General features: G+C 43.7%; 9 protein-coding genes and 1 non-coding gene across 23 annotated transcripts; 4 read left to right on the forward strand and 6 right to left on the reverse strand.

Annotated features, from left to right (window-relative positions):
- The first annotated feature begins 10244 nt into the window (after window positions 1-10244).
- On the forward strand, window positions 10245-19861 carry mcm6 (minichromosome maintenance complex component 6). The gene is made up of 18 exons (XM_015957455.3): window positions 10245-10473; window positions 10593-10739; window positions 13650-13760; window positions 13847-13934; window positions 14009-14170; window positions 14247-14412; window positions 14491-14639; window positions 15937-16087; window positions 16176-16317; window positions 16388-16529; window positions 16599-16706; window positions 16788-16943; window positions 17055-17183; window positions 18453-18617; window positions 18791-18914; window positions 18991-19167; window positions 19236-19375; window positions 19457-19861. The coding sequence occupies exons 1-18, from the start codon at window positions 10376-10378 to the stop codon at window positions 19565-19567; spliced, it is 2466 nt and encodes an 821-aa protein (XP_015812941.1). The 5' UTR covers window positions 10245-10375; the 3' UTR covers window positions 19568-19861.
- Window positions 19862-19881: 20 nt separating this feature from the next.
- On the forward strand, window positions 19882-21932 carry si:ch73-71c20.5 (PNKD metallo-beta-lactamase domain containing). Its single transcript, XM_015957457.3, has 3 exons — window positions 19882-20024; window positions 20223-20454; window positions 21554-21932. The coding sequence occupies exons 1-3, from the start codon at window positions 19937-19939 to the stop codon at window positions 21723-21725; spliced, it is 492 nt and encodes a 163-aa protein (XP_015812943.3). The 5' UTR covers window positions 19882-19936; the 3' UTR covers window positions 21726-21932.
- tmbim1a (transmembrane BAX inhibitor motif containing 1a) lies at window positions 21815-39049 on the reverse strand. Its single transcript, XM_015957456.3, has 12 exons — window positions 38874-39049; window positions 25320-25644; window positions 25079-25146; window positions 24813-24877; window positions 24657-24710; window positions 24517-24567; window positions 24402-24441; window positions 23093-23130; window positions 22935-23022; window positions 22762-22857; window positions 22620-22673; window positions 21815-22530 (listed from the first exon to the last, which is right to left on the reverse strand). Exons 2-12 carry the CDS (start codon window positions 25636-25638, stop codon window positions 22381-22383), a joined length of 1023 nt encoding a protein of 340 aa, XP_015812942.1. The 5' UTR covers window positions 25639-25644; window positions 38874-39049; the 3' UTR covers window positions 21815-22380.
- A 1556-nt stretch (window positions 39050-40605) lies between these two features.
- casp8 (caspase 8, apoptosis-related cysteine peptidase) lies at window positions 40606-64546 on the reverse strand. Of its 10 annotated transcripts, none has more exons than XR_008566060.2 (12): window positions 61543-62012; window positions 60987-61092; window positions 53728-53857; window positions 50406-50467; window positions 50213-50273; window positions 50073-50110; window positions 49890-50001; window positions 49638-49765; window positions 47484-47860; window positions 46025-46180; window positions 45211-45259; window positions 40606-40719 (listed from the first exon to the last, which is right to left on the reverse strand). XR_008566060.2 is itself a non-coding variant. In XM_015957460.3 (12 exons), exons 2-12 carry the CDS (start codon window positions 63964-63966, stop codon window positions 46042-46044), a joined length of 1437 nt encoding a protein of 478 aa, XP_015812946.3. In that variant the 5' UTR covers window positions 63967-64004; window positions 64413-64546; the 3' UTR covers window positions 45748-46041. The 10 variants fall into 10 exon arrangements, 8 of the variants coding, with proteins under 8 accessions (XP_054607794.2, XP_015812946.3, XP_054607890.2 ...); XR_011515502.1 differs by lacking the exon at window positions 40606-40719 and adding an exon at window positions 44779-44900; XM_015957460.3 differs by lacking the exons at window positions 40606-40719; window positions 45211-45259 and adding exons at window positions 63859-64004; window positions 64413-64546 and having other exon boundaries at window positions 45748-46180; window positions 61543-61718.
- A 319-nt stretch (window positions 64547-64865) lies between these two features.
- catip (ciliogenesis associated TTC17 interacting protein) lies at window positions 64866-69071 on the reverse strand. Of its 2 annotated transcripts, none has more exons than XM_054751969.2 (9): window positions 68983-69071; window positions 68142-68327; window positions 68000-68055; window positions 67817-67903; window positions 67542-67709; window positions 67342-67466; window positions 65436-65512; window positions 65285-65352; window positions 64866-65206 (listed from the first exon to the last, which is right to left on the reverse strand). In XM_054751969.2, the coding sequence occupies exons 2-9, from the start codon at window positions 68278-68280 to the stop codon at window positions 65018-65020; spliced, it is 909 nt and encodes a 302-aa protein (XP_054607944.2). In that variant the 5' UTR covers window positions 68281-68327; window positions 68983-69071; the 3' UTR covers window positions 64866-65017. The 2 variants fall into 2 exon arrangements, with proteins under 2 accessions (XP_054607944.2, XP_015812950.3); XM_015957464.3 differs by lacking the exon at window positions 68983-69071 and adding an exon at window positions 68699-68913.
- Window positions 69072-70562: 1491 nt separating this feature from the next.
- Window positions 70563-78267, reverse strand: LOC107384292 (caspase-3). 2 transcript variants are annotated; one of them, XM_015957465.3, is made up of 6 exons: window positions 78140-78267; window positions 77552-77883; window positions 77441-77472; window positions 77188-77293; window positions 71592-72135; window positions 70563-70868 (listed from the first exon to the last, which is right to left on the reverse strand). In XM_015957465.3, exons 1-6 carry the CDS (start codon window positions 78169-78171, stop codon window positions 70721-70723), a joined length of 1194 nt encoding a protein of 397 aa, XP_015812951.3. In that variant the 5' UTR covers window positions 78172-78267; the 3' UTR covers window positions 70563-70720. The 2 variants fall into 2 exon arrangements, with proteins under 2 accessions (XP_015812951.3, XP_015812952.3); XM_015957466.3 differs by having other exon boundaries at window positions 78058-78193.
- Window positions 78268-79936: 1669 nt separating this feature from the next.
- On the forward strand, window positions 79937-80008 carry trnae-cuc (transfer RNA glutamic acid (anticodon CUC)). Its single transcript has one exon. It is a non-coding gene; the product is annotated as a tRNA-Glu (tRNA).
- Window positions 80009-83575: 3567 nt separating this feature from the next.
- Window positions 83576-90085, forward strand: LOC107384293 (interleukin-13 receptor subunit alpha-1). Of its 2 annotated transcripts, none has more exons than XM_070556130.1 (10): window positions 83576-83673; window positions 84127-84206; window positions 84629-84675; window positions 84757-84911; window positions 85431-85600; window positions 85904-86091; window positions 86164-86308; window positions 88332-88443; window positions 89611-89692; window positions 89786-90085. In XM_070556130.1, the coding sequence occupies exons 2-10, from the start codon at window positions 84140-84142 to the stop codon at window positions 89870-89872; spliced, it is 1053 nt and encodes a 350-aa protein (XP_070412231.1). In that variant the 5' UTR covers window positions 83576-83673; window positions 84127-84139; the 3' UTR covers window positions 89873-90085. The 2 variants fall into 2 exon arrangements, with proteins under 2 accessions (XP_070412231.1, XP_015812958.3); XM_015957472.3 differs by having other exon boundaries at window positions 85904-86037.
- Window positions 90086-91320: 1235 nt separating this feature from the next.
- LOC107384469 (SH2 domain-containing protein 1A) lies at window positions 91321-94065 on the reverse strand. Its single transcript, XM_015957743.3, has 4 exons — window positions 93684-94065; window positions 92514-92574; window positions 92240-92381; window positions 91321-92152 (listed from the first exon to the last, which is right to left on the reverse strand). The coding sequence occupies exons 1-4, from the start codon at window positions 93833-93835 to the stop codon at window positions 92106-92108; spliced, it is 402 nt and encodes a 133-aa protein (XP_015813229.3). The 5' UTR covers window positions 93836-94065; the 3' UTR covers window positions 91321-92105.
- A 5736-nt stretch (window positions 94066-99801) lies between these two features.
- On the reverse strand, window positions 99802-105465 carry LOC107384294 (uncharacterized protein CXorf38). 2 transcript variants are annotated; one of them, XM_015957473.3, is made up of 6 exons: window positions 105209-105464; window positions 104986-105120; window positions 103936-104058; window positions 100715-100864; window positions 100419-100625; window positions 99802-100344 (listed from the first exon to the last, which is right to left on the reverse strand). In XM_015957473.3, exons 1-6 carry the CDS (start codon window positions 105413-105415, stop codon window positions 100204-100206), a joined length of 963 nt encoding a protein of 320 aa, XP_015812959.1. In that variant the 5' UTR covers window positions 105416-105464; the 3' UTR covers window positions 99802-100203. The 2 variants fall into 2 exon arrangements, with proteins under 2 accessions (XP_015812959.1, XP_070412232.1); XM_070556131.1 differs by lacking the exon at window positions 103936-104058 and having other exon boundaries at window positions 105209-105465.
- Between the last annotated feature and the right edge of the window lie 35164 nt (window positions 105466-140629).

Below are 140629 nucleotides of genomic sequence, written 5' to 3' on the forward strand. Positions count from 1 at the left end.
ATACACAAACACAGAGACTCAAAATCCCGGAGCAGTTTCCAAGCCAGACCGAGGCTCTACTGAGGCCTTTCCACGGAGCTAGCTCTGTGGTCACGTGGGTCTGATGCTCATTAATTATACAGAATTTTAGGCTTTTAATACACTTAAACAGAAGAGTGAGAAAAAAATTTGTCCCCCTCAGAGTTGTCATGAGTGTAAACTAGATCATTTAAACCAAAAACATGTTTTGGTACCAGGCTGTAAACATGTTTATATCTGCTGTGAAATTGGTATTTTTTAACATGGGAGTCAATGAGGATTTGCTCGCTTCTGACACCAGCCCCCCAGTGGATGAGGGTGGAACTGCAATTTTTGGTACTTCCGGGTTGAGAGCTATTTTAGAGCCGCATTGTGCTTGGTCAGGGTATTAGCTTAACCTTGTCATCGTTACGTGTCTGAGTGTGTGAGCTGTCAGCAGATAGTGATTCACTTGTTAAATCTAAAATTACTGATCATAACATAATAATATTGTCACGTTGCAGGTTAGGAGGAGGTTAGGCCCAAAGATGCAGAAAACCCCAGATGACACAAGGCAGGAGTGGTTTAAAAGTTATTTATATATATATATATATATATATATATATATATATATATATATATATATATATATATATATATATATAAAATAGTGGCTGTGTGTACTGTATGCAGTTTTATTTAAAACATTTTAGCCAGTGCACTGGCACAATTGGTCCTTCTGCCCACCTCGGTGAAGTGTCTTGCACAAGGGCACAACTGTGACAGACAGAGCAGGACTCAAACCTGCAACCCTCTTCTTGCTTATTACACATGAAGTTTAGTTGAAATCTATTCTAGTTCAAAGGTTGGCGTTCTGTCCATAACCAAACTTTGTGTATCGACCTGGTAGCCCTTCAAATGGCTAAACAGCCATGCGTTGAGGTGAGTCCGACTATATCTAGTCAGAACCTCTCAACCTCACACACCAACTCAGGCTCCTTCCCCACCAGAAAGGTGACATTCCATGTGCCAAGAGCCAGCTTCTGTGGCCGAGGATCTCAGTAGATTCCCATGGGAAGGGGGACCCACATTTCCTCTTCGGGCTGTGCCCGGCCGGGCTCCATGGGTGAAAGCCCGGCCACCAGGCGCTCGCCAACGTGCCCCACCTCCAGGCCTGGCTCCAGAGGGGTCCCCGGTGACCCACGTCTGGGCGAGGGAACATGGTTACCATTTATATAATTCATCATAAGAGGTCTTCGGGCTGCTCTTCTGTCTGATCCCTCACCTAGGACCTGTTTGCCATGGGTGACCCTACCAGAGGCAGAAAGCCTCAGACAACGTAGCTCCTAGGATCACTGAGACACTCAAACTCTTCCACCACGATAAGGTGGCAGCCCCAGGGAGAGGGCCAATAAAAATACATTACAGTTTAACCTACAACTCATTTTTAGTGTTTATTTATGCTTTTACTTTATAAATGTCTCAGTCATATCAATAATCAACAACATAACAGAAGGTTCAAAACTTAAACAGGTTGATGAGTATTTACACCATCAAAAGGAAATCACTGTTTATTATTATTATAGAGTGGTGTGAGTTATGATTATACACTGCCACCTAGTGGCTGCATTTGTTTATGATGTTGACCTTCTGTCCAAAACGGATTCACGTCTCCAGGTTCAGCTCAGTTTCTTTTACTATTGTATTTCTTGTGTCGTTGGCTCTGATGTTAATCCACCAGCAATCTAAATGACTAAGTCTTTCTGCTATTTATCGGCTGGTGAGAAACAAGTGTTTCACAGCACACATAAAGGATCTGGATTTTCTAGTGTTGGTCCAGCATGTGAGTATCAGCCATTCCTCTTTATCTCCCATCAGACGCTCAGTAACCCATAAAACACCAATCTACAGCTTCCTGTTGTGCCCATGCATGGATGTAGTTTGTGTGTGTGTGTGTGTGTGTGGGGGGGGGGGGGCCTTAAAGCCAGTTTTGAACATTGGGGATTTCCTCACACACATCCATAGGCAGCCCTGTTAATCGATGCTAGATAAATGAGATTGGAGGTAGACAGAGCCTTGTTCCTCATCCAGACATCCCCCCCGGTCCTCGTGCCAGTTGTGTCCAGTCCCCCACATCTAAAATCCAAACAATGTCCATGTGCTCATGACAGATGCTTCTATGGAACCCTAGTTACAGTGGGATTAATCACAGACGTATATTACGTCAGCCTTCAATTGGGCTAATTGATGATCATTAGGTTTCAATCTAACTGGAGACTGTATTCCCATCCTGGTCCACCAAAGTCATGGTTATGTACCATTTTAAAGTAAATGACCTTTTGTCAGATTTTAAAAATAATGTGGTTTTGATCAGCTCAAAAAAAACTGGGTTTTTACATTTTGGTTAATTTGTCATTCGGTAGATGTCTGGAGAAGTCTTGGCAGTCTTTGCAGGAATGAGAAAAAATAACTATTTTCTAAACATGCTCACCCCATCTTCACATATATTTCTGCAAAGAAACATCCCGCACCACTACAATGTCAGGAAGAACACAAGAGCAAAGGAAGACATTCAGAAAGTCATCGGTCCTCAACCAGCATTGGTTTTAGACCAAAACGGATTCATTGTGATGGGTAAAACTCATTTGTTGTGTGTGTGGTTGTGTTGTTATTGCTGTGGCAGAAGTTAAAGGGCCATCTGTTTTGATTCTTGCTCTCAATAAAGGCCGTCAGAAAAGGAAGCAAGAGGTTTGGAACCTACTGTCAAGCTAGCTCAGCCATGTCCTCCGCAGTCCACCCAAGTGACTGGTGTGGGACCTTTGAGAAGCCTGGCAACCATCGAAGCAAGTAAATCCTGCTGGGGTCAAGACCTTAGTGCAGCAGAAACAAATGTGGTAAATCTGTCTCTACTTTGATCCAGTTGTTTACCAATCTTTTGTATTGACGGGGCGACGGTGGCACAGGAGTTAAGTGCTCGCCCCGTAATCGGAAGGTTGCTGGTTCGAGTCCTGCTCAGTCTGTCGCTGTCGTTGTGTCCTTGGGCAAGACACTTAACCCACGTTGCCTGCTGGTGGTGGTCGGAGGGACCGGTGGCGCCAGTGCTCGGCAGCCTCGCCTCTGTCAGTGCGCCCCAGGGCAGCTGTGGCTACATCGTAGCTCATCACCATCAGTGTGTGAATGTGTGTGTGAATGGGTGAATGACTGATTGTGTTGTAAAGCGCCTTGGGGGGTTCCAGGACTCTAGAAGGCGCTATATCAAATACAGGCCATTTACCATTTGTATGTGTTTGAAATGACATGGTCACGTGTTTTATTATTTTGTTTGTATTACACAATCCAAAAATAGGTCCAAAAATATAAATTTCCCTAAAACCTTTGTAAATTTGATCTCTTAACCAATTCAAAATACTAAATATAATCTTGTGCAAGTAATTCAGTGCCGAGCAAAAAAGTAGCCAGTGAGTGTGTGAATATCAAATATTTGAGAACATTTGCGAAAATAAAATAAAATCAACTACTCAAAATCCCTATAGATGTGTATTACAAAGAAATGTGTGATTTTTGTAAGCATGCATATAAATAATTTATATATATATATAATATACATTTTTATCTGCCTTAGCTTGCACAGGTTTTGGACACCACAAGAGACCCTGGGGAATATCTTGCTTCTGTTGAAAACCAGACCCTGACTCGAGGTGATGTGATAACTCTTGGACTGTCAGAGGAGATGAACGGGCTGGTAAGTTTTCAGATACTTTAAACTTGTGTTTGTATGTGTGACTTTCTGATGTTTCACTATATTTACAGATGATGAATTCTTGTATGAAAGTAATTGAAAAACTGTCCAATGACAAGGTTGATAAGTTAAAAGTTTAGGTATTAGTTTTATTATCTCACTTGAGTTAGATGACACAGCTAGTAGCTACTCGCCTTTTGTGTCAAAGCTCCTCAGGACTGGAATAAATTACCCACTGAATTAAGATTTATCTCTTCAATTCGCCAATTTTCCCGCACTGTTTATGCTTATGTAAAGCCGAGCTGTAGTTGCTTTGTTTAATCTTTGTTATAATGATTTTGTGCATTCACTGGCTAAAATGCTGTTTTTTGTTGCCAGTCTTTGTATTCAACTGGGATATTACTCCACTTTAGGTTTAAATACGATGTAATATTTTGCCCTTATTTCTTTTTGAGTGCCTCACAGCAGTTTTATTTAATTTAATTGTATAGGTATTTACATACGTATGTACATGTGTGGGTATCTATGTATCCATGCATATGTGTATTTGTTTGTGCGTGTGTACGCATATATTTACGTGTGTGTATATATATATATATTTATACATATCGTTATTTTTACTGTTATTATTTATTTACTTTCCTTCTTTTTTCTTTTTTAAATCTGTTATAACTTTCTAACTCTGCCACCTTATTTGTTATCGGTTGTGCTGTAGGAGGACCTGCTCGAAAACGAGACGTTACATCTCAAGCAGTTTATCCTCCTGAAAAACATAAGCTAAATAAATAAATAAATAATTGCTAGAACTCATATTCATGAAATAATAATATGTACTGTGAGGCTAGTCACCTGTTTCTAACAGAGCATAAAATAAGTCCTGTAAGTTTTACTTTTGATGGTTTTCTGTCTCTCTTCAGGGTGTTAAGGTTTTTGCAGGAAACAGTCATGTAGTCTGCACCTGGTTTCCACATCTTTCATTGATCCAACACTTCATCTCTCAGTAAATATTCTAGGACGTATTAATTAAAATGAGCTTTCTATGGCAGGTTTATCATGACACATTGGTTTTGGCTTTTCATGTTTAGTCACAGGCACCAGATCTGGACTGCATTCTCATTCCTGTATGGCGTCCTGGGCATTGGACTCTATGCGTTTGTATAATTTTTATTTGACATCACGCTTTTTCAATTCTCAATTGGCTGCTAGACTTTATTTTGCATTTCTTTGCTTTGTAGTGGGTTTCACCTTTCTAATGATGCATTTTTACAGATTCTGAAGCCTAAGAACAGGGAGATGGCTCAGGCTTCACTGATGCAAACCACATCTAAACCTTAAGGTTTTATTGCAGTCACTGGGAAATTTGCATGTGTTCCATATTCAGTTGTTGTGTTCCGTTGAACACACAGTTCAGCTTTTATCTTCCTCTTTATTGTTAATGTATTTTAAAAATGTTATGTTAATAATTCGAGCAATTGCATGCAAACACATGCATGTGTTTGCTGTCCCTTTTTTTGTGGTTTTGTTTATTACAATGTTCAGCTTTAATCTTTCTATGCGTGTAAAAAATTTGTTCCTCACTTAATTGGCTATTTGAAATTTAATTTCTGAATAACATTTAATTGGCGCCCATCAAAACACCTGACGTTGTTATGCAGCTTCCTTTTTACATGACACGGGTTGAAGCTGAGCCATCAAGAGACTGTTCTGTCTCACACCATTCTTATTGTTCATTTATGCATTTATTTTTTCTCCAGTTGTTTTCTTTGTGAAATATACCCGTAATTATTTGTACGTAACAAATTTTGCATTATGCATTGCATTCCCTCAACAGAGCCATCTCTCATCATCTGTGGCCTGGACCCTGGAAAGAATATGTTGCAAATGACAAAGGTGAGATGTTGTTGATGGACGCGTGGTTCTGAGCCACTGTCCTGCTTGTTTTCAGCTAACGCTACCTTGGTGTAGTTGGTAACGGTAGGGATATTTAGAAAATACGTTGTTTAACAGTTCTGGGTGTCTCCTTGTCAGTTGTAGTTATAGCCAAGTAACATTTATTGATTTAACATTAAATCAAGTTAAAGATCATGTTGCCTCTGTTGCCCGTTCATGCCGCTTTGCGCTGTATAACATACATAAGATCAGACCATACCTAACACAACATGCCACCCAGCTCCTGGTGCAATCTACTGTCACCTCCCACCTCGATTACTGCAATGCCCTTCTAACTGGTCTTCCAGGCTGTACTGTGAGACCTCTTCAAATGGTCCAGAACGCAGCGGCGTGCGTGGTCTTCAACCAGCCAAAATGAGCACACGTCACCCCTCTGTTCATTGAGCTCCACTGGCTACCGCTAGCAGCACGCATCAAATTCAAATTGCTAACACTAGCATACAAAGTCCGAGATGGTACGACTTCCATCTACCTGAATCCTCTTGCAAAGGCTTACGTCTCAGCCCGGCCGCTCCGGTCATCACAGGATCGTCGGCTAGCAGTGCCTACACCACGCTCAGGACAATCCAGACTCTTCTCATGCATCGTTCCACAAATGTGGAATGACCTTCCAAGCACTACCAGAACAGGGGCTTCCTTTTCAATTTTCAAGAAACTCCTGAAGACCCTGCTCTTCAGAGAGCATCTTCTAAACTAGCACCCTCCCTGCACCCGTCCTCCCTCTCTACTGTCCACTCCTTGTTCCCTCCTCTCCATGACTGATGTCAAGTTGTTGTTGTTAGCCTCAAGGGCAATATGCCGATTATCACTTGTAAAACGCTTTGGACAAAAGCGTCTGCTAAATACATAAACATATGTTTTATATCACAGGGATTGCCAAAACAAGGATTGTCCAACTGTGGAATATTTGCAGTGATGGTAACTCTCATTATCATCATCATATTATTTTCTGGGTTTTATAATAATTTCATTCTTCTCAATAGTGTGCATTCTACTTTGTGATGGGAGCATCTTTTGATTTCAGTGAGGTAAGGTCACTGATGAGAGTAAACGCTTAGTGGTGGACTGGTTCACTAAATTGTAGGTTTTCATATCCTGCAGATGGACACGATGAAGATAAGGAGATGGTGGTGTGAAGTCCTTTTAAGAAACTTCCCGGTGAAGTAAGGACAATAACTCGCTATGCTCTTTACTACATCGTATTACACCAATGGCTACTTTGTTTAAAGACTTTTATTTTGTCATGTTTACAGATCCAGAGAACTACAAAGAGAGAGAGAGAGCGGAGAGGAGTAGAGGGAATAGCAGCAGAGAGGGCTCACTGTGGAACTGTTCAGATAGTTTGTGATCACCTCATTGGTACTATAAGTGTTTTCAGTGTATATTTGCACTAAGTTTGTGTTTTGTAAATGCAATAGTGATGTTTGGAACTGACTTAAAATAGTCATTTATATTTTGCAAGCCTCCGTGTGCCGAAGACCACACATATGCCAAAACCACAGAGGAAGAACCTGAGGTTAGTCTCCTAGTTCACAGCATGCATAATTAAGAATTGTCATTTATATTTACTTTTCAGGAGACCAAGAATCTGAATAAAGGGTTTAGAATGGTCTCTATCAGGGCTCCTGGAACAGATGAAAGCCAAAAGAAAATTTCTTTTGCCTTTTAGAGGCTCAAAACAGCGTTTTAGATTGCTCATAAACAGCATTATCGGTCTCCTTTAAAGTTGAACTGAATAAAACGGAAACCACCAAAATGTTTCTTTAACTGGAAATAATACTTCTTTAGAACAGCATTTTGTATTATGTTTGAAATTATGTCAGGAACAACACTGAGAAATTTGGTGTTGTTGTTTTATGGTCTTGCAGATACAGATACAAAGGACACCGCCAATTTTACAGGCAAGACTCACTCATATTCATGTTGTCTTGTAATTTTATGACAGTCTCATGGTGCACATGTGTGTTTGTCAAGCTCCACACTAGTTTCACTCTAAAGGGACACTTTGGGACAACTCCATCACATTCCAACAATTTTTATTATGTCAGTTCAGTGAACATTAGGTTGATAACCTTCAAAGAACAGAGACAAGTGTTAGATGTCACATAATTTATATAAAATACAATAAACAAAGAACTTTCTAAACTAAATCTTCCCACACTAACAGTGTAAACGATTAAATTAAAAGCATGACTTTAAAGGTCACCCAAAACAACTTCATATCATAAACAAAACAATAGTTACCAACCATTGGCATCTTTAGAGTCAACTCATTGTTAGAGCTTGCTGTGCTGTTCCTGTTTGACTGAGGATTGAGAGCCACCACCCTGCATAGGTGTTGTTGGTGCATTCTGGGAGATGTAGTTCTCAGTGGTGGTGGACCAGTTAGACCTCCATTTACTCAACTTTAACCCAACAGTGTTGTTTTCATAGATGCCGCTTCTTGTGCTTGAAGCTGTGCTCCTGGAGGTGATCCTAACAGAAGGAGATGCAGCTTACCTGTCACTGGCACTGACCTGCAAACACCTCAACACCATTGTTTCAGATCCTGTTTTTAGGAAGAAATGGCCTGTATTTGATTTGATATAGCGCCTTCTAGAGTCCTGGAACCCCCCAAGGCGCTTTACAACACAATCAGTCATTCACCCATTCACACACACATTCACACCCTGGTGGTGATGAGCTACAATGTATCCACAGCTGCCCTGGGGCGCACTGACGGAGGCGAGGCTGCCGATCACTGGCGCCACCGGTCCCTCCGACCACCACCAGCAGGCAACGTGGGTTAAGTGTCTTGCCCAAGGACACAACGACAGCGACAGACTGAGCGGGGCTCGAACCTGCAACCTTCCGATTATGGGGCGAGCACCTAACTCCTGTGCCACCGTCGCCCACTTTGCCTGGCTGGATGGTAATAAATGACCAATGATGTAAATTAATTGGCTTAATTGGCTTAATTTAATTATTATTTTGTTAATAGGTGAGATTCACTGGAGAAGCTTTTCTGCAACCTTCAAGTTTGAGCACACGATTCCGTTCACCGTGGGAAGATGCTCTTCCTGCAACGGTCTATACAAAGACTGTGTGGGCTTCACGGCAAAAGGACGAAGAGGAAAGTACCCTCGCTATTACTCTGGTGGGATACCTGGGCGCTGCCCTGGCTGTCAGCATTGAGCATGTTCAAATGTTCTAACATTGCCAAATAGTCCAGTGAAACATTTCTGCAGCAAGTCCACTCAAATGTGTATTTTTTTTTTGTAATGTTGAAAAGAACTGCTGCTGTTTAGATTTTTTAAAACAATTTCCTGTTGCTCCTCTGTTTGAGAATAAAGTTTCTTGAAAAATTGGTTGCAGTTTATATAAAAATGACTCGAACTTAATAAAAAATCAAATTACAGGTAAAACTCAAAACATGAGAATAGTGAAAAAGTTGAATTATTTCAATAACAAGACTCATTCCATACAAAGCCAGATATTTCAGCCTTTATTTGTTATAATTGTGATAATTATGGCTTACAGATGATGAAAGCTCTGCATTCAAAAATTCTGACGATTAGAATATTACATTAAAAAAATCCAACACTGCTTTTAAATAGAAAATTGTCAGACATAAGTACTTTGCAATTGGTTTTGCTTTTACTAAAATAAATTAATGGGCAACATTCTAATTTTTGGAGTTTCACATGTTTTTAGAAATTATATTGATATGAAACTAAAATCCATAAAAGTCTTTCTCAGCAGCTGTTCAACAGAGCCATCCTTTTGGAAGTTATTCTTTTGTGCTAAAATGGAAAGTTTTCTACACACATCTACCCATTTTTTTCATTAGGTTACATGATAAAATAACAAAAAAATTAAATCAGAACAACTGGAGACACAGGTGACACTTAGGAGAGCTGATGTTACATCTTTGGAGGAATTAGGTTTAAATATCAGTTTTAAATACTATGAATAGTCTCATCAAACTCAAATGGTTACAGTTTCCTACAAATAGTATAAAACTAGGCCACTTGTAAAAATCATCCTGATGAGATTTCTAATGACACTGGCGTTTCAAAAATACCACACCAATTTAAAAAAATTTAAGTGATGTGAAAAGTGTGAAGAATCACAGTCATTCTTTGATGAAGATTATTAAAAAATATAGTTTTAAATGATTTTTGGCTGTGTCATGTTTAGTACAACGATGTACGAAAAATAATGTAATAAACTGTAACTATTAATGAATCAAAAATATAGAAATTACGATAGTTTACCTAGAATTATATTTGTTTCATGAACAGTTAAGATTTTCCAAAAGGTAGCTCGACATTAGCGCCCCCTTCAGTTCCGAAAAGCAATTATACCGTTTCCATATATGGTATTGTTGTGGCCAGTGCCCCTCCCCGCCCCGTGCTACAAGCTGTAGCCGGTGGCTCAAAGAAGCAACAGGAAGCGTTTCGCGGGAAAACGCATGCGTCATTTTACGTTGCTCCACCTAATTGGCTACAAACCGGAAAACTCTGGACCTGACGCACAGATTGGTCGAAAGCGGCGCGCCAAACCTCACGTGGTCTCGCTTTTCGCGCGAAACGGCTCCCTGTTGTCTGGAGGAAAGTGTGCTGCTGCTGTGCGTGAATTACCACCGGGAGAAACGAGCTGTTCGGTCCAGGAATTTTACCAGCAACATTTAAACCCACTCACTGCAGCATGGACGTTGCTACAGCAACCGCGGAGAATGCCGGGACGATGGTGAAAGACGAGTTGGCGGAAAAGTGCCAGAAGTTGTTTCAAGCTTTCTTAGAGGAGTAAGTCGGCCTCGGCGTGCGCGTAGAAGTGTTACCGCGTTTAATAACCTTCTTTATCCGGTAGTAAACGGACCCGCTCTGTGCTGCTTGGGTGTGTTTGATTTGTCTTCCGTTATCAGATTTCAGACCGGGGACGGGGAGGTGAAATACGTCCGGGAGGCAGAGGAGCTGATCAGGCCCGAGAGGAACACCCTGCTGGTGAGCTTCACTGATCTGGAGGGCTTCAACCAGGAGCTGGCCACCACCATCCAGGAGGAGTACTACAGGTGGGACAACCACGCCACGGCGGCATCTGCTGGATTTGACCTGAAAACCGATCAGGTCAAACACGCGTGACAAAGGGGAACTTCTTTTCAAAAATCCAAAACGTCTTTAGACTTTTAAAATAGTAATAAACTGAAAAATACGTAAATTATCTCTAAAACACGGATTTCTTTCATGTGATCAGAACAATGTGACGTAAACTGTTTGGGGTTTGAGCGTCACAATGATGCATTCTCTGGAAAAGGTTCAGCTGAACACTCCAGTCCTTGTAGTACTGCCATTGTTCAAGTCCGCCTGGCCATGTTTATGTTTATCTTTTAATAAATCTGTCAAAAAATGTCCCATCCGCACAAAAACATTTACCTCATTTTCAGGACAAGCTCAGCTTTCAATATCTGTTAAGATTTTGCAGGTATGTAATAACAGAAAAAACAAAAAACGGATGTCTTCAGAAATTTCTGAATAGAAAAAACAAATGTACATGAATAAAAAAGTCTGAAATAGCAGAAATCAAGCCCAACATGTACTGATTTGTTTACATGTACATGTGTACATGTGTGATATTGTCTGTAGTGTTCGGGCGTTTTTAGCTGCTGTGGTCTTCTGCAGAGCAATTCCTGTCCTGCTGAAGATAAAACCATTTCTTACACTCTGCACATCCAGGGAGTGTTTTTTATTTTTGCACCGAGTTTTTGTACCTGTTTCATCCCTGAGGGGAAGCTGATAGCCAGGGCTTCTTCTGGGAATAAATCTGGGTGTCGTGGGTCGACGGTACCTGGGTTTGACTTTGTTGTCCAGGAGTCCAGAAGATGTGGAGCATCTCCAGCAGCATCCTGTCTTTGACATTGCCTGTTGCTGGTGGATGGCCCTTCATCAGAAGAATCTCTAAAATAAAAAATATATCAAATTATATCATATTTATTCAAGCAGTAAATACTGGTAAATGAAAACTGAAAAAAAAAAATACAGAACTAAAGCTAGAAATATATTTGAACTGTAGATAAACTTACTGCAGCTGTGATGGCAAATCATCTTCACTCACACGCGGATCCTCAACCACAGATGTACATGGAGGTTTTGGTTTCCTGGAAGTAGTGGTAGTAGTATAATAGTATAGTAATAGTATTAGCAGGAATACTGGACAACAAAAACTGGAACGTGTTCAGTGGAAAATATTTAATGCAGAGATGCTTACGGTGTTTGTGACGGAAAAACGATGTGGGCACATCTTGCTCCTCATCAACAACTTTTGAGGGAAATTTCCTCTTTCTTTCATTATTTAGAAAAACGAATCTTAATAAAATAATAAAAAGCCTCCATGAAAAACGCAGCTGAAAAAAAACTGAACTACAGGTGGTGTAATGAGTTAAATTACATGTTATCTAATAAACCGTAAGACATAGGATACCATAGTAAATATGAAATCAATCTTATGGATCTGTGGGTCTTTAACCAGAAGATCGGAGCTTTTTATTGCAGAGATTAGATAACAACCTCGTATTCACTCATAGACAACAGGAGAGAGAGTCTAGTTTAAAATTTAAAGATTTATTACTAAACAAATTAAACTAGACTAACTTAAACACTAAATGTATGGTGTAACTAAGGTGAATGAGACGGAGAATGGTGTAGTGTGGAATGTTGCTCAGAACCAGCAAATCCGAAGAAGCGATTAGTTCTTGAGGTTCATAAACACATTCGACGCCATTTCGTCAGCCTACATACCCTTTTGGAAGTCCCCGTTAGATCAGGAATGGCGAGGTCCAGCTGGACCCTCTCTGGAACCGAAACCGGTAGGAAAAGCAGCGTTTGCCGACCAGACCAGTCTTTGAGATACTTCCGGGCCACGACGGTTTTGTTGGCATCTAGCGAGAACCAAACCCGGGTCATGATGGTTCAGCTCTTATTCTGAAAGGAACCGTTGCAGCAGTTGGAACAGCAACAGATTTTATCCAGCTTGTCGTTGGTTCTTTTGGCTGAAGAGGAAAGTTACGGATTGGCCACTCCGACAACTTCTCTAGAACGCTTTGAACTGGCGTTAAAGATGACGTGGGCATAGTTTTATACTTCAGATGTTTTGGTTTATGGTCGAATGAAAAGATAACAGATCTACCAAACACCACCAAAACCACGCCGCCGTCAGATCTGGCAGATTCTGATTGGATCAGTAATGTGTCATGTCTTAACGCTGTGAGATCAGTCCTAGTGGAACATTTAAAGTCACATTACTTATTATATTCTATAGGATTATAATAAAGTAATTAATATTTTGATTTCACAGATTGGTCACTTCTTATTATTGACTAACACTTTGCTTGATTAGCTTATTAAAAATAGAGTTCTTTGATTTATTAAAAAGAGAGATTCCATTCTTCACTCTTCTCTTGAGCTGGAATGAAGCAGTTTATAACAAATGCATGAGACCTTGAGGCCGTATCTCATGCAGACTAGTTCTGTGTCAGAGGAGAGGGGAAAATTACTTTTGGTGGAAAACAGTCATTTCATTCCGTTACAGTGGTAAAACGAGTACAAACACGGCTAGACGATGTCAAAAATTACCAAATATATCCTAAAATTACCATATACAAACATAAAGTAAGATATTTACCAAGAATATTTATTATTTATATCCGTAGAAGAGGTAGAAGTTGAAAATGTGCGTCGAAAACAATTCCTCTGCTCCTCTAGGAAGTGTGATCAGTTTCTGGTTCTTGGGCAGGGACTTGCGTGTCATTACCGTAATGTGTTGTATACCACTGAAAGCGTAGAGTCTCAGCTTTCAGAATCCGTTAGAATCACGTTGATTGCGTAAACGGTTGAAGAGTTATTTTGTGTCGGTGCCGACACAACCGCAGTAGCATTGGTTTGTACGATTCTGGGAGATTTAATCTGTGTTAATCTGTTGTTGTCAGGGTGTATCCCTACCTCTGCCGGGCTGTACGCAACTTTGCGCGAGATCACGGGAACGTTCCTCTCAACAAAGAGTTCTACGTGGCCATCGAGGAGCTTCCCACCAGACACAAGTAAGATGCAGAATAATCCCAAACCAGCTGGCTTCTACTTAAAGATGCAGCAGAACGTCAGATGCGATCGCGTGTGTGTAATCTAGGATCCGGGAGCTGTCTTCCATGCGTATCGGCACCCTGGTGAAGATCAGTGGTCAGGTGGTGAGGACTCACCCGGTCCACCCTGAGCTGGTGAGATAGCCCGCTACAGAGACGACGGCGTAGAGGTTAATGACCTCTGATTGTGACCTGCTTTGCGTTTTCAGGTGAGCGGTACCTTCCTGTGCATGGACTGCCAGGCAGTGATCAAAGATGTCCCTCAGCAGTTCAAATACTCCCCTCCAACCATCTGCAGGAACACCGTCTGCAACAATCGCTCCCGCTTCCACCTCGACACCCACAAATCCAAGTTCATCGACTTTCAGAAGGTAACGCGTAGGACCGATGTGTTTTCGAAGCGGTATCGGCAGGTGTCCGACTTGCTCTGATACTCGTGTTCTTCAGGTGCGTATCCAGGAGACGCAGGCGGAGCTCCCTCGAGGTTCAATCCCACGGTCACTCGAGATCGTTCTGAGGGCAGAGGCTGTGGAGATGGCGCAGGCTGGAGACCGCTGTGACTTCACCGGGACCCTCATCGTGGTGCCGGACGTCTCTCAGCTCAGCACTCCTGGTGTGGCTTTAGATTCCCAAACAGGTCTTGGATCAGGGGATTTTATTCTCTGCTGATGTTTGGGTGTGATCTCCTCAGGTGTCCGAGCAGAGTCCAGCACCCGTGTACCTGGAGGTCCTCAGGGCTTCGAGTCGGAGGGTTTGAGAGGACTGAAAGCTCTGGGAGTCAGAGAGCTGTCGTACAGGCTGGCTTTCCTGGCCTGCAACGTGGCCCCAACCAACCCACGAGTAAGAAACCCTCAGTGCAGCTAAAGCACAGCAGGCTCTTCTAATGCACGTGGGACAGCTAGGGATGGGTACCGAATTTGGTACTTTTTAAGGTACCGACTGAATTCCATAGTACCGACCGAGCACCTATTCACTTCATTTGAAACGGTGCCTCGTTTTGGTACCCGTCCTTCACAACGAGAACTTGCCTAGACAGCTGCGCATGCGCAAGAGCGTTACGTCGTCGGTCGCTGCGAGCCAGTTGTAAACAGAGCAGCATGGTAGGAAGAACGCACGCTAAAGCTTGGGTGCACTTCACTAAATGTGATGGGTAACTGGGTGATGATGAAACCAGCGACAACGATCTAAGTGAGACATCCTCATCTTAATCTGCTCCGGTAGGTAAATAAAATGTTTAAGATAACATTAGCTTGATTTGTTAGCTTCCGTTTCACTAATGGTGCGTTCGCGTTCTCCTCGGAACTCCGAAATTCCGACTAGAAGAACATGAACGTGCTCTAAAGTTTGGCTTCACTTTACTAAATGCGACGGGTGATTGGGTGAAGATGAAACCAGCGACAACGATCTAAGTGTGAGGCATCATTGTTTTAATCTGCTCCAGCAGTTAAACTGTTTAAGATAACGTTAGCTTGATATGTTAGCTTCCGTTTCACTAATGGTGCGTTCGCTTTCTCCTCGGAACTCCGAAATTCTGACTAGAAGAACATGAACGCGCTCTAAAGTTTGGCTTCACTTTACTAAATGTGACGGGTGATTGGGTGAAGACGAAACCAGCGACAACGATCTAAGTGTGAGGCATCATCGTTTTAATCTGCTCCAGCAGTTAAATAAACAGTTTAAGATAACGTTAGCTTGATGTGTTAGCTTCCATTGCCACCGTTGTTATCATCTAATGGTGCGTTCGCTTTCTCCTCGGAAATTCTAACTTCCCAGTAGGAAAAATCAAATGAAAAAAGACGGCAAAAGGAATGAAGATACACAGTAAATTTAGTTCACAGTAAAGATTTTTGCTTCAGTTTAATTATCAGCTTATAAAACTACAAGGACGATGTTAAAATACAAACAGTTGTATGTTATTTATCATGATATTTACCAAATATGGTTCTATATTGAGAAAAATATATATTTAATTATAAAAGAGATTTAAAATAATAAACACTCAAAAGTATTGAAAATTGGTACCGTTAAGTACCGGTATCGATTCGTAGGTGCCGGGAATTAGTACCGGATCGATTCAAATGTCAAAGGTACCCATCCCTAGGGACAGCTGGAACTTTGACCTTTGTTTGGGTTGTAGTTTGGTGGGAAGGAGCTACGGGATGAGGAACAAACCGCTGAAAGCATCAAGAGCCAGATGACTGAGAAGGAGTGGGAGAAGGTGTTTGAGATGAGCCAGGACAAGAACCTGTACCACAACCTGTGCACCAGCCTCTTCCCCACCATCCACGGTCAGCCACCCCACCTCCTGCGTCTTCTCCCCAACCACTACCCCCAGCTAGAACCTTTAATTAGACGTTCTGGTCATTGGTCATGCAGGCAACGATGAGGTGAAGCGCGGCATCCTGCTGATGCTGTTCGGAGGCGTTCCCAAGACAACGATGGAGGAAACCTCCCTGAGAGGAGACGTCAATGTCTGCATCGTCGGAGACCCAAGCACCGCAAAGAGCCAGTTCCTGAAGTATGGAACGTTGATTCCTCCCATCAGACGGTTTCTCTCCATCACACCGACTAACTGGATCTGTGTTCAGGCACGTGGAGGAGTTCAGTCCCAGAGCGGTGTACACCAGCGGAAAGGCCAGCACCGCTGCAGGTCTGACGGCGGCTGTGGTCCGCGATGAGGAGTCGCACGAGTTTGTCATCGAGGCTGGAGCGCTGATGCTCGCGGACAACGTGAGTAAAAAAATAAAGAAATAAATCTGTCTCTGCTCTTAATGTGTCTAAAATGTTGTTTGCGTTCAGGGAGTTTGTTGCATTGATGAGTTTGATAAGATGGACATAAAGGACCAGGTGGCCATCCATGAAGCCATGGAGCAGCAGACCATCAGCATCACCAAGGCTGGAGTCAAGGTAGCACCGTCCAGCTGAGCCCGGAACACCTCACCTGTTCAAGTTTTTACCTCTGGAAAATAATCTCCTCTGTTTGTTCAGGCTACTCTGAACGCACGCACGTCCATCCTGGCTGCTGCCAACCCCGTCAACGGGCGCTACGACCGCAGCAAGAGCCTGAAGCAGAACGTCAACCTGACCGCCCCCATCATGAGCCGCTTCGACCTCTTCTTCATCCTGGTGGATGAGTGTAATGAGGTACGGAAACACACAACACGGAGGGAAAATGTGTGTGTGTGTGATTTTTCCATGCTGTAGTAACCAAGGATCTGATGGAGGTGATCATTTATCTACCCGTGTGTATCTCAGGTCACAGATTACGCCATCGCCAGGAGAATCGTGGACCTGCACTCCCGGGTGGAGGAGTCCGTGGACAGACTGTACTCCTTAGATGAAATCCGCAGATACCTGCTTTTTGCTCGGCAGTTTAAACCCAAGGTGTGTGTTTTAAATAAAAACAGGAAGTACTCCAGAATAAAGCTGCTACAATAAAAGTATCTAGGTTTCAAGCAGCACCCTCCTAAACCCCACTGCAGCTAACGCAAGCCGATACTACGCGAGTCACGGGGGAAAAAGTCCACACATATGGTCAAAAAATATATTCCTTTCAAGTCCACCATCAGTCTGTGATGTCATGTAGGCCACACCCATTTTCACTCTGGTTTTAGCGCTTTGCTCCGCCTCTAAAAACAATCCTCTCACTTTTATTTCCAGGCTACGCCATGATGCCAACAAAAAAAAAACAACTAACTGCTAGCTTTTATATTGGCTACCAGTACAGTAAACCGCTTTTGCCATAAACCAGGTAGAAACCTCCCTCTAGTGTTCCTACCTGAACCACAAAACGGTTTAGTAGAGTTCAGGGGCGGATTAAGGACCGAAGAAGATCCGGGGCTTAACACGCACACACACACACACGCGCACACACACACATGACACGCATTAGTCAACATCATATATGTCTTGTACCACATAATTTTTAATCTGAAGCTACATATTAAGCATTTTCAGGGCAGAGTATTGTTCCTGTTAGTGTTTAGTGTGAGATGATAGTAAATATTCCCGTTCTTTCTCCAACAACTTTACCTGATAAGCTAACTTTAGGCAAACCAGCAGCACAACAAGTACTTTCTAATAAGACTCACAAACCTGAGTCAACACCAGTCTCATCAAAGCTGGGGTTCTGTCGCCGTACTTTTGGTCTAAAAAACGTCCTTATGTCCATCTTCACTCATGCGTTTCAGGCAGAGAGTGTAGAAGAAGCCGGTTGCTGAAGGGCTTCTTCTTCAGTGGTGGAGGCTCAGGCAGGCTGTATACAAACTACTGCCAGCTGCTCCCTCTCTGTTGGACTTTGGTACTGCATGTTACTTCTGCAATTTAGATCCGGGGCTTTTCATGAAACATCCGGGGCTTCAGCCCAAGTAGCCGGGCCTAACGCTGCCCCTGGTAGAGTTTCTGGTCAGCAGAGGGCTACTGGGTGCTGTCCAATATGAAGATGCTTAAGAACCACTAAAACCAGTTTAAAAGCAATAGCTTAAAATGTTAAAAACCACTTGGTGTTGATTTTAAATGGCCTTACATTTATCAGGTGACTGTTTTGGACTGACTGAGTGTAAAAGCTGCAGTGTGTGTGTGTGTGTGTGTGTGTGTGTGTGTGTGTGTGTGTGTCTGTGTGTGTGTGTGTGTCTGTGTATGATGCCATGGCAGATCTCCGGTGAGTCTGAGGAGTTCATTGTCGAGCAGTACAAGCGTCTGCGTCAGCGCGACGGCTCTGGGAGCGTGTCCAAATCCGCCTGGAGGATTACGGTGCGGCAGCTGGAGAGCATGATCCGCCTGTCTGAGGCCATGGCACGCATGCACTGCTGTGATGAGGTACGACGTAGACGGAGGAGCTGACTGGACCAGGACAGAGCAGTTTGGCTCATGTTTACAGAAAGTGTCAAATGACAGGAAGCGGCGTCAAGACACAGCAGATGACTGGTGTGGACATGATCTGGAAAAAAGATGAATATGAAAAGCACCAATGATGGTTTCCTCGTCTCCAGGTGCAGCCCAAACACGTGAAGGAAGCTTTCCGTCTCCTAAACAAGTCCATCATCCGAGTGGAGACGCCCGACATCAACCTGGATCAGGAGGATGAATTTGAGGACGAGGAGCAGCAGGAGGAAGGTATGAGGAGTTATCTGTATGCACACCCTGCTGCTGATGATCTGTAGATCTTCACTGAACAGTTTTCCATCTGCAGTCAACAATGTACCAAATGGTGTCGACGATCATGTTAATGGGATTAATGGTCATGCCAGTGGCGTGAATGGTCACGCGGAGCATGACAGCCAACCCAAACCTTCTCTGCGTTTGTCTTTTGCCGAGTACAAACGCATCTCCAACCTGTTGGTGCTGCATCTGCGCAGAACAGAGGACGGTAAGAGGCGGTCCTCCTACTCCCTTTTGTCTAAAGCTGCAGCTAAACTGGACTTTTCTCCTTTTCAGCCGATCAAGAGGAGGAGCTGAGGAAAAATGCAGTGATAAACTGGTATCTGAAGGAGATCGAGTCAGATATCGACTCTGAGGAAGAGCTGATCAATAAGAAGGCTCTGATAGAGAAGGTCATCCAGAGGCTGGTCCACTACGTGAGTCTGCGCTCGGTGGATATTTCTATCAATGTTCGATTAAAGTTTAATCCGCTCACACCAACGTTTGTGTCTTTGTAGGATCACATCCTCATTGAGCTGTCTCAGGCTGGACTAAAGGGCTCTGAGGCTGAGAGCACAGAGGAAGACGTTGTTCTGGTCGTTAATCCCAACTACATCCTGGAGGATTAAACCATCTGCTCTGGATGTTCATGGTGTTCTGCTGAAGATCGCATGACTTTGGAGATGCTGTTAGACCATCTTTTGGAGGTGGCCCCTGCTGTACAAAGATGAACTATGGAGGCTCCTAAAAGATGAGATGTAAATACGCTGCTTTGTGTAGTTTGCTCCACTGACTGTTATGAGTCAGTAGAACCTCTGGACTGTGTGATGACTTTCTAATAAGATGGTTTCCACTTGTTGCTGGTTTTGTAATATGGTGACAGGAAGTGTACGCTTGTTTACTCAATAAAATGTTAATGTAAACACGTGGTTTTGATCCTGTTTTTGGGTAAATAACGTAATACCAGCACTGTCCACCGGGGGCAGCAGGCTGACTGGATGAAGAGGTATTGCGCATGTCTGTTTTTGTGTTATTCGACAAACATGGCGGCGCCCCGCTTGACAGCAGTCCGAGCAACCCTAACAGGTAAAAAACACGATAAACGTGAACTCACGTGATGAAGCCACCAAGTTAGCTTTTAATTCCACGTGTCGAACGCTAAATTAACCTATAAATATTTAGGGTTTCGTTGTTGGACGTTTACTCAAACACGTTTCCGGTAAACTAACCGGCGGGGAAGCGATGGAAGAAAAAGGTGATTTAAGGCTTAAATTCGTCCCTCAGGTTTCTCCACCTGTCGGTTTCTCTTCACGCATCGCTTTCAGACCCCAACAGTGTGCCGTCATTCCCGGCTACATGTTCAGTCCTCCGCCGGGCTGTGGAGCTCCAGGACCGAGCCGCAGCAGAGTGACCGGACAGGGGGCTCCGCTGGCGGCAGAGCCGAGGAGCAGGAGGAGATAGAGTACATTCCCAGGAGAAAGGCCCGGAACCCCATGATGAAGATCGGCTACGCCTGGTGAGCATGCACCCTCCCATCTGCATGAATGGTCCAACATCGGACGTGTTCCTTCTGTTCTGCAGCAAACCGCATGGTTCTGGTTTGTTGCGATGAGAACACCGGGCTCCGTCTCAAACCCACAGCTGGAGACGTACTTTTAGGCTGCTTCAGTGGGCTGGAGCTACATGAAACATTAACTCTTTTCTAGCTTTATTTCTATAAGATCAGCTTCAGGAGATCAATCCAAAGTTTTTATTTATTATGGAAGTTGCTTCCTCCTAGTGCTGCAGGAGCTTCTACCTACAAAGGGATGCACACAAGTTCTCCAAACATATTTTACTGTATTTGAAGCCCTGTGGTCGAGGAAAGTGAGATGTCAGAGAAACTGTCATCTTAGCTACAGGAGCAACTGATTACTGCCATGAGTTCAAATGTAGACATTTAAAAAAGCTCACCGTTCACTGTTAAACATCAAACATCACCTTATTTGGTTTTCTGCTGCAGGGTTAGAAATGCTCATCTCTGTTTGGAGCTGATGATCTTTCAACAACACCAAAAAACAGTAAACCATCTCAATTCAGGAAGCATGTATTTATTAATGTTGGCGAGGAGCTTTCTCTGTGATCAAACATCCATGAAAGTTATCTCTAGTTTAGTGTTTTGTCCTCCTGAACATCAGTGCCTGCAGAAGCAGACGAGTGTTTGCTAACGGTTCCTGCTGTTGACTACACCTTCAGCGAAACAGCTGTTTAAACAGTTTTTGTGGACTTTAGTTCAGAAACAAACTGTTTTAAAACATCTGCCCCAGTTCGCTGTGCACCTGCTGTCCTAAACTGGACGCATGTCATCATAGAAATTACCTCAACAGCGGAAACACGTCACTGATCATTTGTGAAGCTCCAGCTCTGTGAAAAGTATCATGTTATTTATTTCTGCTGCAGTTTTTTTTAGGATATTTGAATCAAATCAGAACACCGACCTAGTGGCTCTCCAGCCTGAACGAACTACACATCTATTTCCTGATCTGACGTGAAGTTTATATGGATAATGTTCACAATGAGTAAAAAGACATAGCGTGATGTTGGTTATTAACTGAAGCATTCCCCTCTCGGTTTAGGATGATTGGCCTACCTACTGGCATCGTCGGTTTCCTCCTCGCCAAGAGACAAGTGGACAAAAACCGTCTGAAGCAGATGAAGATCAGACAGAGGATGAAACAATCGAATGAGGGCGAATATGAAGGGAGTCGCTATCTGCAGCAGGAACGCCGCTCTAAACTGGACCAGTGACGCACAGCGTGGTAGTTATTAGGCGTGGACTCCTGAGTGAGGACTACTTATGGGGAAGATTTATTTAATAAAAGGAATGTGAACCAGGAGACTCAAGAAAAAGTTTAATATTAAAAAGTCAAACAGATTCTAATAATATGTATTTACAACGTTTCACCTCTCTGCTTTTTATCCCGTCTGTCTGAATAAAGGCTCTGTGTATCTTTGGCTTGTTTATACGTAAAGAAGCGTGGCGCTCCAGCAGGGTGCGGCTTTTGAACTTAAATCCCAGTAATGTGGAAAAATCTCCGCCCTGCTGGGAAACACTCCCTAATCTGACTGAACACTAACAAATGCACAGAAGTGTCTTCATGCCATAAAGCAGACCTCTTCTCCGAACCACCAAGGAATTATTTAGAGCTGTGTGATATAAAGTAAGCTGAGAATAATGTTCATCCCTGGTAGAGGAGAAACGACAGCTGACACTCTAGTCCCATTAGATAAAGTATAAACGTGCTTTTTGGAGTATAGGTCTAATCTCAAACTCAGCCCTTAGATGTGTTCCCTGATTAGAAAAATGTATTTTTTTTTCCTGGAAAAGGAGATGAAAATAAAGTAGAGACGGCAGCTTGATGCGCCACAGCCCCCAGCTGACCCAGTTTGCACGCTGAAAGTTTCATTTGGTAGCAGCTCCTATAATCTGCAGCAGGAACAAGAAGATTTGGACGATGTCGACGTAGATCGAGAGAGCAGCAAACACATACTCCTCCTCACTGATCGAGTGCTTCCTGTTTCCTATCAGCAGCTGTGTGTGGTATGCCAGGAACTGCAGAACGCAAAGAAAAAGCAAGAGTATGTTTAAAAAAGAAGGCGTGTGGAACACTTTGAAACTCGGCTCTGTAGGAAATGACTCACCAGAGTGAAAGCTATGGCTCCGATCGCTGCATAAAGCATGTGAAGCCACAGGATCTGTAAGGACACAGCAGTTTGGAAACAGAAACTAGAGGGGCTGTGGCCGATGAATTAGTGTTGCTTGCTGAGATCAGCTCTCACTCACGTATTTGAAGGAAAGCACAATAGCTGTAATGATTCCAGTCACAAATACCACAATCCCAAGGACACAGAAAAGGCCCTGGCACTTGGTGAAGTCCACCTGGAAGTTCAAACGTGCAAATGGTTACTGAAGAAACACACTGCAGCAGTTGCAGACTTACATACACACACACACACCTTTGTCTGGAAGCAGAAGACTGTGACGGCGATACACACGACTGCGGTGATGCCGAGAGCCAGAAACACAGCTTTGGTGTCGTAGTAACTGAAACCAAAACCAGACAGGCTGTAAAAACGATCAGGTTATTTAGGAGTTTTTCTTTCTCGTATTTTACCTGGATATAGTGCCAGTCATGTAGGACAAAGCCAGAGTCTGAAAAAACAAGAAATTATTTATAGTTACTAAAAATGGTCAGAATGCTTGAAAGGCTAAGCTCTCGATTTACCGGTCGATCTATGTTCCGACCCTCAACTGTGGTCGTGAGCTTTGTGTAGTGACTGAAAGAACGAGATCGCGGGTGCAAGCGGCTGAAATGAGTTTTCTCACATTAAATTAGCTAACTTTAATACGGATATGTAGCTCTTATGTTGTGAATTATGATAGAAAAGATGCCAATGACTCTAAAGTGTACAGGTGAAACTCTAAAAAATGACAATATTGTGCAAAAGTTAATTTATTCCAGTAATTATCTTAAAAGGTGAAAGTAACATATGAATGCAAAGTTGTGATGATTATGGCTTACAGCTGATGAAAACCCCACATTTAAAATCTCATATAATGACAATATTGTGAAAAGGTGTCACACTAATCAGCTGATGAATCCAGAACACCTGCAAAGGGTTCCCGAGCCTTTAGATGGTCTCTCAGTCTGAGCTGGATTTAGGGCTGGGCGATATGGCCTAAAATAAATATCGTAATATATCGAGGATTTCACCTCGATAACGATAAATGGACGATAACTACAGGTATGTGCAGTGACAAAAGTTGTCCACTAGATGGGGCTGTCACATGTATTACGTAGAGTCACATTTTTACGTGACTCAAGGTGGTACAGCTTCGTTGCCAACCTACACACATCTATTCATTTTTTATTATCGAATTTACTGACATGGGAAAAAATTATCTCAATAAGAGTCAGAAATATCGTAAACGATAAATTTTCAATTTATTGCCCAGCCCTAGCTGGATTCCTGAAATAAATGAATTTTTGCAGCATATTCTCATTTTTAGTTTCACCTATGAGGTCACGTTTTTATAATTGTTTGACCGTATCCATTGCCTCCGGTGTCCTTTTTATCTTGAACAGCGCTTTCCAAAATCATCAACCACACCTTTAATTGGAGCATCACAGATATACAGATATATATATATATATATATATATATATATATATATATATATATATATATATATATATATATATACTCAAGTCTTAAAGGACACTGTTGGGTCCAAAAGTTTAACAACTGGAAACAGTTTACTTGGCATAATGATAAAACAGCAAAGAAGAAAAGATAAATCTGTGTATTTGCATAAATTTGCTGTTTGAGCTGACCCGACCGTGTCTGATGCAAACAGCTGACTGTGACGACTCACTGCTGACATCTTTAGCTCTGAGGCCACATTTCACAAGAAGAACTTACAAAGATGAGCAGCAGAATGACGTTCCAGGGGAACTTCCTCCTGAAAAACAAAAGTTGTTTTAGTAATAAATAAAAACACGACAATCATCAGAAGTGAAATTTGTGTTTCTCTCACCGTGGGCCCTTACAACACACCAGCACTATGTGGGTGATGAAATAAATGGCACTTAAAATACAAAACAAAAGCATTGATGTAGAAATGCATCTGAATTCACCTTTAGGTCAATGCAACAGTGGTACTGAGGTGAGACTTACTACGATGCCCAGTAAACGGCCGGGTTCCTCTGAACAAATGTCCTAACAGGGACACTGGGAACCAGAAACCATTAACAGAACCAGAGTTAGCATTTAGGTTCTTAACATTCGCAGCTCGTCTCTTACAAATAAACCTGTGGAAGATAAAATACTCACGCAAATGTGAAGATGGCCACGATGGCGGTGGTGAGGAGGAGCTGAGACGCCAAAATCATATAAACCTAGAACCACACGGGTGGAAAGTAAAACTGAAGTCAGCAATGGGTCTGCATGAAGAACATGTTCATTTCAATCAGTGAAAATTCACGTATAATATTAAACATTAGCTTTCTATGAAAATATTTCCTCACTAATTACAGTTTAATAGTTCACCTTGTTCGAAAAGATAAATGTTTTTGAATCCATCATTTTTTGCGCTTTACCTTTCTGATGAAGGCGTGTCGAATGCTCAGGTTGTCCCAACCGCTGCCACTTGCTGCAAAATCGTCACCTGTATTGCCAAGGAAATGGAAAAATGATCAGAAACTACAAAGAGAAGCACCTGATAAAGGGATCATCTTCACTGAAAACAAAAAGGTTTTCCTTTGTTTTATTAATCATCACAAACACACGCTCACTTAGATTTGTTAACCCCGCTAGAGGCCAAGGGTTCATGGGTCTCACCTGAGTTCAGGACATCTGATGGAATGGTAGGAGGGATTATAGGAGGCATGGGGGGAGGAGGAGGGTAGTAGCCTGGACCTGGAGGCCCAGAGGGTTGAGGTTGTCCTGGGTAAGGACCGGGAGGATATCCCCCTGGCTGGCCCGGGTACAGAGGGACATTTGGACTAGCAGGGTAGGGAGCAGGGGGCTGGCCTGGCTGAAGACCACCGAAGCTGGGGAAGCCGTACGCCGGCGGTGCTGGAGGGTAGCCCCCGCCCTGAGGCCCAGTGAGAGGGCCACGTGAGTCATCGTAGGCTGGGGGGTAGTCTGACCTGGACATTGATGCCTTTGAGAGGAGAAGCAGAAAAATAAATTAGTTTTTCATTCTTTATTTAATGTTGTCTGAAAGAAATTGGAGCTTGGTGAGTAAAAACCAAACATGATAATAGAAAATGGAGTTTTCAAAACATCATTTTTATTTTCAGTGAGTAAAATGTTGACGTCAAGCAGCATTCATGTTTTTGTAAAGAAAAAGAAAATCAAGGAAACCAAAAGTTCCAACATGTTCAACATTTCTGAAAGCATTAGAGAGTAAAGGTCGACCGATACTGACTTTTCTATTGCCGATATGTAGGAGTAAGGCTGGACGATATATCGATATTTTTAGAATATCGGTATAATTTTTTAACAAGATGACTTTATATCTTTATATTGATATAACTGGTCAAACTGCTATGCTAGCGATTAGCCGCTATGCTAGCGACATGTTGCTCCGTCTCTAAGCGGCTATTATGGGCTCGACACACGGGAGGCGACAAACGACCGCGATCAGCGAAATTTGTCGCTGTCGTTTTTATTACCCGTCACACGGGAGGCGATCCGTGGCCAGCGGCCAGCGGCAAAGCCGTCTACGCGTTCTGTTCCATGGCGAAATCGAAACTTCCGTTGTTTTGTTTGGCTGTGTCAGGTTGGAGGGAATTAAGGTTATTTAAGTGGTTCAGAGTTAAAAAAGCGGTAGATATGATGTTTCACAAGGTGCTGCTAGAGTTATGTGAAATCTTACTTCTGATTTTACTATATAAAACTAACAATCAACTTCTCCTCCATGTTTGCTCGGAGATGTACGGAGCATCCTGTCCGCTCATTGGTCAGTGAATGAAACCTCCGTTGATTGGTCCTCGCCCGAGCGACAGCGATGAAAAGTTGAAAATGTTTCAACTTTCTGGGATCGCGTCGATGGGTCGCACGTGCACGACACGTGCACGAGTGCAAACTTTCACACGCACGTTTTTTGCGTTTCGCTTGGTAGGAGGGAGACCCACGATTATCGCTTTGTCGCGCATGTCTCATTGAAAATGAATGGAGGAGAGGCGATGTCGCCTCCCATGTGTCGAGCCCATTACATGTATTCTCACAAGTTTGCTCAATCTGAGAGCCTCTGGGTAAATGTGCTGCTCTAAACTTTGCATTTGGCATCCTGCTTTTTAATTATTTGGGGACAACGGAGTTCTATGTCGTATGGCTCCGCCCTTTAAACCTCGCCTATTGGGAGTTAGTCCTTGACAACGACCAATGACTAAAGAACTTGAATGTATGCCCGCCTATCAGTTGGCCCTGGTCCTGTAAAGAGGTGCGAGGACCAAGGATCATCTCCTTTCACTTCTTCAACAGACCTGACCACTAGAGCTAACCTAGAAGAACGACCATCAAGACGAGCGAAGCTATTCGCCTATGCCAGTCCTGCAACGCGGCCTATATCATGCCCGGTGACCTCCACGCCAGATGCGACATCTGCCTCAGCCCCAAACACGCCGGCCTCGCCCTTACACCTCAAGCCACGTGCCACTTCTGCGAGCTTCTCCCGGCGGTCGAGAAGCTACGACGTGTGGACTATTTCACCGCCATCTCCGAGGAGATGTTCTCAGCGGCCGACACTGTCCCACTGGAAGAGGTCATGGACATTTTTGACGCTCGTCAGGACCCGTCTGATTCTGCTCTAGCTGGCTGTTCTGACACGGAGCGGCTCAGCTGCGCAGGATCCTCGTATATATCCCCAGAGGCTGCGGACCACCGGGCTCCCGAATGGGACCCGAACCCAGTCCTCCTGGCTATCCCCGCACCGCTACCTGCCATTCGAGCACTGCTCCACGAGCTGCCTGCCATTATTTCAGTGGCGGCAGTCTACAAAGGGCTAACCGTCCCCACTCCCGCCCCTCCTAAGTCGGACGACGCCAGTTTGGCGCGAACCCAACCCACTGCCCTGACCCAGTTTTTCCTCAGTTCCCGGCAGCGATGGACTACTGGAACAGCTCAAAGGCGGAGCCCGCCCGGCTCAGGGCTCCTGTCTAGTCTTACACTTCAATCACCAGGGTGGAGCACCTTTACGAGCATGGCTTCCCGGTTGTCCCACCCTTGGAGCCCAATTTGCCTTCTCTGCTCAGAGCCAAGGTCAAGATGGTGGGCCGGCGGGTGGTTCCTGCCGCCAAGAACGAGCAGCATCTGGCTCGGTTCGCTAACCACTCTCTTCAGTGTGCAGCACAGATCAGCGCAGCTTCGAACAACATTGCCCTGATCGCCTACGGAATCTCCAAGTCGACGTAGACGTGTGACCTGCCTGATGAGCCTAAGAACCTCATCTGCAAATCGGCTGACACCATTTTAAATCTGTGTGCCACCAATCTGGACTGTGCAGCCCGCATCTCCGCCTGGCAGACTTTGATCCATCGGCTCCTATGGCTCGGTGCCCTCCCATCCATCCTGGACCAGCTGTACAAAGACATGCAGGAGGGACCAATCAGCTCGGACGTGCTGTTTGGGTCCCACTTCCACGATGCCGTTGAGAGGGCTCAGAGATCAGCTGACCTTTCCGCCACTGTTCGCAGCCTGGTTCGGCCTCGGTCCAGTCGTCAGCCCCGTACCTCCCCAGAACCTGGGAGGACTATCGTGGACCAAAGAGATGCTGCAGCCATCAGCCCGGCCCCAGACTGGCGCAGAGCCAGCCACTAGCAGCGACTCCGGAACCCCTGGCTCGCCACCCACCGGCTCAACGTGCCAGAGCGAACCGACCTCTTGCCCCAACCTGGACCTGACAGTCCCCACAATGTGCACAAGAAGAACCCAAGGAAATTACTTCTTGGGGGAAATGTGTGTGATTTCATGGTGTTTGTGACAAACCCTGTTTTGAAATAAAACATTTAAACCGTTTAAAGAGCTATATCCTGTCACAGCCCTCTACGGCCAGCTCGAATAAGCAGTCTGCTGTTTTTCCACACGTTTCCCACACCAAGCCCAACTCCTTCCTCCAAACACCTGTCACGGGTTAGGGTTGAGTCATTACCGGTCTCCTCCGCCCCACTTACTCCGTACAGACGCTTGGGCCATCCAGTGAGGAGGACCGTGTCATTACACAGCAACTCAGTCAGCTCAGCGGGCGCCCGCTCTGCCTTCAAACGGAGCGTTCTCCCCGTTGTATGTGATGTAAACCAGCATGATGAGGCTTCTTTACATTCACTTCAGCCACCAAAACGAGCTGTCACTCCTGATTTTCTCCCCTCGGCGCGCGCTTTGGAGCCTTTCCCGCGCTCGCACTCTGGGCTATTTTTTGCATGCGGCTGACGCGCGGCAGTGTACCCCGCACTCGCCGGTGCAGCACAAGTGACCCGTTCATCCTAATGAATCTCGCTCAGCATCACAGTCACACGCTGTCATGACTCATGCCCACACGCCTCCATCCTCAGGGAGCTCGGCTTCTACTGCACTGCAAATTAGCAGCCTGTCCTTTCCCCACCGGCACCCCAAGGGTTGCCCCCCGATATCCTTTCGGGTCAAGCGACGGCGGCAGGGGCCCGAACCTGGATTTTGGACGCAATGCAGGCCCAGACACTGGGCATGCGCCCACTGTCAGAACGCGCCCAAGACTGAAGCCGCGTGTGTCACATGAACAAATGGATTTGGGACATCATTTGCAACGGCAACAAGCTGCAGTTTCAGTGCCGCCCACCCCCGTTCTCGGGGATTGTGGAGACAAAACTGACATCAGCACCTCAAGCCTCCGCCCTTGAGGAGGAGTTGAGCTTATCCCATTCTGTGGGCAATTGGTGGTCCCCCCACACGGATGCCCACATAAACATTCTGGAACTCATGTCGGTGCAGAATGTGATATTACATTTTGCCCCCCTCCTCCGGGGCCAACATGTACTGATTCACACAGACAACCAAGTCGCCATGGCTTACTTAAATCGCCAGGGCGGGACTTGCTCAGTCTCACTCCTGAACGTGGCCAGGAAGTTGCTCTGCTGGGCTCATGTCTACCTCCTGTCAATCAGAGCTGTCTACATTCCAGGAATCCTGAATGTGAGTGCGGATATCATGTCCAGAGGGGGTCCATGTCACTCAGAGTGGCGTCTCCATCCCGACCTGATCTCTCGGATCTGGACTAGGGTTGTCACGGTGTGAAAATTTAACCTCACGGTTATTGTGACCAAAATTACCACAGTTTTCGGTGTTATCGCGGTATTTTTTTTAACGCATTACATTTTCAGACAACTACATAAACCCTGTATGTCAGGAAAATATTGTCCTGAGTTTGTGTCTAAATTTTGCCTAAAATGTGTTATTTTGTAATTATGTTGTTTATTTACATTTTTTCCCTTTAGTCTTTAAAATACCAATATTTGCCCACAGCTTCTTATTTTTTGTCTGTTTGATGTCATCATTTTAAAAATATTAGTTCAGATGATACTCAGTACTCAAGTAGCCTTCTAATCAGATACTTTTTTTTTTACCCTTACTTGAGTAATAAACTATATCAGGAAAATATTGTCCTCGGTTTGGGTCCTTCCAGTGAGCTTTGCAGATGTGGGAAAATGTCATCAGGCAGTAATCATTGTTAAATTCATGATTATTCTCGGAGAGAGACCAACTCTTATCTGCCCCTGGGAGTCCCATAATGCATAGCGTCATTTCAACATGGGGGTGTCCGCGGCACGGTTTATATGCAGGTAGCGGCGCTGCGGCTGCTTTATATAGCGACTCGTTGCGTTCTCCCTCAACCCAAATCGTCGGATCACGCATTTTAGCTAAAACGCTAACGTTAGCTTGCCTTGCGTTGACTGTAGAGTTGTGGGTGATGGTCACGCAGATGTGTCATGAGATTTGAAGCGTTTCTGCCTTTCACAGACACTTTTTCTGCACGTGCTGCAAACAGGATAGTCGTCTTCTATCAACCGTCCCTCTGCATTCTTCAGATATCCAAAAAATGCCTGTACTTCCCACTTTGTCTTCTTTGAGGGATAATAAATGTCCTGAGCGCTGCCGTCTCCTCCTTTGACCATTATTTCAGCTTTAGCTTCAAGAAAGTGTTGGTTGTAATTTAACAACATCATGCACCACAAAGTTTCTAGTAAATCAGATGAATAACGCAAAGTGTAAAAATTCATGACCCCAATCAAGTATTAGATTTGCTTTGAAAGTTTCAAAAAAAAAACATTGAGTACCTGATTAACTCGATCTAATTAGGCGGCTGCATCTAATCGAGCCTAGCAAACATAAAGAAGACGAAGTTTGTTCCACGAGGAGGCAGTGGAGCCTCGCTAAAGCTAACGGGCCTCGCTGACACCCAACTGCAGCTTCTCTCATAGTTTTATAACACTAGCTTGAGAGACATGGAGTGATGTGCATTTTCTGTGTTTTATTGTGATGTGGGTGTAAAATGAATATAAAGAGTTTAATCCTGTTTGAAAAACTAAAGTTTGGTTTTAGGTTGGTGTGTTTGCACACACACACACACACACACACACACACACACACACACACACACACACACACACACACACACACACACACACACACACACACACACACACACACACACACACACACACAGCCTGGATCACTTTTAGGGAAAACATCTGTTGTGTCAGGTTAACAAGAACATGTGGAGCAGATTAACAGTGTGGTTCCTGAAAACCACCGTAGGACCTGGAACCGCCATATGATCTGCGAGGAAATGTCTAACGTGCACGCACACACACATACACACGCCCACGCCCTCACACTGCTGTCAGTGGGGGGAAAAAACAAGTAAAATGCATCATTTAAATGCCTCTAAAGTTGATTTACTGTCTAAAAACAGTTTGCAACCATGTTTCCCCCAAACACAACACTAATCCCCCAGGTTTAAAGTAAGTTTAAACTAGATCATTATCATGCCCGTCCTTCTGACAGCGTTTCAGAGCAGAACGGTTTCGCTCTTGAACGGAGCTTTTAGGGGAATAAACACACAGTGAAAGAATTTGGGAGCTGGCTCCACCTCTGGCTGCTGTTACGTCAGCACTCAACAACAGGGCGGGAACGTCAGTGGAAAGGAGCGGTCACAGAATAAGCAGCGCGGCCGATCCCTTTTCAGCCACCGTGGCGGTTACACAGAAATGTTTCATGATGGTCTGACTCTGTTCTGAAAGGTTAAACAACATGATGTTGCTCTTTTAACCACCAACATGAGTCATCGTGTGGTTCTGAGTCAGTGTGTAATGTATGCAGTCACGGTGACAGATACAGGTGTGTGTCTGAGTTAGTTTGCTGATAAAGCCTGAGAGCAGCAGGTATCAGGGCACGGACACAGAGGAATGTTCTGTCATGGTGGGAATCCTTAAGTCAAGAGAAGAAGAAGAAGAAAGCTAGAGCCAGTTTGGCAAAGTACTTCTCTTGTTTTGTTATATCTCTTCATTCTAGGCACCTGTTCATCCAAAAACCTCAAAGTTCCTGCACGAAGGGACAATTTTTTTATCTTTTTACATGAACGTTATAATCGCCGTCTTAACTGTTTTAGGGAGGCTCCTGAACATTTAAGAGAAATATGAATTTACACCCGACAGGATTGATAAGCTAACGGCTAGTGCAGACAGTTACGTCGTAGCGGTCTATGAAAAGGAGCCATGAGACAACACACACAAGAGACCAGGGTCAAAGGTTAATTTGTCTTTTAAAGCTACAGAAATGTCATTTTTGCTGGAGAGAAGAGCCACCTGTTCCCAGTAAAAGATGCACTTTTATTTAAATACTCATTCATGCTGAAAGGTTTAACCTTTATTTGTTTTGTGTTAATTTTGTCATTTGGACCCTAGACAGAACAGCAGAAGTATCTGAAGACATCAACTTGGAATTTGTTCAGAGCCGAAGAAACAAGCTTCACATAGAACTGCAAAATTAAACTCAACGTTTGTGTCAGATCATAGATTACGTAGATATTGTTCATTAAAATGTGCCTGCTTCTTGTCTCCATCACCTCTATGTGGTTTAAAACAACATTTCTCATTTTGTTTTACGTTGTCCATTCAACACACATCACATCAAAGTTTGTCCTGGCTAGGGATGCAACGATACCACTTCTTTCCAAACCAATACGATACCGATACTTGGATCCGAGTACTCGCCGATACCGATTACAGATACTTCTACCACATAAAATAATGCAATGAATTGGAATACAGGTTTTATTTTATTTTCTGTTTTCAACAGGAAAAGACTGTGAGGTAGATAAAAAGTAAAATATGTTAATATAAATTATCACAAAACTAAAATATTCAAGCAACTGCATTGGTATCAGTTGCTGGTATCTGTTAACTTTTACCGATACCAGTATCAGTATCGGTGCATCCCTAGTCCAGGCTTCCTTTAAACGCCAAACATAGGTTTCACTGGTTGTTTTTTATTTTTAAATGTATATTTATTAAGGTATTTAAATAGGGCTGCAGCTATCGAATATTTTTGTAATCGAGTACTCTATCGAATCTTTTATCGATTAATCGAGTACTCTAATATGTTACTCTTTTGCGTTTTTGAACCATTATATCAAATAGCATGTTATAAAATATGAAAGACCTCTTGAAATGAGAAAGCAATTGCCAGTTATTCTTCAAGTTTTATTCAAAATTAGTTTTCAAAACTTCAGCACTTGAACTTTACTTCACAGTAAACAAATGTGAGCGGCTGCGGCCCTAACAGCACCAGAACCGCTCAAGGCGCATGTGCAAACATGGCTCGCCAGCTGTTTCCCTATTAACACACATTCGTTTTAATTTCTACACTTTTTGTTGTCTCACACAATAACAAGGATTGTCGAAAGCATGTTTGCCGTGGTTATGTCAAATTATACTGATCACAAAACATTTATGTACTTTCTTTCGTTTTCCTCCGCCACTCATAAATATATAATATAAATATAATTGTCAGTAGCATTCGGTTTAATGATCAACTGTCTTTTGTTGTACTCTCTTTTAAGAAAGAGTCTGGAAGAACAGCATTTTGTGTTAAAGCACCAGTAGACTGGAATAGACTCCCCACGGAGATACGGTAGATTACTTCTTCCCGATTATTTAAAAATACTTTTGACTCACATGTTGCATCAGTTTGTAATAGGGCTGCAACAACGAATCGATAAATTCGATGAAAATCGATTACTAAAAGCGTTGGCAACGAATTGCGTCATCGATTCGTTGTGTCGCACAACTCTTCCAAAAGCGCCCCCCCCTTCCCGCCCGCCATTGCGCGCAGACCAGAGCAAGTCAGATCAGCGCGAGGGAGAGCCGGCAGATCAGCGCAAGGGAGAGCCGGCAGATCAGCGCGAGGGAGAGCCGCAGATCAGCGCGAGGGAGAGCCGCAGATCAGCGTGAGGGAGAGCCTACCGGCAGATCAGCGCGAGGGAGAGCCGGCAGACTTGCGCTGCTGCGAACCGGTTCCGCATTGTTGCGCAACGATCCAGGCTGCTGCTTCCAGCACACGGTCCATTCTCAAAGTGGCGCAACCAAAAAACTATAGTTTGCACACGATCGTTCATGTCCGCACATGTTCTCTATTTTCTGTCTTATTTGTGCCTGAAGCTCGCTACTGCGGAGCTCATCACCTGTGCTGTGGTGATGTCACCTCACGCAGCATCGAAAACGCGCTCTGAGCTTTTCGGTCAGGAGATCCCTTTGATCTGCTCAAAAGTAACCGATGAGGTGAAAAGGTAAGAATCCAGGCAACAGATTTTCTGGAGAATTATGAGGAGATGCAGGAAGATGAGAGACAGTCAGGACAGGAAAATAGTTCAATAAAAACAAGAAAACAAAACAAAGTGTTGAAAAGTCAAATGTAGGTAGATTTATCTCCACTACACGTTTTTACCAGTAAAAAACAATAAGTTATACACATGTTATATTTATACATCTGATACAATTCAGATCACCTTCAAAACTCAGTCACACACCCAGGGCCGTTTCAAGACATTTTGGGGGCCAAGGCAAAATGCCCCCCCCCCCCCCCCCCAATAACTGGGCTCCCCAGAAGCCTCTGTGTAATCCATACCCTCTCCAGTAGTGTTAGTTATACAGTGTTTATAAAAGCCCCTCAGACATTACTGACATGTTCTAATATTATCAGATGAAAAACTAAATTATCAGACATGCTGTCTCATCTGCTGCTTTTCTTAACTTGCAAAAAGTAACAAAACCATGTGAAAGCCACTATTTGTGGATTCTCTGAAAGTTTCCATGGAGTGTGCGACAACTTATTTTTTCATTGATCCTATCGTCTAATCTCACAGCTGAAACAAGTATCCTTAATAATCTGTGCACAGGAAGCTTACCAATGCTGTAGTAAAACAAAAGGTATAATAATTTATTATTAATAAAACCTTGTTGCAGCACTAAAGCAGAAAAATTAGATTTTGCATTAATTATGCAAAATATTTACATATTAATTGTTTTAGAGCCCTTTAATTGGCAGAATCTGATATTAATTTAGTTCTTACAAAAAATGGGTCCCAACATGGTTTGTGTGGCGTTGCCATAGTGTGACGTCATAGACACAGATCCCTGTCCTCTTGTTTGGAAATGGAAATATGGTCACCCTACATTAAACAAACTGTCCACCCGGGCTTTTGCGCTGCACAGAGACGCTTCGCTGCCTACGACTGAACGTCAGTTGAGAGTCAGTCTCATGCAGACTGACCAATGAAGAGAGGGCCTCAAGTTAAGACCCTCTCCTCATTGGTCAGTCCACACGAGGTGGGTCAAAGGTTACTCTGGGCGGGTTACGTGTTGTCAGGCATTCAAGTATTGAGTATATTTACTGCATATTACAGTAAAATATTCTGTATGTGACCACATTATGGTGATCCTTGGGTCGTGATGATGGAGCCCTTGAATATTGTTGCCCAGGGTACAACAAAGTGTTAATCTGGCCCTGGTTCCGCCGTCACATTCCCGCAGAAACTGGTTGATCACACCGGGGCCAGACTACTAGCTTGTGGTTTTACAACCACAATGTCCTCAGAAGCAAAAATGCTTTTAAAAGGGAGGGAGGAGTCCTAACTGTTGCTGCAGGCGTGTTGTGTGAGAGTGCAGTTATATACTGGTTAATATATTTTTGGGTTCAGTTGCTTTCATGTGGCCTAATGTGAGTCTATTTGGGATCATTGGAATGATCAGCAGCATTTCTTGATGTGACTTTATGGCAGTTGCCCAGGGCATCATCACAAGGAGGATGGCATTCATTTACTTTTGTTTTATTTGGTATTTTTTCAGTCATTTTTGGAAATAGTGATCAATTTTGATTAATTCACAGCCTATGTTTAATTACATTTAAAATAAATGTCAACAGATGAGATCAAACAAAACAGATGAGAATTGCCCTTAAGCTGTTTAACTTGGACCAAGCATTTTAGGTCACAGATAGATGTAGCTTAGGGTCTCTGTCTATGCACCTTATAAGACAATTTAGGTGATGGCATGTTGTTTTTCTGCTATTGAACTGTTTTCTAATAATGTTGTGTTAAATAAAGTGAAGGAAGGAGAGAAATAACGTTTCCCTAGCAGTTTTTAAAAATTTCCCCATGTAATCCGATTAATCGATTAATCGTGTCGAGACCCCATCCGATTAATCGATTATCCAAATAATCGTTTGTTGCAGCCCTAGTTTGTAATTATAATTGTCTCTGAGGTTGTATCTGCTCTTGCATAATCATTCCTATGAAGTGAAGTTGCTTTTTTTTTTCTGAACAGAATGTGTAACAACTAAACACGCATCACTATGTATACGCAGCAAATCGGGCTGCACCATCACCCAGGAAATGATTGTATACTACTAGAACGTTTAGGTGTAGCAAATTACAGTCAGCTGATTTCAGTTGTTGTTGAACCAGGTGCGTGGTAAGAATAGGCTCCCTTCCTTAACTCATTCACTGGCAGCCGTTTCCTGATCAGAAAAGCCATTCGCTGCCAGCGTTTTTCAGCGTTTTCACAGTATTTTTTTTTTACCTCTTCTTTCCACCGGAGCCGTCAGCAGCGCGAGTCGGCCGCGTCTCAGGAGCAGCATGTCGCGGCCTTTATGCGCCGGTTCTATTTTCTATGAGCGACGCCTCTGAAACGGGTCAAGTTCAACATTTTTGAGGAAGGAAAAACAGGAAATCGGACGTGGAAACTGAGCGAAGCTCCCGAGATTTTCAGAATAAAGAAACATACTGCCTTCCGGTTGCTTTACTTTAAAAAAGTTACTAACTGTGCGGCCCCGTGAGAAGTTATCACCTAGCTAGCGGTCTCCTTTGTTTTTCAGGTCCGTATTGGCGATTATAAAAGGGACAGAACATAAAACACAAATCTTTTGGAGCCATGTTGTAGTTTTCTCCTGCTTGTTGTTGTGTTTGACGAAGTCACTCGTGTGACTTCGTGCTGTCGGTGACAGCTGCTCCCCTGCTGCTTCGCGTCTCGTGTGAAGGGCCAAGCAGCAGCTTACGCGAGCAAGACGTGCTGCTGCAGTAACGTGCTGCTGACGGCTCCGGTGGAAAGAAGGGGTTAGAGTCACAGAACGTTGCGCTCTAAAGCCGGGCGTACACTGTGCGACTTTTTCACTTTTTGAGCCGATTTTCCACTCGTGCGAGAATCCACGACATCGGGGCGAGTTTTGCGTCGGGCGTCGTGTAGTGTACAGGGGGTTACGAGAGGCGATTAACACCACGTGACCAGCTGCCGATCAGCAGTCGTGAGCTCGCACGGACTTCTGGCATGTTTAATATTTTGCTCGTCCCTCGTGAGGGTATCGCACTGTTGAAGCGGCGCTGCGAGCAGCTGCGACCCAAAAAGTATCAGAACCGCTCACGGCGCATGCGCAATCCTGCATCAACACCGCTCCCCGCTATTTCCCTAATAACACATGCTGTTCGTTTTTGTTTCTACACGTTTTTTTTACTCACAAAGATTGTCAAGAAAGCGTGTTTGTCGTGTTCATGTCAAATTAAACTGATCACAAAACACAGATTTACTTTCTTAATTTCGTTTTCCTCATCCAACCCCCATAAATGTGTGTGTCCTCCTGCAGCACTCCCGAAGGACAACAGGCAAAACAAGACAAAAAAGTCTGACGTGTTGAGTAAAAACTGCTATTTTTAGCATATTTTTAGGACCGACGTGTTGCTACCAGACGTACAGTGCATGACTCGTGAGATCTGCCCTGCGAGGAAGTCGTGCAGTTTGAGCTGAAGCTGAACGCTGCGAGTGAAAAAGTCGCAGTGTATGCCCGGCTTAAGATGATGTCAACACCAAAACTAACAAAACAAAAAAAGAGTAGACTCACCTCTTACTTCAGGAAGAATCTGCGCGTTTCGGGCGTTATTCGTTCTTACATAATCCCTTGTCGAATTGTGATCGGCAGAAGCTTTTCCGGTTCGCACCTCACTTTTTTTTACAGCAGCGGCCCAAAACCATCTCCTAACACGTGGATTTTCTGCTTCCTGGTCACGTGACGTGTGACGCATGCAGACGAAGATCGGCTTTTGTTTGTTCTCACGGTGCGGGGGCTCATTCCAATGCCCACAGTAAAAAAACGGTTGAATTTAAATGATGACTTTTGTCGTCAATGGCAGTTAATGAGTTAATTTTACTCAAAAAAAAACGTTTCCATTTTCTTGGCCTGGCCCCTGTCATGTACCCAAACTGATAAGATTTTTGCTTTGGAAGTGTGCGGCTGCCAGGTAAATAAAATGTTACAGTAAAAGTATTTTATTTCCTCCTGATTTGACACAATTTTGGACTTTAGGAAGTCTCCGTTAGCATATTTAAAGGCCATTAAAGACATGAATCTATAAAAAATAACTCAGGGGTTTTCAAACCTTTCAAACAAAACCGTCAAGTTAAAAGTCGTCATGAGCCACACAAACGGGGTCTGTTTTATTTAAAGACTTGTCATGTTGAGGTTATTTTTATGTGCTGCTCATAAATAAGCCTCTTTAGTAAAAACCTGTGGAAATAAATGTTAAGCACGTTTACACCAACAACCTCCTGGAGCATGACATCACCCCACGACCACAGAAAATCCCTCTGAGGGCCACACATGGCCCGCGGGCCGCGCATTGGACACGTCTAACTGAAGGTGCAGGATATCAAAAAACAAAAATGTCTGATCCGTTTTTAGTTAAAACCAGAGCTCAGGTGGTTTGAAGAGAACTCCCCTCCAGCCTGAACCGAGGAACTAAACACGTTTTCAGGTAAAACACACAGATTTCACCGCTCACACCGAAGCGACCAAACCAGCTAAACTCACCGATCTACGAGCCCTCCACCGGGTGCTAGTTAATCCCAGACGACTGAGTTATTTCCGGGTAGTCAGTCGTGTCCTCTCCACCTCCTGAAAACGGTTTTCCGTTGGTGCTGGACGGCCTGGGCGGTCCGCTGGGAGCTGCAGGAAAGATGTGAAGCGCCTGTTGACCAGGCTTCCTGGAACTGTGGGGAAGGCAGGGTGGGGTGAATCCGTCACACACACACACACACACACACACACACACACACACACACACACACACACACACACACACACACACACACACACACACACACCCACGCGCGCGCGCATAGGGAGGTACAAGGCTCCATAGACGCTGACTTCCTCTTCAACATTCTCAAATTTCTGAGAAACTATGCTGCTCATCATTCCTGCTCTCCTGCTAGGCATCTATCATAATAATAATAATAATAATAATAATAATAATAATAATAATAATCTGGATAATACATTTATTTTATTTCCCTAATATTATGACTAAACAATTAAAAGGAATCTCTTTATGCATTTGAAATATTTACTTACTGGTCATTAGGATTGATTGAAATCTTTATTTTGAACACAAAAAAAAAAGTACAACAACGTAGAATTCAAAGAGACAAATGATAATTACCTCAAAACAAACAGAAAAAGAAAACGAGCAGTCACAACTAATAACATTCATGTTCAAAAAGGAGCAGGAAGAAGCATAAGCTTATTTAATCCCACCCCTTTTCCATTATCTAGTAATAAATAGATATACCTACATATACACATACATATATGTTTCTATCTACATACATGCACATACACACCTATTCACAATTTCAGTAATCCCAGTAACACTTCATAGTATACACAACCTACATATATATATATATATATATATATATATATATATATATATATATATATATATATATATATATATACACACACACACACACATACCATCATACCCATGCCCCCGCAAAAAAGAAAATAAATAAATACATAATAAAAAATTCTCAACGTGAACACCCTATCAAGTCTCTACCTCCTCCCTGTACCCTGCAAAAACCATATCCTTAAACCGCTTTTTAAACTGCACCGTGCTCGGACATTGCTTCATATCTTTACCTAGTCTGTTCCACAGCTTCACTCCACATACAGAGATGCAAAAACTTTTTAATGTTGTTCTGATACAAGGAAGTTGTAAAATTAACTCCCCTCTCAAATTATATCCACGCTCCCTTATAGCACACGAGGAACACTGTTCTTGGACCTCCACCTTGATTCTTCATGATTCAACAAGGTCCTCAGAGGTTCTGGTCCTTATTGACATGACATATAATCACACAGCGACATCCATGATGAGAACCTCCCGTTCCTCCACATCCTGGGGGTTATGGACAGGACTCCGTTCTGGTGACTGTTCCTGCAGCAAACTGATCTCCTCCCTGGTTTAATGACAGCATTCGCAGCCTGAAGAGCCATGCAGAAAAGTTGAAGAAGAAAATATCATTTCTATAGCACCTCCAGGGCCGGATTATCGTTGCAGGGGCCCCTGGGCACAATGTGCCTAGCCCCCCACCCCCCCCACCCCCCACCGGCCTCCCCAACATTACTGTCACCCAGAAGCACTTTTTAGATATTTCATAACATTGTCAATATTAAAAATCACTTACTTATGTTGTTACAAAAGCATTTACCTCCAGGTCAAAATAGCTTTGTAACCTAATCACAAACACTCATACCTGATGATTTTCCTGTTGTGCCTCACTCATATATCTTTCTTTCTCTGTCCTCTCTCTTTTCTCCTCGTTTTCTGTCTCTCTCTTCCTCACGGTGCTCCTGTCTTCTCTTCTGTCTGTAATAACAAAAATGTTGTCAATCTGTGGGACAGTGGGGGCGAGTGAGTCTGCTGTAAAAGAGATCCCACTGTCAAAGTACAACAGAAAGTAAAGCAGGATTATTTAAAAGATTATACAGCTATTGAAAGGTTTGCAAAGAAGAAATATCTGCATGTTTTTTGTTTGTCTCCTGTCTCCTTACCCCTCTTTTTGTCTCCTTTATTGCCTTCAGAAAAACTGCTTTCTGGCCTTTCTGTTAGTAAATTCATTTACAATGTAATCAAAGTCCAGATTCCTGACAAGCTGAGATTCAATAGCCATCAGTGACGTTGGTGATGTTGAGTTTGTGTTGTTCTCAGTTAATTTTTTATTCTTGCCAATTGTGAAAATGATCGTTCCCCTTCACAATTTGTAAATGGTAGAGTTAGAAAAATCCGCAGGGCCACAAACACATTAGGGAAGATGGACTGTAGACTATTTTTTAGCCCAAAAACGATCATGGTACTGCTTACTGGGCCATTCCCATCTGTACCTGGTCGGCCCTGCCCGGGTAGCTCCAGTCGGCCCCAGCCTGGCCCGGTTGATTCCACACATCTTTGCTTAGGCATGCAAGGAATGCAGTCAGAGACATTTTCAGTTTCTAGGTAATCAGCATGATAATGAATGATGATGACTTGAGCATGCCTTAAGCCCATGTGGGCTGATTCTACCCACCAACCAGAGGCTTGCTCTAATGGAAGGTGTGAATTTGCTGTCAGCAGTGGGTGTGTTGGCCCTGGTCAGCCTGAATCAGACCACCTCAGAAAGAGGTCTTGTTGCACCCTGACAAAAGGCAGGCCACCAAGATATGTAAGCAAGCTATGCTATCCGGGCTGGGCCGACCAGGTACAGATGGGAATCTCCACTATGTGGACTCTCTGGGGATTATTTAGAGCTGAGAGGCGCAGAGCTCTGATCGTTGATGCGCTCCAGACAGATGCTTCCTGAGCACGGCCACAGTAACATTCTCAAAGTGTCGCCACCTCAAAAACTAATTTAACACGCGATCGTTCATGTCGGCTCATATCCTTTCATGCTTTCCGTCTGTTATTTGTGCCTGATGCGTTTCGCTGCTGCGGAGCGCATCACCGGTTTCATCCGCCGGTGACTTCACCACACCGGTGCAGCCGGCGCGCAGCACTGCTATTTTTGCGGTCGGTAGATCTTTTTAGAACTGCAGTTCAAAGGTAACTCATGAGGTGAATATATATGAAGCCATGTAGCAGTTTTTCTTCAGGATTGAGAGGAGATGCAGGAAGATAAACAGACAGGAGAGAAAAATTGTCAAATAAAAAACAAGTTAGTTTTTGTACCAGGTAGCAACAAACAGACACCATTGAAGGTAATCAGAAGTGAGGAACAGAAAATGAAATGATTCTTTCAATGTTTAGATCAGCAGGACCTCTGAGAGGCTGCAGGCGCATCAGTGAGTTTGTGGCCGCTGCGCGGGGGGGGGGGGGGGGGGGGGGGGGGCTGGAGCAGGCAGTAAAGATGCAAAAACTACCGTTGTTACAAGAAATGTTTGTTAACTTAAGAAATGCGGGCACAAGTTTATTACTTGTTAACTTTTTTCTCCAACGTTAAGACTACTGCACACAAAAAAAAGACTGCTGCTCACGTGGGCCCCCTTGTGGCTGTGGGCCCCTGGGCCTGTGCCCAGTTTGCCCATATTATAATCCGGCCTTGAGCACCTCTCAAGATAAAAATCACGAGGCGCTTCACAAAAACAAAAAATGTAAAAATATAAAAAAGAATTTAGAAAATGGTTACAAATATATTTAAAATTAGCAAAAATAGACAATTGTGATTAAATAAATCGTAAGAAAGAGAGAGAGTGAATAGGAAAGAGGGAAATCAGTGGATCCTGAGGAAGGTGGAATAAGTGGAGAGAGCAGAATAAAGAGAGAGTGGTGAAGAAGATCATACAAAAACCAGCCTCAACAGGCGAGTTTTCAGCTGCTTTTTAAAGGAGTCCACTGATCTCAGGCTCAGGGGGAGAGAGTTCCAGAGTCTGGGAGCCACAGCAGCAAATAATTTGTCACCTTTGGTCTTTAGCCTGGTGCGTTGCACAACCAGCAGGCTTTGGTCACCGGACCTCAGGGACCTGCTGGGGGTGTAGGGACTAAGAAGATCACCAATGTAAGATGGTGCGTGTCCATGTAAGGCCCTATAGACCAGAACCAGGATCTTGAAATTAACCCTGAATTTGACTGGCAGCCAGTGAAGCTGGAGGAGAAGCGGGGTGATGTGGGAGTGTTTGGAGGACTTGGTTCTGCTCAGACACGTGAAAAGAGTTATAGTAGTCTAAGCGTGAGAAGATGAAGGTGTGGATAACTGTCTCAAGTTCAGAGCGGGACAGAATGGGACTCAGCTTAGCAATGTTCCTGAGATGGAAGAAGGAAGAGCGAACAAGAGAACTGACATGAGAATCCAGGGTGAGAGCTGGGTCAAAGATCACACCAAGATTCCTGACAGAAGGTTTGGTGTGAGAAGCAAGCTGACCAAGAGAGTCTCTGACTTTGGGAACCAGCTTGTCTGGGGCACAGATGAGGATCTCAGTCTTATCTTCATTCAGCTGTAGAAAGCTCCCAGCCATCCAGGTTTTGATGGAGTCTAAGCAGGTGTGTAAAAGCTGCAGCTTAGACATCTCATGTGGCTTAAAGGAGATGTACAGTTGGATGTCATCTGCGTAAAGATGGTAGGAGATTCCTTTGAAGGAGCTCAGGATGTGCTGAAGAGGAAGCAGACAGAGGAGGAAGAGCAGAGGCCCCAGCACCGAACCTTGTGGGACACCATGGGTAAGAGATGTGGTGGAGGACCTAAACTTGGAGACGGCCACAGAAAAAGAACGCTCAGAAAGATAAGAGGAGAACCACTCCAGAGCAGTTCCTGATAAGCCTACCCAGTCTGTCAGCCTCTCCAGTAGCAGGTGATGGTCAACAGTGTCAAAGTTTGAATGTATAGGTTTTAGTTTTGTGTGTATATTTTATGTATGTATACACCATTTGTTGTTTGTGTTTACATACTTTATAATTGATTGTTTTACTTAGTCTCTTTTACTGTTAGGCACATTGAGTTATTACCATGCAGGAAATGTGCATTGTGTCATCCGGCAAAAATGAGACCTGAATGAGAAATATTAACACAGTCGGAGAAACTCCTCCAAATGTCTGACTTGCCTTGCTTTGGTTTTTGTGTCATAAAGACCTTGTTTCAGCTTCTTTTCAACATCAGTTGTCGACTCCATCATACTCATCCCGATCCCGTACTGTTTCTTTTAGCCGACCGTTCCCGCCCGCAGCAAAGTTCACACCGCCCGCCCCCGCAAGATTTGTGTTGGGTCCCGCGGGACCCAATCCCGATGCAGCCCTCTACACCACACATTGATGATCTTCTCAGTCCCTACACCCCCAGCAGGTCCCTGAGGTCCAGTGACCAAAGCCTACTGGTTGTGCAGCACCAGGCTAAAGACCAAAGGTGACGGATCATTTGCTGCTGTGGCCCCCAGACTCTGGACCTCTCTCCCCCTGAGCCTGAGATCAGTGGACTCAGTGGTCTCCTTTAAAAAGCAGCTGAAGACTCACTTGTTCAAGCTGGCTTTGGTGTGACCTTCATCACCCTCTCCTTATTCTGCTCTTATTCTGCATTTCCCGGGATCCATTGATTTCTCTTTCCTATTCATTTACTCTCTCCATTTCCTTAAAAAAAATTCTGTCACAACTTTTATTCTTGTCCTCATTTTAAACATATGTTTAATCATTAAAAAATACATTTTTACACTTTAATTTTTTTTGTTTTTGTGAAGCGACTCGTGACTTTTACCTTGAGAGGTGCTCTATAAAAGATTGTTTTCTTTTTTAATCAATGGACCCTTGTGAACTCATGTCTTGTTCTAGAAATCAGTTCTGGGTCTGTTGCATCCCATTAACCTTGCTGCTGAAATCTGAAGTAATTTTTTTTTTACATATAATTTATTCAAAGGATTATCATCTTCTAAATGGGGAAAAAAGACTAAGTGTAGTACCAGCTCATAGACACTGGAGGGCAGCAACGCCCCATCTTCCCTTCTCTAAATGCGGTTGTAAACCAGCTTGTTGTTCAGCATTTTGCCAGCGGAGGGCGGAAATTCCCCAAATTATTCAATGCAACAATGCAATGTCTGGAAAAAAATGTACAGCAAGTATTTCTAATAAGTAAGCATTCTAAAAGTCTATCTAGACAAATAAACATTAAAAAATAACTGCATTACAATTTGTTGACTGGTTACTTAAATGCAACTACAAACATTAAAAATGAACAGATAAATAAACAAATCTCTAACAGTAGGGGTGCTGGAGTGCTTCAGCACCCCTAAAGGCAGGCTAGAGACACCTATGCAAATGACCCAAAATATATACAGAAGAAATTCATGATCCACAAATATTTGATCATAAACATGCCAGTTTAGGTTTAGGTCTCTATACCTTTACCTCAGACTTGACACATCACCTCCATCCTTTTGCCAGTTAAAGCATACACCTAGAAAAAATACATTTTTTTCAGTTGTTTTATTCATTATCATTCAAATAAATGAAGGGCAGATGTGTTAAACATACACTCACACATAATCCATTTAACACAGATGTGAGGTCCTGATGACGAGGACCTTTTTATGCATCGTTTATTTGTTTAACATTTTTAGAACACAAACTCAGTGATAATAATACATGATTATATCACATTATCACTTTCTTGTCATATGATTATCTAAAATGTTAAATATATTTTAATTTGATCAATCACACCACACACACACACACACACACACACACACACACACACACACACACACACACACACACACACACACACACACACACACACACACACACACACACACACTAAACTGAACAGGGAGGTACCAAAACATGATGGTGACAGGAATCAACATTAGCTGATCTAAAATTCACATATTTAGTTCACGCCCAATGGCACTTTACAAAAATCCAACATTTGTCCTTGAACTCAGCGTCCCTTTATATGGTTTAGAAATGACAGATCTTCCACATCTAAGTTTTTCTACTGTCATCATAACTCCCATGATAATCAGACACTAAAAGATAAAAAAAACAGTCAACAAAAACAACTTATTGTATAGATATTTGAAATAAATCAGAATCAGTGAATATTGGGGTGTGTGATCTATAAACCAGTACATTACTGGTGCATTATGAAGAAAAGTACATTTCTACAACTGCATCAAGTCTTTGAGGATCTGTGTCACACATCTGACTTCTAACTCACCATCATCATCATCATCATCATCTGACGTATCTAAAAACAAGTTTCTTGGTGAGGGTGTATCTGGGCTGAGGCATTTGTTTGTATGTTTCATACTCTTTTCTGCCAACTTCCCTGTTCACACGAGTCAGGACAGTCAGTATGTCATCGTTTTCCGAGCTGCAGACAAAAACAAGAACAGAAATGAAACGTCTCCAACTGTAGGAAGTCTTAACACAGTACTGTCCATGTGTGAAACTAAGCGTGATCATGTGAATGCTCCTTTTATCGGTAAATGTTTTTATTTGTTTTACCGATAAAGAATCTTCTACGACTAAACCAGATTATTTAAGCAAAGAGAAACTAAAAGAGCTGCAGTGGCAAATCTGTAAAAAAAAATAAAGCTAGTTTAAAATTGTTTTCATGTCTCTTAAGAAAGTTAGAACATAGTAAAGTCGTCACTGTCGTCTTCCTCCGCTTATCCGGGTCCGGGTCGCGGGGGCAGCATCCCAACAAGGGAGCTCCAGGCCGTCCTCTCCCCGGCCTTGTCCACCAGCTCCTCCGGCAGGACCCCAAGGCGTTCCCGGACCAGATTGGAGATGTAACCTCTCCAACGTGTCCTGGGTCGACCCGGGGGCCTCCTGCCGGCAGGACATGCCCGAAACACCTCCCCAGGGAGGCGTCCAGGAGGCATCCTAACCAGATGCCCAAACCACCTCAACTGGCTCCTTTCAATCCGGAGGAGCAGCGGTTCTACTCCGAGTCCCTCCCGAATGTCCGAGCTCCTCACCCTATCTCTAAGGCTGAGCCCGGCCACCCTACGGAGGAAACTCATTTTGGCCGCTTGTATCCGCGATCTCGTTCTTTCGGTCATTACCCAGAGTAACATAGTAAAGGTATAAAGATATTGTGGAGATTAAAAAAAAGAAAACAAATGAAGCGTTTATTTATTATTATTATTATTGCATTTGCAAATAACACATCTCGGCCTTAAACCAGTGATTGGACCATCTGGTTGTCTGTCTCACTGAACCACACTTCCACATTTACCTGGGTCCTCCACTCACTAGACGCTCACTATTAAGCAACTGAAGCCCACTGGTGTGAGAGGTTCTCCGTCCAATTATATCAGACAAGGAGAAACAACCGATAGCTGACAGGAGGTTGTTCTGTGACCGCTTGTTTTGCAGATTAGCCATTGTAGCTTTCACTTTCTCCTTTTTTTAAAAACATTTGCAAACAGATTTATTTAGCCTGCACAGTATAGGTCATAATGACTGAGGCTGGCATGTTGAGACTACAGCAGCAACTCGTGGGTCTGTTTTCTGAAGGGGCGCCACATTTCCTACAGATGCCTTTCTACCTCTGATCTAGAAAAAACTACACGTTCTCCGCTAATACTGTATGGAGCCCGAAAGTGCCAGGAAAAACCTGACATGGCAGTCTGATAGAAAATCCTGACCGCTACTCAAGACTACCTCACCTTTCAGCCGATTTCTGCAACTGTTGGCAGAGCTCCTGGATGAAGATGGAACCCCTGTTGATGGAGCGAAAAGACTTGCAATGCTGCACGGTGGACATGCTGATCAGGAAGTCTGCTTCCGCAGGCAGGCTGACATCCAGGTCATCAGAACCCGAATCTGGCTCACAGGCTAACGACTCCTCCTGCACAGGGCCCTGCGCCGCTCCTTCTTGGTAGCGGTCACCTTGACACGCTTGAATAAAGAACACTTTAGGCTTTCCTGACAAGGAGGGAACTTTATCATTCCAGAAGTTACTAATCAGGTCTCTCAGCAGTACTTTCCCCCCATCAGTGCCAAAGATACACCCTAGCTCTCCATGGGTAAGAATACACACGACCTAACAGAAAGATCACAGGCAGATGTACATTTAATTAGTAGTGAGTGTCAATTCAACTCCAGTTAAACTTATTTAGCATTTTAACAACACGCTGTACTTTTGCATGTAAATAATCACAACTAGTCAAAGAACGTTAACCAAACACAACTAAGGCTACGTTCACACTGCAGGCAAAAGCGCATTAAATCTGCTTTTTTCCCCACATGAGAGCCACATCTGATTTTTTTATGACAGTCTGAATGCACAGATCCAGTTTTTTTAAATGCCATCCGTGTCACTTGAATATGTAGTACTAATTCCGACCAAGCCCCCACAATGCGGGTCAAAAATTGAAGCAAACCCAGAAGTGAAATAAATTGCAGTTCCACCCTCATCCACTGGGGGCTGGTGTCAGAAGCGAGCAAATCCTCATTGACTCCCATGTTAAAAATACCAATTTCACAGCAGAAATAAACATGTTTACAGCCTGGAACCAAAACATGTGTTTTTGTTTAAATGATCTAGTTTACACTCATGACAACTCTGAGGGGGGTGAATTTTTTTCTCACTCTTCTGTTTAAGTGTATTAAAAGCCTAAAATTCTTTATAATTAATGAGCATCAGACCCATGTGACCACAGAGCTAGCTCTGGGGAAAGGCCTCAGCCTGAAACCTGTTCCGCCATTTTCAGTCTCTCAACTTAGACCATTAATTGTAGTGTTTGTGTATTCGTTTTTGGATATTATTTGTGCAATTGTTGGACAAAATGACTTGCTGTGGCATTAATTGCACTAATAGAGCGTCCAAGGAGTCTCCACTTCATTTTTTTCGGTAAGTAAAATTATATTTATGTATTTTAGGTCACTGCCGAGCTGAGCTTAGATTTTAACATGTACTGTTTAACCATGAAATTTAAATGTAATAGGGTAAAACCCAGTGCATTTAACATAACGCTGCACTTTAGAAAATGGGTTGAAATATAACATGTTGGTGGAGCTGGGTTCCGACTATCGGCTTGTGGAGCTCTCGGGAGACCGATGTTTTCCAACCGTTTCTCCCCTCCCCGCAGCTCGGCGCATCTCAGATCGCAGCGGTGCTTGTCTGCTGTGCGGCTGCCAGCTTGTGGAGCTCTCAGAGACCTCTGTGTTCCACCCGGTTTTACCCAGCGGTCAGCCCGACGTATCTCTGACTCAGAAGCTCTGGTGTTGTGCACAGTTAACTCCGGTTGTAGCTAGGTTGCTACCTCCGTTAGCTTAGCTCCCACCTCCGCATTAGCTTTGGGTTAGCTTGTAGCTAGTTCGACCGGGTGTCGTCAGTTGATCCCAGCCTTACAGCCCCACCCTCAGCTCCTCCTCTCTTCCCTTTTATAGAATCGTCTGGGCTTGACGGAACCTGTGACACGGTCAAAATGGCGGTGGTGGCCACCTCCCATTTTAGTACAAAAACGTGTTATTGGAGTCTATGGAAACCCATTGTCCAATATTTATATGTCAATGATTCCGACACACATCTGATGTTTTTGAAAGCGACTGCAGTCTGAACGGTCATGTCTCATTAAATCCATCTCCTACGTCACTGAGTCAGCGGAGATAAGCGGTGTGTGTGGATGTTCCTGAGGAGAAGCGCTGACAGAAGAGTTCAGGAGAGTTTCAGTCATAGTGTGAACAACCACACAAAAAAATCAGATTTACTCAAAAAACTAGAATTGAGCATCAAGGCCTGCAGTGTGAACGCAGCCTAAGGGTCGTTATGTGTGCCTAATCTCTGCAGACGCAGCTCTGACACTGAAACTACCTACCAACAGGTCATGTTGTGAATAATCCCATTCAGTCATAGTTTTGATTGTTTTGTTAAGTTGTTCTGCATCCAGGTCTGAGAATAATTCGATTTCAAAGCCAAATCGCTGAAACAGTTCAGACAAAGCTTCTGTCACAGAAAAAGGGACAAAAAGAACAAACCAGTTTACCACTTCACATATTAGATCAGCAGCATTGACCTGTGATTTCCACAGAGCTTCGTGAGTAGCCAGTCACGTGTAGAAATAACATACCTTCATCCTTTTCACTTCCCCTACGATTCGACAAGTTTTCCGCTGGGAAGATCATATTGTTAATGATCACACAGCGGCCTCTGGGAACATGAGTCAGAAGGTAAAACTCTGTCTACAGGACACAAACACATCGGATTAAGGGACGAATTAAGAGATGCAGCCACAAGTCTGGAAGTACATTACCTCACTGGATAAATCACAACAAACAAGCGGTCCTGTACCTAAAGAACAAATACAGAATGGCAGGATGTAAATGTTTTCTGACTGTTAGGAAGAAGGGTTATGAATGTTTTGAGTAAACAAATTTAAAGTGAGAGACTTACTGTTGGGTTGAGTCTCACAGACACACGGAGAATTCTGAAGCAGAGCCATGCTGTTGGGTCTCTGAGAGGGGAAAAGAGTCGCTGGGTCAGCTCAATCATTCAAGGACACACACACACACACACACACACACACACACACACACACACACACACACACACACACACACACACACACACACACACACACACACACCTGTTGGTCAATGCTGCCATGGGAAGGGGCATCTAGAGGTGGTCTTTGTAGATGTTGAACTCCTGAAGAGAGCAATGGCAAATTAGTATGAAAACGCCTGTGGAAAACCCCGAAGCACAACTACACAACCTATAGCCACACCTTAGGTCTATTTATAGAGCCTCCTTCTAATAAGGTGCTTCACATTAAGGAAGTTAACAAAGAAGACAATTAAAAACATTTTCTGTAGCACCTTTTAAAGGAAAAACAAAATCACAATGTAATTCACAAGCACTATGTTTATTATGTTTATGTTTATTTATTTAGCAGACGCTTTTATCCAAAGCGACCTACAATTTATAACCTATAGGGCATGTTGTGAACTGTGGGGGAAACCGGAGTACCCGGAGGAAACCCACGCATGCATGGGGAGAACACGCAACTCCACGCAGAAAGGCCGCGGCCGAGTTTCGAACCTGCGACCTTCGTGCTGCGAGCCAACAGTGCTAACCACTGCGCCACCATGCAGCCCCTAAACTAAGAAGTGAAGAAGGGATACAGAAAGAACAGCAACTGAAGCAGGAAAAGAAGCTAATAAGCAAGCAGCAGATCTACACATAAGCCAGCATGAAAAGTTGAGTTTTGAGCTACTCTTTAGAGGAGATGCAGAACGAGCCATTTCAGGCTGACTCTCAGTAGCAACAAGCAGACTCCAGGCAGCTGCAGCGGTTCTGCTCCATACCGCTGCAGCTACAGACATCCACAGAAATGGGTGATGTTTCTTCCACTTGTAGAATTTAGTCATTCACAACCATCATGTTTTTTCTGAACCCCACTTGATCGTGAGCATGCTACGTGCTAGCTTAGCATTAGCTAATCTGCCCATATTTTAACTCTTGATCCCAAATTTTAAACCGTTTCTGCCTTTTACAATGGTTTGTGGCTTTGCTGGTTTCTCTATTTTCCTCCACAGCACCTAAATCACCACATCGTGTGCCAGTAAAACGTGTTCAGACTGTGGTGCACACATTTAACAAAGCTTCAAATCAGTAAAAAAAATGAATCAAGGAATTTAATGAATCCAACCATTCGAATCGTTCAATGACTCTTTTCAGCCCTGCACTCGTGTGTTTAAGCCGGGCGTACACTGTGCGACTTTTTGACTTTTTTGAGCCGATTTTCCACTCGTGCGAGAATCCACGACATCGGGGCGAGTTTTGCGCCGAGCGGTCGTGTAGTGTACAGGGGGTTAGAGGCGATTAACACCACGTGACCAGCTACCGATCAGCAGTCGTGAGGTCGCAAGGACTTCTGGCGTGTTTAAAATTTCGCTCGTCCCTCGTGAGGGTATTGCACTGTTGAAGCGGCGCTGCGAGCAGCTGCGACCCAAAAAAGTATCAGAACCGCTCACGGCGCACGCGCAATCCTGCATCAACACTGCTCCTCGCTATTTCCCTAATAACACACGCTGTTCGTTTTTGTTTCTACACGTTTTTTTACTCACAAAGATTGTCAAGAAAGCGTGTTTGTCGTGTTCACGTCAAATTAAACTGATCACAAAACACAGATTTACTTTCTTAATTTCGTTTTCCTCATCCAACCCCCATAAATCCCTGTGTGTCCTCCTGCAGCACTCCCGAAGGACAACAGGCAAAACAAGACAAAAAAGACTGACGTGTTGAGTAAAAACTGCTATTTTTAGCATATTTTTAGGGCCGACGTGTTGCTACCAGACGTACAGTGTGAGCAGTTAGGTCGCATGCGAGAACTGGGTCGTGCAGTGTGAGCACATGACTCGTGAGATCTGCCCTGCGAGGAAGTCGTACAGTTTGAGCTGAAGCTGAACGCTGCGAGTGAAAAAGTCGCACAGTGTCCGCCCGGCTTAAGCAGCAGAACACCACTGGTGTGAGAGGTCCGCCGCTTATAACTATCAGAGAAGGAGAAACAGCCGGCTGCTACCACTTCAACTTTAGGACAAACTACCAGAGTCCCCCCAAAAAATAAAAACATTATTTAAAGTAACGGACAGCAAAAGACGTTTGGACTTAGAAACGTTGACTGGTGTTTAGCGCTTTCTCGTTTCCTTTGGCAATGCGGGTTTCCGGTTCTGGTGGACGCAGAACCAGTGAAGGCACCAGAGGGGAGGGGTGAGTGTTCCATGACTGTGTTTGCCTTCAAAACCTAGATGGTTTGCAGATTCGCTTTAACAGCTTTAACATAGGAACTACTACTAGTCATCCGATTATTGTGTGTGTGTGTGTGTGTGTGTGTGTGTGTGTGTGTGTGTGTGTGTTCGATAAACGTAAAGCATGATGATGGTGATGATGAGGGTTAATTACAGCTCTTAAAAGTGTGCAGAACAGTGAAAGTTGAGAAGAACAGGTTTAGTTGAAAAACAATGGTAGAACCAAAAACAGATAAGACGCCATTAACTCGTTTACTGCCATTGACGACTAAAGTCATCAAAGACATTTTTTAACGGGGAGGGCGTCGAAACGAGCCCCCGCACCACGAGAATAAACATCACGTCTCTAAAGCTGATCTTCATCTACGTATGTCACACTTCACATGATCAGGAAGCAGAAAATCCATGATTTAGGAGATCGTTTTGGGACTCTGCTGTGAAAAGGTAAGGTGCCAACTGGAAAAGCTGTAGCCCACGTTTTGACAACGGATTACGAAAGAACGGATAAACCTAAAAATGCGGTGATTCCTTCTGATTCTACTTTCTCGTTTGGTAGTTTTGGCGTTTACATAATCATGGAGCACAATGTTCTGTGACTCTTCAAAAAAACAGTAAAAACGCTGGCCGTTAACGAGTTAAAGGTATTGTTGACTGCAGAAACATTTTTCATGATTATTTCTGATTTTAATCAGTCACTCTGAGTTTTTTATGCAGGCTGAACATGAAAACGATCTCCTACACCTACCTCCTGCATTAGCTTCAGACAGCGAAGCTCTAGGATTTGAAAAGCCTGACAGATCTAAGTCACACGGTCACTGAACGCGACGGGGAAGGATGTTGTTGCTTTAGCATCCAGCAAACAGCAGAGCATGTCTTGGCTAGATGCTAACATTAGCATTAGCAACTCCACCACACAGCAGAACTCCTTCAGGCTTGTGCTATTTGTGGAGACAAAACATCAACGTTGCAGAGCAAACAGTCAGTGGTAGAGTTGCGTTACAGTTAGCCAATCAGAGGCCAGATGTCCAAATATCAGGAAATAAGACTCCAAATCCTGTTCTCTGAAGCTACTTTTTCATCCAGCAGGCTTGCACTTCCTGAAACAGGCACATCTAGAAATATAGTGTAAATTATTTAAAAATTGTGTGTTCCTCTTACTGTTCATGTAGTTTTGTACAGTCAGTGCCAGCTGTTGATCAATCTCTGACAGGATCCGGTGGAGCTCAGTAACGTTGGATTTTGAGATTATTCCCATCTTTTCCATTTCAGCAAAAACACCCAAAGCCGTCTGTAATCAGATTTCATTCATTAGATGTACACAAAGTAACATTGTCATATTTTAAAATAATTTTCTCTGGCCAGCAGGTGCTCAAATGACCCTATCCTGGGTGAATGAAAAGCCTCACAGCCCCCTTTACTCCTCGTGAGGGAATGCTGCGTTTGCTACTCGAGCCTCTCCGGACCGGTGAAAAATCGTGCCTCTCATGAGAAGCATGAAGGCTTTCCAGCAATCCATGTTCACGCCTGAGAACGGAAGAGCTAGAGATGGTGAGCGTTTATTCTAACATGTTCATCAGGGCAGAGCCTCCAACGAAACAAAGAAAACATTCATCAGATGAAGCTATAAAGAGAAAAAACATCTGACTGCAGGAGGGGTCAAACAAGAGTCAACATCGAGAAAGTATTTTCTGAATGACGAGAGAGAGCTCCGAGACGGACAATGGTTCAAACTGGACGCAGACTTCTCAAACATGCTACTGCGCTTGTATGGATAACTTTAATATCTTGTCAGCTGGTTTGAAAACTTGGGCGCACAGTGAAGCGGAGGGGAAGACAGTTTGTTTTTACGGCAGTGATTTAAAATGGTCACTAGGGGGAGTTAAAGCAAGCCAAAACTACCTCCGGATACAACAGGTTTGCTGTGATTCTGTTGCAATAACAAGGGTTTAAAGGAAACTGTTCTGCTGTCAATAATAAATAAAAATAAACATGTTCATATTATAAAAACATATACTGATTATTAACTATAAACAGGTGTGCACATAAGTGGTCTGCAGGTGTGCATGCGCTGTCAAAATGAACAATGCGCACCTGAAAAATAGCTGCAGCACGCATTTGCGCACCTAAGATTTTGTGGAGGAAGGAAGACATTTCTGGAGCATTTTAAAGGTGTCCAAGAACAAGAAGCAAGCTCCATTAAGCATGGGCGTCACTAGGGTTGAGAGATTGGGGGGGGGGGGGGGGGGGGGGGGGGCTTAGAACCAGGAGCTTGACCTTGAACATTTTTTGTCACACCCTGCAAAAACTTTGTTAATTAATTCATTATACGAAGAACATTTAACAAAACCTATTATTTTATCACTTTCTTTTCCTTTCCTACCTTTGTGCATTTTCTCTCTTTTTTTTATAAAAAATAACAATCAGTTCATTAGTGGGGTCTATGTTGAAGAAAGATTTTATATAAGTCCATTAAAAATTAGATATGTTACATTTCCAAATAAAGCTATTAATTTCAGTCTACTGCACTTAACAGGGGGAAATGTTGTGGTCATTTATTTAATTTGTTTAATTACAACTTGCTTAATTATAAATGCTACTGAAATGTGACAATAAAGAACAAATGAATAATTGTCAAACTTTTACTCTGCCAAATGAGTGTGCAGTTGACAGTTTTAATATATGAATAACACTGATATGACATGGAATAAAGGAGTATGTAATTAACAATTACAAGACAAAATAACAGTATATATAAAAATATCCAGCAAGTAGTAGAACTTATAATACAGAAAGTCAACTATACAGATACAACTTGACATAAGGTTGCAGGTAAGATGATAATTATAGTTTTTTTTTCTCAAGGTCTCTTACCTGTTCACTCCTAAATAGAAAACTGTTCAATTTTGCTTGGGAACTTTGTGCTCGGGTAAATGCTCATAACGGTGCGCTCGCCCCTGTTTTCGCTGTAGATCACTGACCTTGACCATGCAGATCTCCTCAGCATCAACCACTTGGTCTCTCTCCTGTTCCTCACTCACTCTCTTAAAAAAATCTTCGTATATCCATCTAGCCAACACATTAAAAAACATTTTCAATTTCTAATGCCAAAACAAATGCTACTATGCCATTTAGTTTTCACTCACAATAACTGAAACAGCCATTGGTGGATAAATGGGACAGAATATGGACAACTGTTAGCCTAATATAGCCTATGCTTGGTTGCTCATGATGATGGCATTTTCCATAGCGTCACATTAAGCTGCCAAAATTTATGTTAAAGTTAGATGAGTACAATATCTCCTTTCTTTACCATTGGTAAACATAGGAAATATTAAGCAAGTGACAACCCACATGGAAAGAATTCATAAACATATAGGTTTTAATATATGTTTTGATATAGCTTTTGAATACATGTGACATATATAAAACTGGCTGTTTACTATATTATAGATACATATATGTACCTATAATTTAATATATACTATAGAAAAAATATATAATATAGAAAAACGGTCAATAATATACACATTCGGCCATATTCTGGTTCAGGTTTTTAGTGTGGAGTAATTTTTGTGCCACCAACTGGAGCGTGCAGTGATCAATCTGCAAGAGCACAACCTGCTCTGCAGTCGTGTGCAGCCCTCTCTCTCATGCTCAACTCCGTCTCTGCCTGCACAAATCTCCCTGTTGTTGCTCAATTTGCAATTTACAAAGCAATGTAGCCTCTCCGTCAGCCAATCAGACAGCTCTCCATTATGCAATCAAAGCATGTCCAGGAAATACTGCCAGGAAAATTGCACTTTTTTCAGATAAAGAGGACTTCATATAATTATATTTAATTAGGTTGATTAACCCTCCTCTTTTCCTGGGACATTTCCACTGTTCACTTCCTTTAACACATCAAGGGATCATTTATGTCTAACCAAACAGAGAAGAAACACTTTATATGTTGAAATTAAAAGTCCTCTTTAACTGAAAAGAGTGCAAATTAACAGTTTTAGGAATGGGCAATGTGTCTTTTCTGGAAGTCAAATATGGTCACCCTAATCATGACACATGAATTACAACAAAGTATTTTGCAGACAGTGGATGGTGACTGGTAGTTAACCAGCAGCAGAAAGCAGTTCAGTGATCTGTTAAATGGGTGTTTTTCTGTAAAGCAGTATTTCCTGGGCATGCTTTTATTGGATAAAAAAGAGCTGCCTGTGATTGACTGGTGGAGAGGCTACTTGTTGAGTAGAGCAGGGAGAGATTTGCATGCGCAGAGACAGAGTTGAGTCCAGTGTTGCCAACTTAGCGACTTTGTCGCTGTTCCTAACAACTTCTTGACCCCCTCAACGACTTTTTTTCCAAAAAGCGCCTAGCGACAAACCAAGCAACATTTCTCAGGACCCTTTGCTACTTTCTGTAGAACTTTCTTGTAGATATTCCCCACAGATTAGCAACAAAGAAACCATTTGCACTCTGAACCGTTCTTCCGGGAGTAATGAAAGAGAACTATAATCTGCACATGTGCACGAGGACTGACCAATCATAAACCGTTTTCGGCCGGGCTGATTTGCCGAAGACAAAGGTACAGTTGCAGAGCTGGAGACCGCCGATTTACATCTACTGCTGCTGCAGGCTCACGCTTCTACTAGAGATGGCGCAGGCGTCAACCTGCGATCTCTGCTTCTGCAGCCGTCAGACACTTTGGCTTTTCCTGCATTTGGCAAATAAAGTCATCGGGAGTTTCAACTACCTTCCCCTTTACACACGCAGCTCTGTGGCTCATCTGAATTTCCTTCAGTGACACAGGGATGGTTATACTATGAGACACCCGCTCCCTTTTGCTCAGTGCGCCGTTATTATCACGATGGAGAGAATGCACAACAGAGAAGTTGAGAAACGATGTGGTGTAAAAAAAGAGGCTTTTTAGGAAAATGTCTAGTGCACTTGATACAGCCTCTGCTTCCACTTCAAGTCAATCTCTTTGGGCTCCTTTGATCGGTTCCATCACATAGCGATGATGGGGGGGTCATTGATATTGTCCTGCGGGATGATATGGGTGGTGGGGTGAAGGGTCTGAGCTTGGAGTATCCGGACGTTCCCTGAGGGTGGGTTAACTGGGGGCGTCTGGGGCTGGGGGGCTGCTGCCCCCCTCTGGAGGTGGTTGGGTTGCCTTGGGGGCTGGACTACTGGCGGTGGTGCGTGGGGTCCCTTGGGGGTCTTGGCGGTGGCCATGGGCCGCTGCCTGGCGGCTGAGTAGGTCTGGGTGGGGGCCTGGGGGCTCGAGGTTGGCCGGCCCCGTGCGGGTCCTGACCAAGCCCCCACAATGCAGGACAGAAATTGAGGCCAATGTGGAAGTGAAATAAATTGCAGTTCCACCCTCATCCGCTGGGGGCTGGTGTCAGAAGCGGGCAAATCCTCATTGACTCCCATGTTAAAAATACCAATTACACAGCAGAAATAAACATGTTTACAGCCTGGTACCAACACGTTTTTGGCTTAAATGATCTAGTTTACACTCATGACAACTCTGAGGGGGGTGAATTTTTTGTCACTCTTCTGTTTAAGTGTATTAAAAGCCTCAAATTCTGTATAATTAATGAGCATCAGACTCACATGACCGCAGAGCTAACTCCGGGTAAAGGCCTCAGTCTGAGCCTCTGCCTCGCCTGAAAACTGTTCCGCCATTTTCAGTCTCTCAAATTAGATCATTAGTTGTAGCGTTTGTGCGTTCTTTTTTGGATATTATTCATGCAATTGTTGGACAAAATGACTTGCTGTGGCATTAATTGCACTAATAAGAGCGTCCAAGGAGTCTCCACTTCATTTTTTTCGGTAAGTAAAATTATATTTATGTATTTTAGGTCACCGCCGAGCTGAGCTTAGATTTTAATATGTACTGTTTAACCATGAAATTTAAATTTAATAGGGTAAAACCCAGTGCATTTAACATAATGCTGCACTTTAGAAAATGGGTTGAAATTAGGGCTGGGACTTGATTAAAAATTTTAATCTAATTAATTAGAGGCTTTGTAATTAATTAATCTAAATTAATCGCATTTTAATCATTCAGGAAAATGTGCTCTCAGAGCAAAACTTTTAATTAAAATTATGAGGCAGAGAATGAAACATTAGACATGGTTATTACTGTAAACTAAATCATTTAAAAAAATGCATTTTAATTATTCAAATGTCACTGTGTGATATGAAACAAGACCCAAATCAACTAAAATTTATAATTACAAATAGAAAACACCTGCAAAGGGTTCCTGAGCCTTTAAATAGTTTCTCTGTCTAGTTGAATAATTGAAATAAATTTGACTTTGCACCAGATTCTAATTTTTCCAGTTTCACTTGTTTGTATAATTGGGAGTTTTTATTAGTATCTCTACTCATAATGTAGTAAAAACACACATATAAATAATAATCCTTCAAAATAACAGTAGAACAGGCACAAATATGAACTAGGACTTAAATGTACTAACTTTTAACACCAGAGCAGGCGTGACATATTCTGAGAATGATCAGGAACACTTACTGGTTCCAGTTGGATGACTGGAGGATGATGGGAAGATAAAAGATCATGGCGAGGAAATGATCTGACGAACAGGTGAGCGGACCTTCCTTACATGGGAAGTTCTGCTGTCAAGTTAATAAGGGGATGCTGCAGACCCGCAGATTCACGCCTGCAGCAGCGAATCTGGTGTGATCTCCAGCCTGATCACAACTTCCTCGTTCCTAGCTGCCCCTGATGCATTTAAGCATCCGCCCCTTAGCTGATGACAGCTTCAACACACCTCACTGCTTAATGATAGTAATGCATGTGATGTTTAGACAGTGACTCGTCTCAGAAACACAGAATTTTATATATATATATATATATACACACATATATGTTGCATCATCAACGCACTACTCTGTTTTGTTCCAATAGAGCTCCGGGAGTTGACGTCACTTCTCCTGGCAGGCAACAGTTCAAATTGAAACTGCACCATCTTGGCAGGCAGAAGCCCGCAGCTGGACTATTTGTTGTTGTCAGAAAACTCAATCAGACAGTAGATATGGTAGATTCCTGTTGTGCCCCAGGATGCAGAACAGACGCGGACGACATAAGGAATGAGCCGTCTACAGGATTCCCCAAGATCCGGAGCGCCGCAAACGTTGGATCATTGTAATAAAACGCGCTAGTGACCGGGCGAAAATGAAGCTGTGGGATCCCGAGAGTAAAGGTTTTCACTTATGCAGCGACCGCTTCATATCAGGTACTTAAACCAATGTTTCCTCAACTGTGTATGGTATTTATTTTAAATGCTTTTATTATGATTCTTAGTGGGCTTCCTAAACTTATTTTGGCGTGGCTTTTTCTGTCTTATTACTCATAGCAATAAGTAAACATCTCGTAAAACGTTGCCTCGTGAGTTCTGCGTGCTGCCGTTTACGTGTTTTATGATCACAGCAATTAACCGGCTAAGCTATATTTCATTTTTAAGCAATGGTTGATCAATTGTCAGATCACACATAAAAAGCACTTTGGATTGCTATTATCTGTCTCACCGAGACAGATCTCAGACAGATCCTGAGATGCTCCTGCCTGATATATTTATTTTATTCACGGAAAACAATCAAACTAGTGATTTCTCTTGGTGTTCAGTTTATACATTCAAACAGCACAGCATTCTATTTAAACTACTTACGTGTAAATCTGTTATTTGTCCATCCATCCATTTTCATCCGCTTATCCGGAGTCGGGTTGCGGGGGCAGTAGCCTAAGTCGAGAGGCCCAGACTTCCCTCTCCCCAGCCACTTGGGCCAGCTCCTCCGGGGGAATCCCAAGGCGTTCCCTGGCCAGGTCCGTAAGAAGTCCGCGCCGACAGCTTCTGGCGTTTTTATAAAGTATCCCAGGGGCACGGTAAGGGTCGGAGATGTTTAGTCTATTTAATTTCTGACTATATAAAATGATTTCTTCGGTTTTAAAGTGTGAAGTAAACTCCGACGAAGTAAAATCCAAGCCGATCCCGTTCATTTTGTTTACCTTTGTTGCCTGCCAACATGGCGTCTACTCTCTGAGAGTCACTTGACGTCCGGAGCTCTATTGTGAGTTTGTTTAAGAATTAAGTGCATTAAAAAATGTGAGGACAGCAGAATATTCTATAAACTCAAATGCAATAATTAGACAAGAGCGGTGTCCCACTGGTAACTAGACATTCATGATGCTAATGTAGCAAGTGCTTCACTCAGAAAAAAACAAAGGAGAACATCTCATTAATTCTTGCATGCATGTATGTGTGTGTGTGTGTGTGTGTGTGTGTGTGTGTGTGTGTGTGTGTGTATGTGTGTGTGTGTGTGTGCGTGTGTGTGTGTGTATGTGTGTGTGTGTGTGTGTGTGTGTGTGTGTGTGTGTGTGTGTGTGTGTGTGTGTGTGTTCTCACACTGCTCATCTCCAGCTGTCTTTTGTTCAACTTGTCGTTCAACAGATACTTCATCTTGTCCAGACTCTCTGTAGTCATATCCTCATGTATCGTGTACAGCATCACCCTGCCAGACACAAAAAGGTAACTGTACATAATAATCAGAAGGTATGTTGGTGTAGTAGACTCTCATTCATCCGGGGAATTAAGTTAAAGTTAAAGATAAACAAAATCTTCTCTTCTCGTTGGAGATGTTTCACCTCCCATCCAAAAGGCTCATGGTTAACACATCCTATGTCTAATGAGGATTGTTGAGTGAAACCCCAGATGTGTTGGGATTACCCGGTACATACATGAGTATGATCTTCTACCCTCATTTAGGAACAAGCTCCTGGGTTTATTTTGGTCCATCTGTTTGACCCGACCTCACAGAGAGTGCTTGGGTTTTTCTTTGCGATTAAGTTTTGTTGCAGTTTATGCAAACTGTGATAAAAAACTGAGATTAAAACATTGTGACAATTATGGAATAAACCTTCTTCTACAGCTTTATGCTGCTGAGCCAGAATCCTGTTTTTACCTGTACTGAGACAGGACAGGAAGAGCATCTGTCTCCTCCTGTGGTCTACTGTTGGCCTCCAGCAGGTCGGTGAGGTCCGCTCGATGGATAGTTTGGAGCAACTGGCAGAGGAACGAAGGGTTGTCCAGTAGACCTTTCTCCTCCAGTCTCATAAACAGCCCCTTTGCATCCACAATCTGTAAGGGCACATTTACAAAACACACTTCAAGACAGGGCCGGCCAAAGCCATTGTGGGGCCCTAAACAGGTTTCCCTTGGGGGCCCCCCAATCCAAAAAGTCAACACCAGATGATTCATTATTCCTAAGCTGCACCATTTGTGTAACATGCCCACTATCATTAGCATCCTTTGTAATGAGCTCTCATCGATCTGGTGTTATTGTGGATATTGATTTGAACTTTATCGGGGCAGCAAACCACACTCTAATTAATTAGCATTTTAAAATGAAGAGTGTTATTTAAAGGGGCATTATGGAAGTTTGACAGCCAAAACATGTATAGAAATAATAAATGTCTTCTTCATACATTCTCCTGCAATGCCCTGGTCCTGTAGAATGAGCCCTGGCATTTTTACTGTGATTGCCTGTTTTTCTGTAAAATCACAGAAAAAGAGAGCTGCTCGGGTCGAGCAGGCTGCTTCATGCATGTTCACGCTCAGGCATAGCCCGTAGCATTTGCTATCCGTAGCTTTAGCAGCAGAGAGAGAGGCAGTGCCAACTCAGCGACTTTGTTGCTGTTCCTAACCTCTAGTGATGAATCTAGCTACATTTCTGAGGACCCTTAGCTACTTTCTTCTAGATATTTCCTCCAAATTAGCAACAAAATAGCCATTTTCGCTCCGAACCGTTCTTTGAACGTTGTTTCAGGTGTCATCAAGGATATCAATATTACAGATACAAAAGATGTTACTGGCGATTTAGCTCACTTAGTAAGACGACGTGCTCCCATGCAGAAGACCCGGGTTCGATTTTCCAAGTGAATATGGTTTTGTTAGAGTCTCTATTTTGCATTAATGGTATATTTTTTTACGGTAATATGCCCAAATTTTTATTTGAGACTCGCCCAACGGCATTGAATTCACAGATAAAAAAGATGTGGGTTCAACTTTCATTTTGGAACAATTTTTCAAGCAAGGGAAATCTGAGCATGCAGGAAGACTGACCCATCTTAAACCTTTGTCGGCTGTGCTGAAGAGAAAGGAACCAAATTATTTAATTAATTAGCCGCGCGTTCTCCTGTCCTCTGTCCTCCGGGCCACACACACACACACACACACACACACACAAGGGACTATCAGCTCTCAGAGCTCTGTGAAGCTGACCCCCTCAGCTTCACAGAGCTTCGTCTCAGCTGTTATTTTCGTTTAGGAGTGTGCACGTACAGCATGCGCGCCTCGTGCACGAGCCTACTATTAATGCTGCCATTACGCTTTTGGCCTGAGGGGGCAATCACGAGCATTAAAATTCAAAACTCTTTAAAGTCCCTTTAACTCATTCGCTGCCAGCCATTTCCTGATCGGTAAAGCCCTTCGCTGCCAGCGTTTCTCACCATTTTTACTGTTTCTTTTTAAGTCACAGAACGTTGATGATGTATATGATGTCGACGCCAAAATAACCAAAACAAAGCAAAGACTCACCTCTTGCATCAGGAAGAATCCGCATGTTTCGAGCGTTATCTGTTCTTTCGTAATCCGTCGTTGAATTGTGATCAGCAGACGCTTTTCCGGTTCGCGCCTCACTTGTTTTTACAGCAGCGGCCCCAAACGATCTCCTAACACATGGATTTTCTGCTTCCTGATCACCTGACGTGTGACGTATGCGGATGAAGATCGGCTTTAGAGCTGAGATGTTTGTTCTCATGGTGCAGGGGCTCGTTCTGATGCCCACACAGTAAAAAAAAAAATGCAAATGACGACTTTAGTCATCATTTGGCAGTGAATGAATTAAGTGTAGTTTATTAATTCAGCTATTTGAAAAAAACATCAGCAGACAAACACTGAATTTACAGTAAAAAACTTTGGTTTACTATCTTTTGTTTTAAATTTTTGAAACATGTGTAAAGTGTGCTACATTACAAACTAAAACCAAATGACACTATAGAAAGTAATACAAATACATTGTTTTTTACTCATGTCACCTTGGTGCTCCTGGGGGCCCCCTGGTGATGTGGGGGCCCAAAGCAGTCGTTTAGTTCGCATTTGCCTTGGGCCGGCTCTGCTTCAAGAGATCTACATTAGGCATGTTGACTAGCTTGTTTCCTCTATTTAATGTTTTAATATTCATGTTGCTACAAAGACAATGAGGCTAAACTATTCTCACCCCCTCGAGGCGCTTCCGGCTGACAACGTCACCACACAGGAAGCAAAGCTCTGCAACCTCAGAGGACTCCAGGTCATCATCTATACGGGACAGCAGATACCGGTCCATCTCCTGCCACCAGCACACCACCAACTCTCAGATCAAAGCTGCCAGATGAGAACAAAAAAGCAAGAACGATATGTGGGGAAAGCCCAGAAACATTGGCTACATATCTATAGATCTTTTTAGTCACAAACAGGAAACTTTTTTAAATCATAAAAAGAGGAAAATGTTTAATAATCATATCATTAAGATCAACAACACTTTTATTTGAATAAAACTGTTTTATATAACTGATTCATAGTTTCAAAACTTTTGTTTTTTACTTCCTGCTAGTTATACGCAAATGTACGTGATGACGTAATTTAAAAATAAATACTTCTTCCCAAACTTTAACACGTTTTTATCATTCATGACTGAGGCGCGCTATAAAATTAATATAAATTGTTTTACATTGATATAACAAGGTGATGAGACTTCTGAGCACCGAAGAACGCCGAAACAGGAAGACTCACCTGTCCGAGTCCGAATCAAAGAGGCGGGAGGGAGAAATGTCGCTCAGCGGGTCGTTACTTTAGTTCTGCCTCAGAGTAAAACTTTAATCGAGTTTGGCTGAAGTTGTTTTAGGTTCCCGTCGTCTGTCACCTTTCACTTTCAGAGGATATTACGTTTATTTCCGTCCTAACAAAATAAAAGCTTTTTAACCAGATGAGTCGATTGACAACTCATTCTGATTTACAACAGCGATCTGGCCAAGAGGCAGCTGCAACAGACATATAATTAGCTTTACACCAAAGAAAAACAGATATAAAGATAAAAACAAACAAGAAAAAACAGTTAGACAAAAACGAAGGACTGTTATGTTTAGTTTACGGACATTATTTTGAAGGGGACCGGTGTACTTCCGGTTTTAGGAGTTGTCAGATGAGCTTCAAGCCCAGACATGAACGAGTCCAGCTAACAGTGTCTAAAAAAAAGAATAATTTATTACATTTGTTTAAGCACGCTTCCTACATCCCCACAGTTTAATACGTTTTTTTTACTCTTCATTAAACTCTAACTTAAAATGTACAATAAGCAACATGTGGACTTTAAACCAAAACGACAGGGTGAAATGTTTTCATTGTGCCTGAGCATTCAGGTTTGGCTGTGGAGAACGGCGAGGAGCGAAAGGAAGGAAGTACTCTCTGGCAAACTGAAAGACATTATTTGGTTTCCTCAGCAGCAGCGACAGCAAGAAGTCAGACAGGAGGGCTCTGATCTCTGGGTGTTGTCTCAGATATGAAGTATGGTCCGCCTTCAGCTCCTCCTGTCACAACAAACTCTTCAGAGAGTGTTTTCGAGTAGTAAAGTCTGCATGAATGAAAGTACACTACTGTGTGTTCACCTTTCTGTCTGAGAACTCAGACACCATTTGCAAGTCTTCTTCCCATGCAAGAGGGATCTTCTCGAAGTCTAATCCACACACAAACAGCATCCATGAGTCTTCTTTAATTAGAAGATACAAAACCTTTTCCTGTCTGTATTAAAATATTTACTTTTCTCTGTCTTTGGTGGCAGCTGCACAAGCTTCATAGTGACGGGAGATCCCACCTGCATCCTGCTGACCAAGTGCCTAAGGACACAAAACCACATGCTTTATTTTTATGACAGAACAATATAAATCCAGTTTTGCAAAGTGATCTACAGAGAAGGAAAGCACTCAACATGCTATGCCATTTGTACGCGCCCTTCTTCCTCCTTTTACTCGTTACTGTCCCTGATTAGGGTCAAATCTAAATCTCCTGCTTTAATAATGTTTTAATCCTAGTTGCCATATGAGCTCAAATCTGTTTTCTTGTTTATTTTCAACCTTTATAGTTCACATGCCTTAGCCATATCAGCAGAAGAACATCAATTAGTTTGAGTATTACCTGTGAATTTGACATTTGCAAACAAACCTAGAGAATGTTCCTACAGTAACCAGGTCCCAACACTAGAGGGCAGTGTGTTACATGTCATTACTGTATAGGTCAACAATGAATATTTGCTCAAAAATCGTTGTTTTATTTCCATGAACCATAAAAATATGACAGTAATATACCAGACAGATTAACTCCCTTAAAAATCCAACATGTTCAAAATGAAATTAGTCCTCAAGTATTCTCAGGAATTTCAAGCACCTGGAAGAACCTTGTGTCTGAAACGTCACACTGCCCACGCTAAGCTCCACAAGTCAAACCCTGCTAGAATTTCAAAATTTTAAATGTCATTCAGTTCTTTAGGTACGTGTTTCCAACGTTTGGTCTTAAAACACCAAGAAGTTCTTCAGATGAAGACAGACATGATCAGTCCCACGATGATCGGTCCCAGTGTGCCCTCTATAATTAATGCTTCTCAGGTTTCTGGTCAGGTCCCTGCTTACTTAAAAGGTTAGGGAACGCTGTAACGTACCCACACACAAAAAAAAACAAAACAAAAAAAACAGTCTTGACCCATTTCTCTATAGCAGCTTCAGACCCATCTCTAAACTTTGGTTGTGGCTAAACAACTCACAGCTGCTCTTGATGAACATAACATCTATGAGAGTTTCCAGTCAGGTTCTCGTAGAGTTCATTCTACTGAAACAGCTCTTCTTAGGGTCTCTAATGACCTTCTGACTCACAGTGATGCAGGGGACTGTTCTGTCTTTGGCAATGTTGACCATCACCTGCTACTGGAGAGGCTGAGAGACTGGGTAGGCCTATCAGGATCTGCTCTGGAGTGGTTCTCCTCATATCTGAGCGTTTGTTCACTGTTCTCTCTCGGTTCTGGTCTATAGGGCCTTACATGGACAAGCACCATCTTACATTGGTGATCTTCTTAGTCCTTACAACCCCAGCAGGTCCCTGAGGTCCAGTGATCAAAGCCTACTGGTTGTGCAGCACCAGGCTAAAGACCAAAGGTGACAGATCATTTGCTGCTGTGGCCCCCAGACTCTGGACCTCTCTCCTCCTGAGCCTGAGATCAGTGGACTCAGTGGTCTCCTTTAAAAAGCAGCTGAAAACTCACTTGTTCATGCTGGCTTTGGTGTGACCTTCATCACCCTCTCCTTATTCTGCTCTTTCTACCAGTTCCGCATTTCCTGGCCGGGATCCACTGATTTCTCTCTTTCCTATTCATCTTCTCTTTACCTTGCCTTTCAGTTTTTAATCACAATTCTTTATTTTTATTATTATTATTATTATCTTATTATTATTTTTATATTTTTAATCAGTTTTTGAAGATTTTCTGTATTTTGAATTTTTTGTTCTTGTGAAGCGCCTTGTGATTTTTATCTTGAGAGCCGCTGTAAAAAGATAAGTTACATTTAGATTTTGATAGCAAGTTTTCTGTGACTGTTAGAAGTGATGCACCAGTAACACATTAGTGCACGGTCCTATTCACTGAGATTCACCCCAACATCTGGAAAGTCCATGAACTCACCCATCATCAAGCAGGTAGCACTGCCAGGCAGCAGGGGTGTCCTCCCCACAGTGAACAGTCCTCTGTACACCAAACCCCTCCAGGACTTCACCACCAACCTCCAGCTGCTTTAAACCCAGCTCATTCTGACCTCATACCAGAATAAATATACAGTTCATTATGCAGAAAGTCAGCGATGATGTTGGAGGATGTAAACTCACAAAAGTGGTGTGGCTGGTCTGTAATCTCTGGTCCAAAGAGACAAAGCTCATGTTCTTGGGAAGTTTCTTCCTTAGAGCGATCAGACGCATCATCAGCAGGCTGGAGCCCTCAGTGACCAGCCCCCTCAGGGCAGTCATGGGATAACAGACACTCTCTTTTGTCTCCTCCTTTACACACATTCAGACACAAAATGAAACAGCAGATCATAACGCCACTAGCTGGCTGGTTGACATCCCAGACAGAAGTCCTCTTAAGTGTAGCGATCATCTCTTACATGTCCAACAGTGGTAACTTTGCTGATCACCATCTGCCCGTCATGCTGCACCAGGTAACATTTCTTGTCCACACTGTGACCCTCCAGCTGAAGGGGTGTTGATGAAAAAGCGGTTCTTGGGGTGTTGGTGGTAAGCATGCTAGTTTCTTACTGTTAGTGATGGTAAATGATCATGTGACTCACCTCAACGTACTCATGGTAGTCCTCCTCCAGAACCTCCAGTTCAACACTTATGTAGGCTTACATAATCAGACACAGCAGAAGACATGGCACGATCATGCTAAACACACCTGTTAGTGTAAATCAGCGATGACCTCGTCCTCACCTGTGACCGTTGTCCCACAGGGGCAACCATCGATGACTCCCTGGCTTTGAGCATGCAGCAGCACGCAAGGCTGCTGGGCTCTGCGGGAAAACTCCACAGATACACTGAAGGTCCCAAGGTCACTGCCATTCTCTGACATCACCGCCAGAGACTCTGAAAACACACACCTCTGTAGCTCCGCAGGCTCTGGTGGAAGGACCCAGGTTAAACACGAGTCAGCTATAAATACGGTTTGAGGGATAAATCTTTATATTACCTTCAACCACAACACTACCAACGGGGCTAACAGAGATAGTGCTATTCACAGTGCTCACACTTGAAATGAATGGTGATGTTTTAGATTGACAAGAAAACTAGTGACAAATAGTCTAGGTGCTGCATGGTGGAAGCACTGTTGCCTTGCAGGTTTGAACCCCAGCTGCAGCTTTTTGTGCAGTTGGCAACACACACACACACGCACACACACACACACACACACACACACACACACACACACACACACACACACACACACACACACACACACACACACACACACACACACACTTGCAGCTTACCAATGGAAGACATAAATGTGATGGCTTCATCAGAAGCTGTCAGATGTTTTTCTTCTTCAGTCCCTGATTTGGCTCTAACGTTAGCATCGCTAGCCTCCATTATGCTAATTCCTGTTTTATCTCCCGACCCTAATAAGACCCTCTGTCGCTCAAACGCGACAGACTTTTTATTATGTTGTTTTACTTTTATTTGGTTTAGGAATTTTCTGGAACGCAGCGTCGAGTTGTCTAATTTAGGAGCAGTTTCTATTCGTAGAAAAGGAGAGAAAAGAGAGAAAACTAACCACGTTGTCTTGGTAACGACGCGGCGGTAACACCGTAAAGGTGTTTGTAGATGCGCAGCCAAAAACCGACACAAACTTTTTAATCCTCGTTTGTTGAACGAGCATTGCCACAAGAAAAGAATAAAGCTATTATTATTACATTTGAAACCAAGTAGAACAATAAAAAACAAAATAGTAATTAGTTTTAGCTTCTCTGATTGTGAAAAGGGTGCTCTAACTTATTAAAATCATCTAATGATGCAGGTGATCCGTCTTTTTCTTTCACATGGTACACCTGCTTGGCATGACACAATTAAGAAGAAAGAAGAGGAGACGATCTTTGATGAAGCGCCTCTCAAGGTAAAAATTAATACACCGTAAGAGCCAGTCACTACACAAGCAACAAGAGAGGGGAGGACACTTTATTTACAATCGCCATCTGTTCACGCGGTGCTGAAAGTAAAAGACGGATCACCTGCGTCATTAGATGATTTGATTAATTAAATAAAACAACTGGTTATATAATTACAATAACACAGCAACAGGCTTCCTAAAACAAAACCTGATTAAAAGCATCTGGACTTTACTTCATTGCTGACACAAAGGAAACGATGGAAACTCAATTCAAATTCAATTCAAAAATACTTTATTAATCCCAGAGGGAAATTGATTTCCTGAAACTTCTAACCGTGAGGCGCTGAAGCAACATCTTGAAGACTTTAGATTCAGAAATTAGATTTTTGTCAAATAAATAAGGTCCATAAATGATCCCGATTTGATGACATGGTGCGTCTTCTAAAAAGGGCTTTAGATGAACTTTTTTCAGCGTTGGAAAACTTCATCTTTGTTTTAAATGCTAGTGTGTGTGGGGTTAGCAACAGGGGAGCTGGCTCTGATAAATGAAATCATTCCAGTAACAACAATACTGTAACTGTAATCATCATGTAGCTGGACCAGGCCTTAAAGACTGTCTTCTTATCTCTTCTTCAGGTCCCTCTACCTCATCCTTCTACTCTTCATCATTCTCACTCTTCTTCTCTCACCTGCTGCTGCTTAAAGCAAACCTGAATGTCGTGTGTTCAGTTTAGCGTGTTTCCACTCCTGGTTTGTGTGATTATTATCCAGCCAGGCTAATTTTGACAAGGACATAACTTCACATCAATGTGTGTGTGTGTGTGAGAATGTGTATGTAGTCGTTTCACTGTGTAATGTTTCACTAAACGTGTCTAAAAGACATTCTGTGTAATGTGTAAATCTGCAGATGTTGTTCAGCTCCTTGCATGGACGAAATTTTTTGGGGGAGACATGCCCCCCCCCCCCCACTTTTTCCAAAATCAAGTTTTGACCCCTGCACTTTTTACCATCCCAAAACAATATTACGCTGTATTAAATTGACACTGGTTGAGCTCTAGGACCAAGCGGAAAACAACCGTTTGTGTTGAAGCCTGTTTCCCATTAGAGCATACTGTAAAGATTCCCCCCCCCCCCCCCCCCACACACACACACTTCTAAAGTGAAAATTACATCCATGGCTCCTTGTGTTGCCAAGTGTGAGATCATTTTCATTTGAGTGTGTAAACAATCGTAAATTTAATCTCCAGTTTGATTTTGGATCTGCTTTATTGTTTTCACGTGTTACAGGAAAAGTTGTAACTTAACAAAAACTGTAATAAAAAATAAAGTTTAACTAAAAACATTCAGAAAAGCATAAAATCCTTATAATTTCTGCAGTGATTGTAAGATCCTCGACGATCAGGATTCACATGCGCTGTGGCGACAGGACAAGTCTCTTTGTCAGTGTGAACCTCACTTCAGGCATCTGTTTGGCTGTAACAGGCTGGCTAAAGGCCTCTTTCTGTCCCACGTCACCATTCACATAGTGGAGGATGGAGGTGAAGTCCTCACCACTGAAATCACACGTATGTCACACGAAGAACATCAGCACTGATTATATCATCAGATGACAGATAATCAGAAAGAGAGGACACATTAAAGGTTTTTACAGCTGACCCCAGCCTTCCACTGGATGTGTGAGCGGCGTGTGATGAAAAAGGCGCGTTCTACGAGGGAGCGTCCTTCACACCGGGAGCGTTTCAGATGTGAAACGACAGGGAAAGTGTTCCACGCAGCTGGTGTCGCGAGGTTAAAACGTGACTGAAGAATTGCAACGCAAAGCTTGATTTCAGCGGTTGACGTGAAAACAAGCAAGGAGAAAGATGGCCGTATGTATCCAAAAAGGTATGTCGTTTACTCTGTTCTGTTTATGTCGGCTTGAGATGTTTCACAGGACATTACGTACTTGTTTTACTAGTTAAACAACTGGATCTGATCGTGACTTTTATTTTGAAAGTTCCCAGATGTTTTACATGGCTTTCGTGTTAGACTTCCTGTCTGGCCCGATCTGAACAGCTGAGTTTGACACGTTCTGGAAGTGCAGCACGTAAAAAATAGACTCAAATCATGAGATTAGCAGAGTGAACCGGCCCTACGCTTCTGGGACGGGTGGTGTCACAGCTGGTAGAAACACATCTGTCCGCTCTAACGGTGGCTAAGTGCTGGATTAACGCTTCACAGACGTTACACCAAGCTCACATGTCCGGTGGAGAGACTCGGGTAACGTGATTACTTACCTGGGACAGCGCTCCTTGAGCTGCTGACACACAGACTGGACGAACCAGCTCCCGTTTACTGGGTGTCTAAATGCTTGGTGGTCTTCAACAGTGGCAACAGCAACAAGAACATCAGCTTCTTCTGGGATGGACGGTGAACCTCCATCCGTCTCCACATCCTTTAACATCACCCCTCTCTGTTTCTGACGTCCTTGGCAGGCCTGGATCAGGAACACTTTGGGCTTCCCAGTGAGAGCTGACTGTTCAGTCGCCTTGAAACTTCTTGTAATTTCTTTAATGGCGAGGGGGTTTAGGTCAGTACCCCAAACCGCCCCCTTTTCTCCATGACTCAGAATGCAGCAGAAGAAGGCATCGCCATGCTGTAGAGCCTGCTGAGGAGCGGTGAACCTGCTGCCGTTCCACTCCTGAACGCTCAACCCCTGCAGCTGATTGCCATCGCTAAGCGAAGCTAAGCCCGCTACCGTGTGACTCATCTGCTCCCTGGTTTGGTCTTTACACATCAGCACTCTGAAGCCCAACCAGTGGAATACTTCTGCGAGGCTCTCTGTGGGAAGACAATGAAAAAGGAAATTAACCGACCAACAAACTATCCAAAAGGAGTTCCACAGGGCTGTATATTAGTAGTAGCCTATTTTAAAACCACAACTACTGTTTTTATGAATCCGGCACATCACGGGCAGCTTGGTTGTGGTGATGAGGAAGTGTAGGCTGGGCTGAAGCCTGACGCGGGTAAGCTGCACATTATTTCCCTCAGATTTTAGGAGTGGGTTTCCAGTTTGAGCCCATTCTTTTAACTTTCATTGATCCAATAAAAATGTGATTTTCAACAACTGTCAATACACTGCAGTACAAAGCCTATTGTCAACGATGAATACATGAATAAATAATAACTTTTCAAACTACACTCAGGTTTACGGTGATTGTCCCCAGACAATCTACGGAGTCCCCGTTTCAGTTATATCTAATGAAGAATTTGCATTTTGTGGAAGTAAAATAAGAATTCGACAAACACGTTCAGGTCTGTACTGGAAACACGCAGATTCATCGCGGGGTTTGCTGCAGCTGTTTCTGCAGCAGGTGGATGGAGACGTGCTCCTAAAGAAGACAATCGGTTAAACAGACCTGGTTTGAGTTTAAGGAGGCTGATGTTGAGCAGAAACACATCCTGAGTTAAATATTCTGGGTGAGTATCTAAAAGCACGTTAAAGCAGATGAGATGGGATGCGGTTCGTTTATGAACACATGATGAACACATGATGAACACTTGAGGCTTCCAAACTTTCTGAACATCTCCTGTTATTTAGTTTGAACCAATTTTTCTCAACAGTTTCAGCTGATTGTCACATTTTATTAATAATAAGCCACAACAGAGCTCAGTAATAAAACATATCTGCAATTATTCACTGAAGAAAACAACTCATGTGAGCAAAATAAAAACATTGAATTGATTAAGTGAATCAGGAAAGCAGGAAGAATTGTTTTTTTTTTAAATGTTTTTACATTTTCCACTTTGTTTCATGACGTTTGTTTACATTTTTTTTTTCCGGAAAAGAAAACTGCACACGCTCAACCTATTTCATCTGATTGAATGCTTGGTGCATATAAACTCACGGCATGATCGGATTAGTGTTCATGTAAACAGAGATTCGGGATTTCCGATCAGCCAAGATTTGAATCGGATTGGGGAAATTTAGCGCATGTAAACGTGGCTATTTTTAAAGGATATTAAACACATTAATTCCTGAAACGTTCTAAAAAAAACAACTTTTAGATGTTGTTATAGAAACATTATTATTATTATGAGATACTGCTACTATACTTCTTTCCCGCTCTCACAGTAAAACGCTTCCATACTAATCTCTGCTTGTACTGGTGGTTTAACCCTCTGGGGTCCAGGGTGTATTTAGCCGTTTTTGACTAATTTAGAGTTTTCCTTTGTATTTCCAAAATAAAAACCATAACCACTGCCTTATGTGGTATCAATCTTTTCAGCACAACCTGGACTTTATGAAATTATACTTATTTTTTATATTTGGACATAAAGGGGTTGCATATTAGACCTTAAATCACTCAAAAACACAAAATCCGAATTGGAAAAAAGTTGTTTATTTTACTGTGAAACCAACAAACATTTATGACGAATGTTTTTTATAATTTAGAATGGTAATCTAGTCTGTATATTTATAAAAAAAATATGAATAAATATAGCAAATAACAAATAAAAAAAAAAATTATTAGCCCTCTGGGGTCCAGGGTGTAAATCATTGTTTTTGACTCATTTTGGTTATTCTTTTGTATTTTCTAATAAAAACAACAAATATTGCCTTATGGGGTATCATTTTTTTCAGGACAACCTGGACTATCTGAATTTATACTTATTTAATTAATTTGGCAATAATCAACATGCATTTTGGAGTGGGGGGTGGCTCTGTCTCATGCTGAGATCTGCCAGCTGCGTGGCGCCGCCCACTCCTCTTGTTGGATCTCCGAGGAGCTGGATCTCTGCCTTCATCCTCTACCTCATCATGACCCAACTCTTCTATGAGGAAGGATGGATCTGCCACTTCGTCATCAACATCCTCGCTGTTTGCCTCAGACTCCGGCTGTGAGTCTCCTTCCACTTCCTCTGCTTCCAGTTCAAAAAACAGCCGTACTATCTGAACTGCCTGGTGGACATTTATCCTTCTCATCATCCTTTATATAAGTCTAATAAAAGCCTGCTAAACTGAAGAGACAATAGATCTGTCCGGATCACTCCAAAATATGAAGTTTACCGTCAATATCTGTCTAATTGTTTGTTGTTACTCCGTTCGCGCCACTCCTTTCCCCACGGAGCGGCTCCTTTTTGCGCACTTCTCGTTACTCGTGCGGCCTTCCTCTCTCTCTCAGCTACGTAATGATACTTTTTATCAATTAAATAGACCCTTTTACTGTTTGTAAACAATATGACGTCAGCGAGAATGCGCGCGCAGCTTGGCAACAGAGAATGGCGTTGTTTCAGGCTTTATCAAGCTACGCTGCGGGGTTATCACCGGCAAATCTTGAATGTTATATTATTAAACTCACTTTAACGAATGGCAACAGACTCCCGGATCCCTGTGGCATTACGGAATGGGTGGAAGATGTAGGTGCGTGGCCAGATGTCCAGTGGCCCGACATATATACGTTTTTAGTGGAGAGGCCCAGTAAGTACACACGTGAGAAGCTACGGGCATACAAATCGTTAGATGCATACAACTATGTTGTCTGTGGCCACGTACAGAAAGTAAAATATCACCACATAGACTCTGAGTTTTGCGTCTTGAAGGCAGAAGTCCTTCCTAGCCAAAGACAAGGACACAAGACTGCTATGTACGAGGCTTGGGTCATAGTAAACAAACCAGAGAACTACGTCTTCACAGCCAACTGTACCTGCATGGCAGGGTGAGTAAAGCATAGGTTTCTTTTTTAGCGTGCTCAGAGTACAATCGTGTTAATTTTAGAGAAATACAGTTTATACTAATATGCAGTGGGAAAATACAGATGAATTAGAATGAATTGTTAATTTGAAGCATGAAATAAAGCGTATAAATTTATATGTAATCTTAGTAGATAATTACCTTACCTGATATAAAATGGGCGCTACAAACTCGAGCATTTCGGATCGTGTTTTCCGTCCAGTTTTCATCAACCCTTTTGATGGCCTGCAGCCACAGACGCCTCCGATTTTGTTGAAATGGATGTGCTCCCTTCGGAATTCTGTAAAGTTTCAGTCCACTGCTTGAAGAGAAGCGATTCTGGCATCCATACACGCAATAACCCGACATTTTTATGTGCTCAGAACTTCAAAACAAAGGGTTTAAAACGCTGTTTTAGTATCGAGTGTGAATGAGGAAGCCTTCACTCTCGTTGCCAGGCTGCGCGCGCAACTTTTGATGACGTAGGTAGTAAAAGGGTCCATATGTGAGACATCCACCAACAGCAAAAGGATCTCATGTTTTTGTGGGTATTTTTCATGTTCACAAGCACATTCCCTCTCACGGATTACTAAACTGCTGTTTTGACAAGTTATCATATTGTCTAAAAATAGGTTGTTTTTTAGTTTAGTATAACTCCGCTTTTACGTTGCCTATTAACAAAATTAAAAACTGGGATGTAGTTTATAATCTCCTTTTTAAAGCTGAATTGAAATTGAAACTCAGGGAGGCGGAGTCTTGCTGTTACAGCTTCCCAAATCAGACCTGTTCAAAAGACGCGGGGATACGCGTCCGCGGACCCCAGAGGGTTAACTGAGTTTATGTGAAAATAAAACAAAAGTACATGGAGCTGTGATGTTTAGTGAGGAGTTCACTTCATTTTGGGAGCTGCTTTCTTAGCTGGAGCCTTTTTGGCTGAAGGAGACTTTTTCACCACCACCTTGGGGAACTTCTTAGCAGCTGTGGACTTCTTGACTGCTGCAGCTTTCTTAGGCTTCTTGGCCGCTGCCGGTTTCTTGGGTTTCTTGGGTTTCCTAGGCGCTGCCAGTTTCCTGGGCTTCTTGGCCTCTGCCGGTTTCTTGGGCTTCTTGGCCGCTGCGGGTTTCTTGGGCTTCTTGGCCTCTGCCGGTTTCTTGGGCTTCTTGGCCGCTGCCAGTTTCCTGGGCTTCTTGGCTTCTGCCAGTTTCCTGGGCTTCTTGGCCGCTGCGGGTTTCTTGGCTTTGGGAAAGGTTAAAAACATCTAGTCACTACAACATTTCGGTCTATTCTGGATTATGGAGACCTTTTGTTTATAACTGCCTCAGCACAGTGTCTTGGTAAGACTGATGTGGTTTATCATGCCTCGCTGAGGTTTATTACTGACTGTAGACCACTGACCCGTGGGATGGCCGCCTTATACTCATGATTTTATTTTCTACTTTATCACTGCTATTGTTTTTCGGATGTTTTTATTGGCTAGATGTATTTGCCCTGATCTTTATCATGTTGTACAGTGCTTTTTGATTTATATCTGTGAAAGGCGCTATATAAATAAACTTTTGCTTACTTACTTATCCACCAGGAGGTTGGGACATTGATATACATGCAAATGATCAGCTGTTACTTTGTGTTCTGTTTGCTCGCACCGAATTGGGCAAAAGGGTTTTTGTTCACTTTGCTCCTTCTGCAAGGAACAGGCTGCAGGAAAACTGGAAATTAACCGAGTTTATCTCCTTGAATACATTTAAAACCAGACTGAGAGCTCTTGAGACGGATTTCCTGTGTTGTAACTGCCTTCTGTAATTTAACACATAACATGTCTGTGGAGCAGAAAAATGTGTAGTTGTAACTTTTCAATCAATCAAAGCTTTATTTGGTTGCGGAAGGCGCAGCATCTCACTTTTGCTGCTTCTTGAGCAGGACTCCCTTTAAAATGAGGTTTTTAATCTCAATGGGACATTCCTGGTTAAATAAAGAATAAATAAATAAACCCCATGAAGTTGTAAAACCTCGAGAAGCTTTAAAGTTTTAAAAAGGTCTTGAAGGATTCAGAATCTCAACGACTGTTTTTGCTGCCATTTTATGTTCTTGATCAGGTGACTCAGATAATAGATTGTAATCTCAGAGACTGGTAGCTGCATGAAGAATAAAACAACACCTACGAGCATCTGTGTTTGTTCCCCCTCTCGAAGTGCCGTCTGAGAACTTCTCATTGTTAATGATCATACAGAGGCCCACAGGCTGGCTTCTGAGTTCATACAGCTCCTCCTGGAGAGCGGAGACACGTTAGGGCAGCATTACTGATCTTAGTACTTTAATTTAATTAGAGGTAAAATATGCGTGTTATTACAGTCTAATAATGAGTGTTTTCTTTAACACATCTGTTATCTCACACACAACAGCGTCTCCTGTTACCTGTTTGAGCCTCTTGGCCTCTGGAGCATCACCTGAGTGAAAGTGAAACAAACACATTAAACTCTGAACATGTTTGAATGAGAAACGTGTTACTAAAGTTGTCTCAATGACCATAAAGGGAGGACTCTTGTGCAGGTGTTGGTAAAAGGCAGTTGTCTTGTATGTTTGCCAACTCAGGGAGAGTTGTTTTAATCTCATCGTCTGTTTGCAGGAGGTCCAGGAACGCTTTGCAGGTGTCTTCTCCCTTGTTCATGATCTTATCCACCAGCTCAACAACGTGTCCCTCTATATTCTCATTTGGAATGCTTTTCAGATTGTTGTATTCCCGCTGAGTTATCAGCTTCTTCTCCAGAACCTTGTTGAGGACAAGTCTGTAGTCTCCACATAAACCCATGACAATATCTGTTTTGTTGCTCCTGAGCGTGTCTTTGGACATTCTGAATCTGAAAAAAATGTAATTAATACGAGTTTATATTCCGTTTCATTCCCACATTAGCTTGAATACTCTTCCTTCTGTCGCGTGAAGCAGAGAGGTTTTAAAAGCGAGCGGGGAAAACGAAACTCACGACTCTTTGTTCAAAACAAGAGTAAGCGTCTCATCAGAAAGCATATTTTACCGAGAAAGGTCGAGTAACACGGTGGAGGACAAAGATGAACGATAGTCCGTGAAAAAGTAACTGAGTTTATCAATGATCCGACCTGGATGGTTGTCGTTGCTGTCCCGTACTCATCCGTACTGCCAAGGCGCGCTGCAACTGCCTACAGGTACAGCAAGCCAAAAGGGACAAAACTCACAACTTATCCATTCAGTATGGACCAAGCCCCCACAATGCGGCTCTAAAATTGAGTCCAATGCGGAAGTGAAATAAATTGCAGTTCCACCCGCATCCGCTGGGGGCTGGTGTCAGAAGCGAGCAAATCCTCATTGACTCCCATGTTAAAAATACCAATTTCACAGCAGAAATAAACATGTTTACAGCCTGGTACCAACACATGTTTTTTGTTTAAATGATCTAGTTTACACTCATGACAACTCTGAGGGGGGTGAATTTTTCTCACTCTTCTGTTTAAGTGTATTAAAAGCCTAAAATTCTGTATAATTAATGAGCATCCGACACACGTGACCACTGCCTCAGACCCACGTGACCACAGAGCTAGCTCTGTGGAAAGGCCTCAGTAGAGCCTCGGTCTAACTTGGAAACTGCTCCGGCATTTTGAGTCTGTTTGTGTATTCTTCTTTGGATATTTTTAGTGCAATTGTTGGACAAAATGATTTGCTGTGGCATTAATTGCACTAATAGAGCGTCCAAGGAGTCTCCACTTCATTTTTTTCGGTAAGTAAAATTATATTTATGTATTTTAGGCCACTGCCGAGCTGAGCTTAGATTTTAACATGTACTGTTTAACCATGAAATTTAAATGTAATAGGGTAAAACCCAGTGCATTTAACATAATGCTGCACTTTAGAAAATGGGTTGAAATATAACATGTTGGTGGAGCTGGGTTCCGACTATCGGCTTGTGGAGCTCTCGGGAGACTGATGTTTTCCACCCGCTTCTCCCCTGGCTTCGCGGCTTCTGTTTGCTGGGCGGAATGCCGGCTGTTTCTCCCAGCAGCTCGGCTCATTTCTGTCCAATCGCGGCTTCTGTTTGATGCGCCGGGCTGCCGGCTGGGTCTCTCGGCAGCTCGGCGCATCTGTCTGATCGCGGCTTCTGTCTGCTGCGCGGGTTGCCGGCTTGTGGAGCTCTGGGATGGAAACCTTTCCACCCGGTTCTCCCCAGCGGCAGCTCTGCGCATCTCAGATCGCAGTGGCGCTTGTCTGCTGTGTGGCTGCCAGCTTGTGGAGGTCTCGGGAGACCTCTGTTTTCCACCCGGTTTTGCCCAGCGGTCAGCCCAGCGTATCTCTGACTCAGAAGCTCTGGTGTTGTGCGCAGTTAACTCCGGTTGTAGCTAGGTTGCTACCTCCGTTAGCTTAGCACCCACCTCCGCGTTAGCTTTGGGTGTCGTCAGTTGATCCAGCCTTACAGCCCCACCCTCAGCTCCTCCTCTCTTCCCTTTTGTGGAATTGTCTGGGCTTGACAGAACCTGTGACACGGTCAAAATGGCGGTGGTGTCCACCTCCCATTTGGCCTCAAAAACGTGATATTGGAGTCTATGGAAAGGAGATGTCCAGTATATTAATGTCGATGGTATGGACATAGCAAGTTAGGACGCCGTAAAAGACACTCAAACGTCACCAAAACACAGCAGCTTACCTTTAACAACTAAAATATAAACTAACTGGACAGTATCCCGGAGAAGTTTGTGTTTAACTAGTGTGGTTTCAGTTCTACAAGTGTGTGACAGGAAAGTAAATAGTATCTCTTGCAGTTTGTCACTGATAAAACATTACAGTTTTTCAAAAGATTGAACAAACCAACAAAAAAAAGTTAAAACTGAAGTTGTAAGGACGTATTAAAAGGATATAATCTTCGTGTGGGACTGTTTTACTATCTATCCCTGGTGGTCTAGTGGTTAGGATTCGGCGCTCTCACCGCCGCGGCCCGGGTTCGATTCCCGGTCAGGGAACAGTTTTTGAATATGAAATCTGTGTCAGAATCATTTTTTTTAGTTTGAATATAACAGAATGGAAGCTAATTGTATCTGGCCAAGAGGCAGCAACCATCCACCCAAAACAAAGCCATCCAACTGTGTGTGTGTGTGTGCATGTGTGAGAGAGAGATGGAAAGAGAGTCAAAAAAATTTAAATGAGCAATCAAACTCGATCTTGATTAAAATAAAAGTTCATTCATTCATTCATTCATTCATTCATTCATTCATTCATTCATTCATATTTCTATCATATCTGATAATTTATTCAAATTTCTATTATGGAGGTACAAGGAAACCCATCCAAGATGGCGGCCACACTGATACAATAGACAACACAGGTCTACGAGGAGTCTGTGCAACAGTGCCCCTTCTGCAGGAAATAGCTAGATACTGCGAGGAGATGCTGAATACCGGGCAATAAACAGCTACGCCCTACCAGTAACCATACCCTGTATGAATAATAAGCTGGCAAAAGGAAGCTATACAGACCACAGATGTTAAGACACATAAATGGTAAATGGCATGTATTTGATATAGCGCCTTCTAGAGTCCTGGAACCCCCCAAGGCGCTTTACAACACAGTCAGTCATTCACCCATTCACACACTGGTGGGGATGAGCTACAATGTAGCCACAGCTGCCCTGGGGCGCACTGACAGCGAGGCTGCCGAGCACTGGCGCCACCGAGGCCTCCGACCACCACCAGCAGGCAATGTGGGTTAAGTGTCTTGCCCAAGGACACAACGACAGCGACAGACTGAGCGGGGCTTGAACCTGCAACCTTCCGATTATGGGGCGAGAACTTAACTCCTGTGCCACCGTCGCCCCACCCAATATACATAATAATATAATTATTATTAATATACATAAGCTCCTAACCATGCATGTTTTCATCCCAAACCCAGCACCGTGATACATGTACAGTAGGTGTAAGGAAGGAGGCTGAGGACTAGAAATAGAATATTTACTAAGAAATCACAATGTAACCATAGAAACATTACTTGGTATATATGTTGTGTGTGTGTGTGTGTGTGTGTGTGTGTGTGTGTGGGCTGGTGTTGATGTATGCGTGTGTCTGCTCTGTCTTCTCCATCCCCACTGAGTCATGGTGGATGGCTGCTTATACTGAGCCAGGATCCTCTGGAATTTTTGTCCTGTTAAAAGGGAGTTTTCCTCTCCACTGTCGCTACATGCTTGCTTAGTATGAGGATTGCTGATAAAAATTGCTGGGTTCCTTATAAAGGAAACGTTTTTTCTGATTGGCTTATTGAACTGACCTGTATTGGAATGTTTACTATGTGAAATGCCTTGCGACGACTCTTGTCGTGATTTGGCGCTATATAAATAAACTTGAATTGAATTGAACTAGTGTGTGTGAGCCCCTGCCCAGGATTAAACATCCAAGATCCATGAGTACATGAAGGATAATGCCCTAACAGAAGTCTCAGCGAATGTCGATCTTGCACCCGAGCAGATCCTGTACCGACACTGTTTGTTTCACGTTTAGTTTACACTCGTCAAGCTTCCAACATGTCTGCACACATCCCAGAATGCTCTGCGTAATCACGTGTGATCACAAGCCCATTCATTTATGCTAAGCTAAAGCAGACGGACCTGAAAAAATCTACATGCATAATCATCTTTTTTTTTTTTTTTTACTAATCTTGTGACATTAATGTAATCTGTTGTTTGAACATGTCTGGTTTAGTTACTATTTTCTTTGCTTTGGTATGTCTTAAATGTCTTGTATATGGCTTGTACTTTGCTTCTCGTATTTTATTTTGAAAAGGTACAGGTGCTGGCCAGTAAATTAGAATATCATCAAAAGGTTGAAAATATTTCAGTAATTCCATTCAAAACGTGAAACTTGTACATTATATTCATGCAATGCACACAGACCAATGTATTTCCAATGTTCATTACATTTAAATTTGATATTCATAAGTGACAACTAATGAAAACTCCAAATTTGGTATCTCAAAAAATTAGAATATTCTGAAAAGGCTGAATATAGAAGACACCTGCTGCCACTCTAATCAGCTGATTTACTCAAAACACCTGCAAAGGCCTTTAAAAGGTCCCTCAGTCTTGTTTTGAAGGCACCACAATCATGGGGAAGACTTCTGACTTAACAGCTGTCCAAAAGACAATCATTGACACCTTGCACAAGGAGGGCAAGACACAAAAGGTGATTGCTAAAGAAGCTGGCTGTTCGCAGAGCTCTGTGTCCAAGCACATTAACAGACAGGCGAAGGGACGGAAAAAATGTGGTAGAAAAAAGTGTACAAGCTCTAGGGATAACCGCACCCTGCAGAGAATTGTGACGACAAACCCATTCAAAAATGTGGGGGAGATCCACAAAGAGTGGACTGCAGCTGGAGTCAGCGCTTCAAGAACCACCACGAGGAGACTCATGAAAGACATGGGATTCAGGTGTCGCATTCCGTGTGTCAAGCCACTCTTGAACATGAAACAGCGCAAGAAGCGTCTCGCCTGGGCCAAGGACAAAAAGGACTGGACTGATGCTGAGTGGTCCAAAGTTATGTTTTCTGATGAAAGCAAGTTCTGCATTTCCTTTGGAAATCAAGGACCCAGAGTCTGGAGGAAGAGCGGAGAAGCACAGAATCCACGTTGCATGAGGTCCAGTGTAAAGTTTCCACCGTCAGTGATGGTGTGGGGTGCCATGTCATCTGCCGGTGTTGGCCCACTCTGTTTCCTGAGGTCCAGGGTCAATGCAGCCGTCTACCAGGAAGTTTTAGAGCACTTCATGCTTCCTGCTGCTGACCAACTTTATGGGGATGCAGACTTCACCTTTCAACAGGACTTGGCACCTGCACACAGTGCCAAAACCACCAGCACCTGGTTCAAGGACCATGGTATCCCTGTCCTTGATTGGCCAGCAAACTCGCCTGACCTTAACCCCATAGAAAATCTATGGGGTATTGTGAAGCGGAGGATGCAATACGCTAGACCCAACAATGCAGAGGAGCTGAAGACGACTATCAGAGCAACCTGGGCTCTCATAACACCTGAGCAGTGCCACAGACTGATCGAGTCCATGCCACGCCGCATTACTGCAGTTATTGAGGCAAAAGGAGCCCCGACTAAGTATTGAGTGCTATACATGCACATTCTTTTCATGTTCATTCTTTTCAGTTGGCCAACATTAGAGAAACAAACATTTTTTCATTGGCCTTTAGAATATTCTAATTTTCTGAGATACCAGATTTGATGTTTTCATTGGTTGTCACCTATAAATATCAAAATTAAACGTAATAAACATCGGAAATACATTGGTCTGTGTGCATTGCATGAATATAATGTACAAGTTTCACGTTTTGAATGGAATTACTGAAATATTTTCAACCTTTTGATGATATTCTAATTTACTGGCCAGCACCTGTATTGATCAGAACTTAACGATAACCCGACTTCAACCCACAGCTTCCAACTCTCTGAGGATCAGTTAATTTTTGAGGGTTATATAAACATGAATAAAAGTGAAAGGAAAACAAAAAGTCCTGATTTCCTGAAACTTGGTACAGTTCATAACATCATGCTTCAAACTTCCTCAAATCTTATCATTCCTTCTTCTGGCCAAGAGAAAAACGCATCAGTATCAGAGTAGAAAGACAGCACCAGGTAAAAACTTCTGTTTACAGAGGTATCAATGTGTCGGTTTGTTTAGGATCTTATTAAACAGAGGAGGTACATTGTCGAGTCGTGATTATTAGACATCTCACTGTCTCTATGTGACTGGGCGTTGTGTCTTTGAAACTTTTAATGTGCTGTAAGAAGTTGGTATAGAAACACGAACAATGCGTCTTTGCAGCTGATTTCATACACTCTGAGGAGAATGAGAAAAGCTCTGACTAGCAATGGAAACACTTGAAAAAGGGGAATTCTTTAAAGCCAGGAAATCACTTTTTTGAACGTGTCTTTGGTACATGTGGTCAACCTAAAGAAGACAAGCTGAAAACCAGGAACTTGTTGCACTTTGCTGCGTGTTTTCATCTGAGACTGACTTATATTTTCAGTATGAAGCCATCGTTTAGGAGACTGAACTTCAACCAAACCTTGTGTTTGTGTTTAAAGCCCCAAGTTGGCTATGGAGCTGCTTCCTGCTCTTCCAATCTGTTGGTACTGTCTCCTGGTGTTGTTGGTGTCAAGACATGGTGGGTGAATTAGCATCTCACACACACACACACACACACACACACACACACACACACACACACACACACACACACACACACACACACACACACACACACACACACACACAATAATAAAAAAAAGGTGAGGTACATGACTTTTAAACAGTGGAACAACTGCATCTTGATCATGGACTTATTTTTGCTAACATTTATTTTTTCCGCTTTTTTATTTTAATTCATAGAAAGCAGATTCCTTCACCATTCAGTTAATAAAAGATAAAGAAAAACACAACGCCGACAAGTGTAAAAATACACAATATTGACAAATGAAGCATGGCGTCTTGATGCAAAGTCTGCACACACAGGCTGGCACAATTTTAGGTGTGAACCTAATGATGCATGGCCAACTAACAAGCTTGAATCTGAATTATTTTTTGCAGAAACCGAAGCAGTCTTGTCAGATGTCTGTCTCCTGGATAATGATGATGTAAGAACTGAAATATTCTTACAGCTCGTGAATGCCGCTCAATTTAAATGTATGTTGTTTATGCTTGTGGGACATTTTTAGGTCTTCTTGCTGAACTCTACAGGGTTAGATGAAGTTGTTGGCATCACCAACTTTAAGGAAAGCTTCGCGTGTGTCTTGTACCCATCAGATTTACTCAACTGCTCCTGGTCATTCCTCACTTTGGAGAAGGACACTCATCTTTCCATTGTTATGAGGTATTTTCTTTTTGCCAGTGATCTGAACTGACCAGTCAACATCAAACTCTTCAAAGTCTTTAAAGCTGTTAAAGTTAGGTTTTGAATGCGAATACGGTCACAGATCCCCGTGGGCATCTTTCTTGATGCACTTCTGCCAGAACTGAAAACCCGCGATGCCAGAGGAGACGAGACAGCGCTTCAACACCAGTCACTGTTTTCTAGGTCCAAACGTCTTTTGTTGTCACTTCAAATGCTGTTTTTCATTTTGGAACTCTGGACGTTTGTTCTAAAGTTGGAGTGGTAGCAGCGGGCTGTTTCTCCTTCTCTGAAATTAAGACTTTGTATTTACATATTTAGGATGTCCTGCCAGGCTGCTATCTGGAAGCTTTAAGGACAGAAGTCATTTGATGCTTATTAGTAACAGTAGTCTACAAGGAGTTAAGCAAGAACATTACTCCCAGAGAGTGCCAACAATATTTTTAAGGAAGGTAAACTGACTATCGTACCATCTCACAGTGATTTGAACTTGTTTTACAGTGAATGTAAGGAGGATACACTGGTTGATTTAGAATCCAAACTGTCTGTGCCAAGAGTTGGATTTTGGGTGTTGAACATGAGTCAAAAAGATCATGTAATCGTTTGCTTTAACATGACAAAGGATGTGGAATGGATGGTTAACATCAGAAGATATGAAATGGACCTGATACGTAAGTAGCACACACACACACACACACACACACACACACACACACACACACACACACACACACACACACACACACACACACACACACACACGCATATCAGTGAAATGTATTTGTGAACCTATTTTTAAAAGGTCATAGAATAAAATGACAAAAATATAAAAATATTTCCAATTTTGAAATAAACCAACCTGTTAAAAGTATTTAACATATTCTCACATCATAATACAAACAAAAATCAGGAGCTACAATGAATAACACTCTTAAACTGTGTGTGTGTGTGTGTGTGTGTGTGTGTTGTCACAGGGCCCTTGTCTCCACCTACAAATGTCTGTGCATCCATTGAAGGTACACACCTTTACATCTCCTGGAATCTGCCTGACTCTAACAACATTGCAAATCCTGACTGTTTTGAGTACCAGCTGGATTTGGGCGAACAGGTAGGACATCAGAACTCTGAGGAACTCCACAAGTCAGACCCAACAGAGATCGAAGTTAGTCTAATCCAAAAGACACACACACACACACACACACACACACACATCTTGGTAACTATTTCTAAACAGGAAGACCTGAGGATGCTGACGGGAACTCTGCAGTATGTGGAGTTGAATGCCGCTTCGTCCCGCAGCTACAGGGTGAGAATTAGGACACGAACATCACAATATTGCCATGGATACCAACATTGGAGCCAATGGAGCCCCACAGTCAGTAAGTGACCTTTGACCCAGTCATCTCAGACTCAATTGGCCCTACAATATGGTTAGCTCAGCCCCTAATCAGCGCATAGTGTTGTTTGTGCAGAGCCCTGATTTGTGCAGAGCCCTGATTCCCTGCGGTTGTTTTTGTGCAGAACCAACCCGATTCACCCACCTGTAGACTTATTGGATGGCTGAAATGATGTCACTCTAAAGCCAATTTATTGCTGCATTTCACACCAAATGCAGATGGTGGTATGGAACTAGCCGGCGCTGCACAGAACCCTATTTACTTTGGTAACTGGGCGTTAAAATGCTAAAATTCTGTGCAGTCTATGTTATTACAACCACTCTAATGCCCTCTGTGCATTTTAAACAGTTATTTAGAAACACAGCCATAAAAATGGCTGTTAAACAGTTTGATACTATTTTCATGTGTCCTCACCTCTAATAGCTTTCAGAGTGCTGATGTTTTTAGCAGTTAGCTTAGTGTTGTAACGCGTGTTTATACCCAATTAAAATCAAACATACCAGAAATATAGATTTAAAAAGGCATAACATTTTTGTTACAAGTAGATCCTAGCACATACTTAGCATCAGCATTAGCATTATTATCCGGAACCAATCATGAGCACAACTCACTACTTTACCGAGCGAAAACAAGACGGTCATTTAAAGCTTCCCCGGATCCCTAAATGTTTAACCAACCTGAAAAAAAATAGGCGTAGGCTTCCAGGTTTGTAAAAGGTTTTCATTTGGTAATGTATTAGTAGTATGAGGCACGCAGCACAAGGTAGTTTGTTATGCCGATCACTTCAGCACTGGGTAAATCCTCCAGGGTGTATGAAAAGTCCCACTTTTAAAACTATGCGGGTCACAACCTAAAGGAAGATGTATTTTTTCGTGATATTGCGTCTGTGCCACTTAAAGCCTTCGTACTATCACTTTATATATATATATATATATATATATATATATATATATATATATATATATATATATATATATATATATATATATATATGCACCCAGTTTGTATTATCAATCAAAAGCTGCAGGTTGCTATAACAAACAGTGACCACATGATATCGCTGTTTACTCACAGACTGTAGTGGGCCAGAGGTGCTGCTCCTGCAGCCTACAGGAGTGTCATGTTCCTGGGAAGGTGTTTAACCCACGACATGAAGAACCATCACAGGACAAAGGCAGAAAGTTCAAACAATGATTTATTAACCCTAACTAAAAGTGTCCTGGAGATATCCAAGTGTGAAGTAGTCGGCAAGAGTCCAAAAGCCAGCAGGGAGGGCAAACGGTGTGACGGGGTACGTCCAGGAGAGGGAGCCAGATGATGGTGGCAGAGGGCAAGTGAAGCTGGAGGAGAGGTGAACCTTGAGTGTGTAATCCAGGCGGGTTATGGCGACTTCCAGGTAGGTACATCCATCTGTGGTTCAGCGATTCCAAGTATCCTGAAGATGAAACAGACTTGAGTCCAAACACCAAAAAATCCAAGCACAAAAAACCAGATAAATCCAAAAACTGTGACAGCACAAATGTCTGAGCAGAGACCAAGTAAAACCTAGTACTGAGTGGCAAGATTCTACCGTGAGTAGTTAATCATCCAGCGATGTGAAGTGGTTCCCTCTCCTCTTAAATAGAGCTCTGCTGCGGTTGATTAGAGGATCTGCAGCTGCCGCTGATCGGTAATGCCCCGCAGCTGGTGAGTGCCCTCTCCTGGAATGACAGTCTTACAAAGATGTTGTGGAGAAGAGGGAGTACTCACCCCGTCACACAACAAGGAGCAGCACCTCTGGGCGTCTGTGCCATTTAAAGCCTTTGTACTATCGCTTTCATCCATTTTGCTGTGTTTTGTAGTGGAGCTAAACACTTCCTGCCCCCCATTTGAGTGTAATGTGAAGTGATGTCACAGACTGAGCGGAGCTGACCATAGAGTAAAAAGACCCAATGATTAGTGGTTTTCGGTCTGACTCATCTGTACTTGAAGCCTCTGTGGGAGCCTAAAGTCTGTCTTTGTACAGGTTTAGCAGCTGAAGAGCCCTGGTACACACTCGACCCCCTGGTGATAGTAGCCATTTGCCTGGGAATACCCATGATCCTCCTTGCTGTGCTGTTGATGGTGCGCCATCAGAGGTAGTGTATTTCTAGTGTTCTGAAACATCTCCCTTCAATCAAGGCTTTCCTGTGCTGCTGAATCTCAGCATAAACGTTGTCCTGAGTCAGACCAGTATGGCAAAAGGAAAAAAAAGACAAGTAGATGATGATGTCAGAAAAGCAGGCTTCTTCATCTGATCCACTCTGATAAACTCACAACAGAGTGGAGATTAATTATAATCCAGGATCCAGAGTGTTGGTTACGTATTGTAACCCCAGATTCAATGAGTATGATGTAGCTCGTTAAGCCACGCCAATTGGATTGTTCCCAAACAACCATCCTATGACTGAAGAACTTTTAATGTAGCCCGCCTATCAGTAGGGCCCTGGTACCACCCAAGAGATTGAGGACCATAGATTGTCTTCAAAGGCTCAATGAGCTCCCCAGAACCAGTGAGGCCAGGGGCTTAAAGGGCTACGCCATACTCAGAGCATGGGATACAATATTCCAGAGATGTGACCAAGTCACTGCTTTGCAAGTCACAAGTAGTCACAAGTATTTCCAGTCAAGTCTCATGTCAAGTCCAAGTCAAGGACAACCAAGTCCAAGTCGAGTCCAAAGTCAATGATGTGGAAGTCCAAGTCAAGTCCAAGTCCTTAACTTTGATTTTTCAAGTTATAATCAAGTCACCTGTCCAACTTTAATTTAATGACAATGATGATAAATACATTCCAGAAATAAAGCTTCATTTATTTGTACAAACAAGCAGAAAGTTCAACCGAAACTGATCATCAGCAAAGTGCTGCTGCATTCAGCCGTACGAGATCAAACCCAGAACGAAGAATGATTATGACTTTTGTCCATGTCGCACCACTTTTGTGCTAAAATATCAAATATGCTCAAGTTATCATCAAGTCAACAGATGCAAGTCGATTCAAGTCGCAAGTCATTGTCGTTTGAGTCTGAGTCAAGTCGTAAGTCTTTATAGATTTTATCAAGTCCAGTCAGAAGTCATTAAAATAACGACTCGAGTCTGACTTGAGTCCAAGTCATGTGACTCGAGCCCACACCTCTGACATGTGCTGTATAAATAAAGGTTGAGAACAGACCCGATAGAAAAGGGTGGACAGACATCTCAGTTTTACTTTGACATTCATCCACCAGCTTTTAGTGATTGTCTTTCTGAAGCTGATTTTGTGTTTCAGGTTGACTAGTATCCTGTTTCCTCCAATCCCTCGTCCTCCACCGCAGTACAAATATTTTCTAGAGAAAGGCGACCCTGTCTGTGTAAGCAAACACACACACACACACATTGAGGTGAACACCTTAATGTGTGTGTGTACACGCAGTTCTAATGTGGATTTCTTCTTGTGTTGCTAGTTCTACCCTTCTGTGCCAGAAAAACACGAGGAAGAGATCACTGAGGTGGAGGATGCAGAGCAAAACCCTGAAAGCAACACAGAATAAAGACGTGCATGCTCATTTTTACTCCACAAGTCGGTACACACAGGTTGGACGCATGCATTGAGCATTTACAAATGTTCTACCAAAATTCAAAGAGCTTTAGAAATCTTTTGCATTAAGACTTTCTGTTGTTTTTAGGAATAAAGACGTTTTGTCTTACATTCATTTAGTTTTTCATGCATTTCATCAAACTGCGACTTTTATTTACTATTTTCTGGCAGGATTTGAACAAGAGGCGTTTGAGACTTACACCAATTTCTTCACAGTTGTACTGAAATCTTAAACGTTTCTACAAAATAAGTTTATTTTTTACAGTTTATAATAAAGTCTGGTTATGAACTGTGATCTGCTCATTTTGGAGTCATTTTTCTACTTTTACCTGCTGTTTGTAGAGGGTTGGGAAACACTAAATCAGATATTCATGCACAAGAAAACTTAGTTAGCCTAGTCTAGTCTAGTTAGCCATCGTCTTCGTCACTGCCGCGGCTCCGCCCTCTCGGTCCTCCAGGCAACGCCTACTAATGTTGCAGTTTTTAAAATTGATACGTGGGTGGAGTAAGACTCTGAGGGGGGCATTACCACTACTTTAAGGTAAAAAAGACAAGAAGTTTTGACTTTTAATAGTGGAACTTAAAGAGCAAGTCACCCCCAAATAAACTTTTTTTTGCTGATAAACTAAATAAACGAGTGTCTAATCGTGCTGCAGACACGTGTCGTCAATAATTTGGCACTTCAGTGCATCTTAGTTAAAATTTAAATATTCTGCCTAAAACTGTCAGTGTTGTGCCGTTGTCAGGTAAAAACTCTGCACTGTATTCTAATTTAAATCTGCCACCACTATTGGCTAAGAGGTATGCTATGATGTAAACTGGTACGTTATGATGTCACAATGCCTGTGTGTTTGTGTATTTGTTAGCAGCTCCGCCCTCTCGGTCTGCCAGGCAACAGCATTTGTTGCATTTTTCAAACATGAAGTGGGAGTGGAGTTAGAATCTGGTACGGGTTGACTTGCTCTTTAAATTTCTGCAGAACACAGTAAAAACACAATCACATCTGGTGCTCTTGGTCAGATCAGACCCAAATAAACAACTAAGAGAAGTGTAAAAGTTTGAGCTGCAGCCTCTGCCTCCTGATCAATCATTTTTATTTAAGTGTGAATAAAGGTAGGATAGGAGCTACTGAAAATGCTGTTAGCACAAGCTACACAAGTCAAAGCTCCTCGCTCAAGACTTGCAGGATGTGGTTCCACTCTTACTTGGAGTTTTTATGTTTCTTTTTCATCAGTGGGGCTGCAGGTTGGCAAAGTTGGTGGCAGTGTTGTGTTGCAGCACAAAGGTCACAAGTTCAAGTCCCAGCTGTGATATTTCTGTGTGGAGACCGCAGGGTCTCAGAGCATGTGTGGCTTTCTCCTGGTTCACCGTTTTCCCTTCACAGACCAAAACGGGCATTTATTTTATTTTTTATTTTATTTCATTTATTTATTTATTTATCTCAAACCATCGAAAACATGAAATTGCATATGCACTCCCCCATATTCCTGGTGCATACAATTTTTTTAAAAATGAGGAATACCATAAACATATGCTGTTGAATGAAACAATACAAAACATACAATAACATAAAACCATTTGAGAGGGAACTGGAAGAAGCAAAAGCTTATCTAGTCCAGCCCCAATTCAGCTAATAAATCACATTTGCTCACATTAACAAATTTGAAAGAAAAAAAAACTTTTCTTTATGCAGGTCGTTCTATCTTCACCTTGCTACATAAAAAGACAGTTACAAAACAATTGTTCACATGAATCTACAGAAAAAGAAAACAAAACCAATAAACAACAAAAACAAAATATTCCATTTGAAGCCAATTACCATTTTTATCACTTGCTATTTAAACGGGCATAAGTTCTGGTAAAACGCTAAATTCTAAATTGTCCGTAGGTGTGAGTTAGTTGTTTGTCTCACCCTCTGGTTTACAACAAAGATACTAAAGCAGCACAGATAAAGACCACAGCAGCCACAGAAAGTTAATCACAACCTAGAATCACTCAGCACTGAAAGGTAACACAAACGTAACCCTGCACACTCGAGCTGAAATAAACTGCAAACTTTTTAGTATTTTTTATATTCTTACATGTGATATTTATGTACAACTGTTTCTCTGGTTTGGAAAGTGTTGATGAGACGAATAAACAGGAAGTTCTGAGGAAGAACATCCGCAGGGTTGAAGAACAGGCCCTCATTGAGCTGAGCTGCTGCTGCTGGTCACTTCCATGTAGACGAATTCTGTGATGAACAGAAACCAAAAATGTATCTGCATGGGTTTTGCATGCAACCAGAGGCCATTAGATCAAATGTGTGACTGATTTGTACCTTGAAGAAAGTAGTTTGGTATTTGTGTTTTGTCCAGTGGATCAGTGAGGGGAGCCATCCCAACAGGAGGCGATGGGGCTCGTCTGTAATGGTCAATCAATGACTCCAGAGTTCCAAATTTCTCCTGTCGGTTTCTTAAATCCTGTTAAAGGCACACATGTAGATGGTGATAATTCTGTGTGTGTGTGTGTGTGTGTGTGTGTGTGTGTGTGTGTGTGTGTGTGTGTGTGTGTGTGTGTGAGTGAGTGAGTGAATGTGAGCGATGTTCACCCACCTGGAGGTACCAGCCACTGTCGGAGTGCTGTAGCCTGTAGGTGAGTACATGTGGTGCTTTCCTGTCAAACAAACGTCACTTTAACGATCTATCTGAAACGTTTGCACAAATTGATAAAAAAAAGCATGTTTCACGGAAATGAGTAAGTTGTTTTATATTTTACGCTTAACATACATGATCTGAAACCAGACTTCAGAAAGTCGTCTTATCTGATTCAGACACATTTCTCTTGAAAGTCTGAACCCACAGTGAGTAAAACGTGTGATACAGTATTTATCTTCAGTTTGAATTTGTTTCAACCCCACAAATTTTCCCTTCTACTTAAAAAAATAAATAACATAAACATAAATGAACATTTTCTAATTATTCCTGCAACCGCACAAACATGTTCAATACTGCATTTCACCATTAAGTTCCCAAACTAGCAATGCCCTTCTTCAAATGGAATAAAAATAATAAGAATGCAAAAATGCCACCTGTTGATTTAACACACACACACACACACACACACACACACACACACACACACACACACACACACACACACACACACACACACACGACTTTTAACAACATTTTTTTTTATTTAATGGTTAAATCTTGAAAATGTTGGATGCCCCTGTACCTCTCCACAATGGGATGATGTTTTGTAAAATTAATGTCTTCACCAACGTTACTAATGAAATCTGTTATGTTTGACATTAAACAGTTTCGGGTTTTTCATAATAAACTGCAGCTCAGCGTGCTGGGACTGCATCATTTAACTTGTTATCTATCATAAATCAGATGTTAGTGTTATAGAGCAATCATTTCTATAGAAATTACAGAAACTTAGTTTTTTTTTTCATTTATATTATGTTTAATGCCATCACTGCTCTTATAGTTAAAGTAAAAATAGTATTATTGAGACCATGAAGTGCTTCCTTTATCTGAGTCGAGACGTACAATCCTCTGTAAGCAGTGGAAACCTTAAGTTTTGTCTTTTGAATCGCTTCTCAGAGGTAGGAAGTGCATTTATGTTCAGGTTGACTCTTTTTCTTAAATTTAAATTTTTACTGATAAACAAGATAAATAAGAGATGATCTGACAACAATATGAATGAAAAACTTCTGAGTTGATAGTAATCTACTGATTAAGTCCCTGTCTTCGTCCCTGTCCCCAGCAGCTCACCTCACGCAAAGACAGCAGGCCCCTGGCACCGTTTCACTGTCCCTCAGCAGAAAGCTGCCATCGTGTCCAAACCTCCCCAGCAGCCTTTCTGTCACTTTGCTGCCAATCCTCCCGTAGTAAATGGACCGAACACACCTCCCCTCCCGCTCCATGCTGGATCAGAACCAGATGCTCATCTGTGATGAAAGCTGGTGAAGGTGCAACAGACTGAAGCAGCACCAAAGTGTGTGAAAGTTTCTGAAGCAGGAAAAGCTTTTGCTGGTTTTCACACCTTTCCGTCATGCAGCAAACCTCCAGCGAGCTGCACGTCATTTTAACCTCACTGCTTTCACTTTGAGAATTTTACTTTTAATTTGACTTCAGCTCTTTTTCCATAGAACATGTTGGTTTTATTTCGGATATTTTTCTCCATATTTTGACAAATTCGAACATGTTTCAGATACTGTCATATAGACGGCCTTAAATGGCTGGATTTCAGGAGCAGTGACAATGAGGCAGGAACTTGGCGGGTCATGCAGAGTGGTTTATTTTCCACTAGTTGTCTTGGTACAGGCAACAACTATTCACATGATCATGAAAACATGCAGCCTTATATACCCTGCTGCTAATAGGGCTAAACCAACTACCCCAGCTCACCAGGGGAGCTCCTCTGCTACCCTTTTCTGTGGCTGTCTCCAAGTTTAGGTCCTCCACCACTTCTCTTACCCATGGTGTCCCACAAGGTTCTGTGCTGGGGCATCTGCTCTTCCTCCTCTATCTGCTTCCTTTTCAGCACATCCTGAGCTCCTTCAAAGGAATCTACTACCATCTTTATGCAGATGACATCCAACTGTACATCTCCTTTAAGCCCCATGAAATGTCTAAGCTGCAGCTGTTACACACCTGCTTAGACTCTATCAAAACCTGGATGGCTGGGAGCTTTCTTCTGCTGAATGAAGATAAGACTGAGATCCTCATCTGTGCCCCAGACAAGCTGGTTCCCAAAGTCAGAGACTCTCTTGGTCAGCTTGCTTCCCACACCAAACCTTCTGTCAGGAATCTTGGCGTGACCTTTGACCCAGCTCTCACCCTGGATTCTCATGTCAGTTCTCTTGTTCGCTCTTCCTTCTTCCATCTCAGGAACATTGCTAAGCTGAGTCCCATTCTGTCCCGCTCTGAACTTGAGACAGTTCTCCACACCTTCATCTCCTCACGCTTAGACTACTGTAACTCTCTTTTCACGTGTCTGAGCAGAACCCCCCTGAACCGTCTACAGGTGGTTCAGAGTGCCTGTGCTCGGCTTCTGACCAGGTCCTCCAAACACACCCACATCACCCCGCTTCTCCTCCAGCTTCACTGGCTGCCAGTCAACTTCAGGGTTCATTTCAAGATCCTGGTTCTGGTCTATAGGGCCTTACATGGACAAACACCATCTTACATTGGTGATCTTCTTAGTCCCTACACCCCCAGCAGGTCCCTGAGGTCCAGTGATCAATGCCTACTGGTTGTGCAACGCACCAGGCTAAAGGTCAAATGTGACAGATCATTTGCTGCTGTGGCCCCCAGACTCTGGAACTCTCTCCCCCTGAGCCTGAGATCTGTGGACTCAGTGGTCTCCTTTAAAAAACAGCTGAAGACTCACTTGTTCAAGCTGGCTTTTGTATGACCTTCTTCACCACTCTCTCTTTATTCTGCTCTCCCCACCTATTCCACCTTCCTCAGGATCTGATTTCCCTCTTTCCTATTCACTCCAGTGTTGCCAACTCCCCTGATAGAAAGTAGCTGAAGTTGACCCAGAAAGTCACCCAGATGTCGCCAGATGACGTTAAATGCTAATTTGCATATTCATGACGTCATCAAGCCAGATTGTCTTTCATTTTCCCCATAGCGTGTCAATGTTATTAATTAGTATGATTAAAATGGTCCAAATTGCTTTGATATTTAAAATAAATTCCAAAAGTATCAATAAAGTGACATTAAGACAGATATGGTGTGGTGATCCAAACAGTTCTGTTGTAGGATATAACTCAGACCTCCTGCTCTCCTCGTTCTCACAGACACTTTCCTAAAAAGCTGGGTTTTTTTTTACACCTCATAGTTTCTCAACTTCTCTGTTGTGTATTCTCTCCATCGTGATAATAACGGCGCACTGAGCAAAAGGGAGCGGGTGTCTCATAGTATAACCATCCCTGTGTCACTGAAGGAAATTCAGATGAGCCACAGAGCTGCGTGTGTAAACGGGACGGTAGCTGAAACTCCCGATGACTTTATTTGCCAAATGCAGGAAAAACCAAAGTGTCTGACGGCTGCAGAACCAGAGATGGCAGGTTGACGCCTGCGCCGTCTCTAGTAGAAGCGTGAGCCCCCAGGATTTCCCCCTAAAACTCAGCATATTTAGCAATATGGACATTCAGAAAGCAGAGGTGACCTCTTCCGGTACTTAAACAGATGTTTATTGCGGATATTAGTTTTCCCAGTTCGGAAGTTGTTTTAAGTGTTGCTGTTTGTCTTAAACGTTCACAATGAGGATATATTATCCTTTTTGCAATATTTGCGATTGAAAGATGGATTGTGGTAAGAACTGGCTTTCTTTATGTTACAGCCTTGATACTAAAAAATAAATAAACAATTCTCCAGCGATTTGATTTTTTCCCCTTCCTTTCTTTAGTCCACCTGACATGGAGCCACAGTTAAATAGTTTGGGGCACATTTTTACTTGAAAAATAGTATTTAAACTGATCAAGCTTTGGCTTTAATGACACTGTGTAGGTTACTATCTATACATTACGTTGCTCTATTTAAAAGTAACAAGATAAAAGCACTTCAGCACATAAAATTAAGATTGTCACTTGCCAAATAGACTACACCCTCCCGTTTACCTATAAGAAACGCCTCAAAATATCTTTAAATTCTTTTTTGATGATTAATTGTAGACAACTAAAATGGCATTTTACTTGCCAAAAAGTGATTCAATCGCTCAGATTTTCATGGAGGCTAAAATTGACCAAATAAGGGTTTTATGTATTATCTGTTGATGTCACTGTATTCATACTGCCTACTGTATCATCAAAAACACCCCCAAAATGGCAAAAAAAAAGGATAATTTCCCTTGCCAAAAATTGATCACAGACAATTAAACATAATTGTACCTATTTCTGTGGTTAATTGTAAACAGTTTTTTGAAATGTTTCTCCTATTTTTACTGTAAATCCTTCTAGCTGTTATATTTATAACAAGAAACAGATATTCGGACGGAATATTTTCATGTTTATTCGAATATGATTGTGGAACACACCCAGCATCATAATAAATGAAGTAATATTTATGCCAATTTAACCCTTTACAGGTGACCAGGACACTAATCAATTTTTGGCAAGGGAAATTATCTTTATTTTTTTTTTTCATTTTTGAGGTGTTTATGAATGTGGAAGAGACCCAGCATCCTGTGATGGGACTAATAACATCAAGAGAAAATAAATAAAGTAATATTCAGGTAAATGTAACCCTTTACACGTGACCAGGACACTGTAATCGATGTTTGGCAAGGGAAATTATCTTTCTTTTTGCCATTTTGGGGTGTTTTTGATGATACAGTAGGCAGTATGAATACAGTGACATCAACAGATAATACATAAAACCCTTATTTGGTCAATTTTAGCCTCCATGAAAATCTGAGCGATTGAATCACTTTTTGGCAAGTAAAATGCCATTTTAGTTGTCTACAATTAAATCATCAATAAAGAATTTAAAGATATTTTGAGGTGTTTCTTATAGGCAAACAGGAGGGTGTAGTCTCTATTTGGCAAGTGACAATCTTAATTTTATGTGCTGAAGTGCTTTTATCTTGTTACTTTTAAATAGAGCAACGTAATGTATAGATAGCAACTTACACAGTGTCATTAAAGCCAAAGCTTGATCAGTTTAAATACTATTTTTCAAGTAAAAATGTGCCCCAAACTATTTAACTGTGGCTCCATGTCAGGTGGACTAAAGAAAGGAAGGGGAAAAAAATCAAATCGCTGGAGAATTGTTTATTTACATTTATACAACGTTTACATTCAATACAGGGTGCCATTTTACATTATTTATTTTTTAGTATCAAGGCTGTAACATAAAGAAAGCCAGTTCTTACCACAATCCATCTTTCAATCGCAAATATTACAAAAAGGATTAATATATCCTCATTGTGAACGTTTAAGACAAACAGCAACACTTAAAACAACTTCTGAACTGGAAAAACTAATATCCGCGATAAACATCTGTTTAAGTACCGGAAGAGGTCACCTCTGCTTTCTGAATGTCCATATTGCTAGATATGCCGAGTTTTAGGGCGAAATCCTGGGGAATTTCGTCTAGAAATGCAATTGCCCTAACCGTGCGCGATCCCGCGGTGGCTAATCAGTTTTTGGCAGCGAGTCGATTTATGGCACAACACCGGAATGGACTGCTTGCCCCCTTAGGCCCAGCACAGACTTATTTTAGGAGTTTCTTGTTGGGCATCATCATCGCGAGCTTTTGGAATAAATTCCTTTTTTAATTTACAACGGTGGCACAGGAGTTAAGTGCTCGCCCCGTAATAGGAAGGTTGCAGGTTCGAGTCCTGCTCAGTCTGTCGCTGTCGTTGTGTCCTTGGGCAAGACACTTAACCCACGTTGCCTGCTGGTGGTGGTCGGAGGGACCGGTGGCGCCAGTGCTCGGCAGCCTCGCCTCTGTCATTGCGCCCCAGGGCAGCTGTGGCTACATTGTAGCTCATCCCCACCAGTGTGTGAATGTGTGTGTGAATGGAAGAATGACTGATTGTGTTGTAAAGCGCCTTGGGGGGTTCCAGGACTCTAGAAGGCGCTATATCAAATACAGGCCATTTACCATTTTGTGGTTGCACTGCTTGCCTTGGTTTTAGAACCTATTTTAACCTTTTAATGTTAGTGGCACCATCCATTCTACCTGGATCGTTTCACATGGAGTGAAACTGTGGAACAGAACGAGTGATGAATTGAGGCAATGTCCAAACATAATGCTGTTTAAAAAAAGGCTTAAAACTCATGATGCTTACCAAATACAAGGAAGAAGGTCCAAAAGTGTGTGCCTAAACAAAAAATGTTTGTATTAATGACTTGATCGTGATAAACCATGTGCCATTTGTGTGAATATGTTGTAATTTGCCAAAAACTACCGGACAACATTAAATAACAATTAGTTATTTGATGTTGAGAAAGGGATGGGATTAAATAAGCTCATGCTTCTTCCTACTCCCATTTGAACATGTGTTAAAAAAAACGAGAAGTTACTTATGTTGTATTACTTTGTGTACGCATGTTCAAAATAAAAAAGACAAAGACACACCTAAACCCACAAAGCCTAAACATCACACACCTGTGGTTGGAGTCAAGAGTTTTTGATTTGTCCCACAGCTTCAAAACACAACACACACTTAAGTGTTAAAAGTCACAGTTATAGCAAATACTGACCGGATTTCATTGAACTTGTTTGGCATTTCTCTCTTTTTTCCAACAATGGGTGTTTTAACCAACATCAGCCATGGGACAGATGTCTTTGTCACAGGTTTTAGTTTCTTTATTGTTCTGTTAAACATTTCTGCACCAGAGCAACGAGCTTTCTTGCACAAAGGATGCTTTGACTTCTCTTGGATTGCTGTGGGACCACAACAAAAACCTTCCTTTTCCATAACTCTTCCAGTTAGGGTTATCCTGGTTTATCCCTTTAGTTATGCCACTTAAGGCTCAGACCACAGTTGCCTTTGCCTGTTTTCCGTTTATCCTCCAGAGAAATGATGACATATCCATCCCTCTTTCCTCTCAGACCCCAGAGACGGGTTCTTTTGAAGGTTTCTGTTCACACAGGCCCTGTTTAGCATGGGGGTGTTGACGTGAGGCTCATTGCAGTCGTCTGCTTCCTTTGTTGGGGTAACTTTTACTTTTCTCCCTTTGGGACTGGTTACATTTAGTCCTCAGCTGATTCACACATTTTAAACTTCACTGAGAATTCACATAGGAGTTAATCAGTGTTTAGACTGAAATGAACAGAAGCATACAACAATGTCCTTAGACTGGCATAATCCCACCCCCGCAGCCACCCAGACCTCCTGTTACCAACTACAAAACCAACCAAGAACAGCCAGTATCGTTTGAACCAACTTTAATTCAACGTTGATAGAAACAAAAACATACAAAAGCCTCAAAAACTGAACATTTTGGTATTGGATAAAAAACTTTTTTCTGTTCTGATCAAGAATCAGAAACGTTCAGGTTTAAAATGTCAAACCTGTAAAAACAAAATTTTGTTCCCAAGTGCAAAGTTCTGGTCTTATTTCCCTTTCATCTTTATGACATGTACATCAGGTTTGGGAAGCTGGTCTCCAGAAATGCTTTCCTGTGTTGTGTGCTTGGCTGCAGCACCACAGACACGAGGAACTCCACAAGTCTCTTCTTTAGAACCAGTCCACTTGGAGAGTGTTCTCCATTTCTCCGATGCTTACGGTTTGCAAACATCATAATATGATCATCGAATAGCCTTCTGGTCTTTACCTTGACCTCTTATCGCTTCCATCTCCTCGTTCTTTGACCTCCAGTGAGTTGATGGCTTGAAGTTCTGTAGAAAACCTCTCTCTGAGATCTTTGTTGGCCTGCAGGAAGCTCTGCAGCCTCTTCAGCTGCTCTGGGTCCTAAGGAACAAAGTGAAGGTCAGAGAAACGCATCACACACTTAATCTATGTTTAAATGTATTTGTTGCTCCTACTTGTGCCTTTGCATCGCCATCTTCCTCTGCAGCGACATGCAGATACTCCTGCAGCATTTCTTGTAGCAGCTCTGTTTCCCATTGGCTGACCTTCTCAGCACTGGTCTCCAACTGGCTGACAAAATCAGATTCACATCCCTCCAAAGGACCGGCCGAGTCCACTCGGTCAACACCAGACACACAAATGGACAGATCGACAGTCAGCATCTGGGCAAAAGGCACATGAAACGTCCTTCACTCACCCGAACACCTCACAGTAAGAGAACGAAGCTGCTGTGGAACACAAACAAGCTCACATCTTCTATCTGTTGTCCTACTGTGGCCATCTGGGGAACGTCACTCAGCTGCTGCACAAAGTGCTTCAAAGTCCTCCAGTAGTGTCTGATCCAGTCATCCTTCACCCGCAGCTCACACGAGTGCATCAACTCATTCCTGAACTGGATCACCTGGAAGATCAAACATTATGGCTCGACATCGCCTCTCCTCCATTCATTTTCAATGAGACATGCGCGACTAAGCGATAATCGCGGGTCTCCCTCCTACTAAGCGAAACGCGAAAAACGTGCATGTGAATTTTTGCACTCGTGCACGGACGACCCAGCGACGCGATCCCAGAAAGTTGAAACATTTTCAACTTTTCATCGCTGTCGCTCGGACGAGGACCAATCAACAGAGGTTTAATTCACTGACCAATGAGCGGACAGGATGCTCCGTACATCTCCGAGCAAACATGGAGGAGAAGTTGATTATTATTATGTTTTATAGTTAAATCATAAATAAGATTTCACATAACTCTAGCAGCACCTTGTGAAACATCATATCTACCGCTTTATTAACTCTGAACCGCTTCAATAACCTTAATTCCCTCCAACCTGACACAGCCAATCAAAACAACGGAAGTTTCGATTTCGCCATGGAACAGAACGCGTGGACGGCTTTGCCGCGGATCGCCTCCCGTGTGACAGGTAATAAAAGCGACAGCGACAAATTTCGCTGATCGCGGTCGTTTGTCGCCTCCCGTGTGTCGAGCCCATTAGAGAGCAGCAGCTCTGCTACTGAAGTTTATAAAAAAGCACCAAACATCGTCTGCATGCAGCTCCTGATTAAATGACCCATGAGGTTTTGCAGACAGCTAGCTTTTCAAACCCTAACCTTGGTTTCTAGAGTAGGGGCTCATCTGAAAGAGAACATGGTTCTTTGCCTCCATAGCTGGATCCATGGACGTAATTTTGGGGGGGGGGGGACAGGGGGGACATGTCCCCCCCCCACTTTTCCCAAAGTCAAGTTTTGACCCCTGCACTTTTTACCATCCAAAAACAATATTACGCTATATTAAACTGACACTGGTTGAGCTCTAGGACAAAGCAGAAAACAACCATTTGTGTTGAAGCCTGTCTCCCATTAGAACATACTGTAAAGATCCCCCCCCACTTCTAAAGTGAAAATTACGTCCATGGCTGGATCTGTAATCAGGTCCACACGATGAACACATGGGGAATGATGCTTTAAAGACGATGGTAGCAGATGCTGTAGAGAAAGACGTCAAAGGTGGCGGTCGCTCAAAACGGGGAAAAACCTTTAGGGATGCGAAGCTTCTCGTTTGTCTTTTTGAATCTCAGCAAAAACCTGAAGCATCGCAGCTGGGGTTGGGAATCGAAAAGCGGTTCTTGTGGGAACCAGTTCCCATAGTTTCATTTCCTAGAAATCGTTCACCACTTTTGCTAATGATTCCCCTTATCAATTCCGCTCGGCGCGAATCACGTCATCGTGCACGTTGCATAGCTTACGGAAGCAGGAAACATGGCCTCTCCGTGGCACAAATGCTAGAAAGTTTGGTTATATTTTACAAGAAAGCATGACAACAGGGTAGGATTGTCACGATACTAAAATTTCAAACTCGATTCGATACTTGAAAAAAAAAACTCGATACTTGGTTTCGATACTATTTAAAAACACCAATTTATTGAACAAGTTTATTCAAAAAATAACATTCCTCAATTTATATTGCAAAAATTAAATGTTAAGAATTAAGTGTATAAAGTGCTTAAACCTTTCAAGTATCAGCATTTTTTAAAACGTGCGTACAAAAACTGGTGAAAGTTAACACTTTAAATCATGAATTGTCTCACTATATATACACTATTTGCAGAGTGATGTTTTGCTGCTTAAACTCTGTTTAAGGTGCATTTTTGTCATAAGATGTAATGCCATATGTTTTGTTCTGTACTTTTGAACAACTCTGTTGGTCAATAAATGGAGAAAACGAATTTCTCCACAGTAGGACGAAGGTACATCTACCGGTAATCTTAATAAAAACAGATTGGCGCACGGCAGTGACGTCATTAAAAGCACCGGTTAGATTAGCCGCTGCTAGTCTGTTCACGCCTAGAAATCACAGACTCGCTCCAAACGAACAGGGAAATCACGTTAATGATTCCTAACAAATCCTTTCGACATTGAGATGTTTTGGTGCAGATAATGTCTTATTTCGAGGCTGCACCATGGGTGCCCGTCCGCACCCGTTATATGGATATACACTGACGGCGATTCGCCGATGGATCTAAATACCCCGGGGAATCCAAGTAGCACCAAAGTTGTCAGCGTGAGTAAACAAACGTACTGCATGCTAGACATTAAGTCCGGGTTGCAATAAACAGGAGTTTCCTTTAAGCACATAAGCATGAATATACAACTACGTGTCGGACTTGGTATGCTAATTAAGTTGGGCTGTGAAGCGCCTCCCAAATTCGCTGTTTATGTTTTTGTTTATTTATTTGGCAGACAAAACTTGGATCGGAGACAACTCGCGTGGGAAATTGCAATGTAGCCATGCGGCGTCTTCTTCTTCTGTTTGTCTGGGAGGCGGAGGCTGCTTTACGGCATCTGGCCGTCGTGCGTGTCGGTGTACTTGAAGAAGGCTGTGTATTATAGTCCATAATATCGATACCACAGGGATGGAATATCTCATTTAGATACCACTTTTAGTATTGATTTATATCTAGGTATCGATTTTTTTGACAACACTACAACAGGGTAACTTGCAATAATTGCGAAGTAGAGGAAACACTATGAATATACAAAAAGTTATTGATGTGCTCTGGATTAGTGAATTTCAACGCAGCAGTAGCAGCGGTGACGTTCGCACGTCCTCTGCTTTTAATACCGCAGGTAACTAATCAACTAGCATCATTAGCCGTATACATGCACCTCCACACTAGCAGACTCCAGCGACAAAGGTCTGATCTGTGGTGAGATTTTTCCCAATCTGCAAAAGCTACAGCAACACTGCACCGAACAAGAAGATGACTCTGCCTTCACAGGGAGCATGAAGGAGAACATTTGGAAAGATTTTTCCAACCGATACATTTACAACTGATTATCATAAATACAAAAAATTGATAAGAACGTATCAATTCCTTCCCCTAATCACAGCAGCACCTGACAAGGACCCAGCAGCGCTTCGCGTTTCAAATGTATCCACAAAATGCATCAACACAAACACAAGGTCTGTTTTTACCTGTCTCACCAGTTTTGGATCCACAGACCAGAAACATCTACAGTAGTTGATCAGGTTGAGCAGAGCCGCAGCGTCACACTGATCAGCCCTCCTGACCTTGGCCTGACCTCGGGGCATGTAGGCCTGAACGAGAACCAAACAAGAACTCCAATGTGCCTCTGTGTGGCCCAAACAAACAAACAAACAAACAAACAAACAAACAAACCCCACCACTGTCTGAACCTGAGCATCATGCAGATGTTTTGAGGTACTGTTTGAACATTAACCAACAGAACTTTATCCTTTAAAAGAATAATTTAAACAAGTCAGGCTGTTTTTATTTTTTACTGGAATAATTCCCATTATAATACATAATATAACAGGATTGTTCTGCATGGTTTCTCCTTTAGATGTAAAACACGACCCATTTCTGTAAATATGTTCTGCTTTCATCTCAGAAAGCCTACCAGCAGGACTGGAATTACATATTTAAACGTATTTGTCCCCATACAGATTTCTTGTTTTTGCCAGGTCAGAATAAATGTGAATGAATGAAAGATAACCTGACTAAATACAAAAAGGCTGCTTTCTAATAATGATTTTATGTAATAGTGAAAAAGATGTATCCAAACAAAGCTGGTCCTATGTAAAAATCTTAATTTAACTGGGATTGAAAATATTCAGTGGACTGATGAGACAAAACTGGAACTTTTGGGAACATTTGGAAGGTGTGTGTCCTGTTCCATCTGGTGTAAAACTAACACTAAAACACCACATCAACAGTCAGACACGGTGGTTGTAGTGTGATGGTCTGGGGCTGCTCTGCTGCTTCAGGACCTGGACCACCTGCTGAAACTGATGGAACCATGAATCCTGCTCCTGAAGGAGAACGTCTGACCTTTGACCTAAAACAGATCATTCCTACAGCTAACCCCCAATATGCCTGAATTTAAATGATTGTGTAGAACACTCCTCCACAGTGTGTGTGTGTCTGTGTGTGATGATGAGGATTTCATGTGTAATCCACGTAAAAACCGACAAAAACACAAAGACCGGAGTGTGTTTTTTCACCTTGGCCACCTCCCAGTGGTCTGTCCTCCAGTGAGGAGGGAAACAGTTGGCCCAGTTGATGGTGGCCCCAGGCTGTCTGTGGTGTCTCAGGATCACCTTCTGCCACTCTGAACACACCCCGCACGGCGACGAAAGCTGTCCAGAAGCACACCACGAGAAGAACAGGCGACGTAAACAACAACGAGGGCTTTTAGGGAATAGAATCAGAAAGTTATCGCCATACTTTATTCCCTATTGGTTTACAAGAAGACGTCTCGCACGGAGTGCTCAGAAGCGCGTGCTGGTTGAGAAGGTCTCTGTGGTGAGCTCTCATCCGGTGGTCGGTGAACGGGTGGAGGCCGGTCTTCAGTATGAGCAGACACCGGCCAGCCTTCAGCCAGTTTGTGTATTCTCTATCGTTGAGACGGACCGTCAGCTCCTCAAGAACCATTTCGGCTTTACTTCCTGGAGTGAAACAACAACAGCTACGTCATCACGTACAGCTCCACCATGAGCTCCACCCAGTTGGGGCAATCTCTGCTACGACCACCAGATGGCAGTGTGGGCCGTGTTACTGGTGCTGCTGTGGTTGTAAACAAGTTGTAAAACTACAGTTTCAGCTTCACTTTAATTGTTACAGAAACATTTAGGTGGGAAAACATGTCTTCATCTTCATGTTTATGGAAAAATAAACAGATTTGGGTCATAAGTCATTCTGGTGACTAAGGAAATCACAAAAGATACTTACTGGAGTTGGCTGACTTGAAAACTGTTCATATAAGTGTAACAGTGTGAGCGTCCTGTCAAAGTGTCCCAATTGATCATGCGCTCTGGCTACTTGACTGAGGAGATGTCCCTTTGGCTTTCTGGTTAGTGCGCGTGACTCTCACCCGGGATCGAGTCTGGGGATAGAATCCCGCCCGGGCCCTCGTTTCTACACCCTGCCACTAAGTCAGGCTGAACTAAAGTAGTTAGAGAAGTCAGGATTACAAAATGGCGACGCACACCTCTCAAGTAGCCATTGTTTGTAGATTCCTCCTAATAACATAGTTTCAAGCTTTACTTTCAACATGCAAACAAAACGTTTAGTATGTTCAGCTTAAAGTTGCAAGCACTACATGTTTTAAACATGCTTTTATAAGTGTGTTTTGTAAAATAAGCAAATTTCACTCAAAAGTTACTGTTGTTGATATGGAGAGCTGCCATTTAGGATGTCAAGGCTGAAGTTGAGAAATTCTTCCGTTTCCGACTTGGAGGTCTGACTATGAGGGGTGTTTCGTTTGAATTTTCCCACTCGGAAGTCAGGATTTCCGAGTTTCGAGGACAAATCGAACGCACCATTACCCGTTTATGCCCTCACTTCAGGGTAGGAAAAGTACTTTCAACTTGTGACTTGTGAAACTATACCTTGGTCAAATGTCTGCCAGTAAACGTACACAATCACGCACATAGTCAATTAAGTCAATTTTTGTCCCCTGCACTTTTTACCATCCAAAAACAATATTACACTATATAAAATAGACACTGGTTGAGCACCAGGAACAAGCAGAAAACAACCACTTGTGTTGAAGCCTGTTTCCCATCAGAACCATCCATAAGATCTATTATCTGTATCTGCTGATACTTGCTAACGTGTGATTTGCCGTTCCTGCTGTCGATGTACTTGACAATTTTGCATTCCTGACAAGAGCCTCTAGGCTTTAGTTTTATACATATTTGTGTATACTTACTGTAAAGATTACCCCCATCTTGATGCTATAACTTGTCATTCTCGTAAAAAATCTCCATTATTGACTGAATCTTTGTCTAATGTGACCATAAAACCTTTCACTTGAAAGCATTTGGCTTTTCCATGTGGGCTGCTTAAGTTTCAGCTTAGTGTTTCTTTAGAAATAGGGGCTTAGCACCTTCTTAGTCCAAAGTGATGTATAACATGATTCGCTGCTCACACTGGCACTCCGGTCGCTTCCAGTTCATGGCCAGTTTAAACACTGATGGGTCCTGGGTTGTTCCTAAACATGAAAAAAAAAAACTCCCTTTCATTTGAGAGTGACAATTTGGGTCTTCTTCCAAATGTTGGCAAAGTGTTGACATCTGAATAATGATAACTTGAATTAATGATCTTGGAATCTAAAAAAAACTCGATATTCTCTGAGTTCCTTGGGATTTTCTGTGGTCCTGAGTGGTAATTATTTTACTGCTGGTAATTAGAAAATGACCTCACACTTACCTCTCAGACAAATCTCTTTCAGACCTAACACTGCAGGGTGCTGCTTGTTGCTTTTACCCAAACCTCCATATTAACTTGCAGTTGTGACGGGTTTAAGGAGAGCAGCAGGATTACTGTTCAGCCACCCACCTCATCCTGGTGACTAAACCAATCCTCTCAAACACACCACTTCAGGGATTGCATCATGTCTGTGTGGTGGCTGATTTTACAGGCGGTTTATTGTTAGCAGCATAATTAGGCCACATTTCAGCAGGAAGTTCAGCAGTTCGTTAGTGATTCTGGCTGAGGATGTTTCATATTTAGAAAGTGGTCAAGATGTCTGCCTATCCACACAATGCTGTTGATTATGCAAGACTCTTTTAGTGACTTTTAAAATTATTTAATTTTATTCAAAAACCTAAATTTAGAAGTTGAAACTGTAAAACTTTTACCAATTTATAAAAGCTAATGTACGATTGCACACATATTTTATGTTCTTCCTTTGAATGGTCCTGAATTGTACAACAGTAAAGTAAAAATGAGTTGATGTAAAATGTTTTTGTGTGAAAGTTCCTGACACATTCTCCGTACTAGTTCTGTATTTGTAGCTGCTTCTTCCAGGGGCGGATGCACAGGGGGTTGAGAGGTGTCCATCTGCAGTAGACCCTTAAGCCTAGTTTATATTTCTTCACCAGCTCAGTGACGGAGACATGCAATGCCACGATGTGTCGACACAGACATGGCCAATTTTTAAAATCTAATCAAAAGCTGCAGAGAACACAAGCCCGTGACTGGTCAGGATGTCGTTTCCTTTAAAATCAACGACAGCACCACCATGTGCTAGAAGCTGACACAGAGCTGATGGAAGAACATCTCGTGAAAGATTTCCGATGATACGAATGTTTTTACCATCCTTCACTGAAGGGAATGTGGGTTTGGAGGTGGCTGAGTGCATGAGGAGGTGGAGGATAATGAGGGACAAATGCGTCCTTGCTCAGTACGTTTACATGCAGCCAATATCCGGGTTATGATCGGGTTAAGGTCGGTATTCGGGTTTCTGAGTTGATCAGAATAAACCGTTTACAAGCATAAATAGAAAGAGTTACCTCTAACTTGCATAACCCGATTTAAATGTGGACGTTGGGGTAGCGTCAGGACGTATGGACTACGTCCAGATGCAATATGCGTCATTTCCGGTTCTTCTTGTTCCAGTAAACAACGTGTTTCCCAGTTCGGAAGGGATAGCGACCGCGTTTGTTTGTGCTTTAGTTTCTTCGTCACTCCAAAAGTGTGGTGCTGTGCCGCGACTCGCCATTTTGCTCCCAACTTGTTGTTTACTTCCGGTGTTCTGGCGCATACAAGACGTCTCGCTTCTCAAAAGACCAAGATTCCTTGCGAACAGAGCATGTGCAGAACACACGCTTTGATGGGGATATCCCGATATGCGTTTACATGACCAAACATTCGGGTTAGAAAAGGGTTACCCCAGGTGTAGTAACCGGGTTTTTAAAAACCCGGTTATGAGCATATCCGGGTTTTTGGCGGTGTTCACAAGGACCTGTGGAACCGGGTTATTGTGAACATTCGGGTTTTAAAAGGGTTACTGGCTGCATGTAAACGCACTGACTAAAAACTCTCTGAAATACATGTACACAATACAAATTACAATAGTAAATAAACTATCGTAGAGCAGAGACATGACTGCAATGGTGGCAGAGCCCTCCGGAAAAGCTCCAGGTCAAGGTGACCTTGATCTTGAGAAAAGGGGCAATGGTGGCAGAGCAGATAGGTGCTTGCCCCGGAAGCAGAGGGTCGCAGGTTTGAGCCTCATCTGTTGTAGTTGTCGTGTCCTTTGGGCAAGACACTTAACCTGCCTTGCCTGTCGGTGATGGTCGGAAAGACCAGTGGCACCAGTGCTCAGCAGCTTTGCTTCCATCAGTGTGCCCCAGGACAGCTGTGGCTACTTTGTAGCACATCACCACCAGTATGTGAATGTGGATGACTGTGTTGTAAAGCACCTTGGGGGGTTGTAGAGCCCTATAAGGCCTTATATCAAATACCACCTTTGGGCGCATTTCCTGACTTTGTGTTTTGGATTATTTTATTTCTGTATTTTTTGTAGAACATTTGGTTTATGTCACACCCTGTCCTGTCTCCCCATTTGGTTCAGCCATGTGTCTCTGTTAATTGCTCCCACCTGCCTCTCGTTTTCCAATCACCCAAGCTCCCAGCCCTCTTGTATTTAAACCCCTTCAGTTCTGTGTCTCTTTGTGGATCATTGTTTCATTGTCCAGCGTGTGTTCACTATTAAAGACTCCAAACTCATTCTGGTTTGTCTGCCTGCCTGCTTCCCTCACCCGCGTGTGGATCCTTGTATCTGCCTCACTCACCGGCACGCACTGACAGAATGATCCACCCCACTAAAGGATCCAGTGGGGAGATTCTCCCCTGGGAGTGCCTGGTCCAATTTCTCTTCTCGGACCACCGGCCGGCTTCTCCTCCTCCGGCGTCGCCTCACCGCAGACGCCTCCACCGAACTTCAGCCTCTGCGATCCTCTCCACCCTCCTGGAGCCAGATGAGAGGTTGGACCGGGAGACGCTGCCAGACCGCTCCTGCTACGTGGGCACCAGACTGGCTGTGTGCTCCCTGGAGTTGGCCCACGGCATGGGGAAGGATGCTGGGCGCCACCGCAACCCTGTGTCCCAGGACGGAGCCGCAAGCTCGCCGCTGCCCCGGCTCGGCGCACCAGCTTGGATCCGCCCCCAGTCAGACCAGCAGTCCCGTCTCCGGTCAGATCAGCGCCTCCGTCATCTGCAAGCGGAGGAACCACACCTACAGCCCAGCTGGCAGAGCTCGCCGGTCTCCAGGCGGAGCTTGGCCAGATCCGTCAGCTCGTCAGCCTCCAGGAGTCCCACCTGGACACCCTATCCTCCCCGAATCACCAGGAGGTTTCAGTCCAGTCAGCAGCTCCCTCGTCTCAGGGCCAGAGGAGCGAGCCCGTGGTCCACCCAGCAGAGCTCGCCGGTCTCCGAGCTGAGCTGGCCCAACTCCATCAGACCCTCAGTCTCCAGGAGCTCCAGCTGGATGGTCTGTCCTCCCTGCTCTCCCAGTTTCCGGCGCCTCCAGTTTGGTCCGCTCTGGACCCGGCGGTGACCCAAGAGGCTCTTCCCCCGGGCCGGCCAGTCCAGAAGTCGGTAGCACCTCCTGCAGCGGCTCCGCCTCCACTCCAGAAGTCGACGGTTCCGGTCCAGAAGTCGGCGGTCCAGAAGCCGACGTCCCCGGACCAGAAGTCGACGCCCCCGGACCAGAAGCCGACGCCCCGGACCAGAAGTCGACGCCTCTTCCAGTCCTGTGGTCAACGCCTCTTCTGGTCCTGTGGTCGACACCTCTTCCGGTCCTGTGGTCGACGCTCCTTCGTGTACAGAGGTCAACGCTCCTTCGTGTACAGAGGTCGACGCTCCCTCGTGTCCAGAGGTCGATGCTCCTTCGTGTCCAGAGGTCGACGCTCCCTTGTGTCCAGAGGACAACGCTCCCTCGTGTCCAGAGGTCGATGCTCCCTCCAGTCCAGAGGTCGATGCTCCTTCGTGTCCAGAGGTCGACGCTCCCTTGTGTCCAGAGGTCAACGCTCCCTCGTGTCCAGAGATCGACGCTCCCTTGTGTCCAGAGGTCAACGCTCCCTCGTGTCCAGAGGTCGATGCTCCCTCCAGTCCAGAGGTCGACGCTCCTTCGTGTACAGAGGTCAACGCTCCTTCGTGTACAGAGGTCAACGCTCCCTCGTGTCCAGAGGTCGACGCTCCCTCGTGTCCAGAGGTCGACGCTCCCTCCAGTCCAGAGGTCGATGCTCCCTCGTGTCCAGAGGTCGACGCTCTCTCCAGTCCAGAGGTCGATGCTTCCTCCAGTCCAGAGGTCGACGCTCCCTCCACTCCAATGGTCAACGCCGTCTCCAGTCAAGTGGTCGATGCCCTCTCCAGTCCCGTGGTCGATGCAGTCTCCAGTCCCGTGGTTGACGCCGTCTCCTGTCCAGTGGTCGACGCCGTCTCCAGTCCCGTGGTCGACGCCAGTCCAGGGGTCGATGCCGTCCCCAGTCCAGTGGTCGACGCCGTCTCCAGTCCCGTGGTCGATGCCGTTCCCAATCCAGTGGTAGACGCCGTCTCCAGTCCCGTGGTCGACGCTGTCTCCAGTCCCGTGGTCGACGCCGTCTCCAGTCCCGTGGTCGACGCCGTCTCCAGCCCCGTGGTCGACGCCGTCTCCAGCCCCGTGGTCGACGCCGTCCCCAATCCAGTGGTCGACGCCATCTCCAGTCCCGTGGTCGATGCCGTTCCCAATCCAGTGGTCGACGCCGTCTCCAGTCCCGTGGTCGACGCCGTTCCCAATCCAGTGGTCGACGCCGTCTCCTGTCCCATGGTCGACGCTGTCTCCAGTCCCGTGGTCGACGCCGTCTCCAGTCCCGTGGTCGACGCCGTCTCCAGTCCCGTGGTCGACGCCGTCTCCAGTCCAGGGGTCGACGCCGTAAGACAGACCAAGTCCAGATAATGTTTGGCTTCTCGATTGCTTAAGGAGGGAAACAACCAAGTCACTTGGTAAAATTTACGTTCCTGGGAGAAAATGTAGGAGTTAGCCAGATGTTCGAAAATGGTATCTTGGAATTTATACGATTGTAGGCCAGTTTCAAATTCCCCATTTTTTTCTGCTAAGTGCGAAAGAAACCTTTGTGTGAAAATGTTAGTGTTCTTCTCCGTGTAAATCACTTCACACTCCTTGCATGCTGATGGTGGTAGGAGGGGAGGGACACGTGTGAATGGATGAACGATTCACTATAGTGTAAAGCACTTTGGGAGTCCTCTTACTCAGAAAGGTCCTATAAGTGCGGGTTATTCATCATGTAAAAAAAGACCAAATGTATCAGCTGGCCAATATGGCTAGGTTCACTAAAAACTGTGATACTTGTTCTTTTTGAAATACGATTGGTCACGCTGAGTGAACATGATAATAGTCTTTAGCCTCAATTTCCTGCATTGGCTGCCAAATAAAATAGACGGGGAAACAGATGGGTGAGAAAAAACCACACAGATCTATGTCACGCTGTGAAATTAGCATTCATGGATTCACTCACCATGGCTTGCGACCAAAGAAGGCTATGCTGATTTGGTGGCCAGGAGAGAGTAGAGCACATTTTGGCTATAGTAGCTAACCATTACCAAGCGCAACCTCACAACACGGCGGAACATGTTTAGGTTTGTGTTTCTTGAGGTGATAAAACATCATTACACAAAATAATTCACTCAGTCATTCATACTAGAGGCAGCAGATTTATTGGAATAACAAGTGCAGACTCCTTTAATGTCCAAGGTTTTACCTACGCTCACAGCATCTTTACCTGCCTGTGGGCCACATCTGATTTTATAACTGAGCGGTGCCGCTGCACGGAGCTAAAGCCCTCATGAGAGGTGGCGTCATCTGGGTTGCTGCATCTGCTGCCTGCAGTGAAAAGCAGTGTTGAATACCCAGAAGAGTCTGGCCAGCAGCTGCATGCTCTGAAGTCCCTGAGGCTGGTGGTGGAGGTGTTCATCAGGGACCGGCTGACAGATACCATGTATCAACAGAGACTGTAGGGGCTTGCCAGAGGAGAGGAGCTTCTAACCCTTTACTATTTCAAGCCTGAGCAATATGGAGGCACATTCTGCAAATGTCAAAAGCAAATGCATCCAAAAACCACCAAGCATTGCATTTTCATTTCTATAGCTGCTGTGAGTATATTAGTGTGTTTTTCCTCAATGCAGCAGATAACTGTCCAAACCTCGACAACTCCAAGACATTTCCCCTGAAACAGCAGTTTAATAGCACAGTAAATTCTCAGCAACCTGGAACTTCACAAACTGGAAGTAAAGAGATGTGTCCACGGATTGGAGATTAAGAAACAAGCATCAGCTGTACATAGTCTGCTGTGGAATATTCAACAATGTTAAATGAACAGATTAAACCCATCATAACTTGTGTTGACCCACAGACACTTACAGAACATCAAAATTGGAAATTTGAGATATTTTACATATAAGAATTGTTTGTTATTAATTGTATAGTATCAGTTTTGTTCATGTTTGCACCTAATTCTAGTTAGTTTACAAAAAATGTTAATAAATTAAATTAAACAAGCCTCGTTTGTGTGCCCCTCCCCTCCTTCTAAAAACAGGGACATTATCTTGTCTACAAACTCTAAAAACATCTCAGAAATTTTTTACCAGGTGCTGACTCTGGGTGATTCTTACCTATCATGTTCAAATACAAATTTTTCTTGCTGTAAATGTTTATTGTAATGCTTAAAACACACCAACTGTAAGCAGAAGAACTGCCACAAACCCACAACATGGCAGCGCCTGTTACTGGGTTATGCAGCATCACTTTTCAACAATGAAAGGAGTCCAATCTATCTTTATAGTCTGTCTATGCTGGACTGTGATGTTGGATTATTCCACATTTGACTCGTTCTACTTCCAATTCTTCTTATAAAGCCTTGTTGCGATTGTGTTTCATTATGAAACATGAATAAAATTAAAGCTGCACAACTGTTAAAATAAAAATTTATCTGGAAGTTATAAAGGAAATAAGGAGGCTTGGTGGTGGCCAAAAATGTTTCGGAGCGCATGAGGAAGAAGGTAGCTAAAGCCTAGTTTATACTCTGTTGGCTCATGTACTGAGTCACGGACACGTGTTGATGGAGACGTTTTCCCTTCACCCCGGCTTTCCACTGGCTGTGAAAGCAGTCGTGTTCCACCCGTGAGCTCGTACCCAACCAGGAACAATTCTGCTGCGAAACGGGAGTGAAAGCATTCCACACAGCTGATCCTGTGACGTCATGAAATCACGGGAGAATTGCAACACCACTCGTGATTTCACAGGTCCACACACAATAATAAACAAGAAGAACGACAGCAGCATGCATTAGAGGTGGGAAAAATGATCGATTCTAAGATGCATCGCGATTCAGCCGTGCATGATTCTGCATCGATGCAGCAACGTGACATAATGAGATTTTCTCCCTATGTCTATGTCTATGTTTTGGACGTGCGTAGGCAATAGTTTTGAGGTTTTACAACTAATTCCAGGGGCAGAATTGCAATGACATGCACACTGCGTTGCCCTAGCGCCAATTTAAAACAGAAATGGCAGACAGGGATACAGGGCAAACATTACCAGTAATCAAAGATGCACCCGTGACATTTAAATCGGATGTCGTGGCAAATTTCGGTTTTGGGATCCTGGATGTGAAAGAATCACTTAACAATTCAATTCAAGTTCAATTCAAGTTTATTTATAAAGCGCCAAATCACGACAAGAGTCGTCTCAAGGCACTTCACATAATAAACATTCCAATTCACAGTTCATTAAGCCAATCAGAAATAATGTTTCCTATATAAGGAACCCAGCAAACTGCATCAAGTCACTGACTAGTGTCAGTGACTTTACAGCAATCCTCATACTAAGCAAGCATGCAGCGACAGTGGAGAGGAAAACTCCCTTTTAACATGAAGAAACCTCCAGAGGATCCTGGCTCAGTATAAGCAGCCATCCTCCACGACTCACTGGGGATGGAGAAGACAGAGCAGACACACACACACACACACACACACACACACACACACACACACACACACACACACACACACACACAACACAGTCTTTGTTTACTATTTTTAAATTCAGTTGTATTCTATCTTAAAGCTGCTCTTGTCACATTGCGGGTGTGGAGATGATGGACCAAGTGTGGTAGAGCAGATCAGGAGGTACAGATGCAGGCTTCAGGTAAAGTAAAATGGTTTTAATGGTGGAACGGGAACAAACAGCACAGGACGATGACAAAAAACTACAATGATCTGACAAAGACTGGTACAAGGAGGGAGGTATAAATACACAGGGAAAATGAGGAACACATGGGCAGGTAAACAAAGGGCAGGTGAAAACAATAAGGACTAATCAAGGGCAGGAGAGAGACACAGTCAGGGAGGCAGGGGCAGACTGTGACAGCTCTACAGAAAACATTATTTCTTATTTTATTTAAGTAATTATAGGCAGCACACTTTAAAAATTGTTGCTCACTATAGTGAATAGATGTATGTTCTGTTTTTCAGGGATATCGAAATAAAAAAGAAATTGAAAACTATTCCACAGCTTTTATTAAGTAATGAAAAATTTTGTGTGAAGAATCATGATGCATTTCAGACTCAAATCGAAACTTTAGGCAGATAATCGGAATCGGATCAAATCGTGAGGCAGGTAGAGATGCACATCACTGGCATGCATGATGTCTGTGGGTTATTTTATGTGTTGTTTACATCGGTTACAAAAGTTCACGGGAAATGTACTGCAAGTGACCTTTATTATGAAAGTTTCTGGATATTCTACACGGCTTTTGTGTTTGACTTCCTGTCTGGTTCGATCTAAACGATGACATATTTTAGAAGCATAGTGTGTCAAAAAGGATTCAGAGGATCTTTCATGAATGTAAATTCAAAGAGGCAGAGTACCTGGCCCGGAGGGTTATCGGGGTCCCACCCTGGAGCCAGGCCTGGGGTTGCGGCCCGTGAGCAAGCGCCCGGTGGCCGGGCTTTCGCCCATGGGGCCTGGCCGGGCCCAGCCCGAATCGGATACATGGGCTCATCCAACTGTGGACCCACCACCCGCAGGAGGAACATGAAGGGTCCGGTGCAGTGTGGATCGGGTGGCAGACCGAGGCGGGAGCCTTGGCGGTCCGATCCCCGGACAAGGAAACTGGTTTTTGGGACATGGAATGTCACCTCGCTGGCGGGGAAGGAGCAGGAGCTTGTGGCAGAGGTTGAGCGGTACTGGCTAGATATAGTCGGACTCACCTCGACACATAGAATTGGCTCTGGAACCCAAGTCCTTGAGAGGGGGTGGACACTCTCCTTTGCTGGAGTTGCTCCGGGTGAGAGGCAGAGGGCTGGGGTTGGCTTTTTGATAGCCCCAAGACTCTCTGCCTGTGTGTTGGGGGTTTACCTCAGGGGATGAGAGGGTAGCTTCCCTGCCCCTTCGGGTCGGGGAACGGGTCCTGACTGTTGTTTGTGCTTATGGGCCAAATATCAGTTTAGAGTACCCACCGTTTTTGGAGTCCCTGGGACGAGTGCTAGATAATGCTCCATCAGGGGACTCCATTGTCCTGCTGGGAGACTTCAATGCTCATGTGGGCAATGACAGCTTGACCTGAAGAGGTGTGATTGGGAGGAACGGCCCGCCTGATCTGAACTCGAGTAGTGTTTCGTTATAGGACTTCTGTGCAAGACGCAGTTTGGCCATAACGAACACCATGTTCGAACATAAGGATGCCCATCGGTACACTTGGTACCAGGGCAGCCTAGGTCACAGGTCGATGATAGATTTTGTAGTCGTATCATCTGACCTGCGGCCGTATGTTTTGGACACCCGAGTGAAGAGAGGAGCAGAGCTGTCAACTGATCACCACCTGGTGGTGAGTTGGATCAGATGGCAGGCAAAGATGCCGCGTAGGCCTGGCAGACCCAAATGCGTAGTGAGGGTCTGCCTGTCAGAAGAAGGAGGCCTACAGGGCGTGGCTGGTCTGTGGGTCTCCGGAGGCAGCAGAGAGGTACCAGATAGCCAAGCGGGGTGCAGCAACGGCAGTTGCCGAGGCAAAATCTCGGGCGTGGGAGGAGTTTGGTGAGGCAATGGAGAAAGGCTATCGATCGGCTCCAAAGAGGTTCTGGCAAACTGTCCGGCGCCTCAGGAGAGGAAGGCAGCAACTCGCTCACACTGTTTACAGTGGGGATGGGGAGCTGCTGACGTCAGCTGGGGCTATAGTCGGACGATGGAAGGAATACTTTGAGGAGCTCCTCAATCCCACCTACGCGCATTCCGAGGAGGAACCAGAGCCAGGAGACCTGGGGATGGACTGTCCAATCTCGGGGGCAGAAGTTGCTGAGGTAGTCAAACAACTACACAGCGGCGGAGCCCCGGGGGCGGATGAGATTCGTCCTGGGTATCTCAAGGCCATGGATGTTGTAGGGCTGTCGTGGTTGACACGTCCCTGCAACATTGCGTGGTCATTGGGGAGCAGTTCCTGTGGAGTGGCAGACCGGGGTGGTGGTCCCCATCTTTAAGAAGGGTGACCTGAGAGTGTGTTCCAAATATAGGGGGATCACACTCCTCAGCCTCCCTGGAAAGGTCTACTCCAAGGTACTGGAGAGGAGGGTCTGATCGATAGTTGAATCTCAGATTGAGGAGGAACAATGTGGTTTTTGTCCTGGCCGTGGAACTGTGGACCAGCTCTATACCCTTGCAAGGGTGATGGAGGGGGCATGGGAGTTTGCCCAACCAATCCACATGTGTTTTGTGGATTTGGAGAAGGCTTATGACCGTGTCCCCAGGGGCACCCTGTGGGAAACGCTCCAGGAGTATGGGGTGGGTGGCTTTCTGTTAAGGGGCATTCAGTCCCTTTACCAGAGGAGAGTGAGTTTGGTCCACATAGCCGGTAGTAAGTCTGACCTGTTCCCGGTGAGGGTTGGACTCTGCCAGGGCTGCCCTTTGTCACCGGTTCTGTTCATTACCTTTATGGACAGAATTTCTAGGTGCAGCCGTGGTGTGGAGTGTGTCGAGTTTGGTGGCAGGAGAATCTCGTATCTGCTTTTTGCTGATGATGTGGTCCTCCTAGCTTCATCCAGCTCTGACTTTCAGCTCTTGCTGGGTAGGTTCGCGGCCAAGTGTGAAACAGCTGGGATGAGGATCAGCACCTCCAAATCTTAGACCGTGGTTTTCGACCAGAAAAGGGTGACTTGCCAACTCTGGGTTTGGGGAGAGGTCCTACCTCAAGTGGAGGAGTTTAAGTATCTCGGGGTCTTGTTCACGAGTGAGGGTAGGAGGGATTGGGAGATCGACAGGCGGATTGGTTCAGCATCTGCTGTGATGCGGATGCTGAGCCGATCTGTTGTCGTGAAGAGGGAGCTGAGCCAGAAAGCCAGGCTCTCGATTTACCGGTCGATCTACCTACCAATCCTCACCTATGGTCATGAGCTTTGGGTAATGACCGAAAGAACGAGATCGCGGATACAAGTGGCCGAAATGAGTTTCCTCCGTAGGGTGGCCGGGCTCAGCCTTAGAGATAGGGTGAGGAGCTCGGACATTCGGGAGGGATTCGGAGAAGAACCGCTGCTCCTCTGGATCGAAAGGAGTCAGTTGAGGTGGTTTGGGCATCTGGTCAGGATACCTCCTGGACGCCTCCCTGGGGAGGTGTTTCGGGCATGTCCTGCTGGCAGGAGGCCCCCGGGTTGACCCAGGACACGTTGGAGAGGTTACATCTCCAATCTGGTCCGGGAACGCCTTGGGGTCCTGCCGGAGGAGCTGGTGGAGGTGACCGGGGAGAGGACAGTCTGGAGCTCTCTAGTTGGGATGCTACCCCCGTGACCCGGGCCCGGATAAGCGGAGGAAGACGACAATGACGAGTGTGTCAAAAATAGACTGGAAACCTAATGATAGCGAGCCCTTGCTTCTGGGGTGCATCCAAAATGTCACACTAGCTGCCAGGGAAAAGGAACTCATCAAGTATAATGGCGCCTTTAGCCATGTAGTACGTTTCACGTGCAGTTGAAAAGAGGGGTCAGACTTCTCTGTTATGCCTGGTTCACATCAGATGCGGAAGCGCAACGATGCACTGCGAAGCGCCGTGGAATGAAGAGCACTTCTATTCCTTTCCCTTGTTAACCTATGGTCTCGTTCACATCAGCTGCGAAATGCCACGAAGCGTGATGAAGGCTTGATCCACTTGTGCAGCGATCGTTTTGGTGTGTACTCTATTTTTTTCACGAGCTGCATCAATTCTGTCAGGAAGTCCAACCAAAACAGAAGAGGCAGGCAAGTAAATTGAACAAAATAAAGAAATTTTTCTAAATGAATCACTGCAATTGATAAAAGTGATCATTTTGGTGCATCTAAATAGAGAGATGAAAATGACAAATACCCTAACAAATACATTAATTTCAAAGGTAAATATACAATAGCATTGTACACTGCCACAAACACTAGGTTACCTCACAATGACTCCACTCACCTGCAGTCCTGGGTGTGACGGATGCCACAAACTTTCTCAGAAGGTTTTGGAGCTTGAGCGGAGGATCTCCACGCTACATCAGATCCAGGACCACGAACGGGACGTGGATATCATCTTTGGCCATACACTCGCCACCGCCGATAGCGCTCAATTGGCGGATACCATCCCGTACCAGCCCGGCGGGGTTGTGGAGGATGGACCTACCGCTGGTTGTCCAAGCGGCCTCGGGGCACCGGAGGCCCGCGAAATAACTGCGGAGGAGGCAGAAAGGGCGCGCTGGCTCCAGCAGGGAGCCAAGCCGAAATTCCCCCTTTGCTCCACTCCAACGCTCCAGGGTGCCTGGTCGACGGTTGGCCGCGGTGGGGGGGCCCGGAGCTCCAGCCATCGATCTGCTCCATTTGGCCTCCCACTCACCAACCGTTTCGCGCTACTGGAGAAGGACTTCCCTCCGCTGACGGCCTCTGGGCCCTGTAGCTCCACGGTACCATCCTCCGATTGCATCGAGCCGCCGCGGGAGCAGATGTCGGACGCCGACGGCCATCCACGTCCCGCCCTGCCCTGGACTGCAGCCCCAGCACGGCGAGGAGTTGGCATCCTCACCCCAAACCCACGGAGGGAGCCCTCAGCCCAGGAGAACCGCTGCAGTCCTGGGGAACCGCTGAACAACCTCCAGCAGGTCCCGGACGGATCCTCTGCTCCAGCCGACCCGTCACCAAGGACCCTCATCATCGGAGATTCTATCATCAAACACGTCAGGATGAGTGGAGCCGTCACCCACAGTTTTCCCGGAGCGAAAGTCATGGGCATTGCCAAACGGATCCCAGAGCTCATCCACAATCACCCAACAGTGAGTAAAATAATAATCCACGCTGGCACCAACGACACCCGCATGCAGCAGTCTGAACTCCTCAAGCGTGATTTTATTCATCTTTTTAACTTGTTAAAAAGCACACATCTGTGTGTTTTTATCTCTGGCCCCATCCCCACGGTTGACAGAGGAATTGGACGCTTTAGCCGAATTTTATCTTTGAACACCTGGCTTTCTTCTGTCACTGTGCAGCACAACATTGCTTTTATTGACAATTTTAACATTTTTTGGGGCAGGAAGCATCTGTTTGGGCCTGACGGACTCCATCTAAATAGACAGGGTACCCACACACACACAGCTGCCCCCACGCCCCAACCTCCTCCCCCCACATCATGATGTCCCACTGGTCCAGGATCCTATGAACCCAGTTATGATTTTAACAGTAACCCACATATCGGACTTGGACCCTTGCACACCTCTCACATTCCTGTCATCAGCAGAGAGCGATCACATAAACATAAAACTAACCGGTCTAATCTTAATAATCTTAAACAGTTGTCAATAATCTCACCCCCAGTCAATCACACAGTCACTCCACCTTTAGTTACTATCAGTATGGCTCTTTTAAATGTTCGCTCTCTGCTGAACAAAACTTTTATTATAAATGACCTCATTTTAGATAATCACCTTAAATGTGTATTTTTGACAGAAACATGGTTGAGTTCAGATGCTCCTGCTGTTCTCACAGAGGCCTCCCCACCAAACTTTAATTTTACTTATTCAATAAGAAATGGAAAAAAGGGAGGCGGAACTGCTCTTATAAGCTCTTCCACACTTTCCGCAAAACATGTTTTATTTGATAACTACACCACATTCGAATATTGTGCAGCCATTTTCAGCGATCTTCAGATTTTATGTGTTACTCTTTATAGGCCTCCGAGGCACAGTGCACTTTTTATACAGGAATTTTCCGAGTTTTTATCAATTGTGCACAACTCTTTTGATAGTATTATTTTAGCTGGTGATTTTAATTTACACATAGATGACCCTGCAGACCCTTTGACCACTGAATTTTTAAACATTTTGAGTTATATGGATTTTACACAACATGTTGCACAACCAACCCACGACAGAGGACACACCCTGGACTTGGTCATCACGTAGGTCTGTCCACCGGTGTGTCCTCTGTCGTGGATTTAGCGATCTCAGATCATTTCTGTGTGTTTTTTAGCATTACCAGCATAATTCAGCAGGAGACCTCTGTGAGAACTGTAATGAAACGCCATCTAACCCCTGAAGTGGCTGCTGGTTTTCTGGAAACTTTTAAAAAGATCCCTCCTGTTAATTTAAATGCCCCCTGTGATTCTATCTTAAATGATTTTAACAGTAGACTCAAATCTACTCTGGATTTGCTCGCTCCACCTAAGATTAAAAAGCTACAGCCAAAACCGGCTTCCCCTTGGAGCAATGAAAACTTAAAAATGTTGAAAAGATCTTGCAGGGCGGCGGAGAGAAAATGGAGGAAATATGAGAACACAATTAATAAACAAATATACACGGAATTATTAAAATCATACAACAAAGCTGTTAGAAATTCCAGAAATAATTACTTTTCTAAAATCATCTCGGAACACAAAAATAATCCCAAAATTCTGTTTTCTACAGTCACAAATATTTTGGGTCGTGAATTTAGTTCTCTCCAGAAAACCCCCTCGGACTCTCTCTGTGAGGAGTTTGCAGCCCACTTCAGAGGGAAGGTAGACACCATCAGACGTAACATTTTTTCCTCCCAATGTCATGCTGCTCCCGATCAATCTGAGAGTGTGTGTCTACCTGAGGAAACACTGGACAGTTTTGTCTTGATGAAGTTGAGACTATTGATAAAGTTTTCTCCTCAGTGAGGCCTACCACGTGTGTTCTGGACCCTATCCCCACAAGGTTTTTTAAACAATTTTATGACTCATTTAGAGATGAGATTTTAACTTTGATGAACTGTTCCCTTCAGATGGGGGTCTTTCCTGCTGCTTTTAAACGGGCGGTGGTCAGACCCCTGTTGAAGAAGAGCAATTTAGATTTTAATGACTTTAACAATTTGCGACCGGTATCCAACTTACCATTTTTAAGCAAAATTTTAGAGAAGCTTGTTTTAATACAACTTAATGATTTCATCAACCACCAACATGTCCTAGAGAAATTTCTGTCTGGTTTTAGGGTGAACCACAGCACTGAGACGGCCCTTCTGAAGATTTTAAATGATTTTAGAACAAATTATGATGCTCGGAGGGCAACAGTGTTGGTTCTGCTGGATCTAAGCACTGCCTTTGATACAGTAGACCACACTATTCTTTTAACCCGTTTAAAACAGATCGGCCTCTCTGGTGTTGTTCACAGTTGGTTTACTTCCTACCTCACAGACAGGACTTTTATGGTGAGTCTGGATACCTGTTCCTCTGGGGTCCACAGCATCACATGCGGGGTGCCTCAGGGATCAATTCTAGGCCCAGTACTTTTTAACCTCTATATGCTCCCACTGGGCAGCGTCATCAGGAGACATGGGGTGAATTTCCACAGTTACGCTGATGATACACGGTTGTACATCTCCGTGTCTCCTGATGACGCTCAGCCAATGGAAACACTTTTTAATTGCATTTTAGATATTAAATCATGGATGACTGAAAACTTTCTCCAGCTCAACCAGGGCAAAACTGAAGTTTTAGTCATCGGTCCTGAGGCCCAGAGAGAGAAACTTTTACCTAAACTACAGTCAATGTCTTTTTATCCATCACAAGTGAAGAATCTGGGTGTTATTTTCGACTCTGAGCTGACTTTTATCCCCCACATTAAAAACATCACAAAAATAGGTTTTTACCATCTTAAGAATATCGCCAGAGTCCGACCCATTCTCTCTTGGGCCAATAGGGAGACGCTGATGCATGCTTTTGTAACCAGTAGAATTGATTACTGCAATGCCCTGCTTTCTGGTCTTCCCAAAAAGAGCATCTCAGGTTTACAACTTTTACAAAACTCAGCAGCACGTGTCCTGATGAAGACCAGGAAGCGGGAGCACATCACTCCGGTTTTAAAATCACTGCACTGGCTCCCCGTATGTTTCAGGATTGATTTTAAGGTTCTTTTAATGGTTTTTAAGTGTCTTAATGGTCTTGGGCCTTCTTATCTTTCAGAACTGCTTTTACTGTATAAACCCTCACGGTCTCTGCGCTCCTCTGGCAGCCGTCTCCTAGTTATCCCTAAAGTTAAGACTCACACCCACGGCGAGGCGTCCTTCAAGTATTACGGCCCTCGCCTTTGGAACAGGCTGCCGGAGGACCTCAGGTCCGAAGGGAACATCCAGGCTTTTAAGAATAGGCTCAAGACCCACCTTTTTAGCTTAGCTTTTAACTGATTACTATTTATCTATAAATACATATTTATCTCTTTTATTATTTTTATCATTTTATCTACATCTTAGTGTTTTTACATGATTATGTTTTCTTTTACTATCTTTATAAGCACTTTTTATCAGTTACTTTTTATCATTATTAGCTTTTATTATTTTATATGTTATATATCTTAAATCCTCCAGTGTTTCCTCTGCGGAGCCCTCTGCCTTGGGGCCGGTGGTCAGGGGCGGTGGCGGCCGGAGCGCTCCCCAGGTAGTGCCCGGGCACTGGTGGGGGTTTCTGCCCTACTCCACTGGGCGTCATGGGCCGGTGTCTTGGCTGCTGCCGTGGATCTGTTGCTGCCAGGGCAGATGGCTCCGCTGATGATGTGTCGTTCATTACCTGACCCATCTGAACTCAGCCTATTGTTTCCTCTGGTGTTCACGAGTGTGTGTGTGTGTGTGTGTGTGTGTGCGTGTGTGTGTGTGTGTGTGTGTGTGCATGGACGAGTGTGCAGGTGATTGTATGTCCACTTTGGAAGTTGGGTGCGGGAGGGGAACTGTAATTTTTAATTGTTTTATACTTGGGGAGGGGGGCTGGGATGGGAATGTGGGATCTATGGGGCCATTTTAATCTGTAAAGCACTTTGAGTTGCATTTTTTGTATGAAAAGTGCTATATAAATAAAGTTGATTTGATTTGATTTGATTTGATTTACTTACCCATTTAGTCTTCAAAACAGCAGCAGGATCAGTGCAGTTTCTGAAATCCACAAGCAGGGCGACCTGGTCTCACACACACACACACACACACACACGCACACGCACACGCACGCGCGCGCACACACACACACACACACACACACAGCAAGGGCACGGGTTTGGGGGGATTTGGAAAACAGTAAGCGTGAGCAGAGGCAATTGCCAAAAATTCTCACCTGATGTGAACAGAGGAGTAACGGGCAGCACACGAACTTTGTGAGAGATCCACTTTGTGGCACTTTGCAGCTGATGTGAACCTGACGTAAGCCCTGGAGCAAAGAGCGAAAGTGAAGTAGAATATATGCCACCTGACCTGTTTGTTTTGCCCTCATTCTGCCATATCAAGGCGACTGTGGCAGCGGAGTTATGCAGAGGTGGACTGGCACTCTGTGAGTTCTGGAGAAACCCGGTGGGTGCCCCCCCCCCCCCAGAGGATGGAGCAGAGTGCAGCAACGATCAGTGAACCTTCTTGACCTCTAAATCCAGACTTTGTGACTCAACAACTCTTACATATTAGTATTTTATGAAAATTTGCTACCACACTGTATTTCATGTTGGATTTTGCCTTAAAATACACCGCTGACATTTACAGAATGTCACTATCCCATTTTTCTGTTCTTTCTCAGGGAATGGAAGAGAAATGAAAAGACAAACAGCTCTGAACATTTTAACTTTGTAAGCCCTGAACATTTGTCATGTGACTCCATAACTTCACCCATGCTGGGACACACTTCAGCCCCCGTGACCCTGAATCTGACAAAAACTTCAGAAACAATGATTAAAAAGTTAAGACAGAGGAAATGTGTGTGTGTGTGTGTGTGTGTGTGTGTGTGTGTGTGTGTGTGTGTGTGTGTGTGTGGTGTTTATGCAGGCTAACTGACCTAAAAACAGCTGAAATGAGCAGAAGCCATCACAAGATTCTCAATTAAAACCTATTACATTACAATTATGAAAATGAAAAAGCATTTGTGTTGTATCAAATAATTCCATCTTTACATGAAAATTTAATTAGTCTTTTAGGGCGTAGAGAGAAAAACAAATATCCCTCTATCCTTGTAATTGGATCTCTGTGGATTTGATGATAGTTAAAGCAGATTAGACACCCTGGAGTGTGTGTGTGTGTGTGTGTGTGCGCGTGTGTGTGTGTTTGTGCATAAATGGGCCCTGTTCAGCAGCCAGTGGAGAGGACATGGCATTATTAATGCGTGCGTGTGCTTGTACGTGTGTGTGCAGGTTTGTGCATAAATACATGTCTGCATTTGTGTGCGCGTGTTTCTGTGTGTGTTTGTGCGTGTGCCAACAATCCCGGCAGGGCTTTCTTTTTTTTTAGCAGAGAAGATCAAAGAGACATTAGTATTCTGAAATAAATCACATGCTCAGGCCTCACTGTGTCGGTCCCCAAACACATCTACAGGATACACACTGTCTCTGTCTCATTCTCTCTGTCTCCTCCTCCCTCTTTCTCCTTCCATCTCTTTCTCGTTTCATAGGAAGACCCCCCCCACACACACACCCTCCCTCCTCCCTTTTGGCCCCTAGTGGCCTTTGGAGCGATCTGCTCACTGGCTCTGAATCCTTTGTTACAGCCGTTCAGATTCTCACGTTCAAACTTGAGCTCCGTCTCCTCCCTCCATCTGCAAATAAGCAGGAAAATGCTTTGTCAGAAAAAAACTGTTGTTCGCTGCTGAAAAAGTCAGAAGCGCCAAGTAGGGGATTTTGACAAGCACATCCGTAGGGAGAGACCTCTTATTACACTCACTCCATCTTTCTCTTTTTCTTCTCTAACATCCTCCCTCTCTCTCTCACACACACACCTCTCTTTGACTCTACTTCTATTCTCCAACTCTCTTCACAGTTCAGCAGCAGAATCCGCTAAAGTTGATTTTCCTCCCCTGTTTTCGAGGTGTGAATATCATTTTGGCGGAGCACTTCTGAGACTTTTGAAACTGTTACAACTCACTCCTAAATTCTGGAGCAGTGAGAGGTGTTCTGCTGCTCGGCCAGCATCAGCTGGAGCTGGCTTTTCCTCTGAAATACGGCCACAGCTTTAGCCGGCGGGAGAAAGAAGGGAGTGGAGGGTGAAAGAAAGGGGAGGAGAATGATTGGCATGGTCTCACTGGGAGAGGAAGAAGCTCATTTTTAGCTTCAGAATTAGAATGAGTGCAACACAAATGCCCCCTGTAGCTTCCCGAGTTACAATATCCACGAGATTCAGCGTTTTCTTTGTGCCATGTTGTGTGTGTAAGCATTTGCACATATGTGTGCACGTGGGCACGTGTGTGGGATGGATAAGTTCAGGCCAACGTCAACACGCATCTACTTATTTATGCATGTGCTTGCATCTGTGTATGTGTGTGTGTCATTCTGATAGCCACCCACATGAATATGCAGATCAGTTTTAGAGAGCGTATGTGCTCAGCATTAAAGCCCACTCTCCACTGCTGACCCAATTTCACACTGCAGTGTATCTGTGTGTGTGTAAATGCACTTGCTTATCAATGCATTTTGCCAAGCTTGGATAAATCAAGTGGTTAAGACCTGGGTGTGTGTGTGTGTGTGTTTACAGTGGCGAAAACACACACGCGATAAGTCTCAGCTATCTCACTGGCTGTGAAAAACAAAATTCTCAGTAATACAGTCTGACCAAACCACAGTCCTAATGCCTGACGAGCTCAGGCACTATCTCACCACTTTATTTCTCACACACAATGATTTCTGTAATGCCTGCCAGCCCTACTTAGTCTGTTCAATTTGATTTTTGCACCATGAAAGATTAAAGAAATTATTTTACAATTTGAGAAAGTTAAAATCCCCACAAATGAGTTTTTTTTTATAAGGGTTTGATAAAAAAAGATCATATCTATTGAATAAATATAAGGCTAACATCTGGTGCTGGTCTCAGCTCAGCCTGCCAGATGTGCTCGGGGTTCTGTGCTCACAGATGATGTGTCCTCTCAAGGGTTTGACTGTAAGCTACCAAATGAATGGAAGAGAAGTTAAAATCCACCTGCTTGTATTTAAGCAGAGTCCGTCAGGTTTGCTTTAATTCACGTGACTAATGGGCCATTCCCATCTGTACCGGGTCGGCCCGGGCCGGGTAGCGTAGGTTGTTTACATATCTGGGTGGCCTGGTATTTTTCTGGGCCAACCAAGGCTCATTCTCAGCCCTCTTCTCGAGGGGATCTGCTTCAGGCCGACCAGGACCAACACACCCACTGCTGACAGCAAATTCACACCTTCCATTAGAGCAAGCCTCTGATTGGTGGGTAGAATCAGCCCACATGGGCTTAAGGCAAGGATGTGTGGAATCAACCGGGCCAGGCTGGGGCCGACTGGGGCTACCCGACCCGGGCCGACCCGGTACAGATGGGAATGGCCCATAATGTGCCCAAGTATGAAAGTGAATTTAAATGTTTGTTTTTATGATAATTCATAAATAACGAGATGTCTGTGTGAATGAACGTATCTGATTTTGAATATGTTGTAAAGGATTGCTGAGCTATGGATTCTGTGCATTTGGATGTGTGTGATTTTCACCCGCCATCAGAAATGACCATAAGCTCTGATTTGAGGACATATGACTTGTTATACCTCTACGGTCCATACAAAAGTCAGTCACCTCTTCAACACTGTTCTCTTGCCGACCGGTGACGCCTCCTTTAGGACGCCCCCTTGAAACAGGAATAGGTGGAGTAAGACTCTGGTCAAGGGGTGACTAACCCCGGTTTCACACTGAAAGCATCAGCGGCGCGGAACATCACTGCTTCAAATAGAATCCATTAAAGCGTGTGGCCTGTTTCAAACCAGCAGCGACGCGACAGTTTCCAGGTTTATCCCAGAAGCGGCACGCCGCTAAAGATGGAATCGGGTTCTATTTATGCCGTGAGCCATTTCTGGGACATATCCATTTCCACAGTTAACACAGGGCTAGACAGGAAATCACACTTTCAGTGTAAAACTCCCAGTAATTTTCTAAATAAAAGTACTGCAGAAATGCAATTTCATATATAGGAAGCTTACTTGTGACCCAATGGTTTATTTACGCTCAGCGGTGTGTTTTTCCATGACTTTAATCCTGACAGTGGAGAGGAACATCATATATGACAACAGTGAAATCAAACGTGATTCCCTTCTTTTCGGTTTAATGGCAGATTGCATAAATAAACTGTGACCTGAAGTCTTGAGGGGTCGTGTGATCTTGCGAGTCCAGCGAGGAAGCCATCCCGCTGCCAAGACTCTCCTGGTGTGAAGAGGACCGCTTTGAAGTTTGCGAGTAAACCGTTCCACTGCCGGCGTTTGGCGCCACCAATGCTTCTAGTGTGAAACCGGGTTTATACTCTCAGAAAAAAGTTGGAGTTGACCATGCACATCCACCTCAGGCTGCTATCAGTTGAAATTCTCCAACATGGGAAGGACTCTAAGTAGAGCCGCTGCCCTTCCAGCGTCAGCCCTCTTGCATGTTAGATGTGGTTTTATTCTGATGTCCCCATGTGTTACATCACAAATGGGGACTTATTGAAATGGCTTGTTTTAGGCAAATAATTCCTAAACCAAACACATAGATGGATTTTCACATTTAGAGTGTTTAGAGGCAGTAGAGACCTACAAGGGAGCTCAAAAGGATGCAAGATAATTGGCATACCATGTCCCCTTTAAGGGAAATGCTTTTATGAGTGATGAAACAGTGTGTGGGTGTGCGTGTTAAAGGGAAATTTAAACAGGAGCAAAATCAAATGAAACTAGGCTGTCCAATAATAATCAATATGACCCTTTGTGCATGCAACCTCACATCCAGTGTTGGGCAAGTTACTTCAAAACTGTAATGCATTATTTATTACTTGTAACTTTCATTTTAAAGTAATTCATTACATTACACTATTACTGATTTTAAAATGTAAGGCATTACACTACTTTTGCATTACTTTAAGTTACTTTCACCAATACAACTTCAATATGAATCTGGTAATGTGACGCTCAGTGAGCTCATGACATATATGTGGAAAGTGATGTGGTGTCTGAGCTAGGATTGCTGTTAAAAACAGTCAGATATAATAACAGTGCTTTAAAATGATTGTTTATTAAATAAAAGCAACAACAAACTGTACTCTCAGCACGCTGCCATCTTATATTAACTGAGCAGAAAGTGAGGTGGTGGGGGCTCCAAGCCTATATTTGCCTTGGTCCCCAAATGCCTTGATACGGCCCTGGATGTGGGACTGACTTCTGGGGTGATCTGATTCTATCACATGTATAAATATTAAATGCTTATATATTATTGTTTTTTACTGGTAAAAATGTGTATTGGGGATAAATCTACCTTCTTTTTTTCTTTTCAAGCACTTTGTTTTGTTTTCTTGATTTTATTTGAATAATTTCCTGCCCTGTCTCTCTAACCTTCCTGCATGCTGCATGTTTTCTCCGTCTTCCAGATAAACTGTTTCCTAGATTTCCTACTTTCTAACTAATCAGCCAAAGGGATCTACCGAACGCAAACAAAAAAAAAATGCTTAATATGTGCTGCGCTCCAGCAACAATGAGCTGAAATCACTGGGGCACAGATTATGAACTCAGCTGAAAAGTACATGAAGTACCAGAGAATATGGGCGGATATAAACGATCGCAAACGAATGACTTTGTTTTGGTGGAGCGATTTTGTGAACATAACAGCGGCCGCGTGCAGGACGCAGCTGGAGTACTTGAGCCATCACCGCTGCGTCCTCTCTGCTCATAGAATCCCCGCAAAGCTGAGTCCATAAATGACGTCATATATGTAGATACTGGATCTGTTTTCAGGCTTTGAATTTTTAGGAAACCCACGTCTTGATTCTGGGTTTGAAAATGCATTGTAATTACCGCGTTACTGACAATTGTACCTGGTAAATATTACCGTTTTCTTTCCCTGTAATGCCTTACATTACCACATTACAGCAAAAAGCTATGCATTACAGTAATTAATTACTTTTGTACCTCGTTACTCCCAACACTGCTCACACCACAGATAGTTAATCAAGAAGGATTTGTGAATGACTGGCAGCTGCTATAACCCCAAACATTAAATCATTTTCTATAAACAGACAGAGCTGGAGTCATGTTTGTGTCTGTTGATGTAGCTGGCAGCCATCTTGGTTCTTCTATGGCTCCTCCCTTTTTTTTCTTTGGCCAATGAATGACAGGCATCACACACCAAGTTTATAAACATGTCACAAATGTACTGGCGGACCCATAATACCCAACACAGAACACATTAAGAGTTTTATTTAAAGGGGAAGTGAATGGAGACAGGAGCAGGCAAAGGCTTGGTCAGGAGGCAGGCAGGAACGTTACCAGGAGATCAGAGAGTCGTAATGTCCAGACAGGGAAATCCAAGATCGAGGTCGGGGGACGAAGCAGGGTCAGGGTCCGCGGATCCGAAGAGCTGGAAATCCAAAAGGGGCGAGACGAGGAGAGAGGTCAGAGAACAAGACAAGGTCGAGATCCATGCAGACAAGGTAGGTAATGATGGCTGGAGGATCTACTGACAGGAGTGTTCGATAACCTAGCAGTGACTGTTTGTTTGCTTTTGCAGGAACCCAGCAGCTTAGACGCCATATAGGCGTGTTGCTGCCTTCACAACACCACACGCTACCGCCATGCCTACCCACTATATCCTGTTATATGCACCGACAGTGCGCATGTAGTTCATCAATAGCTGCACGTGTTGCTTCTCCTGAACCCCCAACATCCCATACAGGACACGCCGCTCATCCCCATACCTTCTGCAGCTCAACAACACATAGGAAGCCGTTTCCAGTTCCCCACAACACATATCCCATCTGGGTGTTTGCCTACCAAGAACAAGCCACATCCCAGTCCACAATGTCCCATTCTCAAACGGGTCAGCACGACCTCATCCATCCTCTCACAGCCCATATCCATCCTTCTTTCACCCATAGCAGTGACTGGTTAGCAGGATGGTTCTTCTATAGCAGGAGGAACAGGTGAATGGAGTGGGCTGATTAGGCAGGAACAGGTGTGCTGAATGAAGCTGATGAGGAGCAGGCTGAGGTTGCTGAGGCAACGGGGTAAGGCAGGAACAGGAGCATGACATTGGCCGTGTTCGAGTTGAGCGGCGCCTCGCCTGGAAAACAGACGAGAGCAGACGGAAGCAGCAGGGGGAGTGGCTGAAAGCCGGCGTTTAAGTCGGACACAATTTCCTGCATGTGTAGCTCGGGGGTGACGATGGCTAAAGATATCGCGTTAGCGTTCACACTTGTTTAATTTTCAGTTTTAATTCTGGTGCCTGTTAGCAGCTGAAACACATCCTCACGTGCTTGTGGATATCATATATTGTATATGGAGACATGACTGTAATAATAAGTAAAGGTTATCAGCTGTAGGTTTAGTGTGCTCATAGGAAACGTGACAAAAGAAAACAAAACACATTTCTCTTTATGGCCTATATAGTTGTCATCATCAACGTAACATGATTTACAGAATAAATGTGACCAACTAACATTTCATGTTCTACCACCGGATGTTTGGATCAAAATATGAACCAATCAGATCTTAGATCAGGTGAGAGCCAGGCGTTTCCCGTCATCCTCTAGGTTTTGCAGCCGGTGGAGAGCAACTGCAGCACCTTGCTCCAAAATCTGCGGCCGCCTTGATCTCACGAGGTTATCGTTGCCCACGTATGCATGACGTCAGAGCAAGTCAGCGTCAAGTCGGACACGAATCTAACCGGCATGCACTGCTCGCCGATCACCGTTGATCTAATCTGCGCAGAACTGGCTCATCTCGAACACAGCCAATATTTAACACATTTTACGTTACTTTGAGCTTCCTTTAGTCTGACATTTTAGTGTAGGTTTATACGTAGATCCATTATAATATTTGGAGAGTTTGTTTAATATTCAGACACACAGAAGCAAATAATAAAACATTCACAAAAACTACAGGTCATAAATATAGGTTTTAAAGTAAAGCTGCTGCAGTAATGCTAGCCCTTTTAGATCTGAACAGAACAACTTCCCGTTTTCTGCGTACCCTTTTTTCCTTTAAATTTCTAATTTCTAGAAGTTGTTTCCACCCTGGTTTAGAGGCGGTGCTGCCTCAGCGATTTCTACAGCTATTTCCTGCTGTAACTATAAATAACATTAAGATGTTTACGCGCAGAAGCTGCTGACTGATCTTTCTGAAGGCACACTAATGCCCAAAGAGAAGATCAGATGTCTGGGTTGTACGGTTGTAGCAAAGCAGACCGAAAGAAGGAACAAATGATTTCATACTGAGGTCCGTAACAAACACAACGAATGAACCAGAAACACTGACGGTTGTAATTTACTAAGACATGGCTGCAAAACTTTCTTACTGACGGTAAAGTCTCTGTCTATCACTCACAGAGCTGGAACACTTAACGCTGAAAAAGCAAATTTAGAAAATAAATTTGCCAAAAATGTTTTTTCATGTCTCTTAATAACGGTCAAACATAGTATAGCCTAAAATATCATGTGGAGATTAAAAAACAAAACAAAAATAAGAATAAAGTGATTTTATGGCATTAGTCTACAAACCGTCCAGTTGTCAGTCTCACAAAACGGCCACACTTCCTTGAGTCCTCCATCCAATACACACTCAGGCATTTAGCAACAGAACACCGCTGGTGTGAGACGTTCTCCGCTCAACAACATCAGAGAAGGAGAAACAACCGGCAGCTACCACTTCAACTTTAGGACAAACTACCAGAGTCCCAACAAGAAAAGCACCATTTGAAGTCACGGACAACAAAAGATGTTTGGACCTAGAAACTGCGACTGGTGCTTAGCTCTCTTCTGGCCCCAGCAGAATTGTCTCGGGGAAGATACCCGAGAGGAGGGGTGAGTGTTATAATAAATGATAAATGACCTGTTTAGCACCTTTAAGACACGTAACCGTGTTTGCGTAGAAAACCTAGCTTATTCTGTAAATTCGCTGTAGCAGCTTTAAGGAGCAGAAATGTAACTACTGTGAAGAAGCCTCTCTGTCCTGAATTCACACAGGAAGTTCACGTGTCGTTTAGGAAGATGCATTTGTCCAACTGATGTCTGATTCTAAACACTCTAATGCAATCACGGTAATCTCCAGAGAATTATTTTTACTAATAGAATTCACAAATGTTTAGTTTACTGTGACGTAAGCCTGACAGCAGCTATCAAGGCTCCTGCCACAGATTAAAACCAACGTCCTCCAGTCAGCTTACTACACCATCATTCCCCCACTGAGGGATAATAAAGCAATTCTTTATTCTGTTCTACTCTTCTACTAGATCTCAGGTTTGTACACCAGTCAGGGACATTTTAAATAAAAAGTGGGAAACTAGATGTTTAAAAGTAAAAATTTGCAAAAATTTTGGGTACAGGCAAATATGTTTATGTTTATGTATTTAGCATGTTGCCCTTGAGGCTAAGAACAACAATAACAACAACAACAACTTGACATCAGTCATGGAGAGTAGGGAACAAGGAGTGGACAGTAGAGAGAGGGGGGGGGGCGGGTGCAGGGAGGGTGCTAGTTAAGAAGATGCTCTCTGAAGAGCAGGGTATTCAGGAGTTTCTTTAAAATTGAAAAAGGAAGCCGCAGTTCTGGTAGTGCTTGGAAGGTCATTCCACATTTGTGGAACGATGCATGAGAAGAGTCTGGATTGTCCTGAGCGTGGTGTAGGCACTGCTAGCCGACGATCCTGTGATGACCGGAGCGGCCGGGCCGAGACGTAAGCCTTTGCAAGAGGATTCAGGTAGATGGAAGTCGTACCATCTCGGACTTTGTATGCTAGTGTTAGCAATTTGAATTTGATGCGTGGAGCTAGCGGTAGCCAGTGGAGCTCAATGAACAGAGGGGTGACATGTGCTCTTTTTGGCTGGTTGAAGACCAGACGCGCCGCTGCGTTCTGGACCATTTGAAGAGGTCTCACAGTACAGGCTGGAAGACCAGTTAGAAGGGCATTGCAGTAATCGAGGCGGGAGATGACAGTAGATTGCACCAGGAGCTTAGCCTAGTGAACTAGACCAAATTCTTGCTTTGCAAAGAATGGTCTAGGCATGCTCCATTGGAACCACAGCAGCTCCTACCAGGAATCTGGCTGGCCAATCACAGCTCTCTAGAGGGGTTTCAAACACATAAAGAGCTGTGATTGGTCCATAATGGTGGGCCAATCATAGTGCTCTATCTGCTTAGTGAACAAATCACAGAGCTTTATCTGCTTTGTGGGCCAATCAGGGCACTCTATATGCCTGGTGGGTGGGATGATGCAACAGAGTGAAACAAGAGTACGTCACATTCATTGTCCAGTGGAATGCAGAGATCATTTGAAAGACAACGGTAGAACCCGCCCCACAACCGAGAGCCGTCAGTGGAGCGTGGCCAGACTAAATAATACATTTATTTAGTCTGGCTTGCCAGGCTACCAGGAGCTGGGTGGCATGTTGTGTTAGGTATGGTCTGTTCTTTCGTATGTTATACAGAGCAAAGCGGCATGAATGAGCAACAGAGGCAACATGATCTTTAAAGGTCAGGTGTTCATCAATCACAACACCAGGATTTCGAACTGCCTTTGAAGGAGCCAGAGATAGGAAGTCATTTTGGATTCAGATATTGTGCTGAATGGATGGTTTTGCTGGGATGACAAGTAGTTCAGTTTTAGAGAGGTTGAGTTGGAGATGGTGGGATTTCATCCATTTTGATATGTCAGAGAGACAGTTTGATATTTGTGTAGAGACAGTGTTGTCGTCCGGTGGAAATGACAGATAGAGCTGGGTGTCGTCTGCATAGCATACTGGATGCTGTTAACCCTTTAAGCGCCAAAGTCGCTATATTGCAACAAGTGTCACTGGTGACTTTAATGAGCCACAGCCACAAATATGAGCGCTCATGAAGTTACTACTTTACACCAGAAGATAGTGGAGATGTGAAACTTCCGGCTGAGCAACACTTATGGGTGTGTTTATGTTGATAGTTTCTGAGGTTTTAGAGTTTGAACACTGCCTCCCGCCGAGAGGCTCCCGCACTTTGATGGGTGTGCAAAGAAGATGTTCTTGCAAATGTAAAGGGGAAAAAATATACAAATGTGTCAGTTTGACTTAATTGTGTAAGCTTGCATAAAATCTGAAGTATTTACTCATTAAATCCAGCTGTCTCTCAATAAACAATGAATTCCCTCAACCACACTCGCTAATTTCTCTCCTAGGGAGCTTGGAAAAGCACCCCTGAACTGCAGCTAAACAGCCAATCATGTTTGGTTCCCAGGAAGAACTGGAGAATATTTGGCCATCACTATATGTAATGTCTCTGAGGCGTTGGGATAAAGAGCTAGCTATAACACCATGCCGGAGGCTGTTGGATTGAAACGGTGTTTGCTGGTGAAGAGGAGATTTAAATACTGGTTAAATCACCATCAGAGGAAAAACACTTTATTCTAAACCAAATATAAAACGGACCGCAGTAGCTCAGGAGGAATATCGGGTTGTCCAGTAATCAGAAGGTTGCAGGTTTAATCCCGGCTCCGACCAGAGAATGTTGCTGGTGGTGGGGAACCTTCAGAGCAGCTAAAATACCTTTGCTGTGAGCTCCTCTCATGAACTTAAAGGGCAAGAAATGTCAGTTCCAGAGTCTTTCTCCACCCACCTTCCATTTTGAAAAAGGTGCCACAAGGAGGCGCCACCGGGTGGACTGAATGGGCGGAGCATCTCAGGTGAGTGACACAGGGACCGTAAGACAGATGGCGGCCTAGAATGATGCTTGCTCCTTTGACTCTGAGCACTCATATGGAGTGGGGGATTTTTCTCCTGCTCCTTCCCCAGAGGGAGCAGAAGAAAGGGACTGAGGCTTTTTGGAGGAGGCAAGCGGCCTTGAGCCGTATCGTTTTGAGCCGATAGCTCATGAGCTGTCTGAGGTCTAGTCCACACGTAGCCGGGTTTTTTTAAACGAATATCCGCCCCTCCAGAAACTTGCATCCACACCACCTCGTTTAAAAAAAAACTCTGTCCACACGTACCCGGATAAATCCGTTGTTAAGGACATGCCAGACCTGTAGGCGGCAGTACTTCCCCCGTTCTTAACCTCGTCCTTCGTCTGTGGTCTTCCGCAAGGAGCAGTAATTCCGCTTGCAAAAACAAACAAGCAAAAAGCGCTTGGACAATTGATAAAGCGAGCGCAGCTCTGAGGGCATCCATGCTGTCGGCTAGTGTAAACACAGGTCACACACGTGATGTCAGCAATTTTTTGTCGTGGAAAGTGACGTTGCGGACCTTAAAACTCCGGTTTTGTCCGTCCACACGCAGACACCCAAAACGGAGAAAACGCAGATCTTCACTTTGGCCGGAGTTTTTAAAAAGATCCGTTTTCGTGTGAAAAAAAACTTCATTTTCGTGTGGATGACAGGCCAAAACGTAGAAAAATATCTACGTTGTGGCAGATTCCCGGCTACGTGTGGACAGGGCCTGAGACCATCGAAGCCAATTCAGATTGAGCATAATGGCAGTCTCTGTGTGGTAATTAGCCTTTTAGATTAGCTAGAGTAATATTATATTTTAGTATAAAGTATTATTCTAACAGTTCACTTTAGCCGTACGTTTCTTGATTTACTTTATCTATGAAACTGGTGATTTTGAGAAGAGAAATAAATAATTAATGAGAAATCATTTCCAACAGTTCATTTGAATACTTAGATTATAACGGACAACTTCTGGCACATCAGCTTCACCGGTTGGTCCAAATACCAGTAAGGGTAGTTAAGGAGTGAAAAGTCCAAATTCGATATTGGGCAATTAAAAATTCAGATAAGAAATCATTTACTGGAGCAAGTATAGAAAATGTTCTAGTAGAAGTTTTTCTTCTGATCGTCCCTTTTGTTCTGGTGATCTGGATCAAACAAGACTGTATGTGATGGACTAGTTTCCTGTTGTTGCTGCAGCAGCTGATGACCCCCTTTCTCAGGCCTCGTATTTGATGAAATTTAATCTTAGTAAGATAAAAATGGTGCCACGTCCAGAAATCTGCTTTTCCTAACAGGAAATTAGAAGAAGAGTCCAATAAATCATCCTGTTGATCCTTAGAAGATAAAAATAAAGCAGAGCTGGTGTCGACTAATTAAAGACTTGAATCCTACAGCTTCCTCCTCACTAGGGTCACGGTGAACTGGAGCCTGCCTTCAGGGGTCTACGGGTGAGAGGCGAAGGACACCCTGGACGGGTCCCCAGTCCATCTCAGAGACACACAACCACTCACTCCATTTAACTGGACGTGCCTGTTTTTGGTCTGTGGGAGGAAACCAGTACCAGTAGGAACCCACACATGCACCCAAGAACACGCTAAAGCTTGGTTTATGCTTGACGCATTCACTTTCCGCGCAGTGATGCGGCTCGCGGCTGGAACGCGCTTCACAACTCGCAGTGTTTATGGTTCGTGCGGCTTGTCTCTGCGGTGAGCCAATATTCTCCCAGACTGTAGGGGGCAGCATGGAGCTCTACAGCAAGCATCCAACACTACACCGTAGTAGAAGTAGAAATTACTGTTTACAACACGACATTCCAGCATTTTTAACAGCGTTCTCGTCTTTTCCGACAGTGCGAGCTATTTCTCTCCAAGAATTATTAACAACATGTTGATCACGGTGATCTCTGAGAGCTGAATCATACAAATGTCTGTATTTACGAACCTCTGCCATACTAGTTCTTGCCGGTCCGCCATGTTTTTCCGCGTCCGTCCGTCCGCGTGGTTAGAAATTTTCCGAGGTGCGCGTTGCAGAAATTCTGGGCCGTGCGGAGGCGCGGTGGAGGGGCGTGGTTGTTAAAATGACGCAAAATGACGCAACTTTTCCGCGCGGAGCCGTGCGGACCTCGCGGACGCGTCAAGCATAAACCAACCTCAACTCCATAAGGAAAGGCCATGCGTCACTTATGGGATTTTTCTCTGTTTGGTTATATTTGCATCCTCTATTTAAATAGATGTTAGACTTTTGTCTTTAGTGTTGTATTTTAGCTTGACATGATAAAGAAAATGTCCCTGCATTTGTACAGCAAGTCGTCCAAGACATAAAACAATCAGCTGGGAAATGTAGCCAACACCAACATTTACCAGCAGGTCCTCTTCTCATCCACAGAGATGTGTTTCTGAGAATTAAACGTGTGGTTTAAGAAAATAAAAAGTTCAAATGTACGGGTTTGTGAGTTAAAGCAGACATTTTATGAGCGGAGGTCCATGTTGTCTACTCAGCAGTGCCAGTCAGCAGCAAGAAGAGCTGATGTTTGGTTAAACAGCCAGCAGATGGCAACATTGAGAGGAGGAGGTAATGTTGAGGTAATGTCTCTCTGTTCCTTTGTTCCCTGTATTCATCTTTCTGCCCTCCAGTCTGAACTTCCCCTCACAGACTTCAAACGAAACAAAAAATAACAGAAGGTGATCTAATTTGGCCTTGCAACCGCTGCAGCGGAGATGCTTTTTAATTGCTTCTGCTGAACACCTAACCTGTTTTTTTCTGTTTTTCACAAAGTCTAAATGACGATGGGGTAAAGCAGATACCGGAGCCGCTTATGAAACATTAAAATGACCCGATGAGTTCAGGTGGTTTCAGTGTGAGGAGCAGCTCGGCCAGCGTTCGGCTCGATAAACTCTGGTACCCAGTGCCTAGCCTCTGACAGACATTCCTCAGCATCTTTAACCCCAGAAGCTTCGGAGCAGTCTCGACTCTGTGAAGCAGATCAATGGGAGGATTATCGCAGGACCAAGATGCCAGTTATAGAGCAGCTCTGTGCTGCCTCAGTGAGGGGAGAAGACTGAGAGGCTTTCCTTTGATCTGGTGCTGGCGCATCTGAGAGGGGCCCGCTGATGATGATAATGATGCTGAGACCTAATGCAGGGAATCAGACTGAGACACCCCCCCCACCCCCATTTCTATACTGGTCGTATAAAGGACCAGTCTGTTGAGGCCTGAACGGGACAAACGGATTTAATCAGACGGATTGCAGATTCGTGTGAATTTATCCCAACAAATGTGTTGTTTCCCTCCTGAAAAGGAATTATATTGATGCAACAGTGGTGACTGTGTGTGTGTGTGTGTGTGTGTGTGTGTGTGTGTATGTGTGTGTGTGTGTGTGTGTGTGTGTGTGTAGGCTCCAGTTGTTTCTTCCATTACATTAGATCCAGCTGAACACCTCTGTCCTCTTTCAAGGACACCCCTCCCCTCTGCATGTCTCCATCCCTCAACTTCTCTCCATCGCTCTCTTTCACTCTTTCTCTCTCTCACACACACACACACACACACACACACACTGTTGTGTGACAGGCCGTGGTGTTGGAGATGGCTGCTGGCATTCTGGACAGTATAAGGCTTAAGGTGCAGAGGGGGAGAGAGAGAGAGAGAGAGAGAGAGAGAGAGAGAGAGAGAGAGAGAGAGAGAGAGAGAGAGAGAGAGAGAGAGAGAGAGAGAGAGAGAGAGAGAGAGAGAGAGATTGTGTGTGTGTGTGTGTGTGTGTGTGTGTGTGTGTCTGACAGACAGATAGAGGAAACCTTGTGATTCTTCCTCTGCTCTATCTCTCCATCTTATCTGAGTGAAAGCTACAGCCACACTCTGAATCTCTAACGGCTCGCTGCCTGCCGTTGTCTGACGAAGTCTTTGTTGGTGTTTGTCAACTCCTGATGATTGTGATAATTGGATGTGTGGTCAGTAATCTCATAATTAGTGCTAAGTGGGAATTAGATTAGGCTTTTGTTAATTTCTGAAGCTGCTCTGGTTAACCAGCTTATGAGAGGGTGGATTAGGCCTGACGAAGCAGCTGAAGTCAGAGGTCAAGGCTGGTGGACCCAGGTGAAGAGCTAATCTGATTGGCCGCCCATGTGTCAGGTAGGGGAGGTGTCGGGATGGCCCACAGCTGCTGAGCAGCAACAACTGAGCGCTGCAGAGGGAAGGCACTTTGATGAGTTTGTGAGGACAACTTTTAATTGCTTCTGAGTGTGTTATGATCCAGACTCCAGAGTACATCTAACACCTCCTTCACACACACTCCTTCTTCCCCGACATTCTGTCGTTTTTTGGTCTTTCTTGCTTTTAAAGAGCTTTTCTGTACAACTGACCTCCAGTCCTCTTCATTAGATGGGCCTCCGCGAAAAGGACTCCACCTTCTCTCTATTCTTCCCTTTGCCGTGCCTTCCTCACCATCTCAACTCTCCTTCTCTGTCTCTCATCATCCACCTCCCCACCTTCACTCCCTCGTTTCCCCCGCTCTCGTGTTTTCAGAGGCCCAGCGTGGGTGGCTGAGTTTAATGAATTCTCTTTTCTCTCTGCAGCCAGGCGCTGATTTCTGATTGTGAAGAGGTGTGTGTGTGTGTGTGTGTGTGTGTGTGTGTGTGTGTGTGTGAGCTGCGTGCACAGCAGCACACACACATTTTCTCCTCATTCACTTTCCCTCCTATGACTCTGATCACTTC

The sequence above is a fragment of the Nothobranchius furzeri genome, chromosome 11 (genome assembly GCF_043380555.1).
Source record: "Nothobranchius furzeri strain GRZ-AD chromosome 11, NfurGRZ-RIMD1, whole genome shotgun sequence".
In the NCBI taxonomy this organism is placed as follows: domain Eukaryota; kingdom Metazoa; phylum Chordata; class Actinopteri; order Cyprinodontiformes; family Nothobranchiidae; genus Nothobranchius; species Nothobranchius furzeri.

Excerpts from the sequence above, each read along its gene's own strand:
- LOC107384294 (XM_015957473.3), bottom strand. The coding sequence starts at position 105,415 with ATGGTTCTTGAGGAGCTGACGGTCCGTCTCAACGATAGAGAATACACA. Across the intron at positions 105,121-105,208 it reads GTAAACCAATAGGGAATAAA|CTTTCGTCGCCGTGCGGGGT; the intron begins GTATGGCGATAA and ends GCTTCTGGACAG. Across the intron at positions 104,059-104,985 it reads ACCACTGGGAGGTGGCCAAG|GCCTACATGCCCCGAGGTCA; the intron begins GTGAAAAAACAC and ends GTTCTCGTTCAG.
- casp8 (XM_054751819.2), bottom strand. The coding sequence starts at position 61,886 with ATGCTAATGATAGTGGGCATGTTACACAAATGGTGCAGCTTAGGAATA. Across the intron at positions 53,858-60,986 it reads GACAGCTGGAGATGAGCAGT|ACGGCTTTGGGTGTTTTTGC; the intron begins GTGAGAACACAC and ends ATCTGATTACAG. Across the intron at positions 50,002-50,072 it reads GTTGTGATTTATCCAGTGAG|ACAGAGTTTTACCTTCTGAC; the intron begins GTAATGTACTTC and ends TGTGTCCTGTAG.
- si:ch73-71c20.5 (XM_015957457.3), top strand. The coding sequence starts at position 19,937 with ATGAAGAGGTATTGCGCATGTCTGTTTTTGTGTTATTCGACAAACATG. Across the intron at positions 20,025-20,222 it reads AGTCCGAGCAACCCTAACAG|GTTTCTCCACCTGTCGGTTT; the intron begins GTAAAAAACACG and ends TTCGTCCCTCAG. Across the intron at positions 20,455-21,553 it reads ATGAAGATCGGCTACGCCTG|GATGATTGGCCTACCTACTG; the intron begins GTGAGCATGCAC and ends CTCTCGGTTTAG.
- catip (XM_015957464.3), bottom strand. The coding sequence starts at position 68,798 with ATGGAGGCTAGCGATGCTAACGTTAGAGCCAAATCAGGGACTGAAGAA. Across the intron at positions 67,467-67,541 it reads AGACCAGCCACACCACTTTT|AATGAGCTGGGTTTAAAGCA; the intron begins GTGAGTTTACAT and ends GTATGAGGTCAG. Across the intron at positions 65,207-65,284 it reads CTGAGTTCTCAGACAGAAAG|GAGGAGCTGAAGGCGGACCA; the intron begins GTGAACACACAG and ends TTGTTGTGACAG.
- LOC107384469 (XM_015957743.3), bottom strand. The coding sequence starts at position 93,835 with ATGGAGCGGGAGGGGAGGTGTGTTCGGTCCATTTACTACGGGAGGATT. Across the intron at positions 92,575-93,683 it reads GCCTGCTGTCTTTGCGTGAG|GAAAGCACCACATGTACTCA; the intron begins GTGAGCTGCTGG and ends TTTGTTTGACAG. Across the intron at positions 92,153-92,239 it reads ACCAAACTACTTTCTTCAAG|AATTCGTCTACATGGAAGTG; the intron begins GTACAAATCAGT and ends TGTTCATCACAG.
- LOC107384293 (XM_070556130.1), top strand. The coding sequence starts at position 84,140 with ATGGAGCTGCTTCCTGCTCTTCCAATCTGTTGGTACTGTCTCCTGGTG. Across the intron at positions 86,309-88,331 it reads CCAATGGAGCCCCACAGTCA|GTTTAGCAGCTGAAGAGCCC; the intron begins GTAAGTGACCTT and ends GTCTTTGTACAG. Across the intron at positions 89,693-89,785 it reads AGAAAGGCGACCCTGTCTGT|TTCTACCCTTCTGTGCCAGA; the intron begins GTAAGCAAACAC and ends TTGTGTTGCTAG.
- mcm6 (XM_015957455.3), top strand. The coding sequence starts at position 10,376 with ATGGACGTTGCTACAGCAACCGCGGAGAATGCCGGGACGATGGTGAAA. Across the intron at positions 14,171-14,246 it reads AGTTCATCGACTTTCAGAAG|GTGCGTATCCAGGAGACGCA; the intron begins GTAACGCGTAGG and ends CGTGTTCTTCAG. Across the intron at positions 16,318-16,387 it reads GCAAAGAGCCAGTTCCTGAA|GCACGTGGAGGAGTTCAGTC; the intron begins GTATGGAACGTT and ends ATCTGTGTTCAG.
- LOC107384292 (XM_015957465.3), bottom strand. The coding sequence starts at position 78,171 with ATGAGTACGGGACAGCAACGACAACCATCCAG. Across the intron at positions 77,884-78,139 it reads CAGCAACGACAACCATCCAG|ATTCAGAATGTCCAAAGACA; the intron begins GTCGGATCATTG and ends CATTTTTTTCAG. Across the intron at positions 70,869-71,591 it reads CTCAAGGAGCGCTGTCCCAG|TGGTGAGGACTTCACCTCCA; the intron begins GTAAGTAATCAC and ends GTGTGATTTCAG.
- tmbim1a (XM_015957456.3), bottom strand. The coding sequence starts at position 25,638 with ATGTCCAGGTCAGACTACCCCCCAGCCTACGATGACTCACGTGGCCCT. Across the intron at positions 23,131-24,401 it reads TCATTCTGCTGCTCATCTTT|ACTCTGGCTTTGTCCTACAT; the intron begins GTAAGTTCTTCT and ends TTGTTTTTTCAG. Across the intron at positions 23,023-23,092 it reads ATGACTGGCACTATATCCAG|TTACTACGACACCAAAGCTG; the intron begins GTAAAATACGAG and ends TTTTGGTTTCAG.